Raw genomic sequence first — 144,179 nt, 5'->3', positions numbered from 1 at the left:
GCTAAAAAACGCAGTAGCAAATTGAGAGTCTGTGTGGATCTGAGGAGCCTGAACAAGGCTACTTGGACTGATTCACAACTCTAGCCCAAAATACCATATTTGTTCTCCCAAATAAATAGGGGAAAAGTATTTTTCAAGTTGGATTTGAATTCCACCTACCACCAGGTTGTACTGGAACCGAGTTCGAGGCACTACACAACTTTTGTTTCTCCTATGGGCACTTACCAATACTACAGGATACCTTTTTGCTTGGTATCTGCGACATCCGTATTTCAGAGGATTATGTTTCATGGTTTAAAGGGGGTCACTGTATTTCAAGGTGATGTCCTCGTTTTCACATATACTGAGATAGCACATGATGCTGTTCTTGAAAGAGTGCTCATGATTCCCCAGCAGAAAAGGTTGTTCTAAAAATTTATAAATGTGAGTTTTCAAAAACAAAAGTGGAATATATGGGGCATTTGGTTTAAGGTGAAGGAATTGAATCCAGACCTGGGTTAGGAGAAGCTATTATAGATGCCTCAGCACCTGTGACGTTTGAAAACAGATGGCCTATAATCTTTTATGGGCATGTGTGAATTTTACTTGATTATGTCATGCATATGAAACCCCTCACTGTGTTAATAAAAAAATATAATGGGTTTCTTTGGGATTCCCCTTGTCAAGAGTCTTGTGAATGTACTAAGAAGCAGTTGGTGTGTTCCAAGATATTGAAGCCTGTGAATCCTAACTTGAATTGTTGCATAACGGTTGATGCGAGTAACTTTGGATTTGATGACATTCTCACTCAGCAAGAGGGAGTGTGGAAATTATGGTCAGTTATGCTTCCTGTGTGCTCAGAGGATCTGAAATTAACTTTCCGCTATTAAAAAGTAACTGTTGGCATATTAGTTGGCAATCCAAAAATTCAGACCATATGTATAGGGAACCAGATTCAGTTTAAAAACTGATAACAAACCATTGGTGTTGATTCTGAGCGGTGAGAGGATCAAAGACCAAGCCCTGAATGTAGCCAAACTCTCTACCACACTGATTCAGTTTCATTTTGGAGTTGTGCACATACAAGAGGCAAAGAATGTTAGAGTGGAATATCTGTTCAGATTTGCTGTTGGTGGTGAGTGTGATGAGGACAGTGAGGACTCACGTGAAGAGAGTTGTTTGATTGCTTCGGTGGACTTTGAAGACTTGTGTGCTGTCTGTGAGGTTGAATAAAGGGGACAGTTGTTACTCAATGAGGTTTTAAAGCAAGTCATGGTGCATGTAAGTAGTGGTTGGCCTGCAGAAAGAAACCAACAGAGCATTTGTGCCAGCTGTTTTGGAAAATTAATGATGAGTTGTCAGTGGAAGATGGTGTGCTAATGAGGAATTTTAAGTTGGTGTCACCTGCTGGGATCAACCATAAGATCATCACCACGACCAATGAAGGATATCTGGGGCATACGTTCACCAAACGTCGCATAAGAAAAACTTTCTGGTGCCCGGCCCTGGATGTGGAGTTTGAATAGTTTGTTTGTGAATGTTTTATTTGTGCCTCAGCATAAAAACTTTGGTAGTGAGAAATGCTCCCTTGCAACCTACTGAGTGTCCTGGCAGAGTGTGGGAAAAAATAGTGGTAGATTTGGTGGGAGCATTTAATATCTTACCAGTATATTCACATTTTGCACTAGTGTTGACAGATTTTAATTCTAAATGGGCAGAGGTCAGGTTTGTGGCTGAACCCGGCACCAAAGCTGTTATTGAGTTTTTAAAAGATGTTTTAGTTCGTGAAGGGTTTCTCATTTTCTGGTGTCAGACAATGGAGTCCAATTTGTGAATGAGGAAGTCGAGGAATTTTTTAGATCTGGAAATATAGTCCACCTTAAAACATCGTTATATCACCCCCAGGCCAGTGGTCAATTTGAGAGTGTGAATTGTTTGTTGGTACAGTGTGTGTGGTGATCTGTGGCAAATAAGTGCATTGTGAGCAATGCTGTTTGTAGCATGCTCTGGTTTTATTGTACTAGTCCTCACTGTTTAACCCAGGTGTCACTGTTTGAGTTTTTGAGAGGGGGGATTCCTGCAACAAAAGGTTGTCCCAGTTGAATGGGGAGGTGGGTCAAGCAAATAGTGTTGCTGGAAGAAGTAGATACGGTGGTGAGGTCTTGGGTGATGGAGGCAAAGGCTAAACAGAAAGAGTTTTTCAACAGACGCAATTGGGTGCCCAAACAAGTATTTAAAGTGGGTGGTGTGACTCGTCTTATAAAAAGCTGTGTTTGTGAAGAAGGGAGAAGTGAAATATGGTCACTGACAATGGGAATGGGAATGCGATCACAGTAAATGGTAGTCAATGATAGAATGCAGAAAGGGTAGTGAAATGCAAGGATGTGATGAACCCCAATCAAGGTATCAAAGGAGTCTAGCTGAAAGTACATTGTGCACAAGTCTCTCTGGACCTGCCGGAGTAAATCCTGTCATCATCCAAATCTGGTTAAGTGTTAAGTTGTTTCCACACAAGGCGCTTACCCATCCGTTACAGATAGGCATTTAGATCATGAGTTCTGTGCACTATTAATCTGTTCCATTATTTAATATGTATGTATTCTTTTTTGTGTTTATTGGTGTGTGACTGTTTGTTTTTGTATTTTAGTATGGTTTAATTCCCATTTTGGGGTATTGTATTAATGTTTTCTTGGTTTGCATTGTAAAGGAAAGAGTGATGCAAACTGTCCTGTGACGCCTGCATTCTTGACTCTAGAAAGGAATGATAACAGAGTGAAGAATGTTGGTGGTTCAATAATGAGAAGGTTTCTGGCAGTTGAAGAAGGGAAGTGGTGAGGGTACCCTGACAGTCTTTGTGACAGCTCTTTTTATGCTTCTTTAATTAATAAATATGCAGTCTTCAATTTACCTCTATCCTGAGTGTTGTCTCCTTCTTATACCGATCACTACGTTTACCTGTGAATGACTGCAGAAGTGTTCCAATGCCAGCCTTGAATCCTATTAGTTTTGATCGAGACTCCTTGTCAATGGAAAAGGATAGACAGTCAAAGGCCCTCATTATGATCTTGGCTGTAAAAACCGCCAAGATCAGCGCTGGTGGTCAACAGAAGACCGCCAGCGTGACGCCCCCCTGCCAGGTGTACAATGTTTTCCCTGCTGGGCCGGCGGGCGGAAACAGTGTTTCTGCCTGCCAGCCCAACAGGGAAAAGGGCCTTAACATTGACAGCGGCTCCAAATGGAGCAGCCGCCAATGTTGGTGCGCAGCAGGTGCAGCAGCACCCGTCACGCAGATCACTGCCCGTAAATTGGGCAGTGACCAGCGCGAAGGGGCACTGCATGGGTACCCCTTCCACCAGCCTGTCTCCGGCAGGGGAACCCACCAGGTAAAGGCTGGAGGAAAAGGGACCATTATGTCGGATAATGATTTCCTTCATCGTCAGGCTGCCTGTCAGCGGTAGCCTGTCGGTAGAGAAGGGCCGCCACAGGCAGCCCTCCAGTGATTATTATATGGCAGTTCAGACCACCGTGCCAGTGGTGGTCTTTGCCGCCGCCACCGGCATGACGATCTGAACTTCCAGGGTTCATAATGAGCCCCAAAATACGGAAACATTCATGTGGTACAATGACATAAATCAAGGCAGGTTTTGTGCTGTTGGTGCATGTCTGCAACGTCTGAAAGATCTCCAGCACTAACTCTGGATAAAGTAGTTCTCACATTGGGCTCTCATAGTCCATTTATGGAAATTTTGATTAATTTACTGACTGCCCTTTCCATAGCTCTTTGCTATTCATCCAGCAAAGTGAAAGTGCTTTGTTGTGGGAGCCTGTACTGTTTGATGCCAAATTAATAACCCCTTCCCCGCCATGGACGTAATGGTTACATCTTTGGCTGCGGCACTGAGGCGCCAAGGACGTACACGTTACCTCCATAGACTGGCTCATGAGAGAGCACTAGCGCTCCCCCCATGAGCCTCCCATCACCCGCCCATGGGCAGGGATGGACGAGGTATCACCTTCCCTTTCATCCCCAACCCCCCAATGACATCAGCGCACTGACATCATCAGACGGTGCCGGACACGCTGGAAGCCATTTGCTTCCAGAGCATTGAGGAGTAAACCGGTGAGTTTCTCCTCCAGCGGAGGGGATTACTGAAAAAGAGGCATCGGGGGAAAGGAAATGCTTTTCCTTTCCCTCGATGTCTCTTTTACCAATCCTGGTGCCCAATCACAATGCAATGCGATCGGGCAGCAGAAATGCCCACTAGTCACCAGGGATTTTGTTTTGGTGTGTGTTTTTATGTGTCGGGGAGCGGCCCCTTAGGCAAGGGTCACTCCCCTAAGGGGGCATAATGTTTTTTGCTGTTTCTGCCCCTTTGGGGCAGATCAGCCTCTTTTTTAGGGTGATCGGCCAAGCCACTAGAAACTAGGGATTTTTTTGTGTGTGTTTTTTTGGGGGGGTGGCGGCCCCTTGGGCAAGGGTCACCCCCAAAGGGGACAAAGGACTGTTTGGCAGATGTGCTTCCCTTGGGGGCAGATCGGCCTATGTTTTTTAGGCCCATTAGTGCCAGGGATATTGTGTGTGTGTGGGTGGGGCCCTTGGTCAAGGGTTGGCCCCCAAAGGGGCAATATATTTTACTCCATTTCTGCCCTCCTTTGGGACAGATTGGCCTGATTTGTTTAGGTCCATCTGCTCCCAAAAGGGGCAGATTCCACTTAGCGCCAGGGATCTTGTGTGTGTGTGCTTTGTGTGGGGGGCACCCTTGGGCAAGGGTCACGCCCCAAGGGGGGGCAATATTATTTACACAATTTCTGTCCCCAAGCCTATTATTTTTAGTCCCATCTGCCCCTAAAGGAGGTAGAAGCCACTAAGGTGTCGGGATTATTTTTGTTTTTTGGGGGGGGGGCGGCCATGTGGGCAAGGGATTCAGCACAGCACTGGTGGCCATATTTGCCCCCCTTGGGGGCAGATCAGCCTATTTATTTTAGGCCCAACTGCCCCCAAGGTGGGAAGAGACCACTAGACACCAGGGGAATTCTTTTAATGTTTGTTGGTGGGGTGTTTGTCAACTGGTGAAGTGTTTGCATTTGTGATTATAACAGTTTATTTCTCCTTTTTGTTCTAGTTCAAAGCTTTTGCTTCCTTTGCTGTGGCTCGTTGTGGTTTTGGTAGTGGTTGACCTGTGGTTTATGTAGTTGCATGTTTTAGGGAAGTAAAAACAATTTACTCCAAATTACTATTGTTGCCATGCATGAATGACATTTTATAAGTGGTGTACCACATGCAGGGATGTGGGTGAAATTGTCTTTAGATGTCTTTAGATTAGTGCACAATGATATTTGTGTTGTCTTATGTGTATTTTTTTTGTGTGGGATATATTATGATTGCTGTGGCTGTGCAGAGTAGTTGCTGGTGAGTCTAGCTTTTCAGGCAAGTGAGTGGTATAGTTTTTGAGTTTATAAGTCCTAGGGGCACATTTATACTCTGTTTGCGTCATTTTTTAATGCTAATTCAACACAAACTCAACACCATTTATACATTTTGACGCTAGAACCGTCTAGAGTCAAAATATTGGTGTTACCATAATTTTTAAGATGTGTGAAATCTTCTTGCCTCTATGAGATGCAGGATAGGCGTTCCCGTCCAAATAATGACTATAATCCCCTAGCACCATATTTATCCACTCAGGCAAAAATGAGGCACAGGTGGGAGGCGGACCCAAAAAATGACATTAACTCTGATTTGCATCAAAAAGTAATGCCTGGGTCAGGGCAGACATTAAAATGAGGCAAACTCATCAGTAGTTAAGCAGAAACCATAGAAGCAACATTACCAACCCACAGGAGAAGATGGAGGTGATACTGTTCCAGCTTGTGAGACGACGCAGAGGATAGCAACAACTGCAGGAATCACCACCACCACAACGCAGCCCACAAAGGCAACGCAGAAGGCAGGACAGGGTCTTCAGAACCAGAACAACCCTCCATGGCCTCAGGGACCAGGACATCATTAGGACCTACAGACTCCACCAGCAAGCCATACTACATCTGCTGCACCACATTGAGCCAGAAATCACAGCTAGCCTGCAGACCCCACACAACATACCCCCTGTGACAAAGCTGCTAGCTGTCCTGCACTTGCTCACACGTGGATCATTCCAAACAACGGGTGCCCTGGTTTCTGGTGTCCCACAGCCGTCATTCTCTGCATTCCTGTCAAAGGTATTAGATGCTATAATCTCCCTGACACACCACCACATCAGCTTCCCCAACCCTCATCAAAAGCAGCAGGAAACAATATAGGGGTTCTACCAAATCCATGGTTTCCCACATGTGCTTGATGCAATTGACTGCACCTATGTCCGGCTTGTACCAGCTGCAGCAGCCGAGCACTTATACCGGAATTGCAAGAGCACACATTCCATTAATGTGCAGTTCATAGTGGACCACCGGGGACTATTCATGAAAATTTTGGTCAAGTATCCTGGGAGTGTCCATGACGCATTCATATTCCGGCAAAGCAGGATCAATGAACAACTCCAGGAGGGACAAGGTGGAAATGGCCTACTTGTGGGTAAGTCAACAAACCTAGCAATATACACACAACACACCAACCCTGTAGGACACAAAAACATACACCACTATATTAACACATGGCCTGGGTAACACACATGTGCAGGTAAAAACACATGTGCATCATGCTAGAGTACAGCACAATCAGTGCACACCACAAACACATACACCCACATGTATGTAACACCCCCACTATTTGACAGGCACACCACGTGAAGGACAGGTGCAGATATGTACCCTTTGCTAACAGAAGAACTACACAGTCTGCTACAAGTGCCCACAGGTTGCTTACTACATACACTTCACACATAATACACCAAACAAAGTATAGCACAGCCATGTCAATGGCATACACCATCCCCATGTTATGTAAGTTCTGTACAGGAACAGATCCCTCAAATCATGCTGTGCAAATCACTGTCAGAAAAAACATCAAATACCAGACAACTGCTGCCTATACCAACTACATCTCATCAACACATACCTGGCTTACCTGTAGTGTGCAGAGACATCTGTCTGACGGATTGGCTAACACACACAGGAATACAAGTTCAATACCCATCACATACCATGTGCCAGATGTACGATAAGTGGTACTATACCTACTGTAGTTCCACTTCACATGCACCACTTACTGACCCACAACACCATCATGTCTGTACCCGATACAATAAATGGCCGATCATGGGGCAGAGTCGATGTCAGACAGTGCAGATCATGGATGCCATAGTGGGACCCTGTAGGAGAATACAGGACATCAGTGACCTCACATGCTCTGTGCCAAGGGACACATTTGCTAAGTAGCTGAGCTCCATCTCATAGCCTGCACTGTGCTTGTGTCGGCAGTATAAATGCTGAATCATGTGTTTGAAGATAGGAGAGACACTGGTAGTTATGTTGATCATCATGTAACAATGGGATACACACCCGTAGACTGCTGCACACACAGCAAGAGCCAATTGGCCATCAAAACCCCATATGTATAGGGCGGTGTCCCTTCCTGCACAGATACATCCACCTCCTCAGGGCAGCTAGCCAAGTACCCTGGTGCAAGGTAGATAGTGTAGGTGCACAACTGCATATGAGCAACTGGCACAGGGTACAACAAAGGGTGGCATTCTTGGATAGTCTAAATGTTTCAGGACAGTGCTCTCTATTTTGGAGATGTTTTGTGCATTGTCACTTCCCCATTTCAATGGCCCTACGTGTTGCACATCATCTGTAATGACACATGTCAAAATGGATGGGATGTCAAGGCTCTGTAGTGCTACCATGTTGCCACCACATCTGACCCCATGGTGTTGTGAGGATGTGTCATGTCCCCTCTAGTGATAGCACACTGATACAAAGGTGCAATACACAACGCATGGTACATACATACTGACCATCAGTTAGGAATCCAAATCATATGTCCCAGGTTGTCATGTCCAACAACCCAGTGCTGAGAAGACCTTACACAAGGCCAGGAGCTCACACCATACCACAAACACATATGCGTCACAACCAACTATCTCAACTGCCATGCTACATGACAAACCTGTTGCAAGCCTTAACAACAACTTACTCCTTTAATCTTTCGCAGCGGATGAGGGTTATGTCATACAGCCATGGATAATGATCCCATTTACCAATCCAAGCACAGCAGCAGAGCGTGCATATAATGAGGGACATTAGAGGACACAAACTATTGTGGAGAGGACATTTGGCATCCTGAAGATTCAGGTGCCTGGACATCACAGGAGGCAGCCTCCTATACATTCCCCAAACATCGTCTGCAAGATCATAATGACATGTGCTATCCTGCACAACATACGTATGCGGATAAAAGTCCCCTTTTATGAGCAGGTTAATGACCTGCCTGAGAAGGAGGAGGAGTATGGTGGTGCAGAAAATAAGGGGGAACAGCACAACACAGTTGCTGGGATACGCAGTAGCCTGCTTATAGTTGAGAACTCCTTCACTTAAAAGTCACTGTAACGGGGAAGCCATTACGCAATGGTCGCCGGCAACAATAGTTGCCGGGGCAACCGCAAGAGACAATACAGGAAGGTGCCCCAGAGGCACCTTTAATAGAGAAGAATCAGAAACCTCTGAACACTTCTGAGGTCGTGCAGACGCACAGGGAGAAGACAAGAAAGAGACGGATGGCGTGCGTGCGGAGGAGAGGGACAGCAAGAGAGAAAAGGAGGTATGGCGAGGGCAACCAGAGGAGGCTCAGAAACAGGAGGAGGAGGAGAAAAACTACAAAAGGCAGAAAGGGAAGAGGCACAGAGGAGCAGCAAAAGGATGAGAGAGGAGACGTGAGGCAGAAGGAGGACAGAAAGTGCAGAGGTGGAAGAGGAGGACTGAAAGTGCCAGCGGAAGAAGAAAGAGAGGAGCCTGACTCCCCACAACCCAGCCACATTCCTGGAGAGACGTGGATGCACAATGTACGGGCGTATTTGGGGTCAAAATCTCCCATTGGGGAAACAATTGAGAGGATGAGGAAGCAAACAATGGACTTCATCATATAGAGAAATGGAGGGCATATAGAAGGAAAAAACAAGGAAGAACACACTGTTAGGGGCACCCATGAATATTTAGGCCCGTATTTATACTTTTTGACGCTAAACTGCGCTAACGCAGTTTAGCGTCAAAAAATTTTGCGCCGGCTAACGCCATTCTGAAGCACCATGCGGGCGCCGTATTTATTGAATGGCGTTAGCCGGCGCAAGCAGACCGGAGCTGCCTGGTGTGCGTGGAAAAAAACCACGTACACCAGGCAGCGCCGGCGTAAGGAAAAATGGTGTTAGGGCGTCTTAAAAATGGCGCAAGTCAGGTTGACGCTAACCCGATTTGCGCCATTTTAAACGACGCCCAGACGCCATTTACATGACTCCTGTCTTAGTAAAGACAGGAGTCATGCCCCCTTGCCCAATGGCCATGCCCAGGGGACTTATGTCCCCTGGGCATGGTCATTGGGCATAGTGGCATGTAGGGGGGCACAAATAAGGCCCCCCTATGCCACCCAAAAAAAAAAAAAAATTATACTTACCTGAACTTACCTGAATGTCCCTGGGATGGGTCCCTCCATCCTTGGGTGTCCTCCTGGGGTGGGCAAGGGTGGCAGGGGGGGTCCCTGGGGGCAGGGGAGGGCACCTGTGGGCTCATTTTGAGCCCAAAGGCCCCTTAACGCCTACCCTGACCCAGGCGTTAAAAAGTGGCGCAAATGCAGGGTTTTTTGACCCGACCACTCCCGGGTGTGATTTTTGCCCGGGAGTATAAATACGACGCATTTGCGTCGCCGTCATTTTTTTAGACGGGAACGCCTTCCTTGCATCTCATTAACGCAAGGAAGGCGTTCACGCTAAAAAATTACGCTATTTGCCCATACTTTGGCGCTAGACGCGTCTAACGCCAAAGTATAAATATGGCTTTAGTTTTGCGCCGAATTTGCGTCAAAAAAAACGATGCTAATTCGGCGCAAACGGAGTATAAATATGCCCCTTAATATTTGTGACACCGGTGTAATCCCTCCTTCACTTCCACACCGTCCCTTCCCTGGTGAACCCGTTCCAGACTACAGTAACCCGCTTACTTTAAAAGCTGACATATCCCCTAGAGAGGAAAGACAAAAAAGAAGACCAAGACATAAGAACCTTAAAAATGTATATTAACCACCGAACCATATACAACCAAGAAATAAACATAATCAGCAAATAATGAACCCGAACCTGTAGTCCGTCTGTTTGATAAAGTGACTTCTATGCTTACAGTGGTGTCAGAAGTGGCCTAATAACTTTACTAACTCTAACCAACCCATCCCTACCCAGGAAGAGAATGGATACCGACACAAGCCTAATGGACGTGACACGTCAATTAGCCGAAGGCCAGAGACATTACAGATAATGTTTGAGGAACCATTGAAGAATGCTGTAAAAGACCAAGAGCAATTACAGGCAGCTTTGAAAAGCCAAGCTACCATAACTGCAAATAATCAATTAGTACTATGAAACCGCCATACAAAAACTAACGGAGACCATAGCCAATGCTAAAGTACATCCGAATGTACCTAGTTCGGTCCTCCAAAAATAGGTACAAGCGAAAGACCCTGACTCATTTTTTACTAACTTCAAGAGGGTCGCTCTTTCAGCCACATGGCCCGTGAACGACGGGGCCAATATGATGCCTCCTTGTTGTCAGGCCAATTACGAAGTGTTATCAGGCTGTCAACTCCAAAGGGACTACTCCATATGATGACATTAAAAAAGCTATTCTAGAAAGGCTAGGGTATGACAGTGAATACTACACAGAAAAATGTAGGCGAGAGAACTGGTGTGCCCAAGATAATGCTAGAGCGTTATATTTCAGGATTCAGGATTTAGGGTTACAATGGTTAAAACCAGAGGAATCCACTAAGGAGGAAATAATCCAAAAGATCCTACTTGAACAGTATTTAGAGGTCTTACCTAGTCCCACTAGGCACTGGATAAAACAACACCCAAACGTTTCTAATACCGAAGCCATAGACTTAGCTAATGCCTATCATAGAACCATGGAGTGTAAGGGACATCTGTCCCAAAATAACAGGGCATTATTTCCGGAGGGGAAGCTGAGAGTCAAAAATCCCCCAGTATGGGAACCTTTGGAGACTCCTCGGCTTTCTAGACCCATAGGCCGAGAGAACAACAATCAACCTCAATGCTTTAATTGTGCTGAGTGGGGCACATATCACCCGAAATTGTCCCGATGGGTTCAAAGCCCTGAACCCATGGAAATTGTTTTTTCAAAAGGAAGGGTTCTATGCAGGGAGGGGCACTCGTTGAAGTATCTTATTAAGATGAAAGTCAATGGAAAACCTATACAGGCCTTAATCAACTCGAGATGTTGCCAGTCCGTGATCCAGGTAGAAAGAGTAACACCAGAACAATGGATGCCCAACCAGAAAACAGCCACAACATGTATACATGGCGAGACACGTACATATCCTCTTGCCCAAGTCACCTTAGAATGTAGGGGTGATGCAGAGATTCTCCGGGTGGGAGGGATACCCGACCTTATGCAGGACCTAATCCTTGGCACCAATTACCCTGACCTTACATCCCTATTAGAGAAAGCCATCGCAGAAGAAAAATCTGCACAATGGTTGTCAGAGGGGTCTTTCTATGGGTAAGAACTAGAGTCAGGTATGGAGAGGAGAAAATTAACCTGGACACAAAAGAGGGAGAATAAGAAACACTATTGTCTTGGATTCCTTACTCATAACGTGTCTTTCTCCCCTACAGTATCCTCCACGGCTAACCCTGCAAGGAGCTTCCGCACATGTCAGAGAGAAGACCCCACACTTAAGCATGTAAACAAAAAGAGATGAAGTCCCACTCAGAGAGTTCTTGATTTTATTGTTGTGCAAACATTAAAGTCCCAGTTTCACAGTTAGTCACTGGTTAGTAGGACAGAGAACAAAGTCCAAAATCCAAATATGATAAACATAGGATGAATAGAAGATCAGCCAACACGTGTTTCGCCCCCTCTGGCTATATATAGACCGGGGCTTTCTCAAGGCTCGCGAAATGAGGCAGACATGTATTAGTAACAAATTGTAATAATCCTTTTCTCAAGCGCTGCAGAATCAAAGTGCCGTGCAAATACGGCCAGAAACAAAGAAAGAACACGGGAAACGGGACACTTAAGCATGCCTGGGAGCAGGTTGTTCCTGAGCTACCCATTCAGGTAGGAACTTATTTTTTTGAAAAAAAAGGTTTGCTTTATAGGCATGTAAAAACCTCAGATAAAAAAAGACCCAGTTGTTACTACCAGGTTCCTTTAGAATTTAAGTTATACACTTGGCCCATGGTGAATGTGGGGGAGGTCACTATGGTCGTGAAAAAACAGAGTCCTACCTGTTATCCCGTTTCTATTGGCCAGGTGTTTTCTCTGACTTTAGAAAGTATTGTGCCACCTGTACCAGGTGTCAACTTTCTAACACCCCACAACACCCACAACTGCCTAACTTACCCTTATATCCCGTACCAATTGTGGATATTGCTTTTCCCCAGGTGGGTATGGACTTAGAAGGACCGCGTATCCCATCCTCCAGGGGTATTGATATATTTTGGTATTGGAAGACTGCCTCGCTAGATATCCTGAGGCCGTGCCTTAAGGAATATGAACACTAAAATGGTGGCCCAATCAATGATTGAATTCTTTTCAAGAGTAGGATTTCCAAAGGAAATCTTGACCAATCAAGGAACCCCCTTTATGTCTAAATTAATTAAACAAATATGCCCCTTACTAGGTATTACGCAATTGAAAACATTGGTTTACCATTCTCAAACAGACTGCCTAGTAGAATGATATAGCTGCACTATCAAATCTCTACTCAAGAAAACTATTTCAGACACCGGTAGAGATTGGGATAAGAAGCTGCCCCTGGTTTTCTATGCTAGTCGGAGTCATGTACAGTCATCCACCACATACTGTTGTTTTGAACTAGTCTTTGGTAGGCTGCCCCAAAGCCTATTAGACATGGCTGCAGAAGAGTGGGAGGAGGAAGAAGAAGGGAGAGACCTTTTAGAATATGCTCAACAGCTCAAAGACACTTTGCATACATTGTGGGCCACTGTCCATGAACAGATGGAGAACAGTCAACAAACACAAAAACAATATTATGATAGAAAAAAACAATTGAGGAACCTACGAGTGGGGAGCAAAGTATTTCTTTTACTCCCTTCTTCTGATAATTCAATGTTAGCAAAATGGCAGGGACCTTTTAAGATCATTGGTAAGGTCACCCCAGTCACTTATAGGGTAGCAGTGTCACACGTGAAAAAACTTGAACACATTTATCATATCAATATGTTGAAAGAATGGAGAGAACCAGAAAACCCTACCCCTGTTTCCCTTATCACCACCTCACAACCTTTGCAGATAGAATTTCCGCCCTTAGGTGGGGACAAAGAGACTTCTGTCCCTGCCTTTGACACAGAACTTTCTCAGAAGCAAACAGAACAAATATTAGCCCTTGTCCATCAGTATCAAGATGTCTTTTCCGCTCAACCGGAAAAAACAATCCTAGCACAACATCACATCCATACCGAACCTGGGAAATAGGTTAGGCTAAAATCGTATCGTATTCCCGAAGCACGAAGGAACTTTGTAGAGGAAGAGGTAAAAAAATGCTGGAAGTAGACATTATAGAACCGTCTACTGGTCTGTGGTGTTCTCCCATTGTCTTAGTACCGAAACCAGACAATAGCATCGGTTCTGAATAGATTTTCACAAACTTAACGCTATTTTGACCTTTGACGCTTATCTCATGCCTAGGATAGATGAATGGTAGAACAACTAAGATCTGCCAAATACATGTCCACTCTGGACCTTTCCAAGGGTTATAGGCAAATACCTCTTGCTACAGAAGACAGATGTAAAACTGTCTTCTCAACTCCTTCAGGCCTCTATGAGTTCAAAGTAATGCCATTTGGATTACATGATGCTCCTGCCACCTTCCAAAGGCTTATGGATAGACTCCTAGTACAACACCAAAAACACACCACCACCTATCTGGGTGATATTGTCATATTCAGTCCCTCGTGGTAGACCCATCTGTTACATTTAGACAAGGTCTTGAAAATCCTTAGGGAGGCTAATCTTACGGCGAATCCAAGTAAGAGTAAGTTAGCCCAAACTTCTATTCAATATCTAGCGTATGAAATTGGGCAGGGCAATATCCGTACACAAATGGCTAAAATCCAGGCAATACAAGAGATACCTTATCCAACTACAAAAAAACAAATACGTTCCTTTTTGGGAGTGGTTGGATATTATAGGAGGTTTATACCCCATTTTGCAGAGAAGGGTGCCCCATTGACCAATCTATTGCAAGGGAAATGTCCCAATAACATCCCTGCTTTAACTGATCAACAGATAGCTAGTTTTGATATCTCACGACTGAGTCTCTGCAACCATCCTATATTCCGTTGTCCAGATATTTCCAAGCCTTTTGTACTTCAGGCAGATGCCTCCACTGAGGGATTAGGTGCTGTTTTTCTTTAGCACGATGAGCACAATGAATTACACCTGGTAGTTTACATCAGTAGAAAGTTGTTACCCCGTTACACCCAGCTCGTCATCTCTCTCACCCGAAACCCTACCACCACCAAAACTAACCTCCACACCGGACTCCTTGACACCGCCAAATGGATGACAGCAAGCCACCTCAAGTTAAACTCCAACAAAACCGAAATCATCATCTTTGGCCCCAACAAAACAATATGGGATGAATCGTGGTGGCCCACCGCCCTAGGATTACCCCCAACACCCGCCACCCACGCACGCACGCAACCTCAGCATCATTTTGGATTCTTCTCTCTCCATGACCCAGCAAATCAACACCATCACCTCCTCCTGTTTCAACACCCTCTGCATGCTGCAAAAAACCTTCAAATGGATTCCCATGGAGACCAGAAAGACCGTCACCCATGCACTCATCAGCAGCAGGCTAAACTACGGAAATGCCCTCTACAATAGCACTACAGTCAAGCTCAAGCAAAAACTCCAGAGGATCCAGAACACAGCCGCCCGCCTCATCCTGGACCTCCCACTCCATGAACACATCTCCTCTCACCTCAGATCCCTTCACTGGCTTCCGATCGACAAAAGGATCATCTTCAAAGTACTCATCCACGCACACAAATCCCTCCACAACACTGGACTAGTCTACCTAGACGAAAGAGTGAACTTCCACACTCCCACTCGCCACCTCCGCTGACCTTGCACTCGCCACAGTCTCCTGCATCGATCACGCCACCACCGGAGGCAGATCCTTCTCCTACCTCACCCACAAAACCTGGAATTCCCTCCCCACCAACCTCAGCAAGACTCAGGACCTCCTGTCTTTCAGAAAACACCTCAAGACATGGCTTTTCAAACAGTAATCGGCTCCCCCAACCCCCACCTACTTCCCCCCCCAGTGCCTTGAGACCCTTACGGGTGAGTAGCGCGCTCTATAAATTTTTTGATTGATTGATTGAAAGGAACTATCTGATCATAGAACAGGAATGCTTGGCTATAAAAAGTGGGCAGTGGAATCTCTGCAATAATACTTGTTCATTGTCTATCCACATGGATCATACCCCTCTAACCTGGCTGGCCCAGCATAAAAACACAAATCCTAGGATTCTTTGTTGGTTCCTAGCTCTTCAACCTTTCTAATTCCAGGCCATTCACTTTCCGGGGAAACATCTGATTAAGGCTGACTACTTGTCCCGCTTGTCTGGTCCATTCTGGCCCAATCGACCATCCTGGGTGGGGGAGTTCTGTAACGGGGAAGCCGTTACGCGATCGCCACCGGCAACAACAGTTGCCGGGGCAACCAGAATAGACTATACAGGAAGGTGCCCCAGGGGCACCTTCAAGAGAGAAGAATCAGAAACTGGGAAACACTTCCTGGGTCATGGAGAAGTACAGGGAGGAGACAAGAGAGAGACAGATGGCGTGCAAGTGGAGGAGAGGGAAAGTGAGAGAGAAAAAGAGGGACGGCAAGAGGAACCTGAGGAGGCTCAGAAACAGGAGGAGGAGGAAAAACTACGAAAGGCAGAGAGGAAGAGACACAGAGGAGAGGACATAGAGGACACCTGAGGCAGCAGGAGGACAGAAAGTGCAGAGGTGAAAGAGGAGGACGGAAAGTGCCAGCGGAAGAAGGAAGAGGGGAGCCTAATTGCCCACAACCCAGCCAAGTTCTTGGAGGGACGTAGCTGCACAATGTACGGGCATATTTGAGGTCAAAATCTCCTATTGGGGGAAAAAAGGCAAAGAGGAGGGTGAGGGAGCAATCAAAGGACTTAACCGTATAGAGAAAGGGAGAGCGTAAAGAAGGAAAAAACAAGGAAGAACACACTGTCACGAGCATCCATGTATATTTAATATTTGTGACACCAGTGTAATCCCTCCCTCACTTCCACACCCTTCCTTCACAGGTGAACCCGTCCCAGACTACAGTATCCCACTTCCCTGAAACCAGGATTTTTGTTGTTGTTTTCTTTTCTTTTCAACTGAGGCACTTTGAAGCCAGCAGGACGCGACAGGAGAAGAGCAGAGTTAACCTCTAGAGAGGAAAGACAAAAAAAGAAGACCAAGACATAAGACATAAGAACCTTAAAAATGTATAGTAACCACCCTCACCACAATACAACCAAGAAATAAACATAATCAGAAAATAATGAACCTGAACCTCTAGTCCGCCTGTTTGATGAAGTAACTTCTATGCTTACAATCACTTAACTCACCTTATACGTTTTGTCAATAAACACCTCACTTTTTCACACAATCCGCCTTTGGTCTCTTCAGTCTCCACAACATATACCTCAGGATTGTGAGTCCAACCTCAGGGAGCATGTTACAAACTCTAATCTGAAAAGTACTGTTCCTACATCACATGTGAAGTGTAAGATTGTACTGCTACCTTCACACACACACCACAAATAGCCTTGTCACTTGAATGTGACAACTGAAGGACACAATCTATGGACCACAACATATGAATTACCTCCACGTTGGCAACTTGCACAACAATAGCTCATCACACACAACTACAATATGTCCAAATAGGAGGTAAACAAGGACCCCACTCATGAGGGAGTGGATGTCAAAATTTGCTAAGACAGTAATGTTTGAACAGACCACTGTCACAACTCAGTGTGAGAGTTGCAAGGGCTGCATGGAGCATGTGTGACAAGTGGGGGACATCATTGGTAACAATGGTGTAGGAGGCTGGACTGGCTTGTAGTGAGTACCAAGGGGTACTTGCACCTTGCACCAGGCCCAGTTATCCCTTATTAGTGTATAGGGTGTCTAGCAGCTTAGGCTGATAGATAATGGTAGCTTACGAAAGCAGCTCAGGCTGAACTAGGAGACGTGTGAAGCTACTACAGTACCACTTAGTGTCATATGCACAATATCATAAGAAAACACAATACACAGTTATACTAAAAATAAAGGTACTTTATTTTTATGACAATATGCCAAAGTATCTTAGAGTGTACCCTCAGTGAGAGGATAGGAAATATACACAAGATATATATACACAATAGCAAAAATATGCAGTATAGTCTTAGAAAACAGTGCAAACAATGTATAGTTACAATAGGATGCAATGGGGAAACATAGGGATAGGGGCAACACAAACCATATACTCCAGAAGTGGAATGCGAACCACGAATGGACCCCAAACCTATGTGACCTTGTAGAGGGTCGCTGGGACTATTAGAAAATAGTGAGAGTTAGCAAAATAACCCTCCCCAAGACCCTGAAAAGTGAGTGCAAAGTGCACTAAAGTTTCCCTAAGGACAAAATAGTCGTGTTAGAGGGAGAATGCAAGGAAAACACAAATCAGCAATGCAACAACGATGGATTCCTGTCTGAGGGTACCTGTGGAACAAGGGGACCAAGTCCAAAAGTCACAAGCAGCTCGTAGCTGGGCAGATGCCCAAGAAATGCCAGCAGTTGGTGCAAAGAAGCTCTTACTAGGCTGAAGAACTGTGAATACTGCAGGAACGACAAGGGCTAGAGACTTCCCCTTTGGAGGATGGATCCCCCACGCCTTGGAGAGTCGTGCAGAAGTGTTTTCCCGCCGGATGGACACCAACAAGCCTTGCTACACGCAAATCGTGCGTTTGGCGTTTTTGGACGCTGCTGGAGCCCAGGAGGGACCAGAAGGTCGCAAATTGGACCTGCAGAGAGAGGGTACGTCGAGCAAGACAAAGAGCCCTCACTGAAGCAGGTAGCACCCGGAGAAGTGCCAGAAACAGGCACTACGAGGATGCGTGAAATGGTGCTTGCCGAAGTTGCACAAAGGAGTCCCACGTCGCTGGAGACCAACTTAGAAAGTCGTGCAATGCAGGTTAGAGTGCCGTGGACCCAGGCTTGGCTGTGCACGAAGGATTTCCGCCGGAAGTGCACAGGGGCCGGAGTAGCTTGCAAAGTCACGGTTCCCAGCAATGCAGCCCAGCGAGGTGAGGCAAGGACTTACCTCCACCAAACTTGGGCTGAAGAGTCACTGGACTGTGGGGGTCACTTGGACGGTGTCGCTGGATTCGAGGGACCTCGCTCGTCGTGCTGAGAGGAGACCCAAGGGACCGGTAATGCAGCTTTTTGGTGCCTGCGGTTGCAGGGGGAAGATTCCGTCGACCCACGGGAGATTTCTTCGGAGCTTCTGGTGCAGAGAGGAGGCAGACTACCCCCACAGCATGCACAAGCAGGAAAACAGTCGAGAAGGCGGCAGGATCAGCGTTACAGAGTTGCAGTAGTCGTCATTGCTACTATGTTGCAGGTTTGCAGGCTTCCAGCGCGGTCAGCGGTCGATTCCTTGGCAGAAGGTGAAGAGGGAGATGCAGAGGAACTCGGCTGAGCTCATGCATTCGTTATCTAAAGTTTCCCCAGAGACAGAGACCCTAAATAGCCAGAAAAGAGGGTTTGGCTACCTAGGAGAGAGGAAAGGCTACTAACACCTGAAGGAGCCTATCAGCAGGAGTCTCTGACGTCACCTGGTGGCACTGGCCACTCAGAGCAGTCCAGTGTGCCAGCAGCACCTCTGTTTCCAAGATGGCAGAGGTCTGGAGCACACTGGAGGAGCTCTGGACACCTCCCAGGGGAGGTGCAGGTCAGGGGAGTGGTCACTCCCCTTTCCTTTGTCCAGTTTCGCGCCAGAGCAGGGGCTAAGGGGTCCCTGAACCGGTGTAGACTGGCTTATGCAGAATTGGGCACCTCTGTGCCCAACAAAGCATTTCCAGAGGCTGGGGGAGGCTACTCCTCCCCTGCCTTCACACCATTTTCCAAAGGGAGAGGGTGTCACACCCTCTCTCAGAGGAAGTTCTTTGTTCTGCCATCCTGGGCCAGGCCTGGCTGGACCCCAGGAGGGCAGCTGCCTGTCTGAGGGGTTGGCAGCAGCAGCAGCTGTAGTGAAACCCCAGGAAGGGCAGTCTGGCAGTACCAGGGTCTGTGCTACAGACCACTGGGATCATGGAATTGTACCAACAATGCCAGGATGGCATAGAGGGGGCAATTCCATGATCATAGACATGTTACATGGCCATATTCGGAGTTACCATGGTGAAGCTACATATAGGTAGTGACCTATATGTAGTGCACGCGTGTAATGGTGTCCCCGCACTCACAAAGTTCAGTGAATTGGCTCTGAACAATGTGGGGGCACCTTGGCTAGTGCCAGGGTGCCCTCACACTAAGTAACTTTGCACCTAACCTTTACCAGGTAAAGGTTAGACATATAGGTGACTTATAAGTTACTTAAGTGCAGTGTAAAATGGCTGTGAAATAACGTGGACGTTATTTCACTCAGGCTGCAGTGGCAGGCCTGTGTAAGAATTGTCAGAGCTCCCTATGGGTGGCAAAAGAAATGCTGCAGCCCATAGGGATCTCCTGGAACCCCAATACCCTGGGTACCTCAGTACCATATACTAGGGAATTATAAGGGTGTTCCAGTAAGCCAATGTAAATTGGTAAAATTGGTCACTAGCCTGTTAGTGACAATTTGAAAGTAATGAGAGAGCATAACCACTGAGGTTCTGGTTAGCAGAGCCTCAGTGAGACAGTTAGGCACCACACAGGGAACATATACATGCACACCTATGAGCACTGGGGCCCTGTGTGACAGGGTCCCAGTGACACATACATATAGGCCACAAACCTATGAGCACTGGGGTCCTGACCAGCAGGATCCCAGTGACACATAACAAACATACTGAAAACATCGTGTTTTCACTATGAGCACTGAGGCCTGGCTATCAGGATCCCAGTGAGACAGTGAAAACAGTGACAAACACCCTGACATACACTCACAAACAGGCCAAAAGTGGGGGTAACAAGGCTAGAAAGAGGCTACCTTCTCACAAATGGTCATCATAATTAGCCAGGCATGACAAGCAATGGAATTATTTGGGCCTGGGCAGTACATTCATGTTTATCATTCCTGCCACTGCCATGAGGCCCAATCCTGACACAGGGTACACAGGCTACACATGACCTTACACTTTGCACGGACACTTCTGTGGAATGCACATCAGAATGGATGAGAACATATGAAGCTAGGGATGCAGGTCTTCCACACAAAAACAACAACCATTGCTAAATGTAATGAGTTTAATCAAACATTTGTGGACAAAACATAGTATGGGTAGAATGTAGGTAGAGTGTGTCAATCACAGTATGTACCAAATATGTACACATGTCAGACATATGTGTGGTCCACAACCAGTCACCATAAACTCAAAATCTACATATGGAAACAGTTGTTGGGTAACATTTCCTAGGTAGTATTCATCAGCCATCATCAACAATGCCCGAGCTGAGTATGTCGGCTTAAATGTTATGCTCTGTAATACAACAACACACATCACATAAGTAAACACAATTCACAATCACAAACCAGAACTGTTGCATAGTACTGACTGCCATACATATGTGGATACACTGTTGTCACACATGCATACGTATGAACGAATATTTGCATACTGTTGACTCTGTAACACACACATCGGTGTAGCAGACCAATCACACCCAAATCACATTGTTCCATGGACATGTGACCATACACAATATGTTACACTGCAGCACAGCCCATTCCATTTGTATGTTGATACAGGGTGCATCCTTAGACAATGGAACAAAATCACGCATTCAGGAATAGAGTCCAAAGAATTGACGCATTGATGCGTTTAAAACATATGCAAATGTAAAGTATATGATCCAATGGCCCTTAGCGTGAATTCCACTTTCGCACTCACCTCAATGCTGATTTTCTGTTAATTTGAAGCATAAAGCTAATGTGTCAAAAAAACGACGCACATAGGTCATGCGTCCAAAATACTCACGCAAATATCTCATGTGTCAAATAAATACACGCATAACAGAAAAAGTGACGCACGGAGACAGGAAGTGAGGGGACAGGAAGTGATGTAATAGGAAATCCTGTTTACAGGCATGATACAGTGGGTGTACTTTTACTTTTTCTTTACAGTCTGTGCCTCTTTTGACTGTGTGGTTGTGTCCTGGAGCTGGTGGTGTGTTTTTCCTCAGTATTGTATCTTGTGGTGTCCCTCCTGTTGTGTTTTTCATATTTTTGACTGTACTTTGTCCATGTGTCAGTAAATGTGTGTGTTTTTTGTTTATCATTGTACTTGTACTATGGGGTGTCTGTCCGGGATAGTTGATAAATTGGGTTAGTTGGGATACATTGTTGGGCCTTAAGTTTCCTTTCTATTCATTTTTTTTTTTCCGGCAATCTGTACCTGTTAAACAAGTCTGGAAGGGGGAGGTTGACAATGATAGAAGAGGAGGAGCTGGGAGGCTTTGTGTGGCTGGTAGCCCACTACCTTCAATTAATTTTGGGAATGGGGGGGCCATGTAATCCAATGTTACTGGACGGCTGCGGTGGGCCAAGGTGCTCCACCACTTGAATAGGGTCTTTTGCAGCACCCAGAATGAGCACCAGCTCATGCATCACTGGGCAGATCTGGTGGCGAGGGAGCAGGATCTGCTTCACCATCTTGGTGTGGTGAACGGTGGCCCTGTTGGTGAGTCTCACCTTGGCATACTATTTACTGTTCACCACTCTTCAATTACAGTAGCAGATGTGTTAGAGTGCTGCATGCAATGCTTGTGGACAGGTTGCATGCAACCAGAATGAAGTGTAACTGCGCCAGTCTAGACATGGAGTTCATATGTCCTACCATTTTACCAATGCAGGTCAGATGGCTGGTGACTCATGCACAACCATCACTAAGTCACACATTTCAGGGGCCATGGCAACACCTGTGCCCTGGCATAGTGTCATGTATGATACTCCAAGACACCTCCAGCCTACCATATTTAACTGGATTGTGTCAACAAAGTATGGCAAGCCATATATAGTGCTACATTGTCAGCATTCACACACATGATCCCTGCCATTATGTTAGCAAAGGGGGCTTACCCGCCTTAGGGGGGCACTGGAAATGGGGCATTTGATACCATCAGACAACTTTGCCGCATCAGTCACGGATTACTCAACACATGATCATTGCAGACCACTAATTGAGCTGCATGTTAATCACAAAGTGCCTCTGGGTGCCTTGCAGGACAAGCCAGAATACCTGAGTCAATTGTCTTTCGAAGCACCAGGGTAGTGTCATGTATTTGTTACCCAACCCCCCATACCATGGAGTTCCATCTTTTATAGATTGGCCACATATGGTTGTTGCAGGGTGTAGCACTACATGAGCCACAGGCCCTGTGTAAGTGTGCAGATGTGTGACTCTCACTCACCTGAGTGTCATTGTCATCATGAGTTTGCAATGGTGTTTCTGTTGCACAGTTTTACACCAGGATAACTAGCTCATTCCTCTAAAATAGCAAGCACACACTGTAATATGTTGTCCAGTAGTAACGACAGTGATATGACACTAAGCATGGTTTTCATCCATATCTTACAGGTGGACCTGCCCCCTACACCATTGGTGAAGTGGCAGGATTTGAGGACCCAGTTGTATCCAGTAAGTGTGATAATGTCTGTCCTGTGTAGTAATTGACAGTTTGGTATGAGTGAATCATGTGTGTTGCACACAATGCTAGAAGTGATAAGCTGTCAAATGATCAAATATCAAAGTAGGCTGGATGGTGACATTGTGTCCCATTTAAAGGTTCCCCATGCATGAGCAGAGAGTCATATCTTGTGAGACTTGTGGTGCTCAGTGGGCAGGATTGTGTAAACAAGGTGATGACAAGCCACATGGGGGTCCATATGTGATTAAGAAGTGCACCGCTGTGAGAATATTGGCATTGGGACACACCGTCATTCTCGCAACACAGTGATGTACCATTATGAACACAAGTTAGTGCATCCCTGAATTGTAATGAATATGTAGGACTGGGTGAGCAATTGTCTCCCAGCATGGTGCTCCATTTTTTGTACTCCATTTACGTGACACTTATGTGGAATGTAATAGGCGTGCATGCAGGTCAAGGACAGACGTCTGCTGGCATGGATATGGGTGTATAAGGAATAGTATTAGCAGACCAGGTATTTATGGGTGTCTACACCTGGACACATGAATGTAGATGTGATAGACCTATGGATCCCACTTCCTAGATGGCAGCCTTCCTAACATATGGTCCACTCCCTGACTTCATGTATGAGTGGGCATGCCTTGGTGAATGACCAGGACAGTTGAGATTATGGATTGCATGGCCATCCCTCCTGAGGGACAGGGGAAGAGGAACAACAGATTTGTAGGTAGATGTGATGCTCACAGTGTAGGTGACAGTCATATTGATCAGGCTTGCATGTGTACCTATTAACACTGACCTCTTATGGTTACCTGACTGCATCCCATACTCCCAATAACATATTGAAGTTACTGTTGATGTATGGTAGAAAATTGACACAGATGATGAGGAATATTGGACCTGATATATGTGAAGTTGACGCTGCCTTCCCTTTGTTACACCTGGCACAAAATCAATGTACACAAAATTTGGTTTGGTTCCTAATCTTTTTGTGCATCGCTTTGGTGTCAATTAAATGATGCTAAGGCGTTGTCGTTTTATTAGTTAGGGACATTATTTTATCCGGAATGTGAGTTGAAGTGCGTGTGCAATTAGATGTAGAGTGTAAGCTAATAATCTGTACATACTCCATACTATGTTGATACTGATGGTTGCCTGTATCACTTTAACAGCTGGCAACATGAACAATGAGGAACTGCTGGGCATTTCAGAAGAGGGCAGTCTGCTATAGGCACATCCTGGCAGTGAAATCTGGGTTCTGGAGGATGGCACGCTGCTATTGCAGGGGGAGATACACTGGGGAATGACGGACATTCACCCAAGGGGGACCCACACTGTCCACACAGAGAGGACCAAGCTCCACAGCTGTGCAGGGGTCACAGCTGCCACCACCACTACAGCCCCAGCTGCTACACCATCAACATCTGTACCACAGCCCACACCACCTTCTGCCATGGACATGAATGTGATAAAGGAGCTCCAGAGGGATGTAACACTGGTCCTTAAAAAGTTGGACAATCTGGAGAAGGAGGTAGAAACAAACGCAAAGAGACTTAACTTCATTAAAAAAAAACTCAAGAGGGCCAAGCTGGAAATAGCTTTAGTTCTGTCCCCTTCCTCCTCATTTGTTTTAATGTTTTATAGTGGGTTTTAGGGGGTTAGTGTTAGATTGGATTAGGTTAGTAGTTTAGTTAGGATGAGTGGGTGTTGGGGTGAGTTTTCTACTTTATAATTGTTACTTTGTTGGGTAATGTTGGGGCAGTTATGTGTTGTATTAAAATATATATATATATATATATATATATATATATATATATATATATATATAAACAATTTTAAAAAATACCAAAAATATATATTCGTTTAGATATAGGTAGTATATGTGTAGTTTAGTATATGTTGTCCTGCATGTGTCTCGTAATATAAGGGGTGTGGGAGGCCAGTGTTTAGAGTGTGTTGTTAAATGTGTTAGGTAAGTTTAGCATAGGGTAGTTACGGTCAGTTGTTGGTTATGTATAGTTAGGATAGGTTAGGTTAGGTTAGGTGAGAATAGGTGTTCTTCATTCTTTTTAGTTTGGTTTCATCCTTATTAAAAATCTTAAGGTACTCCCTCGCTTCATGTGTCATATATACTTGAGTCTCAGGGTCTTCCTATGAGTGTACAGTGAAAATTGTGTGTTGGCCTAGGGATTCCGTCCTGCCTCCAAATTCCTCTGTTGACATGTTCATCACCCTCTGACAACTGAGCTGTCACATTGGCAGCTAAAACACATCTACTTGTCTGTGAATCTGCCATCCAGTGTACCTACCACTCAAGGTGACTATGTTAACTTTGTATTGGACAGGTAGGTGGGGTAATTCAGCTGTCATTGTTTGGGTCCTGTATAGGAATGTTGGGTACTGTAGGACATCTGACAACAGCCTACATTTAATATCTATCCTGCTAAACTGACCAGTGGCAATTACAGCTGAGGTTAAGTACCTCTGTTTCACACCAATGTGTTCTATTGGTACTCCCAGCTGACAATATTGCCCGAGAACTGTTTCACAGCCATTCCTGTCATAGGTAGTGGGTGAAGCATAGATATGTTCAACATTTTTGACATATTCATTGAATTGCTTGTAGGGGATGAGACCAGCATCGACATTCATCATGTAGGTACCTTGTGCGTAGATATGTCCCCCTATATTCCTGCACTCTTGTACTGACACTCTGTAACTAAAGACATGTAACACACTTCACAATTCCTAAGCATAGCAGATGTGTCACAATACACAAAGACATGCTGGTTGGTGTAGGTGGTGTTTACATACAAGTGTCGTAGTGCAATATTTACAATGTCCAGGTCTGTGACCTCATTAGTGAAGTCCATACAATTGTGACACAACACAAATCCAGGCTTGAGGTACATGTCATGGGACATGCTTGGGTAAAGTGTGATTCAGTGCAGGAGAACATGAATTGCCAATTGAAAAGTGAGAGACAATTGCAGTCCATAGCAAAAAGGTCAACAGTGTGTCGGTGAAGAGTGCACATCTCCAACTGTGCTAACACTGGCATGATCTCAAGCACAGGAAAAAGGAAAACACTGGCCATGTGGCATGGGCTGGTGCTATCAGGAACTCCGACGTGTGAAGATGATCTGTTCCACATCTTCATCCTCCGATGTGTGGTGTCTCCTTTGCCCCTGATGGTGGTAGTGGGGAGGTAGAGGGGGCCACTCACACTTCACTAGTTAGAGGTGTGGACTCCCAATTCCCAGCAGCTGCCATCTGTGGAACAACATATGGCATCACTGCAGCAAGGAGGAACTGCTGATTTTTTAGTATAGCAGCAACATCCCTGTGGTAGGCAGCCATGTCTGCCCTGAAGGAGGACATTTCCCGGTGCATGGAGTCTATCTTGTTCTCAAGCATGCTGATACCAGTTTGGGAAGGCAGTTGTTGTGGCCTTTCCCTCATGGCAGCAGCTATGTCCCTCAGACATTGCTGGACTCCTTGCATTGGGGAATGTGTGCCTCTGTTGGCTGCAGTCTGTTCAGTGGCCATTACAAAGCACAACGCATACCCTCTAGACTGGCTGCCATACTTTGCATCCCCACCTGCACCTCCTTGGCTAGCTCCTGCTGGATTCCTACCACTGTCCTCTCAAAGCTGGTCCCTGGTTCCTCAGAGTCCTCAGCTGTGTCGGTGCAGGCAGGTCGTACTATTGAGGTGTTAGTTGGGGCTGCTACATTAATACTCTTCCTTGTGACTGGGGGTGGTGTCTGGAGGGTTACAAGGACTTCTTGGAGGGTCTCTTGGCTGATGGTTGTCAGCTGGTCATCCAGGTCGTCAGGGTACTCCAGGACAGGCAGATCCACAGAAGAGACATCATCCTCTGTAATGAGATTATGTAAAATCAGTCTATCTGTATTGTGGCAGTTGATATGTCAAGTCACTGACTTGATATTTGAGGCTCATTGTCATCTTAGTTCCAAAACATTGTTCCCTTTACATTATGGCTGCAGTCTATAAGCTCTATCCCCCAACTGTGTATAACATGAAGGGAAGCACAGTTGGCACAATTGGCTGCATCATATCTCCTAGGTGTGATGTATATCCTTTTTGTGGCTTGACACCATCTTGTCGTTGTCAACAATCCCTATGCATCCATTTGCCTGGTGAGGCCTTGCAATGGGTGTTGCTGAGTTCATGCCACAGCACCACACATGGCAATTTTTCCCTGTCCCAGTCTTACATGTTTCACATACACCTATGCGGTTCTGAGACCTTGCACCACCCCAGGGATGGTGTACCCAGGACACTATGCTCTTGTTACCAATGATGGCTCCTCATGTTGATGTTTGTGTATGTGTGCTACATTGCATAGCACTCATGGCCTAGCAGAGTTCAATTTCATCTTCTGTCTGTGCAGGTGTGTTTGCCTTCCTACACACCTATGTCCTCCCCCTCAATGCATCCCTCCTTGCACTATGATACATGAGTGCAGCATGGTGGCAGTGCAGCTAATTTGACACAGGCACAGGGCTGACCAAGGGATGGCCAGCATGGATATGACATTGCTGTATACATCATTATGTATGTGACAGTGCCTGATGTTAAATGAGTCTGTGGACACCAGTTAACAGGAGTTTTACTTAGGTCAGGGCCTGAAGCTAGTTTGAGGTGATTCTGCAGGTAGTCATACTGGTCCCTCATTTCAAGTGCATCAGTCCTATGGGCAGCTGACTGCCATTGTCTATTTGACCACCCTCAACAGCACAGGTGGTAGAGACAACTGTTGTCAATGTGGAATGCCCCATGGGCCAATGGCCTGGCACTGACAGGTTTCCAGCACCTTACAAACTGGCTATGCCACCTGTCCTGCGACACCAGACCAGTATTACCTTCAACACTACCTTCCAGGTCTGTGTCCGCATTTCCACCAGCCTTTGCATGGCGGTGAAACCCCCATGCAAAGGTTGATGGTGATGTGGTGTGGTGTGCCCCTGGGTGCCCCTGCACATCCCATGCACTTGACATGGGCAGTGCCGGGGGTCCCGTGCCCTGGCCCTTTGCCCTTTCCACTGCCTTATTTGCAGGGCTTAGTGCAGCATGTCCTGTCACACAAAGAGCACCTCAAAACTGGCACTAAATCTATTTGATCCATCAACAATGTTTCACTAAGTGCCCCACAGAGCTACCATGAGCAGCAAGATTTCCAGCCTACATCCCAACATGTGACTCATACTGCCAACTGCAAAGGGGTCACTGCACTGGCAGTCTTACCAACACCGGACTTGCCCATGCATCACCCCCCACCCGTCAATGTGGAATTATATGCCATTATGTTCACAGTCATACCCCATGTGTTGTATGCGTGTGTTTATTTCCCCATTCATATGTGTCCCACATGGTTGTGTCAGAGTAGTTGTGGGCTCAGCTTGTGACTGTTGTGACCTACTGTTTGCTATATGTGGTACATATTTATTGTAGTGGCGATTTTAGTTCAGCATCAAGATGTGTGGATCAACACTACTGCAGTTTAGTTGGTCTGGGTAGTAACATGTTACAATGACACAGGACTAGCCTGTTCTTCCCCCAGCGCCGGTTCAGTTAATTGTTCCCTGCACTCTGACTGCATGATGGAGTGGTGGCTGAATTATGTGTTGTCAATGTGTGGAGTGGTGGTACTACCGGCACATGTCTGGGTACTGTTGGGATCATTGATATGACTTCTGTGCTGTTGGATGCAGCACACATGTGTTTGGGCAATGGGGCAAGGCAGTTGCAAGGTGTTACTGCAAGGGACACCACCATGAGGTCACCCCAGAAACGGTATTGACTGACTACCTAGTCTCTGAGGTCTTGGTCGTGTTGGTAGGGTTGATATGACTATATGCAAGGGATGTTGTGACGACACAACCAGAGACACAGTGATTATACATGCCATCCATCCCATATGCTGCATATGTATATGTAGGTATTTAAGCCTGGTGTTCAACATATGTCCAGGTTGTGTATGTGTTATGGAGTATGGTACTACCAAGGCATAGGTACATGTGTAGCTTATGTCAGCATGGTGCAACTTGCTTTATGTGCATTGTGTCCCTCTGCGCTCCTTTGACATGCATTGTGTGAGTCCTATGTGCCTCTCCCTTCTTGCACTTGACATTTAAGCATAAATTTCCCCCATGCAACTTACCCTGCATTTGTGGGGTTTCCTAGTAGTCTGCGCTGTCCTGTCCTAAGATTCCTGTAACAATTTCCTCCGGGATGACCACTGCAACCATCTCCTCCATCTCGTCCAAGTCCTCTTGTGTTGCTGGACTCCCACCTCCAGTTTGCAGTGCTGACTTCCTGTTCCTTGTCATTTTTTCCTTTGTCATTCGCTTGCAGTCATGCCGGCGTTTCTTGCACAGTTACATTTCTCCTGACCTCTGCCACACTGTTAATCTTGTCTATTATCTGCTGCCAAATTGCCTCTCTCCTTCCAATTGGCAATTTTGAGGTGACGAATAGTTGATTTTGATGCTCCGTCACCTCTCTCACCAGTATTTCATGCTCCTCATCACTGAAACAACACTTTCTCTTTTTCTTCTCCCTCCTCTGGGTCATGTCTGTGTCCTCCTGGCTGATTCCTGGTGACTGGGGTCTCCCTGGGGTCCCTCCTGGCTTCCTGGGTCCATTTTGTCACTCCTTTGCACTATTTTCTCCATTAGAGTCTGTATTTGACGCTATTGCGGGCAAAAATAGTGCATTTCCATTTTGCGACATGTTCACATGTAGAACGGATTATAGTAATTTTTCCTCTGTTAATGTAATTTTGCCTTACGACAAGGTGCAATGGTTAAAGCTGGGAAAAATTACTCTAGGCTATTTTTAGCACCACCCACCATCATAGTATAAATATGACACCTGGGTGGTATTAAATAATGGCGCTAGTCAACGCTAAACTTTTTGATGTAAAAACTGCATTAGCGCAGTTTAGCATCAAAAAGTATAAATCAGGGACTTAGTGATAAAGCCACACTTTGTTTATTACTTATCTTACACAGTGCTGCTTGTTGGTGGTTCATTTGTCCAGTTACTTTTCGTAGGAAGGACCATGGCTAGACGTAGGATGACCGCTCAGCAGGTTGTTGGTGTGCTTTTTGAGTCGTCTTCTGACCATGGTTATGAGACTGACTCTGCATCTGAGGCAGAGGAGGAAGTGCAAGATTCTGGAAGTGAATTTTCTGTCAGCAGGGAATTTTCTGATGAAGAAGCGACTCTTAGTGCTGATGAAGTGCCTGCTTTAGAGGAAGACAGTGATGTGCCAATGGTGCAGCAGCCAGCAGCTGAAAGGCTTCCCATTGGAAGACCTGAACTCTGGGTTGCCCCAAACATGGAGCAGCCACAGTTGTCTGCCTTCACTGGTCTCCCAGGGTGAAGAGTGAATACGGAAAACTTTTTGCCTATCAATTTCTTTCAGTTGTTTATGGACGATGTAATTTTGGAAGAGCTAGTTGAGCAGACTAATTTGTATTTGAAGCAGTATTTGAGGGACAACGCTGCCAGACTTAGGCCACACTCTAGAGCTAGCTGGTGGATTCCCACAAATCTTGAAGATTTGAAAAAGTTCTTGGGTTTAACTTTTTTGATGGGGCTGATAAGGAAGCCATCACTATCTTCATATTGGTCCTACTGCTAGTCCGGCAACTGCTATATTTCCTGTATTGACTCACCTGGTTGTCCGCCCACTTTTGGAGTTAGTAACAAAATTATGTGGGAACTTGGTAGACGACTGTTTAACAAAGGTCACCATTTATATGTAGATAACTTCTACACTGGAGTTCAGTTATTCAAGGAATTGTTCAGAGTGGAGACTGTTGCTTGTGGCAGAATCTGCTCTAATTGGAAAGGCTATCCAAGAGAGCTTGTCTGTAAAAAACTTGAGAAGGGACAGTGCAGTGCCTTGGGGAATGATGAGCTGCTAGCTCTGAAATTTGTAGACAGGAGGGATGTGTACATGCTAACTACCATCAATTATGAGAGTACTTTATCTGTGGCTGTTTGGGGTCAAGTTGCTTAAGTGCGCAAACCTGTGTGCATTTTAGACTACAATAAGCACATGGGTGGTGTTGATAGAGTAGATCAGAGCTTGGAACCTTACGCTGCTGCTCATAAGGAGTATGTTTGGTATAAGAAATTAGCAGTTTACTTGTTCCACTTGGCAACTTTTAATGCTTTTTTTGTGTTCATGAATAGCTCTCCAGAGTCAAGGATGACATTTGTGAAATTTCAGGAGTCTGTCATAGCGAGCCTTGTTGTGCTGGAATAGGCAAGAGTTCCTGGAGAAGCAGTGGTGGAGGTGGATGTGGATGGATTGAAAGATTGCCACTGTGGTGAGCACACTCCTCCAAGGGCCCAAAAAGATTTTCCTGCTAAGAGATGTAGAGTCTGTGCTTGAAAAGGTATCCGGAAGGAGACTAGGATGTTCTGCCCTGAATGTCCTTCAAAGCTTGGGCTGTGTGTGGGTGGCTGTTTCAGCAGTTACCACACTCAAAAATATTATTGGTAAAAACCCTGAGCATAAACTGCCTGTTTTATATTTTCATTTGTTTTTATAAACTTAGTTTTTCGGTTGGCATTACTGTCATGCATTTAGTTAAAGCTTTTATGTTTGTAGTTTTGTACTTATTTCTAATTAGTTAGTGGTTTCCTTGATGTTTAAAAAAAAAAGTGGTGGCATTGTGCTTGGAATGGCGCTTGACTGGCAGTGTGCCTGGAGTGGCACTTGGCTGGCAGCGTGTGTGGAGTGGCGCTTGGCTGGCAGTGTGTGTGGAGTGGTGCTTGGCTGCCAGTATGCGTGGAGTGGCGCTTGGCTGGCGGTGTAAATAGTGACTTGCTGTTGGCCACTGTAACACACTGCTAACCAAACGCCATTCCACACACTCCTATCAGCTGGTGTGATTGCTGTGTCAGGCATGTGGTTGCATAAAAGTGATGGGCCCTTGAATGGCGCAGTCTGTGGATGCGAGTGTTGTAATGTGCTGGGCCCGTGGCTGGTGGCATGAATGGTCTTGTGCATGTCATGTATGAAAGCGGGGGAATGGACTGTAAAGTGGTTGGTGCCTTGTTGGGGCTTTACAGCTCATGAGCTGTGAGTCATTGGTTCAGTTTGTTGACCTTTCAGTTATTGACAGTGCATTTAATTTTTGTGAAATCTCTTGTTAATAAAATTTGATCAACTGACGATCACACACCCTTGTGCCAAATCCAACCAGTATGTGAGCTAAAAAAAAAAAAAACTGCTCCGCTGTAATCAGGTGTCTCAGCACCCCTGTGACATGCTAGGTGTCTCGGGTGGGACCCCGATGATGAAGCATGCCACCAACTTGGATGGTGGGTTAGGGGTCTTTTTAACATAACCCTAGTGCATTTCTTTTCACAATTTTAGTGTTTGGAACATCCCAGAAGGACGTGGACAAATCAAAATGATCTATTACAAAACTACCTGTGTTTCTGGGGGGAGGGGCACCTGCGTTTTTGGTCCCGCGTGCGGCCTTCATCTAGGGAAACCTACCAAACCCAGACATTTTTGAAAACTAGGCACCTGGAAGAGTCCAGGGATGTGTGACTCGCATGGATTCTCTAACATTTTATTACCCAGAATCCTCCTCAAACCTCTAAATTTACTTAACAAAGCAAATTTTCCACACTTTTCTTTGTAGAATCATCGCGCTTCCACAAATTTCCTGCCACCCAGCATTTCCCTCAGTCTCCCAAGTCAAATGATATCTCACTTGGTGGGTCCACAAAGCAGAGTCACCCTAAAAATGCATAACAGAAAAAATTGTGCTTATCAACTCGCTGTGCTATCCCCTCAATCTCTACACGTTTTTTGCCTTTTCCTGTTGCAGGCACCTTGGCCACCCATACAAGTGAGGTACCATTTTATTGGGAGACATGGAGGAACGCTGGGTGGAAGGAAATTTGTGGCTTCTCTCAGATTCCAGACCTTTCTATCACCAAAATGTGAGGAAAAAGTGTTTTTTTGTCAAATTTTGAGGTTTGCAAAGGATTCTGGGTAACAGAACCTGATGAGAGCCCCACAAGTCACCCCTTTCAGAATTTCCCTGGGTGTCTATGTTTCAAAAACATATCAGTTTGCTAGGTTTCCCTAGGTGCTGGCTGAGCTAGAGGCCAAAATCCCCAGCTGGGCACTTTGCAAAAAACAGGCCAGTTTTCTTTGGGAAAATGTGATGTATCCATGTTGTGTTTCCCCTCGCGGGCATTAGGCCTACCCACGCAAGTGAGATACCATTTTTATCGGGAGACTTGGGGATCACAAAATAGAAGAACAAGTGTTATTGCCCTTGTCTTTCTCTACATTTTATTCTTCCAAATTTAAGACAGTGTGTAAAAAAGACGTCAATTTGAGGAATGCCCTATAATTAACATGCTAGTATAGAGACCCCGGGATTTTAGAGATGTGAAAAAAACACTGATTCTCAACAGCTTATCTTGTGCGCATTTTGGAACTATGAAGGGTTCCTTGATAAATATTTTTGACTCTTTATATTTCACCAAATGAATTGTGGTATACCCTGCATACAATGAAAACTCATTGCAAGGTGCAGCTCATTTATTGGCTCTGGGTACCTAGGGTTCTTGATGAACCTACAAACCCTATATGTCCCCGCAACCAGTAGAGTCCAGTGGACGTAACAGTATATTGCTTTCAAAAATCTGACATCGCAGAAAAAAGTTACAGAGTAAAACGTGGAGAAAAATGGCTGTTTTTTTTACCTCAATTTCAATATTTTTTTATTTAAGCTGTTATTTTCTGTAGGAACCACTTGTAGGATCTACACAAATGTCCCCTTTCTGAATTCAGAATTTTGTCTACTTTTCAGATATGTTTAGCTTTCTGGGATCCAGCATTGGTTTCTTACCCATTTTGGCCACTAACTGGAAGGAGGCTGAAAGCACAAAAAATAGTAAAAATGCGGTATGTCCCAGTAAAATGTCAAAATTGTGTTGAAAAATTGGGTTTTATGATTCAAGTCTGCCTGTTCCTGAAAGCTGGGAAGCCGGTGATTTTAGCACCACAAACCCTTTGTTGATGCCATTTTCAGGAAAAAATCCACGAGCCGCCTTCTGCAGCCCTTTTGCCAATTTTTTTAAAAAAAACTAAATTTTCGCTGTATTTTGGCTAATTTCGTGGTCTCCTTCAGGGGAACCCACAAAGTCTGGGTACCTCTTGAATCCCTAGGATGTTAGAAAAAAAGGACGCAAATTTGGCATGGGTAGCTTATGTTAACAAAAAGTTATGAGGGCCTAAGCAAGAACTGCCCCAAATAGCCAAAAAAAGGCTTGTCACAGGAGGGGAAAAGGCCTGGCAGCGAAGGGGTTAACACTGGTACTTTTTTAATAAATGCACACTCAAAAGTTCTTTAGCAGTACAATGGACCCCCATCAACTTCTGAGGATTCAGTAATAATTCATGGCTGTTATTGTGGGATGAAAATATTGATGAGAAAATGTTGGCATTAAAAATATTGGCTTTACACACTTATAATATAAAGTACCAAATTATCAACTACAAAAATATTGTGGTCAGTAATACTTATATTATATTAGTAACAATGTATATGTATTTGTAAAAAAGATTATTCAAACTTAAACTATATATATAGGTATAAAAATACCCATTACATTTAAAATTTCAAAAGTAAGTACTCTTTACTAATTTATATGCAGTCCAAAATGTATAATTGATGTTGTATACATTAAAAACATTTAGAATGCACTGCTGTAACTCCAATCCATCAAACATTAAGAAAAATACAGAAATTGGGCATGGGGTGGCAGAATTACTATGTTGCTCCAGCCCAATAAATATTTGGGAAAGTGCATATGTTTGTTCCAGTTTATCATTTTCACAGCAGCACAACAAACACTGAGGGGAAGTGCATATATTTAGGTGGTGATTTTTACTATTGTTTCTGTAAGCCAACAAGCATTGTGGAAAGTACACATGTTTAATGGAGGGAGGAGGGGCTTCATATTTGTTATTCTGAGACCAGATCAACAAACATAGAGGAAATTCCATGTATTTGGGGACAGGAGAGTACCATAATACAACCAAGATACATAAAGATACCTATATTTGGAGAGGAGGGGCACAATTACTATTCTGACTCCAGTTCAGCTAACATTTGTAGAAATGAATATATATGAAGCGGGCAAATGTCCTGTACTAATCCTTTTCTATAAGGCTTCACAGCAGTTTGGCCGGCTAGGCAGTCCGGTTCGTGCTTCAAAGTCTTGGTTACTTTCACATATGTATGGGTATAGGCCTGTGAATAGGTTCCCTGGTTGTCTGTTTTTTCACCATCTTCTGTGAAGTTTTCATGGCCTTCTCATGAGTATGATGAAGAAGGAGATGATTTTGATCAGGCCCCGTGGTTTTTAGAGGCAAATACATTCAGACATTAAAATTACATGGTGTAGTATTGTGTTTATCCTCTATCTTTTAATTGCAGCCAGATGGTGAAAAATGACAAAGTGGGAAATTGTCCCATCAATTTCATAGACCCACTGCTACAAAATTGCAGATATATTCTCAAGTTCAGTGTCCAATGAAAAGGGATGGGAAAGATCAAGAACATTCTTTGGCACCTAAATTTCTGGGTCATGTGTATCCTCTATCGAAAAGGTGATACAGAGATTCGTCACATTTTAATAATTGATCCTGTGCTGGTAAATTTAACAAGACAAACAGCACTGACCACAGAACATGTTGTGATAGAAGTTATTGCAAATCCTGTACACAGAAAGGCTGAGGCAGCTCTTAAGAGAGTGTATGCAGGCCCAAGTATTTCAGAGCAGAAATATATATAGTGTATGCATATAAATCTTTAGTAAATCAGTTTCAGGACCTAGCTCTGGCAATCCAGAAAGGGGAAGATTGTTCTTAGCTGTTGACTCAGATGAAAGTACAAGCAAAGTTTTACCTGATGTTCTGTTTATAACTTAAAGACTTTGACAAACGCATCAGGAGGTGTAGTTGCGGCAATACCTCATTTACATTTTAGAGCATGGAAGACTTATGCAACTCAAAAGGCCTGTGTACTAAAAATGCTCTTTTCTATTATAGGCTGTTTGGTGTCCAATTAACTATGGATGTACCTGCATTTTTCAAGAATCAGAAGCATGCTTAGTCATCCTGCCATCATTTAAAATACTTTGAAGAGTGCAAAACATATGAATGTCCATGCCAGAGGAGATAGTCATTGATTAGGGTAAGTTATTAATCAATAGTTCAGGGTCTTCTCATCTACCTGTGGAGACTAAAGAGATTACACACCAGCATCCATGGCTATGCTACGAATCTATTGGCGTCTCATCCAGTTGGAGTCTGTCTTGAGAGGTCTAGCAACAATGTCTAATGTGTCGGAGGTGAAATTAGTAGGATGCACAATAAACTTTACTTCATTCAGGTACCATGATAACCCCTTTGCCGCAGGACATAACAAGAGTTCAGGCCTACCAAGAAAGCATCAGCTCATTAGTACAAAAAAGGTCATAATCAGCAAAGGTTCAGAAAATGTCAGATACAAATATGAAGGACATAAATTGTTTTGTGAATACAACTCATTTCAAGCTAATGCCTCTAATGTATCAAGGGGACTTTCATAGTTTATATATCTGCAATATGCAGACCTTTACATTTCCCTCATGAAAAGCTCTCTTAGCCATCACAGGATTCTCAGGCTTTTAGTGGAAAGTTATCATTGGCAATGTCAAGTGCTGCCATTTGGGTTACAATCTTCACTTCTGTATTTAGTAACTAGTATTGGCAGGGGTCAGAGGAGTGATAGACAAACATGGTCCTGATGGAAATGCAGCTCAGCACATCCTGTGAATTCACAAGGACCTCCTAGATCTTTGGGCTTCTACATCGAAGGCACACAGCACATTAGGATCATACTAGACTCATGAAGGAGAAGTGCTGTAACTAGCCATCCCAGCTACCAGGATACAGCCAAAGAACCAAAAAGGTAGGAAGCATTGATGAAACGAGTCTACAGTCTATGAATCCTAGGTCCAAAAGAGCAAACGTGATGAGGAACGCCAAATGGTAAGTAGTACAAGACGGCAGGGAAATGGAGGGTAGTAGGAAAATGGTGGAGTCCTGCCTAAGAGAGGACTAACTGACAAGAGAATCCAGGAAAGGAACAACACAAGAAACGTAAGAATGCCAAATGGAAGTGGAGGAAGCCCAACACCCGCTGTTGCCAAGTGCAGTCCTCAATTGTTGTTGTCACTACATTTCATATCCCGGAAGTGAAACAAGTTCCTGGCTTCACTGGAAGCTTTTCAGTCCCAGCTGTAAAAGGCCCCTCCAGGTTCCACTTTGCCATCTTCCAGAGTTTCCAGGATTGTGTTTCTTTGTGCCACTGCTGCAATTGCTAGGCCCCTTTAAGAGGGATGTCCTGATTTGCTGTAGCTGTTTTTCTGTTGTCCTAGCCAGCAGAAAACTCAGAGTCTGAGGCTGATTCCTGACGATCAAATTGCCAGTCACCTTCTGTCCCTCATTATTATTATACATATAATGCGATTCATTAGTAATAGGGGCAGATCCTTTAAATTCTCCATGTCTGGTAGGACTGTGGTTTGCATTCCCCCCGGTTTGATTAATTGCAAGACTATTGATAAACATACAAAGAGACCAAGCACATTGATCATAGCCCTGTCATATTGCCCAGAAGGCCATGTCTTCTTTCCTTCACAACTGGCAATGGAGAAGGAATAGAATATTCCGGTAGTTCTGTATCCTCTACATGATCCACCTTTAGCAGTGGCGTCAACCCTCTGCCTGTGTTTACAGGTGAGGAGGTTGAGTGATGAGGGCTTTTGGATTTTGGAATTTCTCTGTCTGTATTGGCTTTCTTAAAGCATGAACATGACTATTCTCTAGGACATCTTATGATCACCACTGGACTCCTCGTGCAAAGGTAACAATCAAGACATTTGTCTCTGATTCAGTGTGCCTGAGGTTGATTCTTACATTTTTGCAGGATGGCTCTGATTGAAATCTGGTAGTTTCTACATTAAAATTGCAATGGGCAGCACTCTGATGCTTTATGTCTCCTTGGGGATGTTTGGCATTGACAGAAACGTTGACTGCACACTCATTTTATGGTTTCTTATTGTTTAGACCAAAAATTTGGAGTTTAGCTCATGCATGTGGCCTTCCTTTTATTTAAAGATGTTGCAGACTCCTCCTTTTGAACCTTTTGAAAAAATATCTGGGACATTTCGGTCACTTAAGGTTGCTTTATGCCTGAATAAAGGAATTAGGTTCCGTTGATTAATTGTCCTCCTTTGTGGAGGGTCTTTGACGATTGTATGGTTTTACCAATGGCTCCAAGACTTATTAAAAATATAAATTCATTATTTTTCATGGACTAGGAATCAACGGTGCGTGTACTGTATCCTAATCGAGCAAGAGATTCAGTTACATTTTATTGATGTTATTAGAGCTGTAAAGATTTACTTTTGTAGACTTGCTGAATACAGGCAATGTGACAAACTTTGCATGTATTTTGAAACAGAAAAGAGGGGTTGCAAGTCTTATTGATGAATAGAAAGGTTATTTATGCTGATTATGGTCAAGCTGGGCTGGAAATTCTGTGATGCATCCAGCCAGGATCCACGGTGAGAAGGGCACCACTTGGGCTGAGTGGGTGGTGCTACTATTTCTGCATGTGCAACCTAATCCAATTCTTCTACGTTTATTACACGTTACAAAACTGATATGACTCACGAAGATTAATTGGTTTCGGGCAGAAGTATATTGTCAAAGGTTTTGCGCCTTAATATTTTTCTGTTATTTCATTTAGGAGTAGTGTCATAATAAAGATGAGAGTATGACATTATTTTGAGTTTGGGTGTGTTTTTATATGTTGCCTGGCTTGAGACAAAGACAGCTACTAGGGTACTTTCTAAACAAAGTCAGAAAAGAAATAAGACACTTGAGATGATAAGGTAATGTCTAGATTACTTACCACTAACTTACGTTACTCATATTCTCTCATTCTCATCCCAGAACCTAAATTCCCCAAATTTCTACCCATTGAGTCTTCTTATTGCAATGTAATAATTGCCTTGGGAAAAACAGGGTGAAAGAAGCATTCATGCATCCTTTAAAGACACTAATTAGAAGTGCAGCCAGAAGGGAAATTTACGAGAGGAAGGAAAAAAAAGAAGGTTGGATAAGAGGTGCCCCTTGGTGGTGGCAAGTCTTTCCTCAATGAAGTAAGTATTGGGACAAGGAAGGAAAAGTTGGACTAGTGAAGGTTACTAGTAGTTTAGACATTACATACTAGGGGCCATACTGATGGCCAAGTGAAATGAAATGAATGAAATGAAAGGGGATTTATAAAGCGCGACTGCTGCCCTAAGGCGTCCAAGCGCTAAGTAGAAAAAACCGGTTCACTGAGGGAGTCAATGGGGAATTAGCTCCTGAACAGGAAAGTTTTTAATTCCTTGCGGAAGGAAGGGAGGATGGGATTGGATCTAAGGGATAGGGGAAGTGAATTCCATAATTTGGCGGCGTTGAGGGTGAATGCCCTGCCTCCTGCTCTTGACCTCTTAATTCTAGGTACGGTGGCTAGAAATGCGTTGGATGAGCGCAGCATTTTCCCGGGGAGATAGGGAGTGAGAAGAGAATGATTGATCTCTGGGTATGCTCTGTGAAATGCTTGATGGGATATGCATAGGGCTTTGTATTTTATTCTATCCCTCACCGGGAGCCAATGGAGTGATCGAATTCCTGTTTTGGCAGATTCTCTTCTCGGTATCTTAAGTAGCGTACATGCAGCACAGTTTTGGATTTGCTGTAGTTTTTGCAGCACGAATTCAGGGGATCCCAGATAGAGAGCGTTGTTGAAGTCTATCCGGGACTGGATGAGGCCCTGAATAACCACCTGTTGGGCTTCGAAAGGTAGGAGAGGCAAAATTTTCTTCAGCATCCGGATGATGCCGAAGCAAGTTGCTGAAGTTTTAGTGGCCTGGGTGTTCAGAGTGAGTGAGTTGTCAAGCCACACTCCCAGGCTTTTAATATTCTCCTGCGGAGTAGGTGGTGGGCCTAAACTAGGGGGCCATAGCCGGTCGAAGTCAGTGAGGGTGGAGGGGCCGAGGAGCATGACCTCGGTTTTATCCCCGTTTAATTTTAATGAGGATGCTGTCATCCATTTCCTCACCTCTTCCATGCAGGCCGCCAGATTGTCCCGATGGGACCCGCTGTTCTTCTGTGCCAGGGAGACCACCAGCTGGGTGTCGTCCGCATAAGAAATGATTTTAATACCATATTGGCGGACAACCCCAGCCAGCGGTCTCATGTACACATTGAACAGCGTGGGGCTTAGGGAGGAGCCCTGGGGCACCCCACAATCCAGGGATCTACTGGTGGAGCAGGAGTCGCCATCAAAGACCTGAAAAGTCCTTCCGCTCAAAAAGGAGCTCAGCCAGTCAAGGGCGGCCCCGGCGAGTCCCAGATGAGATAGCCGGCAAAGAAGAGTTTTGTGGCAGACAGTGTCGAACGCGGCACTTAAGTCCAGGAGGACCACTGCCACTGATCCCCCCTGATCCAGGATCCTCCTGGATTACTCCGTCACGGCTAGGAGGGCTGTTTCTGTGCCGTGTTTGGGACGGAATCCGGTCTGGGTGGAATCCAGAAGCTGGTTCTCTTCAAGGAATTTAGTGAGGTGAATGTTAATATGTTTCTCCAAAATTTTGGCTATCCAGGGTAGCAGGGAGATGGGACGATAGTTATTTGGGTCATTCGGGTTGAGGGTAGGTTTTTTGAGTAGTGCTCTCACCATCGCCTGTTTCCAGGTTGGGGGCACTACGGCCTTTAATATAGAGCCGTTGAGGAATTCCAAGATAGTGGGGAAAATGACTTGGCTAACCATGTTCATCATACGGGGGTACAGGGTCACGGGGGGAGCCAGACTTTATTTGTGAGGCCAGGGATTGAAGTGAGTCTGAGTCCATTAGTGGGAATTTGTTTAGCATTGCTTGCGCGGGGGATTCATTCAGCGTAGGAGAACAAGGTTCAGTGGCTATGGGTTCAGGTACAGGGGTTGAGAATGATGAATAGATTTTATTTATTTTTTAGTAAAAAAAATTCAGCTAACTCGTTGCATCTATCTGTGGGGTTTTCGGCTGGAGCGGCCGGAGCGGAGATCTTGGAAAGGCTCTTAACTATTTGATAGATTTCTTTTGGTTTGGACTTGGCGGACAAAGGCCCTCATTCTGACCTTGGCGGGCGGCGGAGGCCGCCCGCCAAAGTCCCGCCGTCAGGTTACCGTTCCGCGGTCGAAAGACCGCGGCGGTAATTCTGACTTTCCCGCTGGGCTGGCGGGCGGTCGCCTTCAGACCGCCAGCCAGCCCAGCGGGAAAGAGGCTTCCACGATGAAGCCGGCTCGGAATCGAGCCGGCAGAGTGGAAGCTGTGCGACGGGTGCAGTTGCACCCGTCGCGTATTTCACTGTCTGCGCAGCAGACAGTGAAATACATGTAGGGGCCCTCTTACGGGGGCCCCTGCAATGCCCATGCCAGTGGCATGGGCACTGCAGGGGCCCCCAGGGGCCCCGCGACCCCCCCTACCACCATCCGGATCTCGGCGGTCCGACCGCCGGGATCTGGATGGCGGTAGGGGGGGTCGGAATCCCCGCGGCGGTGCAGCAAGCTGCGCCGCCGCGGAGGATTCAATGGGGCCGCGGTACACTGGCGGGACCCCGCCAGTGGTGCCGGTCCGACCGCGGCTTTACCGCCGCGGTCGGAATCCCCATTGGAGCACCGCCGGCCTGTCGGCGGTGCTCCCGCGGTCCTCCGCCCTGGCGGTCAAAGACTGCCAGGGTCAGAATGACCACCATAATCTTCTCTCTAAAGTAGATGGATTGGGCTATATTGATTTCCAGTTTATAGGTCCTAATGGCTTCTCTATACCTGATTTTTTCTACGGGGTCGTATCCCATGCGCCATTTTCTTTCAGATTGTCTACACTGCTGTTTTTTCTTCCTAAGCTTGTCTGAATACCACGGAACGGTTGCTCGTGCTCTTTTTAGAATGGTTCTCCTCATGGGGAGAATGGAATCAATGGAGTCCTCGATCCATTTGTGGACTTTGCTATTGTCAAGTATGGGGTCTTGGGATAGAGACGGCTTTGTGTCAGATAATAGATTTGACCATTGTACCAATGGAAGCTTAGACCATTTCCTCATTTTACGTGGTGTAGGAATGGGAGGAGTGAATTTGTGGATCTTCCAGTCAAGGGGGATAAGAAAGTGGTCGGTCCTGGGAAGATGTTTGATGGTGCCGACCGAAAGGTTGGGGCAATTAGTGAAGACAGGGTCAAGCAGGTGGCCCTTGTCGTGGGTAGGAGACTGGATTAGTTGCTCCAGTTGAATCGCAGCCAGGCTTCCGACTAGCTCCCTAGTGGAGCCGTCATTGATATTATCAAAGTGCATGTTGAAATCTCCAAGAATCGTAAAGTTGGAGGATGACATTACGTATTCTGCTGCTAGCGGAGGGAGTAGGGAGTGAAAGTCGTAAAGTGAGCCTGGGGGACGATACACGAGAACTCCTGTTAGACTGTCATTGGGGGTAAATTTCAGGCAGAAAGCCATGCTTTCGCAGTCCTGAAGTGGGTCTGGGGTACAGTAACAATGATACTGGGATTTATGAATAATTGCAATACCTCCTCCCTTACCTTGCGTGCGATCTCTGCGTGAGATCTTGTAGCCAGAGGGTAGTGCTTGGATCACGTCGGGGTCACAATCCGGAGTCAGCCAAGTCTCTGTCAGAAAGATGGCATCAGGTGCCCGGTCTTCTATTAATAGGGAGATATCTGCACTATGTTTTGGCAGAGATCTACAGTTTAAAAGTAATAAGGAATAATTTTGCTGGTCCGATGTCTGCTGAGTGCTGTTTAGTCTGGTATTGCAGGATTGGCAGACGGATGGAAGGCTTAGGGGGTGGTAGCGGTGGAGGCAGCGAGCTTCCCTGGGAGGATTATGTTTGAGAAGGTCAGCTGGGTTATATTGAATCATGGGGCGAGGGACAGGGGGGGTGGCCCCTGTCCCCGTCCGGCCGCGGACGGGCGCAGACGGGCGTGCCTTTAGCGCGCCTTCGGCGCGCCCGCAGCACGCGTCCGCTGCGCGTCCGGGGGTGGCACATGATTTTATAGGGAGGGGGGGGCGTGGCCTCCCGGGTGTGGGCGTGGCCAGAGTTGAGTGGCGAAAAGGCGCCAAGAGATTTCAAACCCGCGTCAGCCCTTAGCTCGACTGCGCAGGGAATCCCAAAAACAGGAAGGGCTGGGGAGTGCTCAGGGGGAAGTGCTTGTCAGATAAAAACACACAATTCAATACAATTCTGTTTTTTAAAAAAAGCGAGTGTGCTCCCGGCTATTCGCGTCAGGAGTTAGTATCTTCTACTGCGGGCTCTGGCTTCAGCGCGCCTTATGTAGAGGATTCAGTGGGCGTGGCCTCCCGGGTGTGGGCGTGGCCAGAGTTGAGTGGCGAAAAAGCGCCAAGAGATTTCAAACCCGCGTCAGCCCTTAGCTCGACTGCGCGGGGAATCCCAAAAACAGGAAGGGCTGGGGAGTGCTCAGGGGGAAGTGCTTGTCAGATAAAAACACACAAGTCAATACAATTCTGTTTTTAAAAAAAAGCGAGCGTGCTCCCGGCTATTCGCCTCAGGAGTTAGTATCTTCTACTGCGGGCTCTGGCTTCAGCGCGCCTTATGTAGAGGATTCAGTGGGCGTGGCCTCCCGGGTGTGGGCGTGGCCAGAGTTGAGTGGCGAAAAGGCGCCAAGAGATTTCAAACCCGCGTCAGCCCTTAGCTCGACTGCGCGGGGAATCCCAAAAACAGGAAGGGCTGGGGAGTGCTCAGGGGGAAGTGCTTGTCAGATAAAAACACACAATTCAATACAATTCTGTTTTTAAAAAAAAGCAAGCGTGCTCCCGGCTATTCGCCTCAGGAGTTAGTATCTTCTACTCCAAGTGATGCAGCCAGTGCCTAATTTGTGCTTCTTGTTTCCGGTGCTGAGCACCGGCACTTATTTGTGAGGGCTGGGGCTTATTCTTATGCCTCAAGCATTTGCTCCCCGCAAAAGACACATACGGGAAAGACGGAAGAAGAAAAAACTAAAAACCGTCATAAAGGGAGAAAGTAGAAAGTTGCAGGATGAGCTGATGGGCCAGGGGTGGCCGTAAATGGATTGAAGAGGCCCGAGATGGCTTCAGGATTACGCTGCCTCAGTATTCAGTGCTGGCAGATTTAATTACAGCAGTCTCGTGTTTAAGAGGAGGGCTTTGAGCACCGGCACCTCTTTATTTACAAATTAAGCACTGGATGCAGCGCAGCGAATCACCTTGCTACACTGCATCGCAGGGAAAGGGCAGGAATGGGTTGTATTTAAAAGAATGCAGCGCATCCCTGCCTTTGTCCGTGTGCTGATGCCATTTTGGCAGTCTAGCACCAATGAAGGCACCCTGGGTGCAAGGGTGCCTCTGTTGTAAAGAGGATTGTTCTCATATCGGAGGTGGTATCTTCCTGCAAAAAACCAATCCCCTGAGACACATTCCTCTTTCCATGTGTACTGCAGAATAACTAAAGAGGAGAAATAAAGGTATTTCTCCTTGTTATACCTCACCTGGGTAGGTGTAGGTTTTTACGCAGTCCCAGGTCCACCACTTCTGGTAAATCGGGAATGCATCAAAATTCATGGGTTTTGTGTGGGAACACCCACACAACACTCATGGAACCCCTCCCTGGGACAAAATAAAGCAACACTGCATTTTGCACAGCTTTAAAATATGTATTTTCTCTCAGACCAGCCTTTAAAGACAACATACACAACAAACAGTTAAAGGACAGCTTGAATCCCAACTCAAACGAACAAAAGGCCAGATTTAGAGTTTGGCACAGGGGTTACTCTGTCTCAAACATGATGGATATTCTGTCCGCCTTATTACAAGTGCCTTAGGATAAAGTGCACTCGTAATAAGGCAGACTAGATATCAGTCACGTTTGTGACAGAGTGACCCATCCGCCAACCTCTAAATCAGGCCAAAAGTCTGCTTTCTAATCAGTTCATTTTGATGAAATCATCCTCTCTATCACGTCCTGTATCCTTGTACGCACCAAGTAGTGTTTGCAGTGGAGGTCCTACACGAACATGCGCATATTTTCTATATTTTTTTAAATAATATGGAAAGTGGTGCAGACTGGTAATGCACATGCTTTCTCACTTCCTGCCACTTGTATTTAGGTTAGCCTATTATCAGTGATAAAGGAGGCATATCTCACGGGAGGCAGATGCGCGCCTGAAAGCAGGGGAATCTGATTTCACTTCCCGCCAGATACGGCCAGGTACATAGGTTTTATGCAGATAGAGGAGAGGATGTTGCTTATCGTGCCTGTGATAGATTCTGTGCTGTCTTTTAAGGAATAAATCAGTAATTTAAACCATGAATTTGCTATGTACAATTCGCTGCAGGTTATTATTTCCTCGGCTCTTTCTCGATTGAACTGCATAAAAATGGCATCTTTTTAATAGTTTTGCATTTCCCTTTGAATGGGAAAGGGGAGTTAGGATGCCAGTCACCAGCAGGTAGGCAGCATTTGCCTTAATGGTGTGAATTCCGTGTTTCTCGTGTGCTAAAGGTCGTAGATGAAAAGTGAATGATTTTGCATGATTATCGTTCTGGGGATGTCTCAGTGAGCTGTACACTTGCAAATACAAAAATGCAGATATTTGGCGGTCATGAGTTCAAACCTCCACAAGGCAGTGTGAGCTGTCTATTTTTCCGAGGTGGATAAATTGAGTACTAATAATCGGAAAATAGTAACATTCGTTATTTTCAGAATGGACATGGCAAAAGAGCAATATTTTGAGCTAGTCGGAAGAAACACAAGGCATTATTGCCCAGTCAGGGGCTGTCTTTTACACGCAACGTAGTTAATCCATTTATTGTCACCTTGTCAGTCCTCGTCACGGCCCTTGCTCAGTGAGATACATGAGTCCTAGTCCTGAGACTTTCAATCTAAATTCTATAACTTTTTTCTTTGTATTAAACTTATTTAAAATCCCATTTAATATCCATAAATCCCTACTTCCTGTATCACATCTCCTGTTCTGTCCTCTTGAGTTGGAGAGAACAGCCAATATGTTTAGCATAATTATTTTTGTTCTCTTGATTATTTTCTTTCTGTTATCGCTGCCCGTTTGCCTTGCAAGCTAGGGGAAACATGACGGGGAATTTGATCTGTTCAGGCTCAGTGGTGCAGCTAGAGTAGGGTGGATTCCAGGGCTTATGGTCCATACACATCAGAGTTGCCTCACTGCAGCAACCTCCGTCCTCAGTTTCACCAAGGCTCGTCTACTTGAATTAGGATTCTGTGGAGCTTCTGGAGCCAGGGTCACACAGCAATGAGGATATTGGCTGCAAACCATTGCCTAGCCCAAACATGATGTGGTTATGTGTGACCGAAGACTGAATGACGTGCACAGGACTGAAAAGTACAATAGCTCTGGTACTAAAGCTCTCGGAGTCTCTTGCTAAGTACAAAGCCAGAGGCTCAGAGAGCTGCAGGACCCTAGCCCTATTGCTACACTAGCAGGACCAAGAGTATTTAGAACAAGCATTTGCAATGTGTTATGTTTACTGTGTAGTTGGAATTTAGAATACAGGGCTCGGGGTGGTGGAATTTGGAACAGAGAGCTTGGGGAAGCTCGTGGGGAATGAGATCGGCGGTTGGCATGTTGCCAACAACACGCGTTGTGGTGGCTCCTGTATTTGATTTACGAATAAACTCATTTTCCGCTCTTACCTCGCTTCATCGCGTTCCTGGATCACAACATAATTTTGGCAACGAGGAGTTCATACTGCTGGAGCCACTGCGGAACCTGCGCGAGCCTTCAGTGTACCTTCCTGTTTCCGTCTACAAAGCTGAAGACTTTCTCTGTCAGAAAGCCGCGATCCTACAATCGCTGGACACGAAGGTCGTATTTTCTTTTTTTTTTTTACTACGCCTCGATACAAACTTGCACGAGCCCGCACTACGACCAACGAGCACGTGAGCAGGGTGTGCGCGCGTCCGTCTATTCGCCGATCGGATGATTCAAGTTTACTTTGTTTCCTAGCAACCGGAAAGCTCATTTGGATGAGCCTTCGTCTGCGGAACGATTGCTAGGCAACGGACTGTTTTCTTTGCCGGAGGATTTTCACGTTACTGTTGAAGTTACTGTACAAGGCTTACAAAAAAGGCAGATTTTACCTTATGGAACTTGTGGCGGCTTAATATTAACTTGATATTTGTACTTTAAAAGGTGTGGTGCGGTTAGACAGGAATTAGACAGTAATTGTCTGTTTCCTTTTCACTGCTCAGTATCTAAAATCAATCAAAGTTCTAGGATTGACTGGTTCTTATTCACCACGTTTTGTTCTTCATACATTAAAGGTCTATTTGTTTTCTATTATGCAATCTGTTATTGCTCCCCCGCCATTCTTGGAAACACCTGGAGAACCACCTGTGTTATGGTCTCAGTGGTTTGACGCTTTTGAAACTTATTTAGGGGCAATTGGGGCCTCACGTTATAGACCTGAGAGGAAAAAGTTTTTGTTGTTACACTCTCTAGGTTTTGAAGGCCGTGAAATTCTGAAACATCTCCCAGATATCGAGATTGCAGAAGGCGAAGAATTGGATGAATATCAAGAAATAGTAAAAAAACTGGTTCTGAGATTTGATAAGCAACCAAGCATCGTTGTTTTACAACACAAATTTTTCAAGAGGGCCCAGTTGCAAAATGAATCCATTGATGAATTTGTCCGTGCACTTCGTAAATTATGCGCACAATGCCAGTTTGGCACATTTCGGGATCAACTTGTCAGGGATCAGATGATAGGACATTGTGTTGATAAACACATCCAGCAAAGACTACTTACAATGGGGGACCCTTCACTCGAAGATGTGATTAAGCAAGCAAAGAGTATTGAATTGGCTCAAGCATCTCTTAACCCCTTCTGTGCCGAGGACGTAGTGGTTACGTCCTTCGGCACAGTGCTGCTGTGCCGAGGACGTAACCACTACGTCCTCGGCACACAGCCCAGAGGGAGCGCTCTCGCTCCCTCTGTGTGCTTCCCCCCACCCCCCCAAAGTCAGGGATGGAAGGGGAATTACTTCCCCTCCCACCCCCAACCCCCCCAACCCCCCCTGTGACGTCAGCGCGCGAGCGCGCGCTGATTAGTCACAGGGTCTTCCCCATCGCGCTGGAAGCAGAGCTTCCAGCGCGATTGAAAGAGAAATGCTTTTGCATTTCTCTTTCAATCCCATGGGGATGTATTTCCTTCCCTTTGAAGTCTCTCACAGGGTTTCAAAAGCCAGATTGCTTGCAATCCGGCTTTTGAAACCCCACTAGACACCAGGGATTTTTTTTTTTTTTTAATGAAACTGTCAAATGGGAGCGACCCCTTGGGCAAGGGTCGCTCCCAGGGGGGGGCATTTTTTTAGGAAGGCCTTTTCTGCCCCCCCTGGGGGCAGATTGGCCTATTATTAGGCAGATCTGCCCCCAGGGGGGCAGAAACCTCTAGGCACCAGGGAGCTTTTTTTTTTTTTCTTTTTTTATTGTGATGTTTTCTTTTTTTTTAGGTGGGGAGCGACCCCTTAGGCAAGGGTCGCTCCCCTAGGGGGCAATATATATTTAGGCCATTTCTACCCCCCTTGGGGGCAGATTGGCCTATTTTGTTGAGGCCAATCTCCCCCCAAGGGGGGCAGAAACCATTAGACACCAGGAAGTTTTTTTTTCAGCGAATTTCACGCAACGGGAGCAACCCCTTGGGCAAGGGTCGCTCCCAGGGGGGGCATTTTTTTGGGAAGGCCTTTTCTGCCCCCCCTGGGGGCAGATCGGCCTATTATTAGGCCGATCTGCCCCTGGGGGGGCAGAAACCTCTAGGCACCAGGGATCATTTCTTTTTTTTCTTTTCTTTTTGTTATGTTTTCTTTTTTTTTTAGGTGGGGAGCGACCCCTTAGGCAAGGGTCGCTCCCCTAGGGGGAAAATTATATTTAGGCCATTTCTGCCCCCCTGGGGGTAGATCAGCCTATTTTGATTCGGCTGATCTGCCCCCAAGGGGGGCAGAAACCACTAGGCACCAGGATTTTTTTTGTTTTTTTGTTTTACAGATGGGGAGCGACCCCTTGGACAAGGGTCGTTACCCTGGAGGGGCAAAATGTATTTAGGCCATTTCTGCCCGCATTGGGGGCAGATCGGCCGATTTTAGGTCAATCTGCCCCCAAGGGGGGCAGAAACCACTAGGAACCAGGGATCTTTTTTTTGCGCCGTCACGCAAGGGGAGCGACCTTGTAGGCAAAGGTCGCTCCCTGGGGGGGGGTGGGGGGAGGTAGGGGGGGGCAAAATTATTTTAGGCCATCTCTGCCCCCCCCTGGGGGCAGATCGGCCTATTGGTATTAGGCCGATCTACCCCCAGGGTGGGGCAGAAACCTCTAGGCGCCAGGGCAAATTTTTTTTTTGTGTTTTTTTTTTTTTATAGATGGGGAGCGACCCATCAGGCAAGGGTCGCTACCCTGGGGGGCAAATTGTATTTAGACCATTTCTGCCCCCCTTGGGGGCAGATTGGTCGATTTTAGGTCAATCTGCCCCAAGGGGGCAGAAACCACTAGGCACCGGGGATTTGTTTTTTGGTGCCAATGTCACCCAGGGGGACCCCGTAGGCAAGGGTCGCTCCCGGGGGGGGGTGGGGGTTCGGGGGGCAAATTTATTTTAGGCCATTTCTGCCCCCCCTGGGGGCAGATCGGCCTATTATTAGGCCGATCTGCCCCCAGGGGGGACAGAAACCTGTAGACGCCAGGGCAAAAAAAAATTGGGTGTTTTTTTTTTTGTTTGTTTGTTTTTTTAGAGATGGGGAGCGACCCATCAGACAAGGGTCGCTCCCCTGGGGGGCAAACTGTGTTTAGACCATTTCTGCCCCCCTTGGGGGCAGATTGGTCGATTTTAGGTCAATCTGCCCCAAGGGGGCAGAAACAACTAGGCACCGGGGATTTGTTTTTTGGCGCCAATGTCACGCAAGGGGAGCGACCCCGTAGGCGAGGGTCGCTCCTGGTGGGGGGGTGGGGGTTGGGGATGCAAATTTATTTTAAGCCATTTTTGCCTGCCCTGGGGGCAGATCGGCCTATTATTAGGCCGATCTGCCACCGGGGGGGGGGGGGGCAGAAACCTCCAGGCGCCAGGGCAAATTTTTTTTGTGTGTTTTTTTTTGTATGTTTGTTTTTTTAGAGATGGGGAGCGACCCATCAGACAAGGGTCGCTCCCCTGGGGGGCAAACTGTATTTAGAGCATTTTTGCCCCCCTTGGGGGCAGATTGGTCGATTTTAGGTCAATCTGCCCCCAAGGGGACAGAAACCACTAGGCACCGGGGATTTGTTTTTTGGCGCCAATGTCACGCAGGGGGAGCGACCCCGTAGGCGAGGGTCGCTCCTGGTGGGGGGGTGGGGGTTGGGGATGCAAATTTATTTTAGGCCATTTCTGCCCCCCCTGGGGGCAGATCGGCCTATTATTAGGCCGATCTGCCCCCAGGGGGGGCAGAAACCTCTAGGCGCCAGGGCAAATTTTTTGGGTGTGTTTTTTTTTTTTTGTAGGTTTGTTTTTTTAGAGATGGGGAGCGACCCATCAGGCAAGGGTCGCTCCCCTGGGGGGCAAACTGTATTTAGACCATTTCTGCCCCCCTTGGGGGCAGATTGGTCGATTTGAGGTCAATCTGCCCCCAAGGGGGCAGAAACCACTAGGCACCGGGGATTTGTTTTTTGGCGCCAATGTCACACAGGGGGAGCGACCCCGTAAGTGAGGGTCGCTCCTGGTGGGGGGGTTGGGGATGCAAATTTATTTTAGGCCATTTCTGCCCCCCCTGGGGGCAGATCGGCCTATTATTAGGCCGATCTGCCACCAGGGGGGGTCAGAGACCTCTAGGCGCCAGTGCAAATTTTTTTGGTGTGTTTTTTTTTTTGTATGTTGGCTTTTTTAGAGATGGGAAGCGACCCATCAGGCAAGGGTCGCTCCCCTGGGGGGCAAACTGTATTTAGACCATTTCTGCCCCCCTTGGGGGCAGATTGGTCGATTTTAGGTCAATCTGCCCCAAGGGGGTAGAAACCACTAGGCACCGGGGATTTGTTTTTTGGCGCCAATGTCACGCAGGGGGAGCGACCCCGTAGGCAAGGGTCGCTCCTGGGCAGGGGGGCTTTGGGGGGGTGGGGGGTCAAATTTATTTGAGGGCATTTCCCCCCCCCGGGGCCGGCTGAGCTAGAGGCCAAAATCCACAGGTAGGCACTTTGCAAAAAACACCTCTGTTTTCTGTGAAAAAATATGTTGTGTCCACGTTGTGTTTTGGGCCATTTCCTTTCGTGGGCGCTAGGCCTACCCACACAAGTGAGGTACCATTTTTATGGAGAGACTTAGGGGAACGCTGGGTGGAAGGAAATTTGTGGCTCCTCTCAGATTCCAGAACTTTCTGTCACCGAAATGAGAGGAAAAAGTGTTTTTTGGCCAAATTTTGATGTTTGCAAAGGATTCTGGGTAACAGAACCTGGTCAGAGCCCCGCAAATCACCCCATCTTGGATTCCCCTAGGTCTCTAGTTTTAAAAAATGTGCTGGTTTGCTAGGTTTCCCCAGGTGCCGGGTGAGCTAGAGGCCAAAATCCACAGGTAGGCACTGTTTTCTATGAAAAAATGTGATGTGTCCACGTTGTGTTTTGGGCCAGTTCCTGTCGCGAGCGCTAGGCCTACCCACACAAGTGAGGTATCATTTTTTTCGGGAGACGTGGGGGAACGCTGGGTGGAAGGAAATTTGTGGCTCCTCTCAGATTCCAGAACTTTCTGCCACAGAAATGTGAGGAACATGTGTTTTTTTAGCCAAATTTTGAGGTTTGCAAAGGATTCTGGGTAACAGAACCTGGTCCGAGCCACACAAGTCACCCCATCTTGGATTCCCCTAGGTCTCTAGTTTTCAGAAATGCACAGGTTTGGTAGGTTTCCCTAGGTGGCGGCTGAGCTACAGGCCAAAATCTACAGGTAGGCACTTTGCTAAAAACAGGTCTATTTTCTGTGATGTGTCCACGTTGTGTTTTGGGGCATATCCTGTCGCGGGCGCTAGGCCTACCCACACAAGTGAGGTATCATGTTTATCGGGAGACGTGGGGGAATGCTGTGTGGAAGGAAATGTGTGGCTCCTCTCAGATTCCAGAACTTTCTGCCACAGAAATGTGAGGAACATGTGTTTTTTTAGCCAAATTTTGAGGTTTGCAGAGGATTCTGGGTAACAGAACCTGGTCCGAGCCACACAAGTCACCCCATCTTGGATTCCCCTAGGTCTCTAGTTTTCAGAAATGCACAGGTTTGGTAGGTTTCCCTAGGTGGCGGCTGAGCTACAGGCCAAAATCTACAGGTAGGCACTTTGCAAAAAACACCTCTGTTTTCCTTCAAATATTTGGCTGTGTCCACGTTGCGCTTTGGGGCGTTTCCTGTCGCGGGCGCTAGGCCTACCCACACAAGTGAGGTATCATTTTTATCGGGAGACTTGGGGGAACATAGAATAGCAAAACAAGTGTTATTGCCCCTTGTCTTTCTCTACATTTTTCCCTTCCAAATGTAAGACAGTGTGTAAAAAAGACGTCTATTTGAGAAATGCCATGTAATTCACATGCTAGTATGGGCACCCCGGAATTCAGAGATGTGCAAATAACCACTGCTTCTCAACACCTTATCTTGTGCCCATTTTGGAAATACAAAGGTTTTCTTGATAGCTATTTTTTACTCTTTATATTTCAGCAAATGAATTGCTGTATACCCGGCATAGAATGAAAACCCACTGCAGGGTGCAGGTCATTTATTGGCTCTGGGTACCTAGAGTTCTTGATGAACCTACAAGCCCTATATATCCCCGCAACCAGAAGAGTCCAGCAGATGTAATTGCTTTCGAAAATCTGACATTGCAGGAAAAAGTTACAGAGTAAAACTTAGAGAAAAATTTATGTTTTTTTCACCTCAATTTCAATATTTTTCTTTTTCAGTTGTTATTTTCTGTAGGAAACCCTTGTAGGATCTACACAAATTACCCCTTGCTGAATTCAGAATTTTGTCTACTTTTCAGAAATGGTGCGGTTTCTGGGATCCAGCGTTGGTTTCATGCCCATTTCTGTCACTGACTGGAAGGAGGCTGAAAGAACAAAAAATCGTAAAAATGGGGTATGTCCCAGTAAAATGCCAAAATTGTGTTGAAAAATTGGGTTTTCTGATTCAAGTCTGCCTGTTGCTGAAAGCTGGGAAGCTGGTGATTTTATCACTGCAAACCCTTTGTTGATGCCCTTTTCAGGGAAAAAACCACAAGCCTTCTTCTGCAGCCCATTTTTCCAATTTTTTTAAAAAAAACGAAATTTTCAATGTTTTTTGGCTAATTTCTTGGCCTCCTTCTGGGGAACCCACAAAGTCTGGGTACCTCTAGAATCCCTAGGATGTTGGAAAAAAAGGACACAAATTTGGCGTGGGTAGCTTACGTGAACAAAAAGTTATGAGGGCCTAAGCGCGAACTGCTCCAAATAGCCAAAAAAAGGCTCGGCACAGGAGGGGGAAAAGGCCTGGCAGCGAAGGGGTTAAAGAACTATCAGCTTAGCGCAAGGAAGAAGAGAAAGTCAATATCAATGTTGTCTCTGCGTGTAAAGAACTTAAATCTGTGACCAATCAATTTTTCAAACGAACAAATATTTGCTTTAGATGTGGGAATTTTCCACATGCCAAAGACTCTAAAGGTTGTCCAGCCAAGAGCGTTGTGTGTCATAAATGTGGTCGCATAGGCCACTTCGCTAAGGTGTGTCAGAGTAGTGTGAGCAAGAATATCAAAGTTAACAGTGTGTGTGAAGCCAGTGAAGTATCAGAACAAAGTTTGGAAAGTCAGTTCCATGATATGATTGTTGTGGTCACGGATGAACAGGCTGTTTCAGGTAATCCTGAAGGGTGTGTTGACCCCTATGTGGACATTGCTGTGGGTGGCAAGATTCTTCATTTGCTCGTTGATTCTGGTGCACGTATCACCATGGTGACATCAGACTTATTTAAGAAGACGTGGGGTTCTAGGAAATTATTTCCACCTTACAGTGCTCCTGTCCCCTACGAAGGAAGGAGGATAGAACTTGAAGGTTTCATTGAAGATATTTTGGAGTTCAAGGGGCGCAAAATCCGGGGAAAAGTGTATGTTGCTGTAAAGGGTCTTAACATATTAGGGTGGTTCCACCAAGGCCTCTTTGGTATGGTACTCAGACCGGGTACCAGTGAGCAAGTAATGGTGGTTAAAGATTGTGGTGGTCTAAATCTGCAAATCTTGCATAAGACATTCCCCGGTGTGTTTAAAAAAGAACTGGGATGTATCAAGGGTTTCAAACATAGGATCAAAATCAAACAGGGCGCCATTCCCATTAAGCACAAATTGAGAGCAATTCCTTTCAGCTTGAGAGAGGATCTTAAATTAGAGTTGGATAAATTACAATTGTCTGGGGTAATTGAACCGGTGTAGTCTAGTTTGTGGTTGTCTCCCATTGTGGTTGCTCGCAAACGCAGTGGCGAAATGCGCTTATGCGTTGACTTAAGGAGTTTAAACAAGGAAATATGGGTCGACTCTTTTCCGTTGCCCAGTATTAACGACTTGTTGGGTAAACTCAATGGTGCAGAATGGTTTTCCAAGATTGACTTGGCTTCAGCGTACCACCAAGTTGTTCTTGAAGAAGACTCTAAACATTGTACTGCTTTCAACACTCCTTTTGGTACTTTTCAGTTTCGCAGGATGCCTTTCGGTCTTGCGTCCGCAGCTTCAGTTTTCCAGCGCATCATGTCACAACTATTGAGGGATATTGAAGGGATTCTGGTGTTCCAGGATGATGTACTTATTTTTGCTAAGCAATTGACAGAACACGACGCAATACTTAAATTAGTGTTACAAGTCTTTGAGGAGAGTGGGGTTGTTGTAAAAGATGAGAAGTGTGAATTTTGGAAGAGGAAGATTGAGTTTTTGGGACACGTTGTTTCATCGGAGGGTGTCAAACCAAGACCTGGTCTAGTCGATGCAGTTAGGAATTGTCCCTCCCCTAAAAATAAGGACGAGATGCGCTCTTTTATGGGCTTATGCGAGTTTTATTCCAGGTTTATTCCTAATTATGCCTCTATGATGAAGTGTTTGTCTAACATGATGAAAAATAGTGCTGTGTTTGTTTGGGACAAAGGTTGTCAAGACACTTTTGATTTAGTGAAGTATGAAATGACCAATGCTAAAGCCCTACGTCCTTACGATCCCCTGTTAACGTGTAAAATAATGGTTGATGCCAGCAAATATGGGTTGGGGGCTGTTCTCGTCCAAGATACTGAACAAGGAGAAGTATCTATCGGTTATGCCTCTAGAGTGTTGAGAGAGGCAGAGTTGAATTACTCTGTTATTGAAAAAGAGTTATTGGCGTGTGTCTGGGCAAGTGAAAAGTTCAGAAGTTATGTTTGGGGAAGGAAGTTTGTGATTGTGACCAATCACAAACCGCTGCTTTATATTTTGAGTGGTGACAAAACTAATTATACTACCCCGCGCATTGCACGTCTTGCTACAAAATTGTTGCAATACAATGTTGAGGTTAAGTTTTTACCGGGTAAACTTAATGTAAGGGCTGATTTTTTCTCTAGATTACCCATTGAGGACTTGGATGATTTTGATTCTGAGGATGATAGAGAGGATTGTTTCGTTGCCAGCGTGGATCTTCCAGTATTCAAGACTTTTAGCAAAACTGATTGGGAGATAGCAGTCCGGGATGATCCGATTTTAGTTCAAGTTAAAGAATTCGTGACTAATGGTTGGCCGAAAGAGAAAAATGTTCCTTTACCGCTACAACCGTTTTGTAAGGTTGCGGATGAGATCTCAATTGAAGATCAGATAATTTTGAGGGGTGAGAGGTGCATTCCACCGTTTGGTATTCGTTCTGGGTTGATTAATTCAGCACATGAAGGTCATTTTGGAGCTACTATGACCAAGAGGAGGTTAAGAGAGAGTTATTGGTGGCCATCTATGGATAAAGATGTAGATGTTGTGGTTAAGGGTTGTGTCATTTGCAATTCTGCTGAGAAGGGATTGAAAGTTTGTACCCCGCCTTTACACCCTATTCAGGTTCCGGAAAGACCTTGGTCTAAACTTGGTATTGATATGATTGGGCCATTTAATTTTCTTCCTCATAATTTGTGTTATGCCTTTGTTCTCATGGATTATCACAGCAGATGGGCAGAGGTTTATTTTTGTGCCGCTCCGTCAGCGACCAATGCGGTCAATTTTCTTAAAGAGGTTTTTATGCGCGAGGGTTTCCCGAATACTATTATTTCTGACAATGGGGTACAGTTTGTTAATTCTGAAATGGAACTCTTCTTACAGCAAGCTGACATTAGAATTTTGAGAAGCTCATTATATCATCCCCAAACTAATGGTTTGGTCGAAAGAATGAATAGGGTTGTTGGGGATTGCATAAAATGGGCTAGACACAATAATTATGACATCCAAGAGGCGATTAGCACCATGTTGTGGGTTTATCGTTCCACTCCTCATTCCTTGACTAATGTGTCTCCTTTTGAAGCGTTAAGAGGTTGCAAACCTACTTCCACCTTGTTTCCATCTTGGTTAGCAAGTTAATTGAAAAATAAAGGAAAGAGTGTAATGAAAGGTGGTGTCAGTTGGGAGAATGTGGAGTCAGGACAGCAACGCATGAAGAAGAGATACGATGTGATTAAAGCCACTAAGTTGCAGGTGTTTTGTCCTGGAGACTTAGTACGTATAAAAAAGAGTATGTTTGTTAAAAAAGATGGTGCTAGTTTCAGTAAACCTTTTAGGGTGAGAAAAGTGTGTGGAAGTGCGATCATGCTTGATGATGGTCGGTGGTGGAATATGTCAAAGATTGTGAAGGTGTCCAAGGACTTTTCTCCAAGTGCTAGTGGTCAGTGTGATTATGGTGAGGAGTGTAAAAGTGGTAATTCGAAGGTACATGTCCAAAATTCACATAGGTCTAGTACTCAAAATTCAGCTACAAATTTTACAGAAGGGTGTTTGCTTAGATCTTCCCTGGAAAAGTTTTTACCATGGAAGTTGAGGTCTGATGAGTGATGGTTGCTGGTTTAGTCTCTGTGCTCATAACAGAGTGTTTTCAGAAATTGTTCAATATTTATGTTAACAGTTATATATTTGTTTTTTTTTGTTATGTTTGTTATTCATTTTAAAAAAAAAGGGAGAGATGCTATGTTATGTTTACTGTGTAGTTGGAATTTAGTATACAGGGCTCGGGGTGGTGGAATTTGGAACAGAGAGCTTGGGGAAGCTCGTGGGGAATGAGATCGGCGGTTGGCATGTTGCCAACAACACGCGTTGTGGTGGCTCCTGTATTTGATTTACGAATAAACTCATTTTCCACTCTTACCTCGCTTCATCGCGTTCCTGGATCACAACACAATGCAGCAGGTCTCGCATTTGCTCGAGTTACAGCTATTAGCATTGTAAACTCCTGACTGAACTTTTCTTGCCACATAAATTGAAAGAATGTAAAACCCAGCATGATTGTGCTGCGTAGGAAATAAAAACATAAGGTAGTCCAGAAACCAGGCTGAAAACGTGGAGCTTTGTATGTTTTCAGTAGTAGGCTGGTGCGCTCGTGGAGGGGTAAACACCAGAAAAGGCAAGACGTCTGCATGCCTTTCACTAATGATATCAAGGGGATTTTAAAAGGCGAGCCCACGGACCAATAAAAGTGACAGGAGTGACATGGGTGTGGTTAAAAGCCCAAAGAGAGATTAGAACAGCCACTCGACCCTAAAAAGGAAAAGCACAACTTTTACTCATAGGTTAATTAATCGAGACGTCCAACTGGATATTGTGATAGGCCATATATATGAAACATGATTATGTTTTGGGAGCCCGAACAATGCACTGTGGAGCAGGACTTCTATGGTCCGTATGTCACAGCAGATTCTAGGATCTTCCCACTTCACTCTGCTGTTGAGGCACTCTATTGAAGGAATGCAAATGTGCAGATGAAGAGGAATTCCCTAGATGTCTTCCTCATCATCATCTTTTGGAGCATTTTAAAGCTGAGTTTTCACAGGTACCCAAGACTGAGCAGCAAGCATTGACTATGCTGGATATGAATGATACCTTGAAAATGTATCCTCAATAGGCCCGTCCCATCCACAAATAGGAGTTTTTATTTGTTTCTCATGGCACATCTAGCAGCAGTAAAAACAGACAATGAGTATCTTGAGTTGCTAGCTGCAAAACAACTGTCAGTAAAGCCTACAACTGGGCAGAGGTCCAGGTGGTGTTACTGGCACCTGACTACTAGTATGATGGCTTCATGAGCTTAGTCCTGGGGGTTCCTCTGCTCAAGATTATTAGGGAACATATTGGGGCATATCTCCATACTTGTGTCCTACAGTAAATATTTCTAGTGAATGCTAGTAGCAAACTTGTTTCAGGGCAAAAGTATTGGGTGCCAGACAGTTGTAATTTCCATATTGCGGTTAAACAAATTATGGACCTGATTTATACTTTGACAAACAGTTCTTTGGCCATCAGGTTGGCCGAGGACATTACCTCTGGCACCCTGATGGAATACCATCAGCCAAATTTAGAGATGACTGCCTGCCCAGCGGTCATCCCCGTACCTTGACAAGAGCCGCTGTCACTGCAGTTCTCGTCAAGATGCAAAATGTTTGGTGGATTGCCACCATTGCTTTTAACAGCTATTCACATAACCTTTAAACTTTAAAGTAAAACTGCTAATAAATGAACAGACCCAATCGAGTGAAAGCACAGATTATTATGAGATCATGAAGGATTCACCTCTCCTCTAAAGCCTTAACAATTCTAGAGCTGCTGAAGTGAGTTTGAATGTAAACCTCTTTTCAGGTTGTAGGCTTGAAACCGATTATCAAGAAAAAAGAAGCAGCATTACGGCTGACTTGATACACAGTGATTCAAATTGTATCCATTTATTGACTGGCAATCACTACAGGGGTGCGTAGGGGATACATTAACACAATGGGGTTAGAACTTTTTAACTTTTTAAAAAGTTTTTAAACTTTTTAGTGTTGCGCCTCCTCAATGGGAACAGAAACCTTTGGGCCCTTTATGATGAAAACTTTTTTCGCAACAGTTCTATAAAATTGGCAATATTTAAATATGCCTAAACATATTTAAACATTGCAATCAAATTCTGTTATCATTTTTAAAAATGGAATCAAACATAGGACTCCCCAGGTCTATCCAGATCCTAATAGAGTGGAAACGTATCCACAGTGTGATTCTTTATCAGAAATGGGAGAGAAGGTTTGGGATTAGCTAGAGTCTCACCTCCCATTACTCTGCTATCTCATAGAATGTGAAAGCAGCTGAGCAGTGGCTGGGTAGCACTGCTGTAGAGACAAGCTCTAAGCCTTGTGTTCCTATGACTGCACTGAGGTTCAGAAGGTATTGCTGCCATGGTTAACTTACCTACAGATGTCCTGAAACATCTAGACTGGGAAGCAATGGCAGAGAGTTTTTTTCTAAACAGGGCTTGCAGCGTTCAAGCAGTTATACCTCATAGCAGTGTGAAGGATGATGCATGCTAGCAGTTGAGGAATGAAGATACTCAATATAATTATTTGTTGATATATCTGCAAGGAGGCTACGTTGCACCTTTCCCAGATTGTCATAATCAGTTCTCGATACAACCATCTCCATATGCTCTTAATCAACACCTTACTGATCCTGACCCTTGGGTTTCCTAGATGGAATACAGGATCTCTGAGTCTGATGCTATATTGATGTCGGCCACTACCCCTGTCAACTAAACAGCAGGTAAATTAATAGTGTTACAGAACAAGTTGAAAAACTTAAAGAAGTGACAGAGATGCAACAATTTTCATTTATTTGGTACACTTGATACTGTGAAGGGCACTGACCCTAAGAAGCTGCTCGTTTGACCCCATGAACAAGTCCTTTCTTTATTGGCCTTACTGAGATTTTAAGTATGAATTCAGTGAGAACATTACATACCATTCAAGCCACACATGAATTCTGAATACCCACTTGCAATACTTCCAAATGTTCTGAATGTCATCATGTTGGGGTACTTGATGGGTAGCACAACCAAATAAGCCACTTGAATTCACCAGCTATTTTTATTTTGTATGCCATGACTTTGACATAACAACTTTGACAGGGCTATGGAGAACGCACCTGCTAAGTAAAATATCAATAAGTTGGCACAGAAGTTGCACTGCAAGAGGCTACAAAGAGTGCAGCACTGCATTATAAAATTGTATCACAGAAGCGGAGCAAAATAAAACTTTGTGATATTTGTTTACAAACCAATTGAAAGACTATCACAAAAAGGGGAGGCTGTTTGGATGATTGACTGAGACTGGCTGATTGAGCTAACACCTGGGTGGTTACGGGTGGTGTGGAGTGAGTACTAAATCTGGCGCTATGTGAGTACTAAACCTGGCTCTTCTCTGGTACAGCATTATGCACCTGTGATGTATAGCCTAATTTATGTAGTTCCTGCTACTTCGGCGGTGTCATCTTACATGAATCACTGTAACACTCTACATCAGTGGTTCCCAAAATGTTGACTTCTGTGTACCCCCACTTTGTCATTACTGAAACCCAAGAACCCCCACTGTTTCATTATTCGAATCTAGGGACCCCATACGGAGTTATTACTGGAAGTCGGGGACTTAGCTGTAAACAGTGTTATTTAATTTGCAAACAAAATAAAAATAAAAAAAATACGTTTTTTAATTTTAATAGGAAAGTTGGAGTTTTTCTAAATTCAATTGAAGCCTCACATCGTTCATACTATATTCTGTTTGATGTACTTGCATTGCACCCAGGAATCAATCTGAGGATACTAATTTAATTTTTAGCCTCCAATTTCAAATTTCTTGACATTTACAGTACATTTTTAAATTTTCAATTGCACATTTAGCCACTCTATTTATATACACTTTAGTATTCTGTTAATATTAGTTAATTTTCAAAGCAGTCACGGTCCCCTTGAGGAGGCTTTGTGGACACCTATGGGTACCCGGACCACAGGTTGGGAACTACTACTCTACATTGTTTCACTCTTATCTCTCTCTTTCACATGAGTACTATGAAGTAGATTTATCTTTTGCCTCTGTTTGGTTTGGTTAATCCGGAGGGCTAATAACTTGGCTGGGAAAAAAAGGTAACCCTCTGCATGGGTGGTATATGGGAAGTGGGAAGAGAGCAGTGGGCCAAAAAATTGGAAAGGGGAAATTTGGTGCACAAACAAATGAATACCTTGCACTAACTTTGGTATTCTACATATGTGGAATTTGGAATGAAGTCTAGGAAAAAGTTGCAAAGGAAAATTTAAAAAATCCACTTCCAACACCCGTATTTGATTACCCTTCAAGGTTAAATAGCGGCCATAAAGGGTCAGTCAATAATATTTAAGAGTTTGCAGCTGAAGATATTTTCTATAATCTCCTAGGCCATTGCAGAATGGGAAGTAGTGATTGCTGGTATGAACAAACAAATGCATATCTCTTAATTTAAAGTTGACACATTGGGAAGATGGGACATTGACTGTGTTAACTGCCTTACTAACAGAGCTCCATATGCTATAATGCAATGTTCTATGTGTACACCTAACTCTGATAAATCATAACTCCTCATTATACTAGCTTTTAAAGTGGTAAAATGAACTGAACCTTCAGTGATCTGTGACCAATATAACTGTTTCTGGCATCAAAAACTATATAATTCAATCAAAAGGGGCTAGGTAACCCATACCATATGGAATATAATTGTTTTAATTTCATTTCTGTATGGACGCAATTCATAGAGAGACCTTTTTTCCACACCTTCTCTTTGGGTCATTAAATTTTCTACTGTAATCCAAGAAACGATACCATCAGATAATGACTAGCTCAGCAGTGCCTTAGCCTCTAAGCGGGTGCTTGCTGTTGTGCTATTCATGGAGTAATGCCAGCTCAACTCCCAGATTGTAGTAGAGGGCTCCAGAAACCAAGCCAACAGCTCCCCAGGAGAGCTCGGGGTTAGCACCTGGGAGCTGTCCTGGTACTAATACAAGAATAACAATAACACAGCAGCAAGACCTGTCTTTCAAGGATTATAAAGCACTGGGATGTGCTTGACCATGCAAGCAACAGCATTATACAGTAGTAAAAGGTAGTTTGTGACTACAGATAACAGCATGCATCAGGAAAGCAAGAGACTGTCTGACCAAAGTACAGCACCACCCCTCATTCATAAATTCAACCGTAATGGAATATACTGAATTTGCATAAATGTGTCATGTTTATGTAAGTAATATAGATTGGAAAATGCTTTATTCAATTTTTCATTCGGTCCTGTGAGGGTTAGAGACAGAACACATTTATCAAGGTTTAAGGAAATCCATTGGCTACACATCTGCCCAGTAGGGTTTGCGGAACTCAAACCGACTGAGAACACATAGGTGAAAGAGAGAGCAACACGGAGCATGGACAGATAGAAGTTCACAAACAAGGAAAAGTAAAGCAGAGCCCAGGCGGGCTTAGAAGCAGGGAGACAGATAAAAAACAAATGCACTCTCATGGAGTGCTTAAGCAAAAAGAAAATAAATTGCTTCTTAAAAGTACTGAAAGGAAACAAATAAATAGGCTATGCTTCAGGGGAGGCACAAACAGAAGATGGACCTAGCATGGATTTGAATAATACGCAAGCAAATAAAAGTGACAATAAAGCTAACCAATAGTAAGGAATGGAAGGGTTTAAAGAGCACTCTCAGTTCTTGGTAAGCTGACAATAGGTCTTTTGCAACCGGATCACTTGTGCTGTCTGGTAGGTTCAGGCTAATCAGAGGGTCTAAAGTCATGAGCCATGATGTATGGGATTTACAACTGACATTTTTTTTTCTGTGCCATGTGCTGTTATCATGTACTAACATCGTTCCCCAGTGAAATTCCCAACCCAAAAACACTGCAATAGAAATCTGACAGTAGCAAATTATGCATGATGATTTCTTCATTTCTGAATCCCATTTTAGTTTTCTGAATTAGACACAGTTTAGGAGAAAAGGTGTTACGCCCTGATTATGACCGATGAGGTAATTTACTGTCACTGTCCAATACACTCAAATCAGAATTGCGAAATTTTAGATTATTACAACACCACTACCATTTTCTCTTGCATATTCTGGCTGGTTATACCTGCTGAAATTTGACAGGTGTTAAATGGGTTAAATTTCACATGTAATTCCTATTGTCATGGTGAAAACTCGGGATTGGAAGTATTCATGGTACTCAGTAAAAGGCGAATACTGTGCTGTCACTATTTACTTGTTGCACTAACTACCTTTACGCGTATCTGGTCACATATTATCAGGGCTGACAAAAGGTATAAAGTTTGTGGTTGTAGGTGTGTTTGATATTTATTCCAGATCCCTGTCCTCATTTCAACATTTGGAAAAATGCATCATAATCTCACACCCAAACAGGCTGAACCACCTAAAGATAAAACATGAGAAGACTTGTCCAAAGAAAAATATGCATGGAACAACTTCCATAATATGTGGTTTAAGTGAATAAAGTAGGCTTTTGGGTACAGTGTGTTATTACAACTCTGCTGTCTATTTGGGGGATTTGTGTTAAGGAGCTCAATTGGAAATGAGAGCTTTGTGAAATATCCGCCTTAACCTTTGCATACTAAGTACTGTACTTCCTTTTAAGTTCATTATAATCTTATTAGTCCACCTTCATAAAAGTGCTGTGCGCCATTATTAAAAATGGAAGTTCACAGCGTTTTATGCTCCCATAAAAAATTGGTGGTAGAGTCCTTGATTAATTTCTTCAGGTACGGTGAACTTTACAATAAATTGAGCAGTGTAATTCAAACCTTATTTCTGATTTCTTTTGCTTTGAAGGAAGTTAAAAACATTCATTTAGAATTATCCATTTATTGATAAATATATATACATATTTAAATATATATATAATTATATATATGTATGTCCTTGTTATCAAACTCAACTTCCGCCAACACATTCTTGCTTTTCTCCTCACTTTTTTTAATTTCCCTCTGAATTACACCGTCACTTTTCCCCACACTACTGTTTCACAGCTCTTTCCTTTCTTCCCCTCACCATCTGACCATTTATACTACTATCAAACCTCTCTTTCTTTATTGCTACATGAAATGACAATTATATATATATATATATATATATATATATATATATATATATATATATATACACTAGTGGCAGTTGTCACTAGGTAGTTATAGTTAGGACCTAGTTACTATAGAAAAAGCGTTTTTTTACCTGTCTATATCTTTGGCACTGGTTAACAAATATTCACAAAAGTTTACGACAATCATGTCAGCTGCTGTCTGGAACATTTTGGGGTGATCCATCAAGCAGGGGCCAGGAAAAGGGGAGGTCCCAAAACGTTTTTTCTCCATGTTAATTTCCATTGGGATTTTGAACAGAAATAGCAGTCAAACCACTGGACGGATTTACACCAAATTTGACATAATTCTAGATCTTGGTCCAGAAAGAGGTTTTTTGTTATTTTGTGTAAATCTGTTCAGTAGTTTGTTGGAATATTAAGAAAAAAACAAATTTGTTTATAGAGGGACACGATGTCCCGGCAAAACCTCCCGATCTCGTGTTGAGATCTGATTGGCTGTCAACACTTCAACAAGGAAGTGTTTTCAGCCATCTTGGGACTGAGCCTCAGTCGAGTCACTGGAAAAAGATAAAAAATAAGAAAAGGGGCCAGAGTAGGGAGCCCCAGAGACCCCATCCCCTGGGAATGCTAATCATATAATGGGAAGGTGGGCGCTCGACCCCCCCCCCCATGCCTCTTAGAGGTCACAGGAACCCATTCCTTGGGCCTGAACATTTAAATTAAGGTTAGGTAGGGTGTAGCCTCCTCCCCAAGAATCTATGAGAACCCAGGGAGTCCATTATTCCACTTCATTAGGAATTTTAGAAGGATGGTGATATGCAGCTCTCCCTCCCTGAGACACAGTAGGGCACCAGGGATTCTACTTCCCGAGGCCATAATCAATTTGAGGGGAGAGGAGTATGCAGCTCTCTTCCCTGAGCCTGGATTGCCTGGGGCCCGATCCAAGCAGATTCCCAAGCACCACATCCCCCAGGACACTGCAGTTTCCTGCCCAGAAGAGTGCAGGCATACCCTTAGCACCTTTACACTCAGTTAGCAAAAAAAAAAGGAAAAAGGAAATATTAAATGAGTGTCATTAAGCACTCATTTGTTATTCACTATTCCATTCCATTGTAGGAGCACCCCATAATGCCCTACGACATTTTTCTATAATAGTTTTTATTCCTATTGGTGTCCCTAAAAGGGGCAAGGGCATCGCCAGCCTATTTATAATGCTGTGAGGGCCTGCAGGAAGTGCAGAAGCCCTCTAGCAACACTGAAAAAAGAAACACAGTAAGTCTCCTGGGTCATTGAATCCATGACCACATTTTTGAAGTACTTCATGTTGGAGCTGTATGCTTTTCATGTGCAGTGCAGAGATCCTTTGTGGTTTGTCTGTTAGCACTTTGTGCTTTTAAAAATGTTACAAAAAAGACTCAAACAAGTTTAATGTTTTCTATGCAGCGCACATAGAAAGAGGAAAAGCCTTTCAGGATTGTTTATGTGCAGGAAGGTGTCATGGGATACCATGGTGCAAGTGTGCCTGTGTTGACTCTAGGCTGCTGAAACGGTGCCAGTGCAGGGGGAAAGGACAGGAAGGCACCGTATGCCTTAGATATGGTGCATTCCTGCCAAGATGACTTCCTGCCCTGCTCTAAATCCCCCTACATGTAATTTTTGGAGTGCATGGGTGCACAAAGCACCAAACCATTTTGTGCAATTATTACACTTATGGTTGGGCTTGGCACTCACTAACTTCTTAAAAGAAGCTGCAGCCATACCAAAAAAAAAATTGTTTCAAAATAAGATGTCCATCTCTGTTCAGGCAACACAAATATCACTATTACAGTTTCTGAGATTAAGATTAACATAACTTTGACCATGGAGCTAGGGTACCCGAATTCCCTTCTAATTCCATGACCTTGATCTATAATCTGCTTCGCCCACAAGTGAGGAAGGATGTCATTAACTTTACATTTAAGCCCAACAAGGGAAATGCAGAGAGGATCATGGTCACACAAAGCATTGACAGATATGTTAAAGATGTTAACAATATTGTTTAGCACGGCAGACAAAAAATGCAATCAATAGGACTCGTGCAACTTCTCCCAGTAAAAGTAGGGGCTAAATCACAATCCGAGGAAGTGGTTTCATGCTAGTTCAAAAACATTAGAGTCCAAAAACAGATTATTAAGGGCACTACCATGCTGGTGGTTCACAAAATGGAATGAACTACCATCTAGATGATCATGCACATAACATACATTATTCAAACAAACTGTGTGACATGTCTGTTAAAGTACCCCATAATCAATAAATTATGTGGGTAGGTAAAATAACAAAATCATTCAAAAGCAAGAAGTAAATTAAGTTGACAAGCACACTTTTTATTAAATGTATCATTGTAGGAGTTCACGACCAGCAAAGAAGTATTTCTAAAATGGAGCAACATAGTTAAAATTAGGGTCTGAATTATACTTTTTTTGCGCCGCATTTGCATACTTTTTTGACGCAAAAGCGGCACAAACTTACAAAATATAATTGAATTGTGTAAGTTTTTTGTCGCTTTTGCGTCAAAAAATGACGCAACTGCGGTTCCAAAAAAGTATAAATCAGGGCATTTGGTCCATATTTATTCTTGTTTAGCCCTACATTTACGCCACTTTTTGACGCAAAAGCGGCGCAAACTTACAAAATACAGTTGTATTTTGTAAGTTTGGGCCGCATTTGTGTCAAAAAATGACACCAATGCAGCGCTAAAAAGTATAAATATGGGCCTTAGTGTCTAAAAAGATAGTTTACAGCTAAGCATCACAGAAACCAACATTAGAAGACCACCCTTAGCTCTTTCCGAGAAGGGAGTTGCAAGGATGGTAAGAGAAGAGTAACCATATAATGCAAAATGTGAGGTTAACCAGATTTCCTGTAAATAAGTAACGTCAAACTGCTTAACAGAGGAAGACCAGTACAGGTTGTCTTGTTTAGACTGAAAGCCTGCAACATTACAAGAGAGAATATTGAGTTATTCCTTGGGAAAGCGCAATTTGGGTATTAGGTTGGAAAGACCCAATAAAGAGCTGTTTGAGGGTGTTGTGACAGATAAATGAAGATGAGAAAGTCAACTGTTCATCGAGTTCAAAAGAGAAAATCTGTTTGATGTGGAAATAGCACTGTTAGATCCATGGAAGGAATCTCCCTGTAGTGAGCTCTGAAAACAAAAAACAGAAAAGAACTTTCAATATACCCCAAGAAAGCGGAATTTGGGATAATCTGCACAGAATGTTACCTGCTATCTATATTTGGTGAAAGTTGACAGCGATGTGATTTCCCTCCCAAAACTTTGGGCTCTTCTTTTACCAACGGACCGTCTAACCATGATTATGTTTTAAGAACATGCTGCAACTCCCGTCAATTTTAGAATTAAGCCAATAGACAAACTTGTTTATATTTAGAACAGGATATTGAATATTAGGGCCAAGAGAGGTATCATCACCCAAAATCAGAACACAAAGGTAGCTTCTGGAGGCAGCTGTAATGTCAAGAGATGTGGCAGAGATGAAGGGGGAAGGGCATGACTGTGCTGTGAATGAACAAACTTAAATTCAATAGGCATACCAGAAAGATGGTACGTAATGCCAATAGATGGTGTGGTGGTGTCAGAATAACAGAGAGGATAACATTCTTACAAGTTAGAAGTGCACAATACTTTGGCTGAAAGATGGGGTTGGGGTAACCTTAATTGGAATAGGGAGGTGGCTTTTCACTGTGCAGAGAAATTTGCCACATGTTAAAAGAATAACTTTGTGCAATGTTAGAAGGTAAATCACTGAGGACCACATGTACAAGGCCTTTGTGAATTGGCCCGTTTGCTACTGGAAAAATGCTTTTTGGGATGTACAAAACCCAAACTACGATTTGGTAACTTGTTACCAAATTGCAATTTGGGTTTTGTGATTCGGTATTAGGAAGGGGCGTGTCCAGGGCATCCCTTCATAATACCGAATCTAAATTTTATGTATGATTTTTTTGTGACCGTGAATTCGGTCGCAAAACAATTGCAGTTGGCAGTAATTTCAAATTGGTGCTAACCCATTCGCAAAGGGGAAGGGGCCCCTAAAAGACCCCTTCCCCTTTGTGAATGCATGCGAAAACATTTTTGAAGAGCAGGCAGTGGTCCCATGGACCACTGCCTACTCTTGAAAAATTAAACTGAAACTTTTCATTTTTTTCTTTCTAAACGCAGCCCGTTTTCCTGTGAGGAAAACGGGCTGCGTTTAAAAAAAATAGAGATTGCTTTATTTAAAAGCAATCACAGACATGATGGTCTGCTGACACCAGCAGGCCACCATCCCTGTGATTTTTGCTATTCCCGATGGGTCGCAACTTGCAACCTGCCTCATGAATATTAAAGAGGCAGGTCTATTTGCGACCCACCGGGAATCGCAAAAGAAATTCAGTGGAGTTTCTTACATTTGGAATTGTGATTTCCTAATTACGATTCGCATGGAATCGCAATAAGGAAATCGCATATCCAAGTGTTTGTACATGTGGCCCTAAGGACCACATGTACAAAGCTTTTGCTACTAGAAAAATAGTTTTTGGGATATACAAGGCCCAAACTGTGATTCGGTAACTTGTTACCTAATCGCAATTTGGGTTTTACAATTCGGTATTAGGGCAGGGGCATGTTCAGGGCGTCCCTTCCTAATACCGGGATCTAAATGGTATGTGTGATTGGTTTGTGACCATTAATGTGGTCGTAAAACAATTGCAGTTAGGACCAATTTCAAATTGGTGCTAACCCATCCACAAAGGGGAAGGGGTCCCCAAGGGTCCCCTTCCCCTTTGTGAATGCATGTAAAACGTTTTTGAAGAGCAGGCAGTGGTCCCACGGACCACTGCCTACTCTTCAAAAAGGAAACTGATAGGTTTAATTTTCTTTCTTTTTAAACGCAGCCCTTTTTCCTCTAAGGAAAACGGGCTGCGTTTAAAAATAAAGATTGCTCTATTTAAAAGCAATCACAGACATGATGGTCTGCTGACACCAGCAGACCACCATCCCTGTGATTTTTGCAATTCCCAACAGCAGGTCACCATATCTGTGATTTTTGCAATTCCTGATGGGTCGCAAATTGCGACCTACCTCATTAATATTAAATTTGCCTCTAATCGCAATTAGGAAATTGCAAATCCAAATATTTCTACATGTGGCCCTTAGTATGGAAACTAACAACTTAATTGTGTTCTTGACTGAAGATAGCCTTTGCTGTATTTGGACAAAAAGGCCTTTAATTACGTTTTCAGAGATGGGTCTCGAGGCATTCAACCCACAGTGACAGACTTGGTGGGACTTTAGGTGTTCCTGCCTGACTTGGATGAATTTTTAAAAGAGGTCCTATGTTAAACATTTTATGATTTTTTGTTTAGCCAGGGGATGTGAAGGGGATTAATGGTAATTCGCTGTACTGGCACATGAATATCTGCTTCAATAGTTAAGGAAGTATGTTAGATACCCTAATTTAATCCTCCCCTTATTTTACAGATGGGCTGGGCACTGCCATTGGATGGAACAGAGTGAGGTAACCCAGAAGGTTTAATACAAAACTCCTGTTTCACAGAAGCATTTTCATCATTGATGAGATCAACCCCACTACTTAGAGAAATTGACAATCGTGTCTGGGAAGGATTTATCCTTACCATCAGAAGACACAGTTGGAGCTTTACTTTTCCACATGGCAGGGAGGTGGTTGGACCTCACAGAACAGCCAAGAAAAATAGCCCAGCACAGCCTTAAGCAGGATACGATGGGCACAGATGGGTCCGGTGTTAGCCCTGTTGTAGACCTGGCAAGTCCTTTGCAACAGGATTTGAAGTGGCATTATGTGGTGTTTTGGTAGTTTTTCATCTTCATTCTCCTTCTCTGACCCTTGCAGACATAGGAGGTGAAATCAAATCTTTCCCACACAACAACAGCAGTACATGAGATGAATCACCCTCACCCGGATCCCAGCAACCTTGCAACCAGTATCAAACAAAGGTGACATCCTACCCGCACGGAATGCCAGAACCACAGAGGAAACAACAACAATTCCAGGACCCTATCAGGCCCTTGACCCCACTACACCTTCAGATCACAGCACACCTGAGGGGACTCCACTGGCTCTTAATACCTAAGTGCACACAGTTCAAACTTCTCACCTACATACACAAAGCACTACACAACACACACCCTACCTACCTGGTCAGCTGCATGCAGTTCCACCAACCCACCAGACACCCCCACTCAGCTGGACTTTCACTATCACACATCCAATGCATACACCTTGCATAGGTTCAGGAAGTAGTCCCTTCTCATACATTGCTCCCAAAGCAGGGTACTGCCTTCCACACCACATTAGAGCCTCCTCATCTCTTCTTGAATTCCGCCGAAGCTGAAGATATGGCTCTGCAAGTAAGTCTCCATGAGGCGAGCTTCACACAAGTGGAAGCACCTGGAAACACTCACGGGTGACAGTGCACTATAAAAAATATGTAAAATAGATATAATATAACATAATATAGTTCACAGCAGTTTGTGAAGTAGTGTTATGTAGTGCTCTGGAGGTTTCTCCTTGTCATTTTCTAGCCTTGGAGCTCTGGGAGGTGAAGTGCTAACCCTCCCAGGCAACAACATTGGCACTTAGTCTTGGGCAGTGGAATGCAAGATGGCGCCATGTAGTACTTGGGGAATTTCTCCTTCTACTACTCCATCCCTTCGAGGCCTGAGAATTGGAGTTGAAATCCTCTGAGTTAACAGCACCACACAGGTGTGTCTCATGCATCAGATGGAAGGTGGAGATATGTAGTGCTTTGGTGTTTTTCATCCTCTTCATCTGCTCCCCGAGTCCTTGCTGGTGAAATCCAAAGTTTCCCAGGTAGCAGCAGCAGAACACAGGTGAGTCCCATACAGTTGAATGCGAGGTGGCACTATGGACTGCTTCAGCAGTTTCTCCTCAAACCCTTAGATGCCTGAGAGGTGAAGTTCAAACCCCCCAACACAACAATAGCAACACGGACGTGCCATAGCATTTAATATTGCTTGAAAGCAAGCAATTGTTTTTTTTCCCCATGTTTGTCAGCATAAACCTCTTGCCAAACTAGACAGGGGGCAGTGCAGCATCATCCATATTTACAATGGGTTATCCCACTGAGAGAGAACTTCTTGTTTGTTTACAGGCATCATGAGTTTTCCAGGATTATGAGCAGAACATGTTTAGATTCCTAATCCTAAACACTTCAACCTACAATGTAGCCCAAATGATAGTGCTGCTGCAGCCAGGAATTTTCTAACTGCTTAAAGTCTAGGGGGAAAGGCTTTTGGTCCCCAATCTAGCAAGAACAGCCTGAGACATGGTCGTGAGTCAGAGCTGAAGTCATGCCACTCCCTAAGGTAACATATATATCCAACCATTTAGAGCCCATTGTAGAGGAGATTTCCAATCACTTTCATAAACATCTTCTGGTGTCAGCCTAAACTTTATAGAGACAGGAGCTCAGAGTATTTTATCTTCCAGCCCACCCCAAGCCTCTGCTTCAATGTGATGCCCTAAGTGTGACAGGTATTCCCAGACATGGGTCCCATGCTCACTGTGTCACCAGAAACAAGCTACACCGACTGATGAAAGCACTCTTGGGTTGCATGTGTGCCGACTCAGGGAGGATCTGGTCTGGCAGTTTGGGCTGGACTGTTCCTATTGGTAGAGGGAAAAGACTGATTTGCATATGACTGTTCTAAACTGAGGTGGCATGGTAGGCATCAGAATAACTTATTGCAAGCATATCTACCTTCACCTTTTGTGTGTTTGATGTACTGCCATTAGGTAGTTGGCAGGGGTTACATGGATAGGCCTGGAGTATTTGTTGTTAGAGAAAGGATCTCTTGGAAAGGGGAAAGAATCTATGTTCTCTTCCTAATCTCTGGTAAGATGATTCATAAATAGCTGGGTGCAGCCTGCTCTCACCTCTTTGTACTTCAGTGGTGCGCCTGGAGTCTGTTCTGCTGGGCAGAGCATCCTTGCAGCCACAAGGCAGTCCTGGAAGGTGGCCTTGCCAGGGCACATGAAAGGGGACCTGGCTCAAACTAATTCCAAGGAAGTAAACCTGGTATACACATCCTCCATCTGCAAAACCAGTATAAAGATTGGAGTGCAAGACCCATAATTCTTGTAGTCTCTTCTACCAAGGGTGAAGTAGTCCTCAGAGTACCCAGGGACTATGACACAGCCAAGGGTTGGTGGCGCATTGACAGCCAACTCACTAGAAGTAAGAGAACATTGCCTGGAGTTCAATGTGAAGGAGGAATTACTGGACTGTCCAGGGTGCCAAGGTATCCTACCTGTGAGTGAGGGAAAGACGAGCCAACCCTGCAGGAGGAGCTGATCATGGAAAGAACAGCAGCAATTTAGCTTGGCGTGGGGTCCATCTGACAGGGACTCACTAAACAAGTGCACCGAAAGACTTGCTGTACTGCTTGATCAATCAGGGCAACCTTGAATATTTACTTCTTCAGAGCTGCTTGGCACTTTGAACAATATGTCCATGTGGTAGGCCTGATTGAAGCTAAATAAAAACACCGGACAGTTTCCAAGGATTGTAACCTATAAAACGACTGCATGACCATGACACTGCCAAGTGTGTTGTTGGCTCAGAGCCAGTCTGGAAGAATAAATGAGCCGAGAGGTTCCCTAGGGGCAACTCATGAAGAATCAAAATCTTTGCCTAGAGGAAGTATGTGGCAAAGATAGAGCCTGGCATCTGCAGCACCAAAGAATCATCATCTGCAAGAGTAGGGCCGTTGTACTAAAGAAGAAGCACCAAGTACTTCCAAGATTGTTAGAATAAGCCTTGTCATGAATCAAGTACCCAAAGGTGCAAGCCATGATCTGCAGCCCACCACCCAGAAGAGGAGCCCTGCCAGAAGCCTTTGCTCCGGCTGTGACCCTCTGAGTGACCCACTGTGCTGCTGGGTGCTACAGGGCTTTAAAGTAGACTGCCGTGTGGTGCCTGGAGGCTCCTGTTTCTGGTGAGATCCCGCTGTCACAGAAAGACTGAATGCTGTCCTGGGTTGCTTCTATTAATTTGGTGAGAGACTGAACGGGCGTAGGCCTGACAGACTAGAAACAAAGACTAAAAAGCGGAGGAGTATTAGTTGCACCCACCAAATTACCTCAAACGCTGAACCTAAGGAGGAGACCCCAGAAGCAGAGGGATCTATAAGGGGTGGTTAGAGGTCTAGTAAGCAGAAGCCCCAAGAGCAGAAAGGCTTGCATCTGTGAACTGAGGATTTGTCTATTATTGATTGTGTTGTGGAATTCTATGATTTCTGTGTAATAAAGGACATGTTTTTCCAAAAAAGAGAGGCACTGGGCTGGACATCAATCTTATTGAACTGCTGGAGGGGTATTGACTCAGGATCCTGAGTAACCCCCACACTAAGCTCCCTGAGAAGCCTGTGACTGCTTGCCCTCACTGCTACTCCAAGAGGAGAAAGGATTGTATTTAGCTCAGTTTACACAGCCGTATTAGGGCAGGTACTGGAACAGTAGTGGCAAAGACTGCAATCCCCTCAGTTGTGGCCCAGCAACCTCACTTGACCTGTGGCCTCCTGAACCGGGCCTGACACTCAAGTTGTGTGCAGTGGACTGCCCCTCAATCACTCATCTTTGTTGGGGTCTTCCTTCATTCATACACATATGATAGTTGCAGCTCTATAGCCAGGTTGATGTCTCAGAACAACAAAGTGGTGTATGAGTATTCCTCTCACTGTACCATATGTTCCACTCCCTACAAAGTGATAGTTTTTCCCATGCAGGAAGGTGCAAGATTTACAAAATCCATCCTGTGCGGGATGAATTGTTGTGGTCACAGGTTAGTTTGAGTTTAAAAAGCTTTATTAAACAAGTTGAAGAAAAGCAAAGACTGAAATTTATATGTAACAATGAAATATGTCAAAAATATAAAGACAATAATAATGAGGAGAGGTAACAATAGATTATAACACATAAATCATATCTTGACCAAGTATAGTACATCTCACCTAAGATACAAAGGAATGTATGTTTGTAATCTATAAGAAATAAAAAATGTATGAATATTCAATAATGGGTGACAGGGGAGGGGAAAAAAGGAGGTTGCTAAGAGAAATAAGGTAAATGTGAGGGAAGTGTAGTAAAGAAATGATGCTAAATTCTGGAGGTTTAGAGACTTTATTATTCTTAATGTTAATTGTGTAATAGCTAGATGGCTAAGAAGTCAAAGGTAGCCATAACATATCTATTTTGGTGGCAATTTGAAGTGTGGAAGAATGGGCATTGTCCAATCTATGACTATGACAAATCAAATTCCACTATGTAAGAAAGGAGATATTGTTAAAATTCTTCCAATTATAGGTAATGACCTGGAAAGCCACTGCCAAAAGAAGATCAACCAATTTTCCTTTAACTTTGTTTCCAGACCAAAGATCTGACCAACTGCCTTACAAAAGCTGCAGAAGGTCAAAAGGGATGTTAATAGAGAATATGTCTGTTCATTTTCTCCATACCTACTGCCAAAAAGAGGAAACCCTTGGGCATAAAGAGAACATATGGAGAAAATCTGCATTGGGCCAATACAAATCCAGCAATTAATATTAGTTAATAATCTCATTTTAAATAGAGCACAAGGGGTTAAAAATAACCGGTTGTAAGAGAAAAATAATGTCTGAGTAGAACTGGCAGACCGAGAGATATGATAAAGTTTGTGCCATATTCCATTTCATAAAGAAATAGGAAAGGTGAGTTGCAAATCCTGTTCCGAAGGTACTTCAATCGACCATTTAATAATGTCTGAATTTAAAGAACAGAACTGCCTATATATGTAAGAAGCCGATACTTCCATGGAGAAGTCATACTAGGAGCTTGTATCAGAAGCTAGTACATTTGGAATCAAGGAATGGTCTAAGTCTTGTTGTTTAAAATGTTTAAGAGGAGATCATATTTAACTCGATGTGAGGATAGAATATGAAACCTGGATTGGAATTCTTCAAAGGAATTGAAGTGATTATTTTGAATGATTTGAGATATGGAGCTAATACCTTTAGCAGGCCAGGAAGATCAGTTGAGGACTTTCTGAGCTATGATGAAATTATGATTGAACCAAATAATGATAACTGTGAGGAAATATATATCTGGGTAATAACTTTTTAAGAATAGTACTAGAATGCCTTAACAGAGGAGAAGACATCGAGCTGGGTTTCTGAACGATCAGAGAGAATTCAAAAAATGAAAAAGGCGCAATTAACGACAATTAAAGGGATCGCCAGAGGGGATGAGAGAGAAAGAGAAGGTGAGGAGCTAAACGAAGACCAAATCTGTTTAAGAGTAAAAGCGAATAGATATAAAGTAAAATTAGGGAAATTAACTTAACAATGAGTTTTGGAAAGTTTAAATTTAGAAAGAGAGATCCAAGCATGTCACTTTTTCCATAGGAATTTAGATAATAAACCATCAATGGTTTAAAAAAAAGAAATAGGTAACTGAACAGGGAACATTTGTAAATAAAAAATAATGATAGGTAAAATCATCATTTTAATCATATCTAATTTACCCCACCAGGAGAGAAATATAGGTGACCAATGATCAGATAGGGTAGCAATCTTATGCTTTAATGATTCTATATTCAGTTTAACAGTATCTTTAATGGAGAAGGAATATAGAATGCCCAAACATTTGATTTTAGAAGAGTTCCAAAGAAAATCAGTATCCGTGAACATATCTTTGATCCAGAACTTGTTAAGTGGTATGACTTCCGACTTATCAATATTTAGTCTATAATCGGAGACTGCAGAGTAATGAGAGACAATTAGAAAAAAAACAGGAACAGATTCATAAGGATTAGAAAGTTGGAGTAATATTTCATCAGCATAAGCCATGAATTTGATATGAAGCTGTTTTGGGGTATATCTTGTTAGGGACTGACTGTGTTGATAGATTCTAAAAAAAGGTTCCAAAGTGAGAATAAAGAGTAATGGAGATGGGAGAAATCCATGTCTGGTTCCTCTAGAAAGGGGAAAAAACTGAGATTGCAAATTGTTAGTGAAGACCGAGGTAGAGGGAGAGCTGTAGAGAACTTTGACAAATTGGAGACATTTAGGTTGGAAGCCATGCCAATTTACACAATCAAAAGTCTTCTCAGTATCCAAGGTGACAGCAGCTAGGATTTGTTTACTTGAATGGGAAGCCCCATGAATAATATTTGAAATGGTGTGAGAATTGTCAGAAATATTACAACCCTTAATTAAACCAGACTGCTCAATACCAATAGAAGTAGGGATAAGATCATTGGCACGAAGTGCAGAACTATAAAGAACATTTTACAATCTGTGTTAATCAAGATTATTGGTCTGTAATTTTTTAATTCCAGTAGATCTTTATCCTTCTTTGGAATTAAACAAATCATAGCTTCAGAAAAGGAGCCAGCTATGGTATCAGAAGATAAAAAAATGCAGAATCAAAGTTAGAAGCTTGGAACCAAAAGATTAGAACATTTAGACTATAATTTGATTGTGAAACCATCTGGTCCTGGGCCTTCATCCTTAAGGAGTTTAGATATAGCACAACAAAGCTCAGTGTCAGAAATGTCAGCTGCTAGGTCAGAAAAATCACATTGTGGAGTGCAAGATTTTTTAATAGTATCAAATAAATAATCAAGTGACTCATGAGAGGGAAGAGTGTCTTCAGTACAAAGATTAGACTAGAATTCTGCAAATAAATTTAAAATATCCTGATCTTTAAGTAGTTGATTACCTAGTGCATCGCATATTACTTCAACTTTAGATTTTTTTTTTTTTACCTTTAGGTAATTGGCTAACATTTTCCCTGCTTTGTTGGAGCTGCCGTAATATTTTGCATTGACTTTGAACAGGGCATTACATGCATTGCTAACGGAAGTTTTGTTAAAATGAAGTTTCGCAATAATAAGTTGGTCGAGAACGTGAGTATGAAATGAAGAATAATATTTGTTTTCTAATTTAATATGTTGCAAGATGATGGACTACTCCTTGGCAGCAGTTCCTTCCTTTTGAGAAACATAGTTAATAATGTGACCATAAGTGGAGGCATTGAAGGAGCCCCAAACAAGGTGGAATTTAACGTCAAGAGTTGTATTAGTGAGACAAAGGCCCTCACTACAACCCTGGCGGTTGGTGCAAAAGTGGGGGCAATACCGCCAAAAGGCTGACGGTAATTAACGCCAAATTTTGACCATGGCGGATAGATCTCCAATAGACAGCCACATTACCACACCGACCGCCAGGGCGGAAACAACAGGCACCACAGTGGTAGCCGCCTACAGCCAGCCTGAAGTCAATGTTCCACCCACCATATTATGACCTAGGAAACCACCACCATTTCCGGGGCGGTACCAACAACATCTAAAGCCTGGCGGAAACAGCCTTCAAAATGGTAAGGACTCACCATTGGAGACACAGGGAACAACCACGCCGCCATGGAGCCCGAGCTGCATGTCTTCCCCATGGTCTTATATGTGCTGCTCCACCATGAACACCAACGAAGGCGAAGACGGCGACGGTGAGTACAGCCGCCTAGCACACAAGGGAGGGGGGAGGAAAAAGAGAGTGACAAACACACGCACAATACCATACACACAATCAGCTGCAGTAGTAAACATATTTACTCCGTACCTCGGATGAATAATGCAAGGACAAAATGTTTTAGAAAAAGTGAATATAATGAGAGCAACACATCAAGATAAATAAGTGAGGCAAGATAATAGATATATACATATGTACAGAAAAAGTGACACAGCCCAGTCCACAATGTACGTCGTCCACATAGCCATAGGCCAAATTCCAAGGCCACACATGACTCCAGCCTCAACACATAGAGAACACTGCAGGGGCATCAGTTTGGAAATATGCAGGCACTTCAGGGGGATGGGAGACGGGGGGCATCTCAGCCGGCAGATGGAACAGGACCACTGGTTCTGGGGGGGCAACATGCCCTGTGCTTGGTCCTGGGGAGTTCAAGACCACAGTCTCTCAAGTGGGTGACTTGCCCACATGCTCTGGAGGGGCAACATGCCCTGTGCTCTTGATCCTGGGGAGGCTAGGGTAGGTGGGTGTCTTTCCCACGGGTTCTGGAGGGGGCATTGTGCCCTGTGCTCTTGTTCCTGGGGAGGCTGGGGTAGGTGGGTGGCATACCCACTAGTTCTAAAGGGTGCCATCGTGCCCTGTGCTCTTGTTCCTGGGGAGGCTGGGGTAAGTGGGTGTCTTACCCACTGGTTCTGGAGGGGGCATTATGCCCTGTGCTCTTGATCCTTGGGAGTGGAAGGTCACAGTCTCAGGTGGGTGTCATACCCACTGGATTTGCAGGGGGCAGGCCGCACAGCAGCCCATGGAGGCAGGATTACTTACCATCCGCCGGCAGTGATGGCTGCTCAATGGTGGTGGCGGGACTGTTGCTGCTGATGGGGGGAAGTTCCTGCCCATCCCCTGCAGCCTCGGACAGCTGCCTACTGGAGGTGGTGGTGCTGCTGGTTGCGGGGAAGCTCCTGCCCATCCCCTACAGCCTCGGACGGCTGCCCACTTTAGGTGGTGGTACTGCTGCTGGTGGGGGGAGGCTCCTGCCCATACCCTGCAGCCTCGGACGGCTGCCCATTGGAGGTGGTGGTGCTGCTGCTGGTGGGGGGAGGCTCCTGCCCATCCCCTGCAACCTCAGACGGCTGCAGAACCATGGTTGGTGGTGGAGGCTCCGTCACAATTCCCGCCCCAGGCCCCTTGCCCTTCCGGCCTGCTGGTGCTGGCTCCTTGCTCTTCCTGGCAGCTGGGGCAGGCTCCTTAGTCGTTCAGGCAGCAGCTGGGTCAGGCTCCTTAGTCTTCCTGGCATCAGCAGAGGCAGGCTCCTTTAGCTTCTTACCAGCAGCTGGGGCAGACTCCTCTAACTTCTTACCAGCCTCTGGGGCAGGCTCCTTAGTCTTCCTGGCAGCAGCAGGGGCAGGCTCTTTGTCTTCCTGGCAGCAGCTGTGGCAGGCTCCTTTCCCTTGAGGCTACCTGGTGAAGGCTCCTTTCACCTTCAGGACATGTGCTCTGGATCCTTTTCCACCAGGAGTGGGTGTGGTGACGACTGGGCTCATGGACTGGGTGGCTGAGGTGCTTGGCTGTTTTTTTGCCACCGCGGGCAGACGTGCAGGATGTGGGGAGGGGTAGGGAAGAGGTCAATGGTGGATAGGAAAAGTTTTTTATGGACATTTGGGCGAGAAGAGGGAGAAGGTTTGGGAGTGGAGGAAGAAGGAGTGGTTGTGGAAAGTGTCTGCTGATTTTGGGTGCAGGTGAATGGGCTGGATGCTGTTGTGAGGTGGATGGCTGTTGGGTGTCTGTGTGCTTGCGTTTGTGTACCTTGGGAGGGAGGGGGACAGACACAGTGGGAGAGGACACAGGACGTGTGCACGGCTGTTGTGGAGGTGTCTGCCAGTGAGGTGTGTGTTCTGCTAGGTGTGGTGGTGATGCTAGTAGTGGATGATGGTGTAGTGCATGTAGGTGTGAATGTAGACTGAACTGGGAGGAAGGTGGAGGAGGAGGAGGGGAAGACATGGATGTTAGTATGCCTGCATCTGGATGGTGTTTGTGTGAGTGCCTGTGGGAAGAAGTGTGGTGCTTGTGTTTGCCAGTGCCACTCTTGTGTGTTTTCTTGTGTGCATGCTTGTCTGTCTGTGTGCTTGGGATAGGTTGGGGTTGAGGAGAATGGGATTGGGAAGAGGAAGTCGGAGGGGGGAAGGTGGAAACAGGGACAATGGCTGCCATCAGAGAGGAGGTTGACTGCCCTACAGAGATGGGTCTCAGGATGTCAATAGCCTCCTCACTCAGGGCAGCAGGGCTCACTGGGGCCAGGCCTGAGGTGCCTGGGGGGAAGGAGATGCCCACCCTCCTGGGTGAGCGGGCACGGGCAACTCGATGAGGGGCTGCTGGGAGGGCGGTGCTGGTACGGAGGTGGCGGCTGTACCTGTAGCTGGGGTGGTCACAGAAGTGTCCACCACCACCAGGGAGGTTCCATCAAAGGAGGTATCTGTGTCTGAACTGTCCCCTCCAGTCTCCGCCGTGGGGCTCCCCTTGCCCTCTATGCCACTGGTGCCCTCGCCGTCAGTGGACTCTGCCTCCTGGGTCCTGTGGGATGCAGCTCCCACCATCGCCAGTGCCTCTGCTCCCCCGCCAGATGATGCTAATGCACATAAGGACAGGGTGACTAAAAAAGAAGGTGGGGAAGAGACAAAGGATACACTTGGGCAATGGCTGCACCAACATCACCGGTTGCATACACAGCACCCTCACACACAGGGAACAGGCCTACGCACTGTGCATTGCACTACCAGTGATATTGCTAGCCACCAAGGCATGGGGAGGGGCACACACCGGCAAATCCAGCACACCTGGGACCCACGCAGCCCTGACCAGTAGAGGATGCCAACGAGCTAGGTAGCAGGATTATCCCTTCAGAACCCTAGCCACCAGGGGACCTACGCTGCAATGTCACACGTGGCCTAGGGGCACCCACTGACACACATCCACCACCCAGATACCACCCCACCAGGTGTTAGTAGTAATGATGGGCACTGTACTCACCTCCTTGTAGCTGCTGTGATGCCCTCAAGTGCCCATCCAGCTCTGGATAGACTACTACCAGTATGCAGGCCTTCAGGGGGGACAGGGTTCAATGGGCACCCCTTCCTCGTTGGGAGGCCATCCCCTGCTGGACCTCCGCCATCTTCTGTGCCCAGAGTCTCAGGTCCTTCTACCATTTCCAACAGTGGGTGCTCCACCTGCTGTAGACCCCTAGGGTCCACACGTCTTTGGCGATATCACACCATATACCCTTCTTTTGATATGCCCTGACCTGCAGAGGAAATACGCACAGGAAAACAGTATTAGTCGGACAGTCCTGCCTGTTACACTTATGTCCCACCATACCCCTTCACATCACCATTTCCACACACATGGCCCAGCACACAACCAATACGCCGCCCAAGGGACATCCACCCACCCCTTACACGATGCCTTCACACACCACTCCATGCATTCATGCCACATGCATTGTGCCCACAGTGTACTCACCTGTTGGTCTGGAGGCCCATACAGCAGTCCATTCTGGGGTAGGACCCCATCCACCAGTTGCTCCAACTCCGCCAAAGTGAAGGCAGGGGCCCTTTCCCCAGTCATACAGGCCATGGTAGGTTCCAGACACAGGTCACAGCAGCACATGCAGTGTAGGTCCTCTCCTTTTGAAGGTCAGGTAGCAAGTGAGGAATCTGATAGAAAATGGTGGTCATGTCCGCGGCGGTGCATACCGTCATCGCCAGCGTACATCACCATTGGCCACTGTAACCCATAGGGCCCAATTATAACCAATCAGGAGTTGCACGGCGGTTCCCGACCGCCTCCCGCAATGGCGCACAACATCAGCGGAATTACCTCACTTCCACCTGTCCCTCCACACAGGACAGGCGGATGCCATTTCGGGGGGCAGGCCCTGAAAAATTGCTGTGTCACTGTTTAAATTTGTACATACTGGACAATTCACACTGACCCATCACAAGTTAACAACATGCAATGTACTGTTGTAGCCCCATTGTTCAGTTTGTGACCGGCTCCTCACTCTTTTGCCCATAGATTGCTACCGCTGCAGATGAATAGGAGATGGAGACATACCTCCGTGTACAGACCCCTGGTGGACTTGGCAACAATGAAGGACAGGCACATCATCCTCACCTATAGACTTGACAGGACCACATTCACAGAGCTGTGTGCCCAACTGGAGCCTGACCTGATATCTGCTATCCGTCACCCCACTGATATCCCCCCTCTTGTGCAAGTTCTATCTGTGCTCCATTTCCTGGCAACTGATTCTTTCCAAGTGACAGTGGGTTTGGCAACTGGAATGTCACAGCCAATGTTCTCAAACCAGATTGTTGTCTGCCTTGAATAAACACATGTGCAGCTACATTGTATTTCCCCAGGTTGAAGATTTGCCCACAGTGAAGGCCGACTTCTATGCAATGGGATATATCCCCAACATAATTGGGGCGATTGATGGACCACATATTGCATTTGTTGTCCCCCCAGTCAAAATGAACAGGTGTTCAGAAATCGGAAGAGTTTCCACTCTATGAATGGACAGATGGTGTGCTTGGCGGACCAGTACATCTCCCACGTCAATGCTAAGTATTCTGGGTCGGTGCATGATGCCTTTGTCCTGAGGAATAGCAGCATTCCAAAAGTGATGGTCCAACTACAGAGGCACAGGGTGTGGCTAATAGGTGAGCCCTGGCCCCCACCCAGTATATGTTGGTGTATGGGTATGGTGTGGGCCATATAGGATAGTGATTGGCTAAATGTTGTCCCCCAATATTGCAGGTGACTCTGGTTACCCCAACCTATCTTGGTTGCTGATCCCTATGAGGATTGCCAGGACAAGGGCAGAAGAACGTTACAATGAGGCACATGGGCGAACCAGAAGGATTATACAGAGGATCTTTGGCCTCCTGAAGGCCAGGTTCAGGTGCCGCCATCTAACAGGTGGATACCTGTGCTACTCACCCAAGAAGGTCTGCCAGATAATAGTGGCATGCTGCATGTTGCACAACCTTGCCCTGAGATGCCATGTGCCTGTTCTGCAGGAGGAGGAGGCTAGAGATGCCCGTGTGGCAGCAGTGGACCCTGTGGACAGTGAGGATAAGAAAGGAGAGGATGAGGATGAGGACAACAGAACAGCAGTCATCAGACACTACTTCCAATGACACACAGGTAAGACAGTGTTCCTTCACATTTCATTGTAATTATTTTGAATTTCTATGGCACTGACATGCTGTTATTTCCCACTTCTATGCACACTAACTGTGCCCTTTGGCAATTCATTTTACAGATGTTGGTGCCTCACAATAGCTCCTGGTGTGATCACTGCAGCCAGCTACAGGGCATCAACATATGCTCATTTACTGTACAGTTGAATTGCAATGTTTAAACCTGGTTAAACGAATACATACTTAAAACTTTTTGACATACTCCATACTTCTATTTTTTCTAAGGGTGTTTATTGAAGTGCTAAAATATTGAAGTGCTATTTTTTCTAAGGCTCTTTATTGAAGTGCTGTGTGATGGGGTATTGATGGAGGAAATCCTAGGGTATTGTTCTAGTCTGTAGCACAGGTGCATTGTCATAGGAAGGGGAGCAATGGCAGTTCAAGGTGGACAGGGTGACAGAGTGGGACACAAGGGTGACAATCAGGAGAGTCTCATTTCCTAGCGGGGGTCTTGGCAAGTGTCTCTAGCTTCTGTCTGGATCGCAGGGAACCTTTGCAGGGTGGTTCTCCTTATGCAGGGGGAGGGGTGCTGGTGGCCTGTTGGTCCTGTGGCGGGGCCTCCTGGCCTCCTGTCTACTAGCGGCAGCGGAGGTGGAAGGAAGTTCAGATGTCTGGCTAATGGCAGGGCCCACTGTTGTGTGACTGCCTCCCTCATAATATTGGCCATGTCTGCTATGGAGACCAGGGTGGTGTTGATGGCTTGAAAATCCTCCCTGATCCCCTGGTACTGTCCCTCCTGCAGCCGCCTGTTCTCCTGCACATTGTCCAGCATCTGGCCCAATGTGTCCTGGGAATGTTGATATGCTCCCAGGATCTCTGCAAGTGCCTCCTGGAGCATCGGTTCCCTGGGCCTGTCCTTTGCCTGGCACACAGCACTCCTCCCAGTTTCCCTGTTGGCCTGTGCCTTTGACCCCTGAACCGTGTGCCCACTGCCACTGACCCCAGGTCCCTGATTGCCTTGGGTATGAGGTGTGCCCTGGGGTGCCTGTGGAGGTGGATACACTGCTGATTGAGGTGTGGGTATGCTGGGTGGGTGCTGTGGTGGTGTTTCCAGGTGGGGGAGGCTCTGTGGTGGTATGTGACTGTGCCTGGCAAACCAACTGTCCAGAAGTCCCTGATCGCCCAGGTTGGTCATCCAGATCCAAAAGACCAGAGTTGCTGTCATCACTGTGGGCCTCTTCAGTTGAGGGACTGGATAATGCTGGCACCTCCTCTCCAGTGACATTGGCTGGGGTACCTGTGGGGATGTAAATGATGTGTTATTTTTTCTGTGTCTGACATATTGTGCATCCGAGGCTTGCCCTCTTTGGTTGTATTTGTCCCGGCAGCTTTCACTTGTGTAAGTTGGTATGTGGTGGGATAGCTAATTCTCTCTAGTGTGCATGCTTTAGTGATAGGTGTCCATGTAGGGTTGTGAGTGTTGTCCATGCATTGGTATGGCATGCAGGGCTCGGCATTGGGATGAGTGAGATGTGATGGTGGGGTGCATTGGTGGTGGTGGAGTGATGGGAGTGAGGGTGAGGAAGAGGGTGGGGGTATGTGATGGCATGCAGATAGGAAGGGTGATAGTCGTAAAGAGATGACTTACCAGAGTCCAGTCCTCCTCCTACTCCAGCCAGGCCCTCAGGATGCATGATTGCCAAGACTTGCTCCTCCCATGCTGTTAGTTGTGGGGGAGCAGGTTGGGGTCTACCGCCAGTCCTCTGTACAGCGAGCTGGTGTCTTACTGCAATGGAACGTACTTTGCCCCATAGGTCATTCCACCTCTTCCTGATGTCATACCTAGTTCTGGGGTGCTGTCCCACGGCATTGCCCCTGTCCACATCTCTCCGCCATAGCACCATCTTCCTAGCTATGTACATCTGCTGCACCTGTACTTCAAATAGCTGAGGCTCTACCCTGATGATTTCCTTCACCATGGCCCTTAGCTCATCCTCTCTGAATCGGGGGTGTTTTTGTGGTGCCATGAGTGTTGTGTGAGGTGTGTAGGTGAGGGTGTGTTGGGTAATATGTTGGGGTGTGTGCTGTGGAGTACGTGAGTGGTGTATAGGTGTGAGTAGTATGTGGCTCTGGTTGTATCTGTGGTCTTGCTGTCTCTCTCTGGTGGCAATCGTTTGTAATGGTAAAGGGTTGTGGGTAATGTGGGTGTGTGTTTTATAGTGGTGTGAGTGGGTGGGTGTGGTATGTGTATGGAAGTCAGGTGTATGTTGTTTGAATTGTCCAATGTGGTGTTGTTTTGTATGTGTGTGTGTATTTTGAGTGCGGCAGTATGTACTGCCAATGGTTTACCACCATTGAATGTCCACTGTGGTGATTCGTGGGTCATAACGTGGTGGGCTTTGTTCTGTTCGCGTAACAGTGTGGGTTTGGATACCGCCAGTTTAACACCGACCTTCGGTGTGACAGAATTGTGTATGTGGCTGATTAGTGACGGATTGGTGTGTGTGTGTGTCATAATATGGTGAATGGATAACCGCCGCCGCGGAGGTATGTTGGCGGCAGTCAGCTTGGACGTAAGCGGGATTTACCGCCAATGTCATAATGAAGGCCAAAATGTATTAATAAATTGTTCAATGCCAGTAACAAATTGTGGATCTTGCAGCACGTAATTTTTGAAATGCCATCTACTTGAGGGGGCAGAGAGCTGGGAGGATTCAAGGTCAATCATTACTGAAGCATGGTCAGAAATCAATATGGGGCCCACCTCAGCATGAATCAGTTTTGTGTAAGGTCTTTATCCAGGAAAATATAATTTATGCTAGAAGAGGAGTGATTCGTGGGGGAAAATAGGGAATATTCACAGAGGTCTGGGTTGTAAAGACGCCAGGCATTGACAAAACTTCTATCCGAAATACTGTAGTTCTATAAAAATCCTTTTGCATTTTATGTACTTGAAAGTAGATTTTTTTATCTATAAATGGATGAAGCAGTTGATTACAATTTCCTTCTAGAATAAGATTTACAGTTTTAAAAGAGAACAGTTTGATTGAAAAGGAGTCCCAGAAAAGCAAATCATTGCCATTAGGACCATAAAAATTAACAAAGGAGCAAGGGAAACCATTAATAGTGACATCTAAGTACAGACATCTCCCTTCAATTTCAACCTGGTGATTCAAAACATTAACAGATAAAGATTTATGAAATAAAATGATTATGCCATTTTGTGTTGAACAGCAGAGAAGCAATAAACAGAACCAACCCAACTTTTTTTAAGTAAACAAATTTCTTTTGCAAGAAGATGAGTCTCTTGTAGCAGAGCTACATGAGAGGAGGATTTGGAGATATGAGTAGGAATCCTGTGTCTTTTAACAGGGCTACGAAGACCCTTAACATTCCATGAAATAATTCTAAGTGTATTCATGAAAGTATTGTTGTAAAATCAAATAAATAACAGCAACATCACCAATAAAAAAAGGTCGAACAATAGACGATAAAAACAAACCCATTTGTTAATACATAAGTGAATATAAATAAAGCCCAAAAAACAGGAGAGAATATAAGAGAAGGGAAAATATTATAAAGAAGAAAATATAAAGAAAGGAAGAAAGACAAAGAGAAAAGATGGAAAAGGGGGAAAAGGAGAAAAGAGTAGATAGCTTATGTTGTGTGATAAGAGAGAAATAAAGAGGAAAAAAACACAAAATCGAACGATTAAATGAAAATCAAGTGCTGGGTAATACCATGAAAGATGAACCAGCCGTAGAACCCAGTCTGGAGATAAAGAAAGAAAAAGGATGAACGTGGAATATGACTGGATAAAGTAAGATGAAAAATAGATAGAATAGGAGCAAAGACTGTGAAGGAGGAGAGGAGCAGCACAAAAAACATATACAATATATGAACTGAACTTCCCCATCAGGTTAGGAGACATGGGAAAACAATTCAATAAAGGGAAATAAACATCAGCTAAACACTGAACAGGTAGATAACGTCTACATCAATTTACAAAGAAACTGGGGGGAAAAAGAAGAGGAAAGTAACTAAGAAAAAAAGTACAATAATACAATAAGAAACGCTCAACTGTAGTTGACAAAAGCAGACAAAAGAATCAAAGTGTGAATTCAAGTTCCACCAGTGTCTATAACTTCTTTCCTATGTAGATGAATTCAATCTTTAAGTCGAGCTGGATACTCGAAGGAGGTGGTCCTGTACTTACAGGTAACTTTGAAAGTGCAGGGATGGAGAAGACCATATCTGGCACCCATGGCATGTAGAGAAGGACACAGACCCAGGAATTCCTTGTGATGAGCTGCAGTGACTGAGGAGACATCCTGTGAAATGTAAATCTGACGACAAGACAATAACATCTGTTTATGTTGTTTCGATGCAGAGAGAATTTGCAATGAGTCAGTGTATTAAAGGAAAAAGATGATGATTCCTCTGGGTTTGGAAGTGGAGTTGACACCAGAAAGTTTTGGATCAAGATGATGGACTCTTTGAATATTCAAAGGGTAGGTGTTATTAAGAGCCACTATCTTGGGAAGATTCAATTGAAGAAAGGCAATCATATCACCGCTCTCTGCTCCCTCCAATATTCCATAAACAAGCAGATTGTTGCGCCGATTACGATTTTCCAGTACTTGCATTTGGCATCTGAGGATTGAAATTTCCTTGGTCATAATGGTTATTTTGGAAGAAATTTCACTGAAGTCAGGTGTGTGCAATTCAAGGTCAGAAACCCTTGCGTTGGAGGAGGACCATTTGTCATTGAGACATTGAAGAGTAGTGGTGGTTTCCAATATGAAAGGCCTCAACATTTTTAGTTCTTCCATCAAATCCTCCATGGTAACAGGGAGAGTTGACTTACTAGGGGAAGCACTATCACAACCCACGTTTTCCTTGCGCTTAGTAGAAGATACATTTAAGGAACTGTTTTTCAAGGCTATATTACCAACCTCCACCATATTGCACCAGGAATATACAATTAAAGGAAGAAAGTATGAAAGTTTGTTATATAAAAAATGTAACTCCTTCCCTTAAGTAAACTGGAGAAACAGATTTTAAGGAAACCAGCAGAATAATAATAAGCAATTAATGGACTACTTGAGTTGAAAGTCTGTGGAGAGCAGCTGAAAAGCAGGTGGTTATTGTACTGAAAAGCATAACTTAAACTTCATTGATGGAAAGAATGAGTCAAACATAGACCCAGTTGTAGTATAATACTTATGGGAGAAACATGTTAATAAATACATTGGGAGGCCATCAATTCCTGTCAGAAAAGATGGCAGGAAATCTCTGTGCATGCTCAGCAGCTGAGGAAATATGAACCAGTCTGTTGAAGAGCAAACGCTACATTCACTTCAAGAAAATAACTCACCGCCCGCTTCCCCCCCACCTTCAGAAAGCAATGTCTTTCAGTCTTTAGTGCGTGCGAGCATTCTGGTTGAGGGAAGTAGGCAAACTCCTGACCGGGGAGCAGGAGCTCTGCAACACGGTGGCCATCTTGTGCGTGTCTAACTGTGCGGTCCAAGTCATAGTTTGCAAAAAGTATTTACTTAAGATTATTTTTTCTGGTATGGTATGGTAATGAAAAGTGTCTAATAGATTAAGGGTAACAATTTAATTTAAACTTACGATGTCTTTAAATAAAACACTGTTTTCTGGGCACATATGTGAAATGAAAAATTTGAAATTTTACAACTCACTCTATTGAAAACCAACAGACAAAAACTCCCTCCTGAAAAATGAAAGCATCCACTCTCAACATATAAGGATTTCAGCAGTTTTTTTTAGAAATGTGGATATGGATCTTTAGAGGTTATTCTAGATCACAGGTGGAAATGCCTAGAAACAGGGAGCCGCTATATGACAGAAAGGCACTGCTAAACCCCTCCGAATACAGGCACAATTATGAAAAGAGTTACTTGTTTGATGCCCTTTAGCACAATGAGCAATAAACTAAAAAAAGAGTGATACTGTGGTATTGCAATAGCCTGATAGGAGATGGGTGACATTTAGAGAAACCTCTATTTGTCTTTAAAAAGCAATCTAACCTTTGCCATCATTTAGTACAAAAATGCAAGTCGATTAAGAAAAACACCACCTAAACAACCTCATGGGGTTTTCCTCCAATTGAAGGCATATTTAAGTTTGCACATTTCTCAGTGTGTATGTTCACAGCCAACATCCACATTTTACAACAAAATGATATCACTGTATGATTGAAGTGCTATAACAATTATGCATCTGAAAATGCCATTCATATATCTGCCCATCCCTGGGTGGTTGTCTACACGGAAATAAATGTCTCAAGCGATCTAGACACAGGTAACACAACACAGGTCTCTCATTTGATACAAGAATTTAAATCCACTATTGGTGAACCACTTCATGACTTGTTATCATATGAATGTTGACCAAAATGGACAGTTATTGAGCTAATACAATCGAATACAAGAAGTGGGAGTAAGAAAATGAGACTTGCACTGAAAAAAAGATTGTTTAAATTATAAACTAGACATAGTGGAACACGCCTTATATTAACAAATTGAATGGTTTACCTTGACATTCTTTGAGATTTATGCATATTGATATAGCTGATGAAACATTATTATTTTGTTTTTGTGCAATCAGTAGTGCATGTCCAATGAGGAAGGTTCCACAATAGGTATTAAGGGACTGATTTACAGTTTTCAGCACATATTGTAAAATATTCTATTGCCCTAATGGAGTACCTCTACTCCAAATTTAGAGATGTCTGCCTGCCCAGCGAACATCCCTAGTCATTGCCGTGAACCGCCATTCCTATCACTTAGTTAAATGTTTCACGGATTACTCTATCAAATATGACTACTGCCTGCCAAACTTTTAATTTGTTTATCTTTCTTCAAAGACAAAATCTCAAAGCAAGATTTTGTTTTTAAAAAAAAACACTATGGACCCCCACTCACTGGGAGTTTTCTTCCAGGGCGTTGTGTTTGTTTAAACATTTCTACTGTGCCATTCTGTCAGGTTCTTCTCGATGATAAGAGATAGCAAAAACTGGCTATGCGCCCTTCAACTCTAAATTGGGTGGGTAATCTAGTGCCAAGGCCTCCAACTACCTTTACTCCGTCAAGCTGTCAAGGAATATGTCACAAATGGAGTTGAAGTAGGTGCTGTCACTGACACAGTTGAGGTCCTCCAGACTGTAAATCAGGAGGGCAGACCTTCAGCTTGGCAAAGACAGTACTCTATGTACTGTTAAGGGTAAACGTTTGTTGCTGTTACAAAAACACCCCATTCTTATACTATACAATCCAAGAGCAGGAAAGGGTTTGGATCTAATTAGAATTAACTTCACCTGGGAGTACTGATGATACTTGTTCAACCACACCACAAAATCCAAATATTCTGAAGGTGTTGTAATACATTCATCTTTAAATGTGCAGATGCATTTTAAAAAATGGAAAAGAAGCAACAAAAGCAACAAATCAGAAATAAACACCTATTCAAGAAAGTGAACCAACTCAAAACAGATTCAGTTTTTTTCAAGTAGAAAGCATACACATACTATTATGAGCAATACCCATAACTCCCTGAGAAATTGTATGTGAAGGCTACATAATAAAGGGAGGCTCTGCCCACTTTAATTTAGTAGTGTTCAAGCAACTAGTGTTTACATTAACTTAGCTGTGCGTAGGTCAGCCCTTTCAACCTTTTTATCAGGACCCCGATACAAGGAGGAGGAGGTGAGGGCTAAGCAGACCAAGTAATGATCCAGCTATCGATCCAGCAACACTCTGTAGACGAATGTAGATGAATGTTTGGATTGCACATGCAAAGGGCATAGTTTAAGTACAGCCCCCTAACACAGGCACAATCCTTTTATTTAACAGACATACTGCGCATGCCTCAGGCAGCACGCTATATCTGCTTAAATGGGACTGTCAGGGTGCACATCAGTGCATTCCTGAGGTCAATGAGGAGGCACAAAGAGAAGCAGATGCAGGATCCTCAGCACAGCTTCTAATAGGTATGTGCTTCCATCCTACCAAGAAGCTGGGATTCCTACCAAGAAGTTGGGAGTATGCTTGAGGTCTGTCTTCCTCTTAAACCTGGCCATGCTGCTCTGTCCAGCTCCTTCTTAGAAATCATGGCTTGCTGTTTTTAATGTCCAGTGTCGAATTCCTGCCCTGCTGCTGCCACAGAGCCTCTGAGTTGCCAGCAAAGGAAGAAAGGCAAGTAAAATAAATAAATAGCTGTTTCTCTGTGCATGTTTCGGTGAAATTGTGTTTGTGAATGATTGAGAGAGAATGAGATTGAGTGAGAGTGTGTGTGTTAGTTTGTTAGTTTAGAGTGTTTGAAAGAGTCAAACAAGATTCAAAAATCGATAAGGAATTTATGATTGAAAGTGAGTATGAATAAGTGAAAGTAAGGATGAGGGAGTGAGCAAAGCACTGTGAGTGAGTGAGTGAGTGAGTGAGAATGAGTAAGGGAGGGGGAGTATGTGAGAGGGAGTGGGAGAGAGATAGGGGTTCCTCTATCAATCGTGCAAAAGGTGCAGTTGCACCAGGACTCAGAGGCCCTGGTGCAACTGCCCCTGCACCACTAATAAAGCAGAACACCCAGTTAGTTCAAACCAGTGCCCCTGTACACCAGCAGTTGTGAGCGAGGTTCAGTGATTGTGAAAGTGTGTATGTTTTTAGGCATTTTTGTGAGTGTTAGACATTAAGGGCCTCATTATGACCCTGGCGGGCGGCGGAGGCCGCCCGCCAGGATGCCGCCCTCCATAATACCGCTCCGCGGTCAGAAGACCGCGGAGGGTATTATGAGTTTTTCCCTGGGCTGGCGGGCGGTCTCCAAAAGACCGCCCGCCAGCCCAGGGAAAAACTCCCTTCCCACGAGGATGCCGGCTCGTAATCGAGCCGGCGGAGTGGGAAGGTGCGACGGGTGCTACTGCACCCGTTGCGTATTTCACTGTCTGCTATGCAGACAGTGAAATACTAGCGGGGCCCTCTTACGGGGGCCCCTGCAGTGCCCATGCCATTGGCATGGGCACTGCAGGGGCCCCCAGGGGCCCCACGACAATCCTTACCGCCATCCTGTTCCTGGCGGGCGAGCCGCCAGGAACAGGATGGCGGTAAGGATTGTCAGAATCCCCTCGGCGGCGCAGCGAGCTGCGCCGCCTTGGAGGATTCTTAGGGGCAGTGGAAAACCGGCGGGAGACCGCCGGTTTTCCCGTTCTGACCGCGGCCAAAGCACCGCGGTCAGAATGCCCAAGGGAGCACCGCCGGCCTGTCGGCGGTGCTCCCGCCCCCGTTGGCCCTGGCGGTTCTCTACCGCCAGGGTCATAATGAGGCCCTAAGTGTGAAGGTATGGGTACATTTGTGTGTTTAATGTTTGTTTTGGTACTGCCGTACTTTTGACATTGTGCAAAGTAAATTATGAATATTGAATTTATTTGCATCATTGTTTTCCTTTCAATAGTGGTTCCTCAAAAGTATCACAACACATCCTTAATTTTTTTAAATGAAACTGATGGCAAAGATTTATTTTGTTTATTAAAAATAACAGATCAATTGTTTGATGGCTAGTTTATCTTTTAATGGTATATGTGTAAATATTGGAACCGTAGGCCCTTTTTGTAAATTAATCGGGTACTGCAATACTACTGAGATAATACTGCAGTAGTTTATGTTTTGAAAAACTGCATTTTATTGACTTATATCTCTGTCAATTGTAGGAAACAGGAAAATTATCACCCGTATTCCCATTTTCAATTGATATCTTCAAAGGTGAAGATTGTGTTCTTTGTAAGAGGGAAACTCTTCTGTTCAGAAGCCACCTTTGAGATTTAGAAGAACTGCAACGGCTGCACCTGTGCAGTTGCAAGAGGAGGAAGAAGAAGTGGCATGGAGGAAGAAACTGAAGGACTCCATAGTGTGTTAATTTTTTATTTTGCCTCTTGGAGGGGAAAAAGTGAACTCAAACATTGGTACATTCAACCTATATAATAAAGTTATTTTCTTTTGTAATACATGTTACGTTTATAATACAGTACTACAGTGATATGTGATTTTATTTAATAAACATTACACAAAGTCGATCCATAATTTTTTTCATTTTTATGTATTTTCAGACAGAACTACAATTTCTGTTAGACTACATTGTCAGCATTTAGAACACATCATTCAAGATTATTATATGGTAGTAGTTATCATGAATCAATGGGGAAAACTAATCAATTGGATTGTGAAAAAACCATAGATGCTGTGCATTTCCAACTATCAATAAAGGTAACTAAAGTCCTGGTTTAGAACTCAGCGGATGGGTTACCCCATCACAATGATGACAGCTATCCCATCCACTGAAATCTAAATTTCATAGAATATGATGGCATTTAAATGTCAGCAGACGGGATATCCGTCACAGTTGTGATGGTGTAATCCATCTACTGAGTTCAAAATCAGGCCCTAAGTAATTTCATATATGTGAAAGCATAGAAGACAGCAATACTTAAAGCCAGTTTTTTACAAATGTCATCACCCTTGCAGACTACACAATGACACATCTAGTAACTTGGGAAAGCACATCTCATAAGTTCATAATTACCATTTTAGCGTTATAACAATGGTGAAATATTTACTTAAAGCTTTTGATGTAAAATAAGAAGGTAACTGCCTTGTAATTTTTTCAGGCAGTCTGTGAAGATGTTTGCAATTACCATCGCCCATGCCAGGCTACATAATGACACATTTCCTAAATTTTTATTGTACAACTCATAAGTACCATTTTAGCTTTATTACAATGGTAACATTATTATTTAGAATTTTTGATGCAAAATAATGTAGTCATTCTGTGCTTAGAAGTAAGAGTAGTATTATTACATTTGGTCCAAACTGTATTATTCTTTAAGTAGGTTGTGCAGTGCCCATACACTGCAGTCTCTCCTCGATGAAAAAGTATGGCATCAGTTGTATGTCCTGAAATGAAAATGTGTGAAGCAGTAAAGTTAGAAATAAAAATATTTTTTTCTGTTATTGACAGTACATCTTTGAATTATAAAAATTGTATATTTGGTGACCATTGGAACATTTAATGTGGAGACAATTTCTGATTTACAGTTTGGACATAAGCTATTTTTCAGGGCTGTGGACATTAAATTCTCCAATGGAATAGATTTGCAATCAGGCACTGCTAGATATAAAATTCTCAAAAGTTTGTAAGAGTGGACCTTTAATGTAGAAAACTGAAGCAATCATGTTCGCAAGAGTAGTTTATACCAAACAGGTCACAATTCAAGTGAGTTTCTGTAGGTATTATTACTAGAACAGCCATACTTAATTTGTGGGCATCTTGTTGTTGATTGACAGAAAACTGAATCACACCTCTGTACATATCTACCAAATCACATATGGCACTTGTAGACTGGCTTATGTGGATCTGTGACAAAATCTATTCATGAATAGGGGTGGGCGGAGTGCAGGGAGTCACTCTACGCGGAACTCTGCAAAGTTGTAAAAAACACTGCCACACTATGCAGAGATGTGTGAACGGGAGCAATTCTCTGTGGCGCCCGATCGCATGGCATTTAACGTCAAACACTATGTGAGGTACGCACTCAAATAAAAAAATCACACACAAATCACACCACGCGATTCAGGACGAGGCCATGTTGGTTTACACTCTGTTCATGGTGCTGTGCCTGTTTTTTCCATCTTGTATTATCCTTGTAATCCTTCACCCTCCTAATTAATCTACCCTAATTTTTATTTATTTTATTAGCGTCTATTAATGAATCTTTATTTTTACTGTTTTAAAAAAAAATCCAGTTTTTTTAAACTTTCTGTATTTTCGTTTATTTTTTCCTTATTTCTTCACTCCTTCATTCTCTTTTTCTTCCCTTCTTCACCCTAACCCACCCAGCACCAAGGCCGATCAGGGACAGGGTAGCAGCAGCCCCCTACCTTGTAAGTTGCGGCACCTCCAAGGGGTGCAGCCTCGCTCCATTTTCAGTAACGACGAGGAGGTGGCAGCACTCGTTTGTTTTGTGCAGGGCATCTCCCCTCCATGCTGGCAGCAAGCAGCAGGTCTGAGAGAGGTTACACCCTTTAGGAACATTGACTGGTGTGGGGGGGGGTGCGGGCTGCTTTGTCAGCACATTGGGAGCTAGCACACCGAACAGCAGTTGCTGCACCATTGGGTGGACATCATCAACCGGCAACATGACCTGCTCGATCTGTTGGGCATTGAGATGTCAGGGCTTGGTTAGTAATATTTATTTATTTAGTTATTTATTTGTGTGTGTTGTTGTTCCACAACGCAAGTTGCTGCATTGACTCACCCTGCGACAGGGAGGCATGCCATGGGTGCTACGTCCGTGTTCCGCATAACACCCAGGGCATTTCACACATTCCCAGATTTACAATGTTTTGTAAACCTGGGAATGCATCACCTACGCTTCCCCAGGGGAGGCATAAGGGAGACGCAACAAGAAGAAATACCTTTATTTCTCCTCATTTTTTCTATGTGTGCTGCAATTTGCAGCACACATAGATAAAGGAAAACTCCTCTTGTGATTGTTGTTTTGCAGGAAACTGTCCCTTCCTGCACAAAAACAATCATCCCCTGAATGTAGGTTCCATTGCTACATGGTGCAGGGGTGCCTGCCTTGGCTCATGGCAGCCCATTGTGCGCCAATGCAGGGGAAAAGGACAGGAATGTGCCATATCTGTTGTAGATACAGCACATTATTGCCCTCTCCTTTTGACACAGGGCAGTGCTTTAAGAAGGCTTGCAGCACTGGACTGCATCAAAAGTTTGTAAATATGGCTCATAGTTTAGGACATTTTGGGTGGGGCTTAGGTGTAGGAATTAGGAAGTAAAAGTATTAGGTCAACTCAAGTTGAGTCCATCATACCAGGCAAACTGATTTAGAAAAGTACAACATTACTGTTCCTCTGAACGTCATAAAATGTTTTTTGGGAGATTAACTGTAACACTAATCTTTTTTTTGTCTTCTTCTTTATTTCTTACCTCAGCACCCCAGGGGAAGAAGAGGGCAACATTGTTAGTGGATCCAGGAGGAGAGGGTGCTTGTGCTATTGCCACTACCAGTGCAGATGCTGGCAGATCAGCTGGCCCCAGTAAGTCTTCCTGTTATATTATTTTTATTTTCCTACTTTTATTTTTATTTTTCACCTCTCCTCATTTCAAATATTTTTTCTTTTAGTTTTACTGTGCCTGTCTACCTTTTTTTGTACTAATTTCCATTCCACGTAAGCTTTGTTAAATTCTTGTTAACCCTGCATTTATCTATTTTACGTGTTTCTTCTGTACCTGACTTCTTCCTGTCTGTACTAGCATTCTTCTTCTACTTTAAATCATATTGCTCTTGCTCATTGTTGTGGGTACACTAGCAAATCCAAGACCTCGATTACAGTAAGGTGCAGTTGCTTGCAACATTCAGACTTATTTGGGTATATTCATTATATCCTTGAATATCAAGTTTGCAATAACCAATGCTTGTTAAATGTCTCATTTCATATAACTAATGCTTGTTGATGATGCACATTGTATTCCGCCCGCCAACTTGTGCCAAAACATGTGCTTGTCACAATGTGATCTGTATTGAACATGTGGCACAGTTAGGAGGATAATTGCTCATTTCCTTAACAACCAATCAACTGACAAAAAGCACATGTGCACATTTGCCTATTTTAGGATGCTTGTGAGTTTGAGGCCAAGCTTGGCTTTGTACCTATTGTTCTGCTCACCTGTTTCCAGTCAAGTCAGGTTTGTTGTCCTCAGCCTCCTTCCAGTGGAGTTCCAGTGCAAGTCAAGTTCCTTCTCCTCCAGGCTGACTCCAGTTGAGTTTCAGTGTTCCTTGTTCTCCGACCAGCTCCAGTATTCTAACATTTCTAACAACCGACAAAATTCCTAAAGTGAATGATAGAAGAAGATAGAACTGTAATGATCTATTGTGGTTGCATTTGTTTTGTTGGAGCTAAATTGTGTAATGTTTTTTCCAGCCGCACTGACCACCAGTGCCGGGGCCAATGGCAGCATCAGGGAGCCAGATGCTGCAGCGGTCAGAGAGGGAGAACCAGCGGCAGCAGGGACGGGTGCTGGTAAGTCATATTGCTCTTGCCCATTGTGGTGGGTACACTAGCAAATCCAAGAGCTCCATTACAATAAGGTGATGTTGCTTACAACATTCAGACTTATTTGGGTAGATTCATTGCATCCTTGAATATCAAGTTTGCAATAACCAATTCTTGTTAAACGTCGCATTTATTATAACCAATGCTTGTTGATTATACACATTGTATTCCACCTGCTAAACTTGTGGCAACTGTAACTGCCAAAACATGTGCTTGTCACATTGTGATCTATATTAAACATGTGCCACAATCAGGAGGATAATTGCTGATTTCATTAACAAGCAACCAACTACCTTCCCACCTACTCCAACTAAAACTGCCAAAACATGCACTCTTCACAATGTGATCTGTATTGCGCAGGTGCCATACTCAGGAGGGTAATTGCTCATTTCATTAACAAGCAATCAACTGACAAGAAGCACATGTGCACATTTGCTCATTTAAGGATGCTTGTGAGTCTGAGGCCTTGTTTGGCTTCGTACCTATTGCTCTGCTCACCTGTTTCCAGTCAAGTCAAGTCCCTTGTCCTCCAGCTTGCTTCCAGTGGCATTCCAGTGCAAGTCAAGTTCCTTGTCCTCCACCTTACTCCAGTCGACTTCCAGTGTTACCCATTCTCCGATCAGCTTGCAGTCAAATTCCAGCATTTCCCATCCTCTAAACATCCTCCAGTCGAGTTCTGGTGATCCTCACCCTCCTGTCGGCTTCCTGCAGAGTCCCAACTCTCCTCTTCCATCTTCTGTCTACGGTCCCATATTTCCTGCAAAAGAGAGAAAATAAGAAAGGTGAAAAAACCTGTTATGGGTTCTTCTGAAACTTTCAAGCAAGTAACTTCATTTCAAGGTAAAGAAAGATAAATTGCTTAAGTGAAACAAAGCAGTGCTCCGTCTTTTAAATAATTTGTGACAGTAACAACTAATGTGATTTATCATTTGGGTGGAAATCCAAGATACTTCTAAAGAGACATTAAGGAAAGACATGTCTCCTGTATCAAGCTCTCCCCTGAGAATTAGGAGATGAGAAATAGAGCAAGATTAGCAAAACTATTATTGGCAAGAGATTACGCCATAACATAAAGAAGCCCTTTAGTCAAGTTGATTGGTTTTGAATTTGGGCATTGCTTCAGAAATTGCTTCAGTATTGTAAAAAAGGAAGAGCCTCATAGAAATGTATTCACAATGTGAGAACAATAACTGACATTATGCAATAGTTTATTCAATGTATTAATGAAGAAATTATTTTGCAGCCCAGAATCCTAAAAACCAAGACCAAGGGCCAAGACATGTGGATAGCTGTTGGTTTACCCCCAGAAAAGAGATCCAGTGTGCAGCAATGCACATGTAACCAGTCACCTGAAAAATGGTCCACATGTCTGTCGTCAGGGGGATAGAGTATACAATAGTTTCTGAACTTACTTGTGCGATTTAATAAAAAAATAGTCCTCATCCAAAGGTATATCCATTAGATAAAGAGGATAAAGAGAGTGATCCTTCCACCTTGAAATCCACATGAAAGGTGGCCATAGAATGACAAAGCACTGGGAGGAGCCTCCTGGGCATGAACAGAAAGTTGGAGTCTCTGATATACTTCATTCCTGTTTGATAAAAAGACTTCCCAAACTGAAAAGCAAATTGCAGGTCCATTGGAGAAGAAAATCTTCTTCAGAACTGAGTTTGTGCTCTCGAGCTGCCCTGTTTTGGCCACCGGCGTGGCAGGAAACAACGCAAGAGAACACGAAGTCTTGTGCACACTCGCTAGTGACCCAGGAATATCATCTTGCTCACAAGAGAGCACCAAAACCCAATCTTGTGAGCGCGAACAAACTCCACTCGCACAGGAGTGTGGAATTCGGGAACCCTGTGCTACTCCATGTAGTGTGAAGTGCCCGAATTCCTCAAACTCCGCCAGCAGAGCAGAGTTTTATGCCTATGTCTATTCATGTAGACATAGGCTGTTTTGCACAGCTGCAGGTATTACATTCTTAAATGGAATTGATTGGCAATTAGGTATTGGTTGAAATACAAATCTTTCAAAGTTTATAAGAGCGGACCTTGAATTTAGAAAATTGAAGCTTTCATGTTTGCAAGAGTAGCTTATACTGAACAGGTCACAATTCAAGTGTGTTTCTGTAGGTATTAGTTCTAGAATAGCCATACAGAATTCACAAACATCTTATTGTTGATTGATAAAAAACAAAATCACACTTCTATACATATCTACCATATCACTTATGGCACTTGTAGACTGGCATATGTGGTTCTGTGACAAAATCCTTTCATGAACAGTTATCAAGGTTTTGCAGAAGTGTTGATCTGTATGCTGGTGTATTATTTCTTTGAGAGATGGTAGGTGAAAAAGAAGATTAACAATTTCATTGTCGTAACAATTTATAGCATGATTTTGAGACACATCACCTATAATGTCAATTTGTTTGTTTTTATGTGGGTTTATAGGTTATTTCAGTTCTCCTTTGTTATTGTAGTTTGTTTACATTTTTCTTTTAAAAGTCATTTTTGGTTTTAACAAACTGGGATATTGACCAAAATGAGGAGAATATCTGCTTCGCAAATGATCATATTCTGTTACACAGCATCTGTCTACATTAATCCTTGTCTCATCAAAATCTGTAATATATAGTCCTGTATGCTTTTTAACTTCATAAAAAACAACATATGCCATACCCTCTTTGAATACTGTTGTCCAAATGTTAATCAGTGTGTAGTCTAAGCTGAGTCCTTGCAATGCGTGTATTGTTACCGCAAAAGCCAAATAAAGAGCCAACTGTTCTCTACGTCTATTTAAGTCTTTCAGAAGTAAGAATCTTGCTGCACATCAAGAGATATTTGTTTCTTTTTAATGTAGTAAAATCTGATCACAATAAATTCAATGTCTTAATTGTTTTCATACCAGAACAAAATCCACAACAAATCCCATGACTACATTTACTAGTGCTTCTTCTACATGTAAAATTTGATGTAAAATTAAACTGCAATTTTTACATAGCTACAAATCTGTCTCCAATCCCACTGCATGTGAAACCAATTTTTTGATCTTCTGTAATTTGTTAGCTAAAGTGTTACTTACTGGTATTTTTAGTGCATCATTTTCCACTTTATCTTTAGAAGGAAGATGTGCAATTGTTTCCTTTGCCAGATTCAGCACCTCATAGTTTAACTGTGCACATTCTTCACACTTGGCATTAAACAAACAACAGGTTGTGATTTTGAGAGAAGGTGTCCTTCAGCAGGTAAATGAAGATTAGGAAATAACTTTCATGTATTTTGTTTCATAAGCATAATCTTTGCCTCATTTGTGACAATTCCAAAATGAATATTTTTCAATATCTTGGCATATTCTTCATCGTTATTATGCCTCAAATATTTTGTCCTAATTTTGTATATGTGAAATGAAAATAAAGGTTGGCATTCCCTATTCTTCACAAACAATTCTAAGTTTGCTTTTGCAAAGGTTTATTGAAAATCTGTTGACCTTGTATAGAAGTTGGTTGTAATAAGTCTCCAAACACAATTGCATGTTTGCCTCCAAACATCACATTATAAAAAGTTTTGAGTACCTCCTGCCTAAAAAGATGAACAAATTCCAACATTAAGTTAGAAACCATACCAACTTTATCTATAATCAAAACATTACATTTTGTAAGGGCTCTACCAAGTTCTTGGCATGTATCAGTGTTTGAATTTAAGTATTTCAGGTTATTATCGTGGTCCACAAGTAGTAAAATTGGGTGATGGAAGGAAATGCCTTTGATGTTATGTACTGCTGAGCCATTAGAAGGAGTAACTATTTAGGGTAAATTAGAGCTAGTAACTTGATGCACATAAGGAGTAATTACCTTAGTATGAAAGCTTTTCCCTGTTCCAGGCTGTTTACTCACATGTTGCAACGTAGGTTCATAAGTACTACATTGACATATTCCATTTAATATTTAAGTCCATGATTCACTGACTCTTTTTATGTATTTATAAATTTGTGGGTGTTCACTATTTAATTGAGACACAAAGTAATCTAAATATGTACGCCATTTTTGACTTGGTCCATTGCATTTTGCACCTCGTACATGGCAACCACATCTTCAGTATCAATAATTGGTTGTCAAAGTGGGCCAGCAGTCCTGGAAGTAGAAGTATTATTAGTAGATAGAGTATTATGTTGAATTTCTGCATTAATATTGTTCTCTTCTTCTATTTAATGATTGAACATTTTTACGTATGTTGGAAATTCATGTAATACCATGTAATTTTTATAAACATTAAATGCATCTTCATAGCATTGAAATGGACGTGGTAAGTTCTTCTTCTTTGCGTCATGGTTGAAATATTTGAAGAAGAGTTAAATAGTAACCATATTTCTTTTCTCCAGTGTCACAACTTAGTTTATGATGATTAAAAAGAGTAGGTATAAATAATGTATTAAACCACTGGTGCCTTCAACTCACAATTTGCCAGTGTTGATCTTGTCTGCCACATGGTTTCTATATGTGCAGAACTGAGAAACTTCATAGAGAGATCGCTTTTCTAACAATGGGCTTGTCTTTGGGTAGTGTGTGTTCAATATATTTATTTTCAAAATGTCTTTCTCTTTGGAATCAAAATGTGCCTAAGTTTTCAATTTCTGCAGAGGTTATAGAACTCCTCAACATAATGCTGACAAGCCTTTACTAAGCCACATGATTGCCCTTGATTTGCGTAAACGTTTGTTGAATTTAAACGGTCATATGCTTCATACCTACTGATCTCAGGGTGGGATGGCATTTGTAGGCTAAATCTGTATAATCTTTAAGTTTAAGGATTGCTCGGCGGACATTTCCTCCCATACATCCTTCATATCTTTTTTTCTGCCTTTGTAATGTAGGAAGTAACATAACATGTAACCACGGTTGAGGTATGTGCAACAAATTGTATAGCGATGTTAGCATCCCACATATGTAGACTGAACGATTGTAGTCATTGTACATTATAATGCTCATGGTCTTCTAAAACTGTATGTGTTTTTCAGTGATTTGCCGGTAACCTCATGTCTTACAGATGACATTAAATTGTTGACTCTTTTTTTCTGTACAATTGGTCTTGGGAATCTACAGTGACATTTTGAGTAGTATGTACATTTTCTCCAATATTTTTGAAAGCAGAATTAACAGCATATATGTGACTGAATGTATAAAACATGCCTGCATAGCTCCTTGTTGTTAGCTTTTTATTGGGATGTCACAAGTCACATAACGATCAATAAAAGTTTCAATTGATTCATCAGACTCATGTCCAAACTTATGTGCATCTTTGATCAAGAGAACATGTGACTTTGTAGTGCACCTCTTGCTTGATACTCTTTTCAACAAAAGTAATCAAGTACTTCTCCAATTCGAATTTTTTTTGTTGGTTAAATGGTGAAGCATACATTTGGAATTTGTGTTCAAAATATCTACAAACATTGACAGGATCGAAAGAACAAACTTCTGCGGGGTGTTTTGCAGTTCATGTCAACAATGTTAGCCTTAGCTTCGAGAAAAAGTTGACACAGATCATCCCAGGTGTACTCAGTCCTAAATTTCTGATCATACATTTAAACTTTCGGTGTCTTCGAACTCAATATTGGTTTGTTGCTTGTTGACATGCCGTAAAGTTGAATATATTATATTCTAGATTTTCATCTTCTTTGTGCATCATTTCAAAAAAATCCTGTGCTGTTATATCAGTAAAGCTAATTCCAATTGGCATAACATAACAAAAAGATCACTTTCATATGGTAGTGTGAAAATATAAGGAATATCTAGTCAAAAGCATGGAATCACTGAATATAATCTTGTAGCTCATTACTTACATGCAGAAATGTGGTCTGTACGATCACCATATCATCATCTACCTTTTCCAATGGGGAATATATGTGGATAACATCTTGCTTCTAGTGCTTCTTACCAGACACTAATAGGCTCTCCTGCTTCCAGTGCTTTTAAAAGCATTAGCCATCATGTCCCTTTAGTGTAGTGAGTGTATACTATGATGTTCATATGTTTGTTCAGTTGTTCTTCAATAACCCTTTTAAATTGTCATGTTTGATTTTCTTTTGCAAATAAGTATATCGAAGAGATGTAGTTTGCAATGTCAAAACCTGTAAGAGGTAATGTAGTGCTTTCTGAATTTTTTCCAGCCCAATTAATTCTTGCCAAATTTGTTTGTCTTTTATAGGTAGTCCTTTGATTAAAACCACTGAAGGTTCCTCTAGTTTGCATTCAATTCCAACAGTGGTTATGTTTTTATTGAAATCTAAAGAGAGATTTTTTTTTTTCCTTTCATTGCCCATACCAATTCATGCAACTCAAATTTACCAGGTTTGGTGTGCATTCATATAGATTCAGTTGCTGTAGTTCTGGAGTGATTGGATAGATTTCCAAATTGTTGTGAATTGCACATGAAGGCATCAAGTTGTAGACTAGATTTCCAAGGCAGTAATTGCAGATTAGATGGTATTTAAAGAGATTGTATCTTTCTTCTGCAAATAAAAAGAGAGTTAGATTTCTCCTCACATGTTTATCCTCACTTTTGTTTTTTTCAAGGAGGTAAATTATCTCTACTTGCTTCTTATAATGTGTTCTTCTGCAACAAATGCAAATCTGATTGGGGATTTCAGAAAGCGTTTCTTGAAAATCTAAAATATCTTTTTTGTGATTGACTAAGTCGATGGACGCACAGATTCTTTCCAAGTAAAGTCAACATCTGGATTAGAGTGACGTATAGTATAATTTAGTTCTTCTAATCATAATGATGGTGTTTTCTTCAAGAATAACGTAATCACACGTTTCTTACTGTTAAATGATCTGTAGAAAGCATTTTGACATGATGGAATGTGGTGTCACACATGTGATTTCTCAAAAATCCTAAAGAATGTTTTTGGAGGTTAGTAATGGACCGAATGGGCACATAACAAAGTTTTGGAGAAGTTCTTAGATTCTAAATGGATGTGTCTTTGATAATAAACAAAGTTTCATTCATATACTGCATATAGTATTCTCTTCTCCTGGCAATTTTAACTAGATATTGTTTTTTTTTTTTTATTTGACTTGTTTTTTTCTTTCTCTACTACATTTCCACATAAGACTTTATAACACTGGCCTTCATGTGTGACTGAAAGCACACAGTTAATCTGTTGAAGGTAACTCTCTTCATGAAAGTATGGTTCAGAGCTTGAGGTATGACTCCACGTTTCCTCAATAATGTTACAGAAGTTTAGTTTGGTTAGTTGATTCTCCCATATTTTCTGTACTTTTATGTAACAATTAAATGCTCAACGCTTTTGAAACGATTCATTATGAAAATTACCAGTTTTCTTTTCACATGAAATATTTTTTCAAATATATGTTGAACAAATGAAATGAGCTGTTGAACTTGTGAAAGGAATTGTTTGAGCCAGATTTTGAGGACAGTATTTTAAAGGTGCTCTCTTGATCAACCTCCTATTAATATTTTTACTAGGAATACTAGGGTATGTAGCAACATATTAAAAAAAATATATGCTTACCAGTACTATTATTTTTCTGTTGGCATCCTCCTTTGCTCTGCTCAATTATGTTGTTGTTCCTCCCTCTGTAGTACAATTTACATGTTTTGCTTCTCCAGGTAATGCTTTTTAGTATTGTGTTCAGTGTGGCAAATCTATTTTAGAAAATATGTAAAGAAGTACTGGTTACAGTGTTAATTGTCAAAATAGAAATGTTAATGTTTTCAACTTATTCCCCTCTATTATTTCAGTAACAGTATTCTGTACCTGTTTTATGTAGAAATGTATAGAAGAAGGTGATGAAGTATAATTTTCAATTTCTCTGTAGTGCTGTTTTCCTTTCCAACATTCAGCAGGGTGTCTATGGTTGTTGGTGTCCTTTATTAGCATTGGTCTGTGTTCATAGCTTACCTTCTGTTATTGACCAATGACATAATGCTTTGCTTCTTAATGTTAGTCCTTATTAACTTTTTGATTCATTTTTATTTTCATTGTCATGTGACCTGAAATGTGTGTTTCACATCTTTGTTATACTTTTTACATTTGATTGTTGCAGACTAACTTATTTTCTACTTCATTTTGTTTTTTGATAGTCTTGTGCCACATTAGGAGCCCAATTGTATTACAGCTACTAATTGTCCTACTTTCAAAATGAAGTTGTTGGTATGACATAGCTACATAATGGCCAGTCATGTAACAGGTGGTGTGTATTTCTCAGTCCTTGCAAATATTGTCGTAGTTTGGACTCTTGCTCTGGGCAAGACTGCTGGTTAAAGAATGACAGTACTTTTGCTTGTAGGCGACTAAGCCTTTCCTACAACAAGTCGCAACTGTTGTCCCAACCTTACCGGCTCACTAGCAGCACCTCACCAGAAACACAATAGTAAAAGGTGATTTGTGGCAACCTTTACGCATGGACTCGAGAATAAGACATCTCAGGGAGTATTGTGGTTAAACTGAGATTACCCCTTTCTCACAGACATACCATGTCTCATACAAACACAGGCAATGACAAAGATGCAGTAAAGTTTCAATAGTTTTTATTCAACGTAACTGCAATTTGCGATAAATTGCATGGGCTGCAATGATTAGGATAATGAATAATGCAAGAAACGGAATTGTGAAGACGAGAGTCATTATTATAAAGACCCCCACAATCTTGCAATGCATAGAAAAGACATACAAGATGTAATATGCCCTACTACCCTAATGTGAGAGGCCTAACCTCCTACCTAAAGGAGAGCTGGGTTTGCTAAACCTAATCTGCCAATGCCATGTTCATGAGAGGAGCCCCTAACCCTTGTTACCTTGGAATGAGGTCTCAATCACAGATTCTGTTGGGACACGAAGACTGGGTCAGCGTCACGATGACGTGCAGCATCGATATCTGCAATAGTGGCGAATCCCTCTGATTATCTGTCTAAAGTGCAATGTATTTATACAGATCTACAAGGACCCCTGACGTAGGTGCATTCCCAAACAATAGATAACAGACATGCTTGGGACGGCAATTAATATAAACAATCCCTCGAAAGTATAGAAAGGGAAAATCCCTAAGTGTGAACACCTACTGTTTGTTTGTCTTTGTTGCCCATTAAAACGAACTAGGATTCACTGCACGCTCCCCATTGCCGTAACAGGTATGACGAAGGTACAGGAACCCAAATGCTAAAATTGTTCTGAACTCAAAAAAGCTAAAAGCATAAAATCAGCTAAAAAATCTTTGAAAATGTGTTAAAAAAGATATTAAAAACAAATCTGCTAAAACACATACAGAGATGTTAATGTCAACCATGACAAGCACAGCGTGCCAAGGCAATGTTAATTTAAATGCATAATTTTGAATCGGGAATGGCAAGTCAATTCATCAAATTATTTGCTGTACGCATGATCTTGAAGAGTGTCATTGAAGTCACCAACCAATGACCTAAAAAATTAGTCAACATCATCTGATGTTAAATCGAGTGCAGGGCGGACAAACGGATCCACAGAGCAGTAGTGAGCAGTACTTTCTTGTCATTTCGCCATTTGTTGCAGTACCCTCATCCATGGTAGATCTCAAAACGGAAGGCTTGTAGGTGGCCTCGGGGAGCAACCTCAGCCTATAGGGGCATGACCATGTAGGAACCCTCATCGGGGACATCAGCAGTTCGTGGTCCACAGGAGATGTCGGTGCAACAGCAAGACAGACCATAGGCAGATGTTCAAAGAGGCACCATATGCAGTGGAAGACTGGTTGTACGCACCAGAGAAGGGGTCGAAATGACAACGACCAGTCATGCTCTAATTCCACCAGCAAGGGTGCACCGAAGATCCGAACCATGCACTCACAGCACAGTGGAGTTAGTGAGAGCGGCTCCATTGCCGTGCATAGCTGGAAAGAAACAACCACTGCGAATCAGAAGAAATAGAAGTAGTAGTCCACCAATCAAAGCCAAAATAATTGGAAAGCCACCAAACACACTTGAAAAGAGCGAATGGATGGCTGACGGGATGACTCCGAAGACAGTCTGGAAGATGGACACGAAAACAGACCTGACAGCCTTAAAGAAATGAACAATCCCAGTGGTGCTCGAAGCATTAAGGGCCGTATTTATACTTTTTGGCGCACAACTGCGCCAACGCCATTCCAAAGCGCCATGCGGGCGCCTTATTTATGGAATGACGTTAGCAGGCGGAGCTGCCTGGTGTGCGTAAAAAAAAAATGACTTACACCAGGCAGCGCCAGCGTAGGGCAAAATGGAGCTTGGGCGTCAAAAAATGGGGCAAGTCAGGCTGAGGCAAACTTTTCGCCTCAACCCGATTTGCGCCATTTTTTTTTACTCCCAACCCCCATTTAAATGACTCCTGTCTTAGCAAAGACAGGAGTCATGCCCCCTTGCCCAATGGCCATGCCCAGGGGACTTATGTCCCCTGGGCATGGTCATTGGGCATAGTGGCATGTAGGGGGGCACAAATCAGGCCCCCCTATGCCACCCAAAAAAAAAATATATATACTTACCTGAACTTACCTTAAGTTCCCTGGGATGGGTCCCTCCATCCTTGGGCGTCCTCCTGGGGTGGGCAAGGGTGGCAGGGGGTGTCCCTGGGGGCATGGGAGGGCACCTCTGGGCTCCTTCCGAGCCCACAGGTCCCTTAACGCCTGCCCTGACCAGGCGTTAAAAAATGACACTAAAGCGGCTGGATGTCATTTTTTTGGACCCGCCCACTCCTGGGCGTCATTTTTGCCCGGGAGTGTAAATACAGCGCACATGCCTCGGAGTCATTTTTTAGAAGGGAACGCCTACCTTGCATATCATTAACGCAAGGTAGGTGTCCACACTAAAAAATGGCGCAAACTCCAAGATCTTTGGCGCTAGACGGGTCTAACGCCAAAGTATAAATATGGAGTTAGTTTTGCGTCGGATTTGCGTTAAAAAAAACAACGCAAATCCGGCACAAACAGAGTATAAATATGCCCCTAAATATTCTGGATACCAGTTCTCCAAAATGCTTGGGGAAATTGGTATTTAATAGGGATTGTATCTCAGCTGATGATCTCACAATCTGGAGAGCATACGTCTCTTTTGCGGATGTCAAGGCAACCTGTTTTTGAAACAATAGCACCTTTAGCCTGCTCATATTGTCATAGTTCACATTAATCGTATCTATGTGGGGCCACATGTCAGATACTTTTATCTCTCGTGTGGGGGGGGAACAAAACATGTCCACAACACGTTACGACCTTCGAGACTGAGATTGCGTAGGCAATTCCTGGTCACATGCCGCAACAGCTTTGATCGTTCAATACCACATAATTTCCATTGGAAAGTACATGAAATACCGGGCGAATCAAAGGGACGGGAGTACCCTTCAGCAAACAGGCCAAATTCACGAACCCCGCATTGCAAAAAACGTGAAGGGACACCTGCTTACATATAATGGAATGACTAACAGCAGTCTCACATTCGCTTCCGCTAAGAAAGACCTCTGTTTCGCCGTTCAGACATTTGTAGTCAAAGGGCAACTCCCACTCTTCCTTAATATAGCTATCTCCTAGCTGCTCGTACCTTCCTACTGCAAGATGTTTCAGGCAGCTTGAGAAACAAAAGGTCGAAATCGGTAAATTAATTATGCCATGTAAGAGCCAGATAGTTGAAGGACTCTCTGCTACCGTGAAGGGCAACTTATCTAACGTTTAGTTACAAAAACAAAGGTTCCTTTAAAAGCCACCCCATATTAGTTAATTGTTTTTTATTTATTTTTTATACTGCAGTACTTTAGAGGTATTCTCTCAAAAGTACCACTGTACTCTGTAAACATTTTAGAAAATATATACATCAATAAAAATATTTGTCCCTACCTCAACAGAGTTTTCTAAACTGCCTTATACCTTCATATACATTTGAAAAACACTAATAATCTAGATTTCTCATTAAAACCTAGAAAGTGTGGTCTAAACCATGTGTCTGCCTCAGTGTCACACTTGTAATCCAATGATCGAGAAGCATCAGAATGTTACACATTTTCAATGAGGATGCACAAACTAATGCAATGGTTTCACCACAAGAAGATGTTACCTACCAATCTATGGTAACAACTTTTCAGCCATGGAAATTGTCATACTGCAACTCAGCCATCCTCTGCAACAATACCAGCTTCAGCGAAAGAGGAAGGAAAGGATTTTTCATCAGAGAATCACCCTCATTGATCCCGGAAGGAGGAGGTGATGCAGTTATATCAATTGAAAACGGAGAGTATTTTGGACATACTGTAGAAGATTGGGTCAAGTCTTCAATCATCAATAGATCATTCAAATGCTATTCATTCACATGTCAAACTGATTGCAATACTGCACATGTTCCATCTGGATCTTTCACAGCACTTCTTCCAGGTTGGCAGGTATAGCTCAGGGTGTGTTATCATCGTTTCTGCCAGCTGCCATTGATGCACGTATTAAACTATCATGAAAATATCTTTATTTTCCAAAAACAAGGCAAGAACAATTTAGCACTAAGCAAGGATTTTATGAAATTGCCACATTCCCTCATGGTTTGGAGGCTATTGATTGCACTTGTGTGCAATTAGTGCCAACAGCATTTATTTATCAGAATTGACAACACAATTACTTAATTAATGTGCCATGTATTGTGGACTATGCAGGGAAATTTACCAATCGGTCAGCCAAGTACCCAGAAAGTGCACATGATGCCTACATAGTTAGACACTGCACCATTAAACGGCATTTACAGAATGGTATACATGGAACCTATCTTCCAATTGGTAAGTAATACATATAATGAAGCCAATTGTAAGTGAATGTGAAATAAAAGTAACATTACTATGTAACCGTAACATGTTTATTTTCTTACATTGTGTGCCTGAAGCAAAAACATCAATAAATCACAAAATCAATAGGTAAATAGTTTATGTAAATAAAACCACAAATTATGTAATTAAAAGCATGAAAATCAATGCATCAGCCACATGTTTTATTGTGTTTTGTCACTGGAACAAACCATATTTTCACTTTAAAGTTTATTAAAACTGTTACATAACTTCATATCACACCATGGCTGTACACTCATGGGTGTGTAACAGTAACTCATACACCCTTGTACCATGACATAGTTTTCAGTGTGTAATGTTAACCACAGTTACTGAGGAATGATGGTAGTTGTACACCAGAACAATGACACTTGTAAGGCAAATCCCTCTTTACACAAGTGCAGCTTAATACACCACCTAAAGTCTCTATAACATTTGTCTCATTATTAGCATTAAATTTTTTTGTGACATAACAACTAGACCCAAATACAATATACATAACTCAGTATAACTATTGCTTTTCAGAAATGTTATTCTGAATAGATCCTAAGCTCCATGTTACCCTCAGGTAATTATTTTGTGTTGAGGAAGATCTCAATGCCCTTTAATATCAACCCATGTTTTACTAATATTCGGAAACAAGTCATGCTACAAAAATTTACAGAATTAATGAACTATAAGTGAAACACACATAGGACTATCTGTTTTGTGTTTTAATATAAATATGGCAAATCAAAGCAATAGTGTGTCAACTGCAGAATTATTAAGAAGTACAATGTTAGAGATGTTCAACATATTGTTTGACACATTTTGCTTTAACGGGTACAATATAAAAACTGTTGATTTTTAAAAAATATATGTTTACGTTTACAAGTAAAAGTAGCATTAACATTTTACTTTTGAATAATGTTATGCTAGCACAGCTAAGAGTACGTAAAGGCCTCCATTACAAGTCTGGCGGTCACTAGACCGTCTGACTCATAGATGGTGGTTGGACTGCCGCCAATGCGGTGGTCCGAGCACCATATTTTAACGTTAGCAGATGTGGGTGTGGTGGGACCACCAGCACCCTCAGGATCAGAGATTCCGGTGGTCTGGCAGTTGCGGCGATCTTAATCTGCCAGGACAGCACTGCAAGCAGCACTGCCCTGGGGATTACAACCTTGTTTTCTGCCAGCCATTTCATGGCAGCAGCACCGCCATAAAAAGGCTGGTGGAGAACGGGTGCAGGGGTTCCCAGGGGGGACCCTACACCGCCCATGCACTTGGCATGGACAGTGCAGGGGTCCCCCTTGCCCAGCACCATCACAATGTTCAGTGTCTGCTTTGCAGACATTAAACATTATGAGAGTGCTGGTGCACCCTGCATCGTACAACATTGCCACCATCTCGATTACGAGCCGAAGACAATGCTGTAGGCTGTTTCCCACTATGTCAGCAGGTGGAAACTCAGGTTTCCTCCCACTGACCTAGCAGGAAACTTAATGGGCCCGGTGGGGAGTTAGCCAGTATGTTGGAAGTTCGGCAGATGGTGTAAACCATTTGCCAAACTCATAATCAGGCCGAAAATGTTCAATCCTTAAATATTGCTTTATCATAATTGATATATCATGCATATGCAAGTTTAAATAAACTCTTATTCTCATTGCCAACTTCTATATTCAGTGGATCAAGGTTATGGCCTCCAGGCATGAATGGTGACTCCTTTCAGCCAACTGAAACCTGAAGCAGGAAAGAGTTTCAATACTTTATTAAAGAAAACATGCAATGTAGTTTAACATGCATTTTGGCTCTTAAAATCAAAATGCGAATGTTTGGATCAGTCAGGAGATAGAAGGGTGTACACCCCACCTATGGTCTGCAAAATTAAACTTGTGTATCCTGTGCTGCACAATATATGAATACACTCAAAGCTGCAATGGGAATATGATCCAGAAAATGGAGATGAAGAGAATGTGATAGAAAATGATGAAATAATTGAGTTGTATAATCCCATACTTGTTAAGATTATTTGGTGGAGCATTTCTCCACCCAACAATATGCATATAGAAAGAATATGATGTGTACATAAATAGAACCTTATAGAAAATAATAATTAAAATCATGGTCTCCAAAAAAGCAATAAAATGTAATCATGCTGAAAAACAATTAATTTGATCTACAATCTTTGTTAATATATTTGTGTGATGAGCTAATAAACAGAATATATTATTTCTAGCTCAAGAACTGTAACATAACAATTAAATCATCATTACTAAATTCCTGGTCTGCCTCAGCATATGTGTTTGTAATGTGTGGTAGAGTTATGCTTGGTCAGTTGAGTCATGTAATAAAGGTTAATATCTTTTACAAAACCCTTGAAATTGCCATTAAATTGGAGGCGTATTTTCATCCGATGTCGAAAGCACATGCTGCCTGAAATTCTCCTTATGGTACATGCTATACTGTCATAGTGCTGAAGGCTGATAATGCACCAACAACAGAAGAGGAAAGGGCTGGTGTTGCAGTTATATTTTTAATGACCAGTTACTTACTGTCCTCCTGATGACCACAAAACCTAGCTATAAATATGTATGCAGTTTCCCAATTAAAAATATAAGCAACATATTGTAGTCTCTGCTCTCATAATGTATTGCTTATAAGTAGTTGATATGGTATTAAACAGTTAGGTTTTGTAATACTGTTTCCCTATTTCATAATTATTCTAATACTGATCATTGTTCCTTATATGCCTCAATGTTGTAGTAAACATATTTAGCATGTTAAATGTGAATTTACTGTGTAACTCTAATCAAATGTTGCATTAAACACTTATAAGTATACAGTTTATCTTATTGATTGCAGTGCATGTGTGTGAAAATAGAAATATTGTTCTAGTGTGTGAATCAACACTGTATTTCCTAAAGCATTTGAGGACTCCCTGGACGGGTGTTGTGCCACAAAATAATTGAGATAATTAATACATATATTTCACAATTTGTAGTACTATACCCAACATTGGAATAATATTCCTTAACTTTTGGCCATGCTTAGACGTAGGTATGAGCCACACCAAATATTGTATAATGGTGACCCCTAAGGACACTGTTGTCACATTAACAAATATTATCTCTACTGTGGTCTGCTAGTGGACTAAGCAAGGCCAGGACCATGTTGTATGGATAAAGGATGCTGGTGGGTCCTCACATCCCTGCATTTAGTCTGATATAACCTATAATATAGTGTTAGGGCTCTGAGGTGTAAAATAGGTTACAGCTAGGTATTTCAAAAGGCCCAACTGCAAACTATCAAAAGGCATCACCCCCTGGAACAAGGTACATGTCCTAAGAAACTCTGCTTCTTTTAGTAGCTCACCAACATCACATTACCCAAAAGATTGAAGCTTGATAATTTGACTTCCAATCAATTTGACGTTATTGCAGAATTATAATTACATACTTCAGCCTTGAAAAAGGGGTCTTAAGACTAAACATGTGTTGGCTGTCTTCTTGTTATTGGACACATTATTGCCTATCTTATAATGTTGGAAATGCAATTTGTTATTGGACCAGTCATTTTTGTTCTTGGGCTAGCTACTAATAAATTGGATATGCCTTGGGTAGCAGATCATCACTGGACTGTGTTGTGCTCTGGGTGCACTTATATACAGCTTGAGGACTGTGTATGTAACATTAAATGCTATGGTGGCACACAGGTGTACTACTATCTCACTGTCAGACCCCATGTCAAATATCAGATAGATAGGTGTAAAATACACTGATTCCTGTTCTTAGCCACATTCCCTTCTGGAAAAATTGACAACTGTTAGTATTACAAACGGCATATATGCTTTCCACTGATAAAAGTACGAATTATTAGCTATACATACAGCTCTGCTTGGGTATGCCAGATCACATCACTCCACATCTGCCAGGTCACGAACTCTTGTAATTCTTCTAGGTGTCTATGGCACCATATATATTGAAGAGCTGGGCATATGGTGTATTCAGCAAGACATGTCAGCCCCCCATTTTCCCCGTATTCTGTAAATAGTAGCACTAAGAAATTAAGGAATGTTGTACCTCATGGACCACTCAGAAGTTTCCAAAGAGCAGTTTTGTCTTAAACTAGGCCAATCAGTAAATCATAGTCCTAGGTCATGACATCTGAACAACACAAAGCATCATACTGCTGTACGTTTGCCATACAGTCAAGCTGTGCAATAAGTGGAACAAAGTACAACTGTCATTAATTTTCAGTCAAACTATACTTCTGTTGCTTGCACACATTATGGTAGTCATTAAGTTTTTGGACCCTGCAAAGGATGATGTAGTTATCAGGCACATTGAGTGATGAGGAGCAGTGGCATAGCGTGGGTTGTCAGCACCCGGGGCAAGGCAAGTAATTTGCGCCCCCTAACCCGGGGCAAGGCAAGTAATTTTCGCCCCCTAACCCATGGATTTAGTCTCTTCCAAGATGTTGCGCCCGGTGAGGCCGGCCCCCCCTGCACCCCCCACGCTACGCCACTGACGAGGAGCAACTAAACAATGAGGTACTACCACCATGTTGCTTAGGGCCATCCTGCCCATAACCACGAAGGAGATTTTACTCAAGAATTCCACCTGGGCTCAAATGCCCAATTTAACCCTGCCCTTGTTTGGCCCATACTGTTCCTCTGTGGTCTGAGCCACTCAAATCCACAAATAGGCTAAAGCAAGTGTCTCCAAAGGCAATTGAACCTCAGAGATCTTCATCATGTCCTTTCCCATGAAGCGCACATGAGACTATCAATGTTTACACTTAGTGAAGACACAATTCGAGGCAACCCCAAAACTTTACTGGGCCAGTAAGAGGAGACAGACAAACACATCCAGGATCTTCAATTAATGTATTATATTGCCAGCACACATGTACATTATATGTACCTCATTCCCCAGGTTGGCAAGACATCTCAGAGGTGGATCAGCAAGTTATCCACTGCAAATGCAAATGCCAACAGTGTTAAAGGGAAACCCTGTCATGTGGCCCTTTGTATCAGTCACAACAGCCCCCCTGTTTGGATTATGGCCAATATTTTGATAATTAGTTCTGTGACTACATTTATATCTGTATAACCCCTGCTGATAATACTAATATCATATAACAACATACTATCTAATGTTATAAAAATGAAAGCAACACAGGTCATTAAATCAAACATCAACATGTCTATAATGTACAAGTCTGACTGTTAAATGATCAAATAATGTGTTTATATTACCCAGTGGCAGTCACCAATGGGTATTCATAGTGAAGATTGTGTTTTCATAAGAAATGCCTTTTGTGCTGCTAATAACTTTTCCAGCGTGTGACAAATCACTTCAAAACTTGTAGATGGAAAGTTTTGGGATGATCTGCCAAGAGGGGGTTGAGAAAAAAGTGGGGTCCCAACAACGCATTTTCCCCATTCATTTTTCCATAGGAAATTTAGACACAGTTACAGCCCAAACCGCTAAACAGATTTACACCAAATTTAGCAGAAAGCTAGATCTTGGTCCAGATAGAGTGTTTTTTTGCGATTTGACAAAGAGATCCCCTGTTGGGAGCTGATTGACTGCCACCACATCAACCAGGATGTAGCAGCAGCCATCTTAGGACCAGGTTGAATATTTGAATGAAGGAGGGCCGTGCATCTCCCAAGCCCATAAAGGTCCAAGGGATCCCATCCCTTGGAGCTTAGATCTTTGTAAAGGGTGCCTGCACCCACTTCCCCAAGCCTCTAAGAGGCCCACAGCTCTCACCCTGAGCCTTTGAAGGCACTGGGGACGCTAGTTGGGGCCTCCCTCCCTCGGGCTGAACTTACATTAAAAGGGAAGTAGGCCCTAAGCCTTAAACGGACCCTGGGGACTCAATCCCCAGGGCCAATTCTATTAATCTGTCCCAGGGAGCCAACAGCCTGAACTAAATAGTTTTCCTGCTGTGCATCAGTGCAGACAGGGAAATATATGTTTGCTCTAACCGGGCGGCAGATTTAAACATGGTTCCACTGGGTTTTGATTATCTGTTTTGAGTATATTAATTGTGTTGTTGTTCACTGGTTTTTAGGGGTGTTGTATTATAGTTATATATACTTACTAATGTTCTTAGGGTAATGTCTGAGAAGAGTAGGTCACAAATTCTGATATGCTCTACCTCCTTTGTATGCTTGGGGCTGGTGGCAGAGTGAGCCAGGGCTGCCCTTTAAGGGAACACTGCGATGAGACTGGATCCGGAAACACTTTCTCCCAGTCACTTTGGTGGAGCGCACAGTCTACCAACTCTAGCACTGATGGGACGATGTTGTTTTGAGAGGAACGGACCTGCAGGACCTTATAGGCCTTGAGGTTGCTGGTCCAGCTGAAATTAATATTTTTTATGTAACCAAATATTTTATATGCTTTTCTTATATCTGCACAAAGTTTGATTAGGATTTTAAATATACCTCATAATGTTGATGATGTTAGAAATGGGGACTTTGGTTGGCAGTCAGCTTACCCCCTATCCAAGCAAGGACCTTCACTCTAGTGAGGATAAATGAGAATCACACTCAGTTAACCCCCCTCCACCCCCTTGGTAGCTTGGCACAAGCAGGCAGGCTTAACTTCAGAGATAATGAGTTAAGTATTTGTACAAACACACACAGTAATACAGTGAACCATTACAAAATGACACAAAACAGGTTTAGAAAAATAGTTATTATTTTATCTATATAAACAAGACCAAATATGACAAAAATCCACAATACCCAGATAAAAATATGAATTTAGCACTTATAAGCACATAAATAGGGCCTAAAGGAACAATTGCTGTAAGTTGTTATTGAGAGGCTTTGTGACAGAGTTGTTTCCTACAATACAATGCCAATGGCGCCGTTTACAGAGTCATTCTACCCCCAGGTACAGTACCTTAGCAAACAAGTAGAAAGCAGGCTGGTGCACTGAGTTGGGGAGCGAGGCATCGCTGGATCTGATGAGGCATTGGTTCCAGTGCTATGGGGCAGAAAGGCTGAGGCGTTGCACAGCAGCATTGGGTTCTTACTGCAGAGTGGTCAAGGTGAAGCAGTGTCAGTTGTGAAGTCGGTCCCTTGGTTCCGAAGTCCGGTGAAGTCACAATGCTGCGGGGTAACCTCACAGGGTTGCGATGATGTCACAGGGTCGCAGGCACTACAATGGCATCAGATGTCACAGACATCGGACTTACAACACTCCAAAGTCAGCGAAGTCAGGAGGGATCAGTGGCTGCAATGACGCAAATCCTACAGGGTTGACGGGTTGTTGCACTTCTGTGAGGTCCACGCCTCAGGGCAGGGGCCATTACGGTTCTGGGCACAGCTTCCTTTAAGAAGTCGCATGGCGTCATCTGGCGTCGCTAGACAGGTTTTTCTCCAGAAATTCAATTCCAGGGGCCAGGAACGGGATGGCATCCTCTGGCAAGCTAAAGTCCACAGCAGTCAGACTCAGAACTGGGTGGTGAAGTCTTTGCTGACACTGAGGCTTCAATCACAGGCCAGGGCAGCACTTCTCCTTAGCTCATCAACTCTTCTCCAGGCAGAGGGTCCTCTTGAATCCTTGAAGTAATCTGATTTGCAGGGGTTTTGGGTCCAATACTTGTATACCTTTCTGCCTTTGAAGTTGGTAAACTTCAAAGCAAAGTCTCACTTGTTTGCAAGATCCTGCCTTGCCCAGGCCAGGCCACAGACACATACCAGAGGGTTGGAGACTGCATTGAGTGATGGCAGGCACAGCCCTTTGAGGTGTGAGTGACCACTCCTCCTTCCCCTCCCAGCACAGATGGCTCATCAGGATATGCAGGCTATACACCAGCTACCTTTGTGTCACTGTCTAGAGGAGAGGTGCAAACAGCCCAACTGTCAAACTGACCCAGACAGGGAATTCACAACAGGCAGAGTCACAGAATGGTTTAAGCAAGGAAATGCCTTCTTTCCGAAATTTGCATTTTCAAACTGACAATCCAAAAACACAACTTCACTAAGAGACCTATTTTTAAATAGTGAGTTCAGAGACCCTAAATTCCATATTTCTATCTGCTTTCAAAGGAAATCTGCACTTTAAAGTTATTTAAAGGCAGCCCCCATGTTAACCTATGAGAGAGATAGGTCTTGCAATAGTGAAGACTGAATGTAGCAGTATTTTACTGTTAGGACATGTACCACACATCAGTACATGTCCCACCTTTAATATACACAGCACCCTGCCCATGGGGCTACCTAGGGCCTACTTTAGGGGTGCCTTACATGTATAAAAAGGGAAGGTTTGGGCCTGGCAAGGGGTACACTTGCCAACTCGAACTGGCAGTTTAAAACTGCACACACAGACACTTGCCGATGCAGGTCGGGCCATATTTACAGGGCTATTTATGTGGGTGGCACAACCAGTGCATTAGTAGCATTGATTTACAGGCCCTGGGAACCTCTAGTGCACTTCACAAGGGACTTACTAGTAAATCAAATATGACAATCATAGTTAAACCAATTTACACATGCATTTTAAATAGGAACACTTGCACTTTAACACTGGTTTGCAGTGGTAAAGTGCTCAGAGTATCAAAAACAGCAAAAACAGAGTCCAGCACATATCAACAACCTGGGAGGCAGAGGCAAAAAGTTTGGGGAGACCACGACAAGGATGCCAAGTCTAACACGTGTCCCCCCAAGCTGAAAGTGGGGAGCAACTACCCAACCTCATGGGAGTTATCACTAAGGCGGAAGAATCTGGAAAGACCATCAGCATTGGTGTGTTCTGTACCAGGGTGTTCCACCATAAAGTCCATCCCCTGTAGAGGAATGGACCATCTCAACAGTGTTGGATTCTCACCCCTCATCTGCATTAACCATCTGAGGGGCCTGTGGTCTGTCTGAACCTGGAAGTGACTCCCAAACAAGTAAGGTTTTAGCTTCTTCAGAGCCCAGATCACAACAAAAGCTTCACGCTCAGTTTCACTCCACCCAAGTTCCCTGGGGAGTAACCTCCTGCTAATGAAGGGTACAGTTTGATCTAGGACCTCTTCATTTAGCTGTGATAACACTGCTCCTATACCATGCTCTGAAGCGTCAGTTTGTGCAATAAACTCCTTAGAGGAATGAGGTGCTCTCAACACAGGTTCTGTACACATGGCAGTCTTCAGGGAATTAAAAGCTATCTGGCAAGTCTCTGTCCAGATCACCTTCCTTGGTTGCTTCTTGGAAGTCAAGTAATTCAAGGGAGTAACAATGGTGCCATATCCCTTGACAAAACGTCTGTAATAGCCAGTGAGGCCCAAAAAGGCCCTCACCTCAGTCTGTGTTTCTAGAGGTTCCCAAGCCAGAATGGTGTAAATTTTTGGCTGTAGTAGTGTCACCTGGCCACTTCGTACCTGGTGTCTTAAATACACCACTGAACCCTGCCCTAACTGACACCTACTGGCCTTAATAGTGAGCCCTGCAGTGGTGCTGCAAGTGTTCCTCCTAAGTGGAACTGAACACTGCAGCTTAGTCCAGGTACGCTGTACTGAAATCATCCAGCCCAGTCAACACCTGGTTGACCAACCTCTAAAAGGTGACAGGGGCATTTTTCATCCCAAATGGCATCACTTTAAACTAGAAGTGACCATCTGGGGTAGAAAATGCTGTCCTCTCCTTGGTCCCCTCAGTTAAGTCAATCTGCCAATACCCAGACTTCTAGTCAAAGGTGCTAAGGTATTTGGCAGGCCCCAACGGACCACACCATGGAGGCCAAGTCGAACAGTTGAATTTTGTATCTTCACTAATCCGGATAAGCACTCTTTTTTGTAAAATGTATAATAAAAATGGGCATCGTTGTGTGAGAGTTAGATAACAGAACCATATTTCGAGCCCTATGCTGCTATTCTGCTCTCTTCCTAGTGCAGCAACACAGTTTGTCAAGCAATATCCACCTATACAGCTTAGCCACATAGTACTGCAGTGTTTGGGTTTGTATACCAAAGGTGTTGTCATTTTATGATACCTGTCATGTAATAAATAATAGGGCTACAATTTTTCTTTTCTAGACTTCGGATGTATGCTGTACACACACATGGTAAGTGCTAAAAAGTAGCAGAAATTAATATTTCTTCCATTGTAATTTCTGCTTAGTATTGGGTTAATATTTGTGTTGGGGCTAATTCTAGTTCTGTTAATAAATAACGTTTGGCTATACAAAGCATGGCTGGCATCACAGGAAACCACATGTAGCAACTATGTAAGCCCACTTGATGCTGACTAAGTCAAAACTATACCTTGTGCTTGTTTGGACCTTTTGTTATTGCAAAACGTTAAATGTAAAAACATTTTACCTGTTTAGAACAATGTCTACATTGTAGAATAGTTATTGAAAGGTCAGTATAATATTGGTAGCACTATCTTAAATGTTCTGTTTATAATACCTGATAATATTTAAGGGTTGTCTATAATGATTATGATATTCAATACAAATATGTTTTGTGTATTATGCATCTAACTGTTATGTGCATGCAAAATATCCTTTTTTAGGTGGACAACGGTCTTTTGGTGATGCTGAAATTGTGAGCTTTTCTGATCCGGCAGCTGAAGGCATGTGTCACTACATAAAAGATTGTTTAATAGAAGTAAATGACTTTGTGGACTCTAACATCACATAGATAAGCATCACATTGTATTGTATGTGTAAACACTGCAGTTATGTAAACAGGTGCAGTGCAGCAAGCGTTGGTGTGCTGTATAATAAGGGTGGAGTTGAAAATCCACATACCTACAAAGTCATGGAGCCATTGACCTCTGTCACTGCGATTGTGCACTTTATGGTGCTTACCACTAATTAAGGCCCCTTAACACCATGCTGCAAAGATGTCTATGTTAAGGCCATGATAATATTTTGCCTATAAGGGCCACGTCCCTGCGCAACAACATTTATTAGAACCATTTTCCTCTTAGTAGAGGTGCAGCTTTCTGCAGCACTATCTACAAAGAGAAAATGTGCATTAAAATTACACATATTGATCCACATTACAGCACACTGATGGGCATATTTATACTTTTTGGTGCAAAACTGCACTAACACAGTTTTGCACCAAAATGTTTAGCACCGGCTTGCACCATTCCTGAACACCAGCAGGGTGCCATATTTATGGAATTGCGCTAGCCGGTGCAAAGGGTGGGCTAGCGTAGAAAAAATTACATTAGCCGGGTGGGGCTGGCAGTATGGGAAAAGGGGGTTTTGCGCTAAAAAATTACGTTAGGCTGGTTAGAGTAAAAAAAGATGACTCTAACCAGCCTATCATCATTTTCTGATGCAAAACCATCCATACAGGAGTCATGCCTACCACCCCAATGGCCAGCACAGGGGACCACTGTCCCCTGGGCATGGCCATTGCACCCTGTGCCATGCAGGGGTCCCCAAGTTGGGCCCCCAATGGCACTTAAATTATTTTTTAAAATGACTCACTGATACTTACCCTACTTACCTGGGATGGGGTCCCCCATCCTCCGGTGTCTCTCTGGAGTGGTTGGGGGTGTTCCTGGGGCTTGAGGAGGGCACCTGTGGATCCATTCCAAGGTGTTTAACCCTGGAAATGGGTCCACAGGTCCCTTAACGCCTGGTCTCACCCAAGCAAGCTGTGCACCATTATTTAGCCCCTCCTCCCACCCGTGCATCATTTTAGCACGGGGGGATAAATATGGGGCTATGGTGTTAGCACAATTTTTTAGATGGGAACGCCTACCTTGCATCTCATTGACGCAAGGTAGGTTCACGCATCTAAAAAATGGTACAAACTCCAATATTTTGACGTTAGATGGGTCTAACATCAAAATATAAATATGGAGTTAGTTTTGCACCAAATTTGTGTAAACAAATGATGCAAATTTGGCACAAATGGGGTATAAATATGCCCCTGAGCATGAGTTCTGTCTTCCCTGTTAAATCTACCTGCATTGCATTTGAGAAAGAAAAAACATTACATGGGTGGATGCATGTGAAGTCCCATGCTACTTCCTGTGCAAGTCCTTCCTAATGAAAGGAAATGCTAGGCATTGGCTTCCAGTAATATATTGTTAATATACCACACCAAGCCACATGACGTGGCTTCTCATGGCTTAGTAAATTACAATAATTCTTGTAAATTGCATCCTGTCTGGAACCACCTGGTTGGGTATGTCTGCCGGAGACAATAAAAAACCTTTTATCAACTTGAAAGGTCTCCCTCACGAGGCACACAGTCATTTCCAAAATTATTTTAGATCACACACTGTGATTGACAATCCTCAACACTTCATTTCAATGATGACATGCCCACATGAAAATGATGGAATGTCATCTCAAGATATTTCTGAAGCCACTAACGCAGCACTGCAACAGCAGTGGATGAAGTAGCATTTACAATATCTTCTGTGATTCCAGTCTGGGCTGGGTGCCCACAAAGTAGCTGCATATGCCTTTTGCATAACAAGCCTAATTTGTATTAAAAGCCCTGCAGTAAGAAAGATTGTAGAACTGGTAGAGGGAGTTTGAAAGAACAGCAATATGATCCTAAATGAATTGTAAGAAGTAGATATGACACCGAACTTTGTATGGCACTAATGGAAGATTCTTATTGGAAGGTGATGCCATTGAAAAGCAGCCGCGGCTCGTGGAAGTGAAAAGGGGCAGGGTGGTGCAGCACATGGCGGGAAGGGTGAGGGGGGACCCAAAAAAATAAAGAAATAAAAATAAAACTTACCTTTTTTCAGTGCCACGCCGCTCTATCCGCTTTGCTGTGCTCCGTCATTGCAGGCACAAGCTCCCAGCCTGCTCTGAGGCCAATCCTGACACTGCTAAAGCAGTGTTAGGTTTGGCTGGGAGCGCCCAGTCAGGGTGCTCCCAGGAAGACTGGGAGCCTCTGCCTGCTCTCTCCAACCCGCCAACGCATTACTGGGTTGGAAATACCCTCAATCAATCAATCAGTATTTGTAAAGCGCGGCTCCTCACCCTTGAGGGTCTCGAGGTGCTGGGGAGGAGAGGAGGGGCCTCATCCAAAGAGCCACATTTTGAGGTTCTTCCTAAAGATGGTGAGCTATGGGCTTTGTCTGAGGTGCAAGGGGGTGGGTTGTTCCAGCTCTTTGCAGCAGTGTAGGTATAAGATCCAGCAGTGGTTTTGCAGATGAGAGGGATGGTGGCCAGGGCCATCTGGGTGGAGCAGAGGGATCTGGCAGGGGTGTGGAAGGCGATGCTATGGTTCATTTAGGCTGGTCCTGTGTATGGTCTTGTACATGTAGGTGAGAAACTTGAAGGTGATTCACTTCTCGACCTGTAGCCAGTTGATGGTCCTCAGGTGTTGAGCGATGTGTTCTCAGCGAGGGAGGTCCAGAATGAGTCTGGCGGCAGCGTTCTGGATGAATTGAAGTTTTTTGATGTTCCTAGTTGAGGTGCTGGCATAGAGGGCATCGCCGTAGTCGAGCTTTCCTAAGGCATGGGTGACTGTCTTGCGACAGTCTGCTGGGAACCATTTGAAGATCTTCTGGAGTTTGCAGAGTGTGTGCCAGCAGGAGGAGGTGACAGAGTTTACCTGGCGGGTCATGGATAGGGAGGAGTGGAGGATGATTCCTAAGTTGTGGGTGTGCTCGGTCATTGCAGGGGAGGTGCTGAGGGATGAGGGCCACCAGGAGTTGTCCCAAGCTGAGGTGGTGTTTCCGAAGATGAGTTCCATCTTGTTGGAGTTGAGCTTCAGGCAGATTTCTCTCATCCAGGTGGCGACGGCTTCCATTCCTGCGTGAAAGTTCCTTTTGGCCGTGTCTGGGTCTTTAGTGAGGGAAATGATTAGTTGTGTGTCATCGGCATATGACACAATGTTCATACCGTGGCTTCTGATGATGGCAGCAAGAGGGGCCATGTATACGTTGAACAGTGTGGGACTCAGGGAGGATCCTTGGAGGACTCCACAGTTGACTCCTGTGGGTCTGGAGGTGTCGGGCGGGAGTCTGACCCTCTGCTTCCTCCCAGAGAGGAAGAAGTGGATCCATTCCAGGGCTCTTCCACGGATTCCTATGTTGTGGAGTCTGGTGCACAAAGTGCTGTAGGAGACAATGTCGAAAGCTGCTGAGAGGTCAAGTAGTATGAGTGCTGCAGTGTGGCTGCAGTCTAGGAGTAATCGGGTGATGTCGGTGGGTGCTAGGAGCGCTGTCTCCGTGCTGTGACTGCTGCGGAAGCCGGACTGGGAGCTGTCCAGGGAGTTGTTGGCCTCAATAAAATTCCGTACTTCCCTAGTGTGCATGTATGTTTGGCTGGACCCTGCATCCCCATCACATCCGTGGCCCACCCACTTTTAGAGTAAAAACATTATACATTGAGTTTATCATTTTTTTCCTATAAAAGTTATGCAGCTCCTGCTGTTGGCTGGGGGACAACACTCCTCGGCCATAGTGGAGGAGCCGTACCTGTTGAAAATTTGTAAAGGCATATGCTACCTTTGTATTATAGAAAAGTACTTTGGCAGTAATCGTGTTAAATCAAGATTATTTTTCTTGGTCATGATACTATATGAAAGCTCAGTGCTGATGCTAAGAAGCAATTCCTTTCCCGAAAAGTAAGATATAAGCACCTACTGAAAATGGCTAGAGACTTCAGGAAAATTGCCTACATTTATGAGCTTGAAAAAAGGCAAAGGGTGTGTTTCAATCACTTTGCTTTTTTTGTTGTAGCCAGCATGAGTAACAATTCACTAGATATATTTACTATGAGTTCCAAAAGAAAGACCTGCTTGTGGCAAAAAAATTGGGTGCATTTAGTTCTGGTATACTTTCAGGAACAATATGTGATGGTATTTGTAGCACACCATAGAAAGATTTTTTTTTTTAATGATAAAATGTGGAACAAGTACTTTGGCAGACAAAGGGTTAACTAGGCAAATATTTTTAGGAACTGAGAAATGGACATCCTCTCTCTTTAAAAGAAGGCCATCAGCAGTTTTCAACAGGACTGCTGATTTTTAATGAAACATTGTCTGCATGACTAAGAAAAAAACAGTTACGATGAGACAAAAAGCACCTGCATGTTCTGTAGCAAGCTGTGACTTTTACATTTTAAAATGAATGCTGTTGTGAAATTTAACATGATCAGCATTATTTGTGTCTCAACAATACACTGCCACCACGCGGATCCATGGTAGGACCTTTCACCTGCCCCCACTGCTACTTCACCTGCCAAAGCACACACACCGGCCCACCAGCCAGCCCCATCCAAAACACACCAAAGAAGAACCTGAACAAAAACACAAACTCACATGTGTCCTTCTCAACACATGCTCACGCACACATCACTAAGATTGGGGGCCTCATCTCCACCCTCACACCTGATGTCCTCTTCCTCAATGAGACCTGGCTCAATCCCACTTCCGCCCGACATTGCCACCTCTTTAGTGGAAGGATACAAGACCACCCATTGCAACCGCATCAGCAAGTCTGGCGGAGGGTTTGCCATCATACACAAGGAATCCCTCCAATGCAATACCAAAAATGTCATCGCCCCAGCCATGTAACACCTCACCTCCAAATACTTAGCAAAACCGCCGTCAACTACACTTTCCTCAGCGACCTTAACTTCCATCATAACAACCACAATAACGTCAACACTATCAATCTCCTGGATAGCATAAACAACATCAGACACGTGCCACTGATTCACTATTCCATGCACAACACAGGCTACACTTTACACCCCGTCTTCATGTTGAGTGATGACATCAGGTACAGCCAAACCACAAAACTCACCTGGATCTACCAATCCATTGTCCACTTCAACATCACCAGCTCCTGGACCTCCATCCCCAGTCTGCCCTAAGTCCCCTAGAGCAGCTGGAGCAAACTCTCAAAGGACATATCTCCAACAACATAGACCAGAATGTCAGAAACATTAACAAGTGGATCACCAACTGCACTGACAGTACCACTCCTATTGGCACCAACACCCATGGAAGGCACCAGAACTGCTAAACAACACTGTAAACAACTGGAAAGGAGAAGGCGCACCAGCGAGCATACAACCAACAACACTGCATTCAAGACAGCTCTCAACCTCTATCACAGACACTTGGGAGAATCAAAGAAAATAGAATTAGCCTCACACATAAAAACAAGCTACAATAACAGCAAAGAAATCATCAATGTCATCAAAGAATTCCTCCATCCCCTCAGCTGCAGCAAACAACATTACCCCCTCACTGGAACTCTGTGGCAACCTTGCAAACATCTTCAAAAACAAGATTGCGAACATCTACAGAAACTTCAAACACAAGCCCAAGACCACTGTCTTCTTTAAGCAACACAACTACCCCACTACCACCACAGACATCTGACTAGCCGAATGGAGCCAGCTCTCCCCACAGGGCACCACCTCCATCATGAACTTGGTCCGCTCATGGACCCCAACTGACCCATGCCCTCACCACATGTTGAACCTTGGTGAAACCAGAATCAGCCACGTACCTGCCACATTGTTCGACACCTCAGGTGCCATAGCCACCTTCCCTGATGACTGGAAACATGCAGAAGTCAATGCCCTACCAAAGAAAATATATGCAGACCCCAGCATACTCAACTAATCTCCTTGCTCTCGTTACTGGCCAAAGTATTAGAAAAGACCATTAACCAACAACTCTCCTCACACCCGGAATGGAACATCCTACTCAACTCTGACCAATCTGGATTCTGCAGCAACCACAACACCGAGACAGCCCTCACCTTGGCTACCAATGCCATCCGAGCCTTACTCAACCGAGGAAAGACTGCAGCTCTGATCCCTTGTCCCTCGCAGTAGCCTTCGATATAGTCTTCTACCTCACACTCATCACCAGGCTGCACAACATAGGCATCCAAGGAGCAGCCCGCAGATGGATTGTCTCTTTCCTCACAGGAAGAACGCAAAAATCTACCTTCCTCCCTTCATCTCTGAACCCCAGGAAATCATCTGTGAAGTACCCCAAGGATCCTTGCTCAGCCTCACCCTCTTCAACATTTATATGACGCCTCTGGCCAGATCAACAAAACCCACAGACTCAACATCATATCCTATGCTAACGACACACAACTCAACCTCTTCCTCTCCAATAATGTCACCAACACCAACTTCCACAACTGCATGACAGACATCGCCAACTAGATGAAGGACAGCTTCCTAAAGCTCAACACAGACAAGACAGGGGTACTGATTTTCGGAAACAAAACCTTCCCTTGGGATGCATCCTGGTGGCCCTAAGAGATTTGACCTACTCCTACCCCCACTGACCATGCCAAGAACCTAGGCATCATTCTGGACAACAAGCCAACACTGACAACTTAGGTCAACTCTGTTTACTCCTCCTTCGTTTTCTTCACCACATGCTTCGTAAGGAATTCAAATGGATAACCCAAAGCTCCAGACGCATCATCATCCAGGCCCTCATCTTCAGCCGACTGAACTATAGCAACACTCTCCACGCAGGGATCCCAGCTCACCTCCTCCAACTACTACAGATCATACAGAGCGCTGCAGCCAGACTTGTTCTAGATTGCCCTAGATGAACCCACATCACTCCCTACCTCAGGGATGCTACTGGCTCCCTGTACACAAAAGATGCCAGTTCAAGTTCCTGACCTATGCATACAAGGCTTCACACAACTGTGGATCCGCCTACTTGGACCACCACCTGGACTTCTATCAGCCCACCAGACACCTCCGCTCTGTGTCCCATTCTCTAACAGTCAACCGTGCATCCAGCTGTCACTCCTTTTTCTACCTAGTAGCGAAGACATGGAACATGCTACCCTTTCATCAATGGGCCTTCCCATCTCTTCCAGAGTTCTGAAAGTCCCTGAAGAGCTGGCTATTTGGCTAATCAACTGGACCCTGCCAGCACATGTGCACTCTCACAGGTGACAAGTAGCACCCCACAAATCTACTGATTGATTATCTATTATTAGAGTGCATTATTGTTGGATAACATTTGTACATACATGCAACCAATGCATTTAATGTATTTGTTTCTTTGAGGATGATGTTCTTTATGGTATTCCTGTGAGATATTGATTAAAACATATTGTCCAACCATACTATCACGGTCAAAATATTACAAATACCAAAATATGGACCAAAATGTTAATGGCAAGTGTTGGAAATGGCCCTCTCTACAGGGTCCCCCCAAAGGTTTTACATTTTTTTCTCCCCCACTTTGTGCTTTTTTATCTTGTTGGCCTTAGGACTCTGAGCACTTTACCACTGTTGGCTAGTGCTAAAGCGCATGTGCTCTCTCCCCTAAACATGATTTGAGTGGTACATCCACAATTGGCATATTTAATTTACTTAGAAGTCCGGAGTAAAGTGTTCTCCATATGCCCAGGGCCTGTTAATTAAATACTAGTTTGCCTGCAGCACTGATTTTGCCACCCACTTATGTAGCCCTTTAAACATGTCTCAGGCATGCCACTGCAGAGCCTGTGTGTGCAGTTCGACTGCCATGTCGACTTGACATTTAAACCTTTTTGCAAAGCCTTAAACCCCCTTTTATTACGTATGTCAACCCTAAGGTAGGCCCTAGGTAGCCCATAGGGCAGGGTGCTGTGTAAATAAAGGGAAGGACATGTACTTTAAAGTTTTACATGCTCTGGTAGGGAAAAACTCCCAAAGTCATTTTTCACTATTGAGAGGCCTACCTTTATCAAAGGATAACATTGGAGATTCCAAGTGTAATACCTGATTGAAAAGGAGTTGATCTGTCTTGTTTAGTACCTTTGGGATTGTAATGATAAATCCTCTTCAATTGTAAAGTTCTATTTATTATGACAATTTTGAAGATGCCACTTTTAGAAAGTTGGCATTTTCTTGTACATAGCCCTGTGTGCCTGCATACTTTCTCCAACACACATCTGGGCTAGGGTGACAGTTGGCTTCCTGCATATCCTCTAGACACTCTCACAAAAATGAAGAGTAGGTGTGGCTGAGTGACCATCTGCATGTTGATGGGCCATCTTGGGCAAGATGGGAAGGAGGAACTTACACTTACATCTGAGTAGGCAGTTTCTGGCTCCCACACAAAGGACTGCTTGTCACCATGTGGTGAGTCTGAAACCAGGGAAGGAAGGGAGGACCTTAGTGCACTTCAAAGACCCCTCTTTGAAGCTACCCCCACTTCAAAGGCACAACTGGGTATAAGAACTGGAAATTTGACACTACCAACTCAGTACACTTCTGGGCCTGCCAGGAAGAAGGACTGCTGTGCTGCTACAAGGACTGTCACTCTAGACCGCTGCTCTGGAAGAACTGCTTTTCTGCTGCCCTCCCCCCTTCTGAGGAAGGCCTGGACCCATCTCACTTGAACTCAGAGTGTCTCCAAGGGCTTGCTCGATTGTCTCCTATTCCTCTGAAGTCTCAGAGACAGAAAAGACTTTGACTCATCATCACCTACAGTGCCTAGACTCTGCTTGCTGCAAGACTTGCCCTGCCAAGTCATGCCAATCCAGTCCTAGGGCCTAGGAAGTGGGTACAAAGTGCTGCAGCTGGCAAATTCCACACATCACCTCTTTTACATCGGTCTCATGCCAGTGCATCATTCTGTGAGGACTTCACATCACCGCCTGCACGGCTCAACAACGATACATTACCTTCCATGCAAAGGGTTAGGTGACAATACATCTCTGACTGCATGGATCGTAACCAAAGAGATCAGCACCAATGCATTGCCTCCTCTGTTCCTCACATCGGGTCTTTGACATTGATGCATCCTCCATCCAAAGAAACTCTTGTAGGGGGACACGTTTGGTCCTTATATCTGCCCCGTGCTTCATCACAGTCGGCCTGAACTTTTAGATTTCACCTGGTCAAGAGCAACCAGACAGTCCCAACTGGCGCTTTATGTTTCTAAGCACCATATATGCAGATGTTCTTTAAAAAAATCATATCTCAACTTCTACTTATGGATTGTTGTCATTTTGGTCTTGTTTTGTTCATTATTGTAAGCTCTATGTTGCTAACCTGGTGTGGTATCTTTTTGTGTGGCATTTCCACTGTTTTACATGTTCCACGAATACTTTAAACATTGCCACCTAAGCTAAGTCTGCTTGCTCTTTACCAAGCTACCAGAGGGTGAGCACAGGTTCATTTATGGTATGTATCTGACTTACCCTTGCTAGAGCACACATTTCCAACATCCAGTATATAACTTAGGTGCTTTATTATAATATTGAAGTCTCAAATATTGCTTACTTTAATGCAATGTTTATTATGGTGTTTTAGTGCATTTGATATGCTTTAATGTTATTATATAGGGTACGTACATATATTTTAATGTTTATTTTTTGGGTTGGTGGGTTTATTGGGAACTGGGTCAGTAGTATTTTTTAAATATATATTTATCATTGCTAATAATTATCACTTTGTTTAAATGTTTAATAAGTTTCCAATTATGTCTCAATTTTTATTTCAGACTGTTGTTATTATTGGGGATTGAGAGTGTACTGTATTTATTCAATTGTCAGTTAATTATTTTATTTTACTAAGGTGTCTACATTCATTTGTTAATGTTGTGAAATATTTTCATTAATTAATTTGTGTTTATTCAATTGTTTAGTCTTCTTTTTTTTATGAATGACATATTCAGTTTGTGTTGTGTTGTTTGTTTGGGGTTTGGGCAGGTATTATAGTACACATCAATTTTTGATACATAATTAATATGTCATTTTAAAAAATATATTTGTTTTGTATGTTAATATCATGTATAACAGTTTAGTTTTAAGATATATACTATATTTTAAATATAGGGTGTTGGATATACCAGGGACAGGGTAGGTAGTTTTTTTTTGTAAATAAAATATTTATAAACTGAGAATAATGGACTAGTAAATTAGTTGTGCAAACATTTAAAAAACAATATATTACTTTTATTATAAGTAATTTTTAAATTTTAAAATGGTACTATGTACATTTTTTCAATTAGATGAATATGTTATTTTGTGCTTTTGGCTGGGCTTTTTTCTTTACAAAAAATAATTTGTAATTATTAACCCTTTATATTTGTTAAATTTAAAAAACAAAAATTGTGAAAAATAATTTATTTGATAAATTGATTAATGTTTCTGAGCTTCTTTGGTGATTGTATCCTAAGTATCTAAATAGATCTCCAAATAGACTGACAAAGAGTATCTCTCTAAAGAACAACCCAAAGATCTCCAGCTTGCCTCCAAAATAACACATATTTGATAATGTTTTAGGGGAAGTAAGCAAGTGACCTTGAACTTGTAATAGAAACACTTCAAGAAGACATATGGAAAGCTCATACATCATAAGTATATGGTCCCCAGTAAGTAGTTATAGATAGGATCATGTCATAGGAAAAGCGTTTTTTGGCTTGCCTACATCTTTGGAACCGTTGGACGGATCTTCACAAACTTTTCCAAAAACAGTATGGGGATGGAAAGATTCAGGCTGATCCATCAAGTGGGGGCCGAGAAAAAAAGGGGGGAGGGAGGAGCTGTGAAATAAAAGTCAGATTCTCATGTTAATTCCTATAGGAGTTTTGAACATGGCTACAGCCCGAACCACTGGACGGAATTACACCAATTTTTCAGAAAGGTGGACTTTGTTCTTCAGATTGTGCTTTTTGTTATTTGGTGTGAATCCATTCAGTAGTTGTTAAGAAATTTAAGTAAATTCTAATTTGCATATGTAGGGCTGTGGTTTCTCTGTGATGACTTCAAGAATAATAACAAGCTTGTGCAAGGAAATGCAGAGCTCTGATTATCTGCCAACACAGGAAGTGTTGCCAGCCATTTTGGGACTCGGCGTCAGCTGAGTCTAAAAAACAAAACACAGAAAAAAAAGGGGGCAGGATAGGAATACTTAGACCCTCTAGCTTTAGTCTAAGGGCAAAAAAGCAGTTTTGGAAAAATAAAATTGTTGCAAACTCACACAATTTGCGGACATTTTTTGTAAAAAAAAAACAAGTGTGGTCTTCCGCTCTTGTTTTTAATCAAGCTCCCGGGTAGGCCACACACTGGGGGCATGCAGTGCTTTAAAAAAAATTGAGGGGGCACCTGGGCCCCCTCCAAGTGCTTATTTCTGCCCTGGGGACAGCCACCTCCCCGAGGATTAAAGTAAATAGTGTGAGGGGGTCATATGCCCCTCCATACCTCAGAAACCACCACTTCCCTGGGGCAAGATATGTGAATTATAATAGGGGGGTCCTGTGGACCGCCCCATTACCTGGGGACCGCTACTTCCTTGGGGCTTAAAGATAATAGTATGCAGTGGAGGTATGTAGCCCTCCATGCCCCAGAGGCTACCACCTCCCTGGGGCTAATAAATAAAATAAGGAGGAGTCTGTCACAGACCCTTTGGCACTGAGGAACACCGCCTCCCCAGGGCAAACTGTCAATGCTGGAGGGGGGCTGCATGACCCCCCTCTCATAGAGCCAATAATTCCCTTGAAACCACCACCCCACAAGGCCAGCTCCTTCCTGCTATGTCCCAGGGTGCCCACCTCTGGCACATAGCTGTTTGCTCTGACTTGGCAGAAGTTCTAACAACTCCCACCAAGTCAGAGCAAACACTCTGCTTACAGCTGGTGAGAGCTGTCAAAGTACTCTCGCCTGCTGGAAGTGGAGGTTTCACCTCTTTCCCTGTTGCAGAAATGTGGGCAGGGAAAGAGATGAAAAGATTACTCTTGCACACAGGGAGCTACATGTTTAGCAGCTCGCTATGTGTAATACCAATGTTGGCATCTACAGGAGGTGGAAAGTTGGCTGGGGCTGTGGGGCCTTGAGGGTCTCCGCAGTCCCATTACATAATGGGTGCCCTGGAGTGCACCCAGGAGACATGCCTAGGTCCCATGGGATGGGGTCCCTGGGGCCCAAATCAACCCCTAGAAGTTGGATCCACGGCCCCCTCCATAATTGAATTGGCCCCACACCATCCACTTTAGAGGCATGCAAAGGTCTTCCCACCTTTTCCCAGGATGATGGACAGCTTACCAAAGGGCCCCCAGTGCATTTCCCGACGATTTTGGTGGTGTGTTCTTGATGCTGAGGAATATGAGGACATCCCCACCTAACAAAGAAGCACTTACGTGACATAGCTAAGAGGAAGGACCCTGGTTTAATGGAGATTTGTGCCTTTGCAGTCTTATTGGCCTCTCTATAGTCGGATTTATGTTATTACAGAATTCTGGAGAAAGACGCACAGGGTACAATCACATTGCCAAACGCACACAAGGCCCCTGGAGACATTTCCTTGTGGTCCATTATGCAGCTGTAGTGGACATTTGCCCAACGAGGTAGGACTTACTAACTAACCAGTAGAAAGTATTTCAGTTGGGTAGACATTTTGTGCAAAATTGTGGGCTCTTGTTGGATAAACGGGCAGGTGTGGTTCCTTTGTGACCAAGTCATTCACGTAGCTACTGACACACCCACACAAACACTCGCACACTCACTCACAGATGTGCTTAGACACTCCTGCACCCATTCACAGACTCACTCAGAGACTCATGTACTCATTCACAGACCCACTCAGACACTCACACACTCAATCATACACCCACTTAAACACTCATGCACCCACTCACAGACCCACTCAGACAATCACGCATCTGCTCACAGACCCTCTCAGAGATTCAAAGGTTAAAGTGACGTTATAGTTAGGAAACAACATTAAAAAAACCTTATAAAATGCACTGAAAAAACAAAGATTAAGGAACGTTATAGTTAGGAAATAGAACAAAAAACATAAGAAATTCACTGAAAAGCCAAACGTTACAGGGACATTATAGTTAGGCTCACATTTCACTTTTACAAAACCAGTGAAATTCAGCAGTTATAGTTGCCTGAACTAACTATAACTTACGCCCCCGCAATGCACTGCTTATGACTTCACATATTACATCACTTATGACATGGTCTGTGTCATCACTGATGACATCTCAAATGACATCACTGATGCCATCATCCACAGAAACACTCACACATCTACTCACACCCCATATAGCCTCTCATACACCCACTCATGCACTGACTCAACCACTCACATGCCCATTCAAAGACCCATACAAGTACTCACACACCCACTCACTCATCCACAGAGCCACTCACACACCCATTCACTCACTCACACAACCAGTCACTCACCCATACAGCTGCTCATACAACCAGTCATTTACTCGTAGAGGCAGTCTCAGAGCAACACACTCACCCATTCAGCTACTTAGACACCCACTTACTCTCCTATACAGCCAGTCAACACAGCAACTCATTTACCCATACAAGCACTCACACACTCACTCACACACACATACAACCACTCACATACCCATTCATGCACCCATACAAGCACTCACACATCTGCTTACTCACCAATACATTCATTCACACAGACACCTACTCTACAATACAGCCACGCACACAGCAAATCATGTAACCAAATAGCCACTCAAACCGTCACTCACTCACCAATGCAATCACTTATATGGCCAGTTAAACACTCATACAGCCATTCAGGCACCCACTCAGTCACCCATACAGTCACTTGCACACCTACTCACCCATCCATACAGCCACTGACACAGTCACTCACTCACCAGTATAGTCACTCACACAACCACTCACTCACCCACACTGCTACTCACATACCTACTTATAAACCCATATAGGCACTCACACACTTATACAGGCACTCTTCGAATTAGATATTTCTGGGCAAAATTAAAAGAAAAATGTATTTGTCAATAAAAAAGAGTGAGATCAACTTTCAGTATGAACCCTAAACTTTGAAGTTTAAAAGAAATTAAAGGATAAAAATGACCCCAGGCACGTCTGGAGTAGAACCCTAAACTTTCAGGAGAAGGGTCTGTGACTTTAACCTTTAGGCTATAGATGACTCCTTAATGTGAGGCTTCCAGCCATGCATATGACAGTCAACCCACGCATGTGATTGGAAAGAAATTTGAGTGTTCCATCACTAGGAAGGTTTAACAGTCAAAACACCAGTAAATAAACAAACACAATGCGAAGGGATACTAGAATTTGAACCTTCACAATCCTGAGTGACAGCACAAGACCGTGATCATTAGGCCAGAAGTGATGCTGTTCCACTCTGCATCCAAACGTAACTATAACATTGGAACCAAATATCTTGCTAGTCTTACTCCTTGAAGTCATTGTATAGAAAGACCATGGTAATGACAATCTCTCTCTCTCTCTTTTATCCCACTACGGAATGGGTGAGAGAGAGAGAGAGAGAGAGAGAGAGTGAATGGACCATGGGGGGAGCCTCAAAGCCCCCGCGGTCCTAGCCAGCTCCCCACGTCCTGCATGAGCCGGCATCGTTCCCACAAGCAGCGAACTGCTTTAAATAGCAGTTCCCTGCTTGTGGGAGAAATATTTTCATCTGATTAACCTGCACTCATATTTGCACGCAAGGAAACAGAAGAAAACTCTGCTTTCTGGCAGCGGGAGCTGTTTGACAGCTCTCGCTTTCAGAATGAGGACTTTGTTTGCTTTTGCTTGGTGGGAGCAGTCATCTCCCACCAGGCAAAAGCAAACAGCTATGTCCCGGGGGTGGTCACCCTGGGGGGTGGCAGTCCCCAGGGCCATCAATGGCTCCTCAAGGGATTATTTGCGAAGTCTCACAACCAGAGATATCCAAATGTATTTTCCCGTTACTTTCTCCAAAACTATTGAACGGATTTACACTAAACAAACGAAAGCACAATTTGCAAACCGAAAGCTATCTTTCTACCAAATTTGCTGTTATTCCATCCAATGGTTCAGGCTGTAGTCATGTTCGAAGGTCCTACGACAATTAAAATGAAAAACACAGCTTTTTGACCCCCCTTTTTCTCATCCCCCGCTTGACAGATCGTCCAGAAACTTACCATGCGCAACAAGAATCACCAAACATTTATTTTGGAAAGGTTTGTCAAGATTTGTCAAATGGCACCAAAGATATAAGCAAGTCAAAAAACACTTTTCTATAGAAACATAGGGCTTGGTTATGAGTTTGGCGGTCCCAACGCGGGAAATCCAAAGTCGCAGGGAGGATGTCACCAACATGGCTGTGGCGTTCCCCCCACCCTATTACAAGTTTTCTGCCGCTCTGACCTGGCTGGCCAGCCGAAACTTTGAAATAGAGCATCCCTGCGAGTCAGACTGCCAGGAACAATGCTACGAGATAGCACTCGGCTCTCTTAAAGGACAAGGGTCCTATCTCGTAGCACAGAGGGGGTCGACCAGCACCCTGGGTATGTGCACTGTCTGCAGTCCCTGCGGCAAACCCCTATAACCACCCATTCCAGCACTGCGCACAGCTTTCACCTGTGCACAGTGGAGGTTGGCCGCAGAGCCTGGCCTGTGGCCAGTACCTGTGGTCAACCCCTATAGCAACTCAATCCTACTCAGGCAGATATCAGCCCCAGGGAAACTATCCCCAGCGACCTAGCATAAGTATCTGATTTGTTTTGGGGAGGGTGGGCTGCGTGGCCCTCTCCCAGGCCAATTTCAGTCCCGGGGATCCCATCCATCGAGGCCTGGCCTAAACATTTAATATTTTTTTTTGGGGGGGTTGCATGTTCCCCCTCCCTAGGCTGATCATGGACCCGGAAATACCATCCTGCAGGTCCTGGCCTGATTTTGTTTGGGGGAGGGGAGCTGCATGACCTCCCTTCCTAGGCCGATATTGGTACTGGACCACATCCCCTGTGGCCTGGCTTAATTGTTTATTTCCTTTTGGGGAAGGAGGCTATGTGCTCCCCTCCCCCGGGGTCGATCTTAGTCCAGGGACCCCATCATCTGAGGACTCAGCATGTGTCCTGGGTGCAACCCAGGGCAACCAGTCTTAATGTGGGGGACCCTGGGGGAAGCCTGAAGGCCCCCTCACTCCCAGCTGGCTTAATATTTCCTGCAGGAGCCAGCATTGCTGTCACAGAGAGGAACCTGCTAAAACAGCTCCCTCTCTGTGACAGCAATGTTTCCTCTGTCTCCCTGCATGCATCTCTGCAGGCAGGCAAACAGAGGAAAACCTCTGCTCCGATGAAGGGAGAGCTGTTTGACAGCTTACAATTCATGAGGCCCCGGGGAGGTGGTTGTCCCTGGGGCTTCTGGGGGGCAGGTTGCCTCACTCCACATTAAAATTAACAATACCTCCAGGACTTGGCCCCACCAGGAGATTTAGAATTACGGAGTGCAGAAGCCTGTGCTTTGTTTTTTTTAAGTTTTGGCAAAAATGTCTCAAAATGCTTTTTAGCCCTGGGGGTTCCTCTGGGACCCCACCTCCAGAGACAAGGGGTCAGGGTGTCATGACCCCTTTTCTTTATTTTTAACCTTTTTCTATTTCATAACTATAATGCATATGTTTGTGTGTATATATATATATATATACATATATAGCTATATAGATATATATATATATATATACATATATATATATATATATATATATATATATATATATATAGGCTGTCACAGAGTGTTTTATATATATATGTTTTTTTTCTTTTATTGGCAGGGTTCGTGACTTGTTCGCAGTGCTACATGGGAGGCCGTGCTGAGCCCCTTCATGGATTCGCAACTCCATAATCATGGAAAACAAAAAGGCATTTTTTACCTATTAAAACGTATAATTAATCCGTCAGGAATCTTTTAATTCCATATATATATATATTACCAGCAGTAGTTAGGAAGTTAGAATTGTGTTTCCCCAAGAAATGCATCTTTTGTGTTGCTAATAATGTTGCTGCTGTTTGATGAATATACATGAACATTTCCAAAAAAGGGCTACATTTTGACTAACTTGGGCATGGAAAGTTGTGGGGTGATCCATCATGCAGGGGCAAAAGAAAAAGGGGCCCCAAAAAGCGTTTTCCCTGTTCATTTTTTCATTGGAAATATAGACACAGCTACATCCCAAACCTCTAAAGGAATTTAGACCAAATTTGGAGGAAAGCTATCTCCTGGTCCAGAGTGCTTTTTCTGTTTTGGTGTAAATCTGTTCAGTGGTTCTGGAGAAATTAAGGTTAAAAAAGTGTATATATCATGCAGCGGAAGATCTTCTGGCTGACATAGCTCATGCTGAAACCTGATTAGCTGTCACCATATCAACCAGAAAGTGGTGGCCGCCATCTTAGGACTCGGGACTGAGTCCAGAGGCCTAAAAAAAAAGCACAAAAAAAAGACAAAGAAGGCAGGGTACGAATATCCTGGTTCCCTAGGCCTGTAGTGGGGTCCCAGATGGACCCCATCTGGGGTCCAAAAATGTTTTATTTTTAATTTTGCTGCAAACTTGTGGAGAATTTGTGAACCTCTGGCAACATTTTTAAAAAACTAGCAGAGGCTCTGCACTTGTTTCATTAAAATCTTCCCTAGGGTGGGCCTTGGTGGGTGATGCATTGTTTGGGAGGTAGGGGGCATGTGGCCCCCTCGCCAAGTCTCTGAGAGGCACTGGGACCCCATTCCCCAAGCTGCAGTTAAAAGCAAGGGTGGGAGTGCCCGGCCCCTCTTCCAGAGCCTAATTAGGCCCCGTAGAACCCCATCCCTGGTGACAAAATGTAAAATGTAAAAAGGGAGGCAGGCCCTAGGGCCCTCCTACCTGACCCTTAAAAAGGCCCACAGGACCTCATACCAGGGGCCATCACAATTACTAAAAGGGAGGGGGACCACGCAGCCCCCCACCCAGAACCTTTTTAAAGGCCACAGGGACCTCATCTCCTGGGGCAGCTCAGTAACTGTGTCCCTGGGAGCCCACCCCCGGGACACAGTAGTTTCCATGTCTGCACTCCAGCGGGCAGGGAAACATATGTTTGCTCCTGCCTGGCATGAGCATTTTTAAATATCCCATCAAACAGGAGCAAACATACAAGTCTGCTCCCAGCCCGCAGGAGATTTAAAAATGCAGAACATATATTGCTCCCACCTGGAGGGAGCAAACATAGATAGATGCTCCCTGCTTGCTTTAGCAATGCCCGTCCTTGCCAATGCAGGAAGCTTGCTCGGGACATAGGGGGCCTGGAGCTTCCCCAACTCCCCCAATGTGTTGCTTGGTTGGTGCTCTGGGTGGCCACCTGGGCTCCCACCTATTATAAAGAGAGACCTCAGGGATGGGGTGTATACATCAGAGTCACGCTTTCTATGAGTATGAACTCTATTGCTCCTTGTAATGAGAGAAGCTAGTGAATCTAGAGAATCCTGTATATCGTACAGTGGTTGTTTATATCACTTGAATCACATATGGTATGAAAGTATTGCCATGAGAGAAGAAGTAAGTCTATTTTGCTAGAGTGAAAGCTCAGTACTAATGAGTATTCATTTTGCTATAGCTCATTAACTCATTATTGAGAATCATTCAAATCACAGACTTAATTTCTAACTTGCTGATTGTAGTTATAAATAAATGAATGTGCACTGCAGTTTAGGTTATTCCATACAATATTTACAAAGGTTACCAATATTTTTCAGCTGTTGAAAGTCATACAGTTATTAGCAACCCCAGGGATTGGGTTGCACAAAGATTTCCACAAGGTATATCAGATGTCAAATTATAAATAGTGAACTATGATCCCAATGACCAAATTCAAAAAGAATTGGGGCCAGATGTAGCAAACGTTTGCGACTCGCAAACGGGCCGAATCGCAATTTGCGACAGTGCAAAATCGGAAATGGGATGCAAAAAGCCAATTTCCGACTCGCAAAAAGCGATGCGCCCCGTTTGCGAGTCGCACCCGTTGCGACCCCCTTTTGCGACCCGCAATGTGCGAGTCGCAATTTGCGAGTCGCAACCCATATGCAATTGCAACTCGCAAATTGCGACTAGTCGCAAAAAACCCAGTTTGCAAGTCGCATTTACCACTAACTCAAAGCAGGTGGTAACCATTACCAAAGTATAAAAGGAGACCCAGAAGGCATCTGGGTCACTCAAGATGGCGGACATATACCTGATAGCAGTGAGGAGGAGAGTCTACGCAGCCCAGCAGAGGAGGAGGAGGGGCCACAGACAGGAGAAGATATATAGAACAAGGCAGACCCTTTTCCAGCAAACTGAAGAGGAGATCTTTGATAAATACCGCCTTAGCAGCGCTGCCATTCTAGAATTAATAGATTTACTAAAACCACAGCTAGAACACAAGACTCTGCGTGGCTGCGCCATCCCTACGCATGTGCAAGTACTATGCGCACTACACCTCTTGGCCTCAGGGAGCTATCAGGGGGTCATTGCCGTGGCAGGTGGGGTATCCCAAAGTGCAGTGTCAAGGTTCCTCAGGGCATTCCTAGATGCCTTAGTAGCGCACAGGTCTCAGTTCATATACTTACCAAGGAATGAGACAGAAATTAACAGCACGAAGCTGGACTTTTACCGCATTGCCCACTTCCCCCATGTCATTGGATGTGTAGATGGGACACACATTCAAATATGCCCCCCGCTAATCTGGAACATATTTTCCGCAACAGAAAGTGTACCCACTCACTCAACATACAGGTTGTTTGTGATGCCCATTACGTCATCACGGACATTGTAGCTAAGTTTCCAGGCAGTACCCATGACTCATACATTTTTAGACATAGTGGGATACATCAACGCCTGGAACGTGGGGAGTTTGGAGACGGATACCTCCTAGGTAGAGCTGCATACACCTTGCAGACATACACACAGGTCACTGTGCACGACTATCTGGACTTACTAACAGTGTACTTTTGTGCCCAACAGGTGACAGTGCATATGCTCTAAGGCCATGGATCATGACTCCATTTTTAACACCCAGCAATGATTCAGAGAGGCAATACAACAGTGCGCATAAGAGGACCAGGAACCTCATAGAGCGCACCTTCGGACTCCTGAAGGCAAGATTCCGATGCCTCCACCGCAGCGGAGGCGCCCTCCAATACACCCCCATTACCGCCTTCAAAATTGTGGTCGCATGCGCCATCCTCCACAACATAGCCACCAGACGTGGGCTACCTCTCACCCCTGCAGACCCAGATCCTGATGAGGAAGAGCAAGAACAACCACACCGCCATCATGGGGATAGGAGTCTAGCTAATCAAGGCAGACTGAGACGGGAACACATTGCAACGCAATATTTTGGACGGTACGTGTAAACTCCCACCATACTCACCCATTAACCAAACACTCCTTTTGTTAAGTGGAAGAAAAATAACTGTTTTAATAATGTAATGCATGAACTATATACAAGATGAAATTGTCCATGGGCAGGGAAATGCCAACCACTCATGTGGCACATTAAAGCCATGTGCCACATTTGTTTGTCCGGGCTGTTGGCTAACTTCTCCTGCCCCTCCTGCCCGCCTGGCTGGTCCCAGCCGCATCTATGGTGCTCTGCCTCCCACTCCTTAGCACCCTACTGTCAGTGGCAGATACACTGCTCACTGTGGAGCCCTCTTCACTATCTTGGGGTGTTTCCCCGGTGGCCCTCGACATCTCACGTGTCTCCATTAGTTCTATGATATGTGTGAGACGTCCCAGGCCCCTGGCAACATCCCCAGCAAAATGGCCCATCTCAATTTGCAGGCCAACTGTCCTCCTCGACAGGCCTGTTGTGTTGATGGCTAGCCTGCCGATTGATGTGGCCATCCTGTCCAGTCTTAACATAATCTGCCGATCCCTGCGCCGCCCAGCCTCTGCCTGACCCAGCAGTCCGGCCGCCAGGTCCCTGATGGCAGAGGCAATGTCCCCAGTGTTCTGGCACATCAGGTCCATCCGCCTGTTGAGGTGCCGCATGCTTGCATGGTTTTGTCTTTCAATGCGGTGCAGCACCCCTCTGATCCTGCCCAATATTGTGTTCTGCAGGCGCTGACCCCGCAGCAGATGTGACTCACTGCTGGTTGGAGGATGAATCCGGAAATCAGACGCTCTTGCCCTGCGACGCCTGCGCAGTGGTGGCTGCCCTGTCCTCGCGCCTGTATCCTCCCTGGCTGTTGCTGGGGCAGCTCCTGGCGTTGCTGTTGCAGCAGGCGTTACAACTGCAGGAATGCTGCTGACTGTGCATGTGGGGGTGCTGGAGGGTCCTGGGGTGTCCTCCTGGGCCTGGGTGCTTGGGGTGTAGGGGGTGTCTTGCTGGAGACCTGTGGGACATGGGGAACACACTGTCAGTGTCTAGTATCTTTTGCACAATTCCTAATAAACATTTGCCTATGCACTGCCTATTGGACTACATTTCCCATAATGCATCATTCTGGCTTTTTCTACCCTGAAATGGAGCTAATTTGGTTGTGCATGCACATGTGTACATGGTGGGTGGGGTATGACATTGATAGGGGTACAGGCTTATCACATGGTACTCACCGGTTGATGTGCTGGGCTCTGAAGTGTCCAGGTCCCCAAATCCACACACTGCCTCCGGCTCAAAGGTTTGCTCAATCCTGTCTTCAAGGGGTGTGGGTGGTGGCACAGATGATGGTCCCCCTCCAGTGCCTCTCATCTCCCGGAGCCTTTCTGCCACCCGCTCCTTGGTCCGGGAGCGGAGGTCATACCACCTCTTCCTTATGTCCTCAATTGTCCGGTGGCTCACCCCCAGGGCATTGATTTTCTCTTGCATTTCCTGCCAGATTTTCTTTTTGGTGGCCTCTGGAACAGTGAGGGCAGCTCTCCCAAAGAGCTCATCATGGTGCTGACAACATTCTTCGGTCAGCACCTCAAGCTCCCTCTCAGAGAATTTAATTTTCCTTTTTCGGGGGGTTCCCTCCATGGCTGCTGCAGCTAGCTCTGTGTGCAGACTGGCAGTTGTAAAAGGGTGTGGTCCAGCCTCCTCCCAGGTGTATTTGTTAACTTCCTGGCTGTGATGTCATCATCATGTGCCAGGATGTGTTTCCAGAGTGTTTTGGTGTGCTTTCTGGAGTGTTCTGCTGCACCTGCAAGCAATTTTGAGGGAACTCGCAATTTGCGACTCCAACTCGCTAATTGCGAGTTCGTTTTTTGCACACTCGCAAACAGCGACCTCGCAATCTGCGGACTCGCACACAGCGTTGCGAGTCCGGATGCGAGTCGCTAAATCGGACTGGTTTATTTCCTGGCATACCAAATTGCGAGTCGCATTTTGCGAGTCGCATTGACTCGCAAAATGCGACTCGCAATTTTTATTTTTCCTACATCTGGCCCTTGTTTCTTTATGTATATATGAATTCCTATGTAGTGAAGATTGAATCCAGTAGTAAGAACGGGTGAAGTTAAGGTATTCAGGGTCTCTGGTTCTCTCTCTCTCTTGTTCCATTCAGCTTCGCTGATCTAGTGCCAACTGGCACAGGTATTCGTTACGTGGTCATTAGTGGATTCGGGGAAGTGTGCACGCTACCACCACTCATGTTGGCTATGGAATGTCAGGTTAGTGCAACCGTGACAATATGTCAGAGAAATCTCTTTTGGCAAGTGCCCTTCAGGCAAAGGAAAATAGGAAGGCTATACAAAGGGTTAAAAACAAGACATGGTGCTGGTCTTTGGTGAAACGGAAAAGAAGTTATCTTTCAAGAGCTTTACAAATACCTCTATATAAATGGGTGAATCTTCTGAGAATTAGACCACCCTTCTGGAGTAAGTAAATGTCATGGCCATAACAGCAGACCAGAAGAACAGCCTTATTGTTATCTTTACTGCAAACAATATTAAGCTGGTCATTAATTCCATAAACTCCTTCGAATCACATAGCCCTCAGCAGTTCACAGTCAAATTCTATAAGAAATGTGTATACTATTTGTTACAGTATCTCAGACATGTTCTTAGATCTATGGCAAACAAGAGAGAGGTGGCCAGCTCTGTGAGTGCTATTGATGTGGTGTTTCTGCTAAATCAAGAAAGGAGGCTATGGCATGTGTGTTGTAAAGACAGATTGTGCAAATAACATAGATGTTAAATTCTGCATTGAAGTAGTGGCCAGCAGACAGTCTGTGGACTTACCTGCTCTCTTACTCAAAGCCTTTTGACAACATCAGGAGAACAGTTAATCTTGTCAAAAAGTCTATCAGAAAGAAAAGGCCCTTCGCCCTTTTGGCACTGGATGATGGAAAGGCATTCATTTGGGCGTGCGGGCTT

Source organism: Pleurodeles waltl, chromosome 2_2 (assembly GCF_031143425.1).
Source record: "Pleurodeles waltl isolate 20211129_DDA chromosome 2_2, aPleWal1.hap1.20221129, whole genome shotgun sequence".
Lineage (NCBI taxonomy): Eukaryota > Metazoa > Chordata > Amphibia > Caudata > Salamandridae > Pleurodeles > Pleurodeles waltl.
The sequence above is the reverse complement of the archived record's forward strand: the minus strand, read 5'-3'. Positions refer to the sequence as shown.